Source organism: Tamandua tetradactyla, chromosome 19 (assembly GCF_023851605.1).
Source record: "Tamandua tetradactyla isolate mTamTet1 chromosome 19, mTamTet1.pri, whole genome shotgun sequence".
Classification (NCBI taxonomy): Eukaryota; Metazoa; Chordata; class Mammalia; order Pilosa; family Myrmecophagidae; genus Tamandua; species Tamandua tetradactyla.
Window position 1 is genome coordinate 37,033,968 of NC_135345.1, and position 144,179 is coordinate 37,178,146.

Sequence of the window (144,179 nt, forward strand, 5' to 3'; positions counted from 1 at the left end):
TCACAGTATCTCCTTTTGATTGAAAAATAAGGACAATGAAAACAAAGTTGGACAGACTCATGTTGGGAAATAGGCTTAAATTTGGTGGCCTTTGGAATTTGATGGTTCATACCTTCATATATGACTTCCAATGTTTGTCATTTATATTTGTTACCTGTTTTTTGATTGGAAGGACTTGCTTGATCAAATGCAAACCAGGAACAATTTGATACTTCTTTGCCACAGCATTTAAACATGCTATTTTGAAATTATTCTCCCTATGTCTAAGTGCTAAATCCAGCAGAACCATAGCTTTTATTTTCCTGAAAGAACCCACTTATATTTCTAGTCCTTATCAGTGGAGCACATAGGTCTATACAACCCCTTTCAATCTTGTTCACCTTCAATATGGTAATATTACTTACAGACCCACTAGAGAACTGCCTTCACTTCTATCTATTCCCTTACATTTGAGCTCAACTTCATTAGCTAACCACTCAACTATCTCTAGATCCTACATATCCCCAAGTTCCGTAGAGTCCATATTATAAGCCTCTTACTTGACCTTTACCATGGTCATAGAAGTGGAGATATACAGTATCTATGCTTTTGTGTCAGCATTATGTCAAAGGCTCATCTATCTTGTCATGTGCTTCAGGATATCATTTCATCTTACTGCTGTATAATATGCCACATATGTATATACCACATTTTGTTAATAAACTTGTGTGTTGGTGGGCATTTGGATTATTTCCATCTTTTGGTGGTTGTGAATAATGCTGCTATGAATATCGGTGTGCAAATGTCTGTTTGTGTCACTACTTTCAGCTCTTCTGGGTGTATATAAAGTAGTGCTATTGCTACATTATAGGACAACTCGATATTTAGTTCCCTAAGGAACCACCAAACTGTCTTCCATAGTGGTTGCACCATTATACATTCCCACCAGCAGTGCAAAAGTGTCACAATATCTTCACATCTTCTCCAAAATTTATAGTTTCCTGTTTCTTTAATAGCAGTCATTCTTACAAGTGTGAAGTGGTATCTCATTGTAGTCATTTCCCTTACAATTAAGGAAAATGAGCATCTCTTCATATGCTTTTGAGCCATCTGTTTGCTTTTCAGAAAAATGCTTATTCATATCTTTAGCCCATTTTATAATTGGGTTGTTTATTTTGTTGTTGTTGTTGAGTTGTATGATTTATTTATGTATACAGGATATCAAACTTTCATATGATGTGTGATTTCCAAATATTTTCTCCCATTGAGTTGAATGCCTCTTCGCCTTTTTGACAATATCTTTTGAGGTGCAGAAGCACTTGATTTTGAGGAGCTCCCATTTATCTTTTTTTTTTTTTCTTTTCTTGAAGGTGCTTTGGGTGTAAAGTTTAGGAAGCTACCTCCTATTACTAGGTCTTGAAGAGGTTTCCCTACATTTTCTTCTAGAAGCTTTATGGTGCTAGTTCTTATATTTAGGTGTTTGATCCACTTTGAATTAATTTTTATATAGGGTATATGGTAAGGGTCCTTGTCCATTCTTTTGGCTATTGATATTCAGTTCTCCCATGCCCACTTATTGAAAAGACTATTTTGTCCCAGTTCAGTGAATTCAGCTGATCATAGATTTGGTGGTCTATTTCTGTGCTCTCAATTTGGTTCCATTGCACAATACTATGGTGCCAGTACCATATGGTTTTGACCACTGTGGCTTTATAATAAGTTTTAAAATCATTAAGTGTTAATCCTTCTACTTCATTCCTCTTTTTTAGAATGCTTTTAGCTATTCACAGTCTCTTTCTTTTCCAGATGAATTTAGTAACTAACTCTCCCAAGTCTTCAAAGTAGGTTGTTGGAATTTTGATTGGTACTGTGTTGAATCTGTAGCTCCTTTTGAGTAGACGTGACATCTTAACTATATTAAACCTCCCCATCCATAAGCAGGGGATGTCTTTCCACCTTTTTAGATTTTCTTTGATTTATTTTAGCAATGCTATATTATTTTCTGTGTGCAAGTCCTTTGCATCCCTAGTTAAGTTCATTTCTTATTACTTGATTCTTTTGGTTGCTCTTTTGAATGGAATTTTTTCCTTAACTGACTCCTCAGTTAGGTCATTGTTTGTGTATAGAGACGTTAATGATTTTTGCACATTAATTTTATATCCCACCACCTTGCTGGATTTGTTTATTAGGTCAAGTAACTTTGTTGTAGATTTTTCAGGATTCTCCTAGCATAGTATCATGTCATCTGCAAATAATGAAAGTTTTTCTTCTTCCTTTCCAATCTGGATGCCTTTTATTTCTTTGCCCTACCTGATTGCTCTAGCATCAAGTACAATGTTGAATAGTAGTAGTGACAGAGAGCATCCTTTCCTCATTTCTAATCTTAGGGGGAAAGCTTTCAATCTCTCTCCATTGAGAATGATGCTGACTATTAGTCTTTCATATATGCCCTTTATCATATTGAGGAAGTTATCTTAGATTCCTATCTTTTGCAGTGTTTTTATTAGAAAAAGATGTTGAATTTTGTCAAATGCTTTTACAGCATCAATTGATACAATCATGTGATTTTTCCCTTTTGGTTTGTTAATGTGCTGTATTACATTAACTGATTTTCTTGTGGTGAACCATCCTTGCATTCCTGGTATAAACCCGACTTGGTCACAGTGCATAATTCTTTTAATGTGTTGCTGGATTTGATTTGCTAGTATATTGCTGAGAATTTTTACATCTATGTTCATTAGGGAGATTGACCTGTAATTTTCCTTTGTTGTAGCATCTTTACCCAGTTTTGGTATTAAATGATGTTAGCTTCATAAAATAAGTTAGGTAGGGCTCCTTTTTTCCTCATTTTGTAAAAGCTTGAACAGGATTGGTGTTAGCTTTTTTTGAAAATTTTGATAAAATTACCCTGTGAAATCATCTGGCCCTGGGTTTTTCTTTGTAAGAAAATTTTTGATGACTGAATCTCTTTACATGTGATTGGTTTGTTGAGATCTTCTATTTCTTCTGGAGTCATGTAGCTTGTTTGTGTGTTTCCAGAAATTAGTTCATTTCATCAAAGTTTTCTAGTTTGTTGCACATAGTTATGCACAGTATACTCTTATCATTTTTTTTTTATTTCTTCAGGTTTTGTGGTAACGACCACCCTTTCATTTCTGATTTTATTTTTTTGCATCCACTCTCTGTTTTACTTTGTCAGACTTGCTAGTGGACTATCAATTTTATTGATTTTCTCAAAGAACCAATTTTTGGTTTTACTATTATTTTTCTCCCATTCATTTAACTCTTCTATTTACTTTGTGGTTAGTTTGCTGTTCTTTCTCAAGTTCCTCCAGGTGAACAGTTAAATCCTCAATTTTGCTCCTTCTTGTTTTTTTTTTTTTTTTTAATATAGGCATTTAGGGGATTAGATTTCCCTCTCAGCACAGCCTTTACCACATCTCATGAGATCTGATATGTGGTAGTCTCATTTTCCTTCATCTCCAGATAGCTACTGATTTCTCTAGCAATTTCTTCTTTGGCCCACTGGTTGTTTAGGAGTATGTTATTTAATCTACAAATGTATTAGCTAGGGTTCTCTAGAGAAGCATAATCAGCAGGAAACATGTGTAGATATAAAATTTATTAAAAATGTCTCACATAACTGTGGGAATGTAGAGTCCAAAATCCATACAGCAGGCTGTGAAGTTGATGACTATAATGAAGGGTCTGCATGAACTCCACAGGAGAGGCTCACCAGCCAAGCAGGAAGAAGAGACTGTCTCTTCTGTAATCCTACTTAAAAGCCTTCCAGTGATTAGGTTAAATAACACTCATTGCAGAAGTCATTCCCCTTGGTTGATTACAAATGCAATCAGCTGTGGATGCAGCCGACATGCTCAGGATTTAACTCTATGAAATGTCCTCATAGCAACAGACAGGTCAGCACTTGCCCAACCAGACAAATGGGCACCACCACCTGGCCAAGTTGACACATGAACCTGACCATGACAGTCCACCCTTTGTCAACTTGGAAGCTATACACATACTTTAAACTATACTTAATCTCTAAATAGAAAGAAATAACAGACACATTTTTTCCTCACCTAACAATATGCAACTGTCCCACATACAACCAGAAATATATTAAATCCCCCCAGAATAGGGTGTAAGTCCTTGGGTAATATTCACTGTTAAACTTGATATCTTGCAACTTAAATACTATAACATGAATAAAACAGCATTACACTTCTTGTTTCTGTAACTGAGCATGTGGTTGTAGTTTATATTTGTCACTACCTTCTTCCACTACCCATTCCATGTTCTCTTTACCCTCAGCAAGTACTTCAGCTGACTGTGGTTCTTTGCCTGGTGGGGTGACCCAAACCTTCATTCCTGAAGTTTCAGACCCATTGGTAGTCCTGCCTGGATTGGGTTAGGTTGCAGTTTCCATTGATTTTAATCACAGGGCATGGTAATACTAAAAAATGCCCAGGGGATCTGGCATTCCAGGAAAACTCTTCTTTATCTTCATTGTGTAGTTGCAGTTCTATTTCCCCCTGATACTCAGGGTCAGTCACCCCAAACTGTAAAGTAATCCCCTTCTTGGCTTGTTGATCTAGGGGCATGAGTAGTCCAAAGTGACCAGGTGGCAGCCTTAGATTCCAGTTAAGTGGAATCACTGTTGTTTCTCCTGGTGGAAGAACTCCCCCTTCTGGAAGTATAACCTGTAGACCAGCAGAGCTCAAGGTTTCTGGAACAGGAAGCAAAAATTTTCCTAGTGGATTGCTAGGGGAAATAGTGAGTGGTGCCACTCCCATTTCCACTCCTTGGTTCCTGGACCCATGGATCCTGGCTATGGAAGCAACAGCACCATACAGTAGATGCTGATTCAGAGCATACACAAATTCCTGGAGAACATTACACCAGGCCTGCAGAGTATTACAACCTAGTTGGCACCATAATTGAGTTTTCAAAATGCCATCCCACTGTTCTATCAATCTATGCTTCTGGATGATGGGGAACATGGTAAGACCAGAGAATTCCATGAGCATGTGTCCATTTCTGCACTTCATTTGTTTTAAAGTGTGTTCCTTGATCAGAGCCAACACTGTGTGGCATACCATGATGATGGATAAGGCATTCTGTAAGTACACAGATGGTAGTTTTGGCAGAAGCATGTGTGCAGGGAAAGCAAATCCATATCCAGAGTGTGCGTCTATTACAGTTAGAACAAATCGCTGCTCTTTCCATAAAGAGAGTGGTGCAATGCAATCAACATGCCACCATGTAGCAGGCTGGTCACCTTGGGGAATGGTGCCATATCAGGGGCTGAATGTGGGTCTCTGCTGCTGGCTGATTGGGCACTCAGCAGTGCTTGTAGCCAGGTCAGACTTGGTGAGTGGAAGTCCATGTTGCTGAGGCCATGCATAACCTCTATCCCTACTACCATGACCACTTTGTTCATGATCCCATTGGGAAATGACAGGAGTTGCTGGGGAAAGAGGCTTACTGGTATCCACAGAATGATTCATCTCATCCACTTGATTTTCAAAGCCTTCCTCTGCAGAAGTCACCCTCTGGTGCACATTCACATGGAACACAAATATCTTCATGTCTTTAGCCCACTCAGAAAGGTCTATCCACATATCTCTTCCCCAGAACTCTTTGTCACCAATTTTCGAATTATGGTCTTTCCAAGTTCCTAATCATCTAGCCAAACCATTATCAACAACCCATGAGTCAGCATACAAATGCACCTCTTCCCAGTTCTCTTTCCAAGCAAAATGAATAACGAGGTGCACTGCTTGAAGTTCTGCCCACTGGGAGGATTTTCCATCACAACTGTTCTTCAGGGAAACCCCAAAAAGGTGTTGTAGTGCTGCAACTGTCCAATTTCGAGTGGTACCTGCATATTGTACAGAACAATCTGTAAACAAGGCACAAGTTTTCTCTTCCTCAGTCAATTCACTGTCAGGAACTCCCCAAGAAACCATAGCTCTGGTATGAGAAAGAAAAGGAAATGTCGCAGGAGTGGAGACCATGGACATTTGGCCATTTCCTCATGTAACTTATTGTGCCTTCAGGACCTGCTCTGGTCCTATCTCATATATACCATTTTCATTTTATGATGTAGTGCTGCTGCACATGCCCAAGTTTATGGCTTGGTGGGTCAAACAACACCCAGGCTTTGCTCCAAAATCCTAAGGGTCTGCATTGCGATTCTCCTATAGGGGTCTGCCAAAGGCTCCCAACAGCATCTCTATTTGCCACTGAAACTTCCAGGATTATTGGCTCTGCTGGATCATATGGTCCAAGTGTCAGAGCAGCTTGTACAGTAGTCTGGACCTGTCACAGAGCCACCTCTTTTTCAGGTCCCCACTCAATATTGGCAGCTCTTCTGGTCATTCAATAAATGGGCCAGAGTAGCACACCCAAATGAGGAATATGTTGTTTCCAAAATCCAAGAGACCAACTATGCATTGTGCCTCTTTTATGGTCATAAGAGTGGCCAGATGCAGCAATGCATCCTTCACCTTAGAAGGGATATGTCAACATGCCCCACACCACTGGACACCTAGAAATTTCACTGAGGTGGAAGGCCCCTGTATTTTTGTTGGATTTGTCTCCCATCCTCTGACACACAAATGCCTTACCAATAAGTCTAGAGTAGTTGCTACTTCTGCTCACCAGTCAACATGATGTCATCAATATAATGTACCAGTGTGATGTCTTTTGGGAGGGCGAAACGATCAAGGTCACTGCAGACAAGATTATGGCATAGGTTTGGAGAGTTGATATATCCCTGATGTAGGACAGTGAAAGTATATTGCTGACCTTCAGCTAAAACAAAACTGTTTCTGGTAGTCCTTACTAATAGCAATTGAGAAAAAAGCATTTGCCAGATCAATAGCTGCATACCAGGTACCAGGGGATGTATTGATTTGCCCAAGTAATGATACCGCATTCAGATTAGCAGCTGCAATTGGAGTTACCACCTGGTTGAGCTTATGATAAACCATTGTCATCCTCTAAGACCTATCTGTTTTCTGCACAGGCCAAATAGGAGAGTCGAATGGGGATGTGGAGGGAATCACCACCCCTGCATCCTTCAAGTCCTTAAAAGTGGCAATGATCTCTGCAATTCCTCCAGGAATCCAGTATTGCTTCTTATTTATTATTTTGCTAGGTAAGGGCAGTTCTCATGGCTTCCACTTGGCCTTTCCTACCATAATAGCCCTCTCTCCATGAGTTAGAGAGCCAATGTGGGAATTCTGCCAGTTGTTCAGTATATCTATTCCAATTATACATCCTGGAACTGGGGAAATAACTACAGAATGGGTCGGAGGGACCACTGCACCCACTTTGAGATGGACCTGAGCTAAAACTCCATCAATCTCCTGCCCTCCATAAGTCCACACTCTGACTTGTGGACCAGAGTGATGTTTTGTGTCCCCTGGAATTAATGTCACTTCTGAACCAGTGTCTTAAAATCCACAAAATATCTGACCATTTCCTTTATCCCAATGCACAGTTACCCTCGTAAAAGGCCATCAATCTCACTGGGGAAGGCTTGGAGGAAGATTAACAGTATAAATTTGTGGCAGTATAACAAGGTCCTCCCCCAAAGTGACCTGGCCTCCCCCTCATTCAAGGGGCTCTGGGTCTGTAAACTGTCTCAAGTCTGGAAATTTGATAAGGGGTCATGACTCTGTGTTTTTGTAATTCAAGTTAGACTTCTGTTCACTTGACCTAGAACTCTTTTGTTTATACAGCTTAAACAAGTAGACTGCCCATCTATTGTACTTTTAGGTACCTCATGGTCTACTAGCCAATGGCACAAGTCTCTGCAAGTCAGATTATTCTGATTCTTGCTTTGAGTCTGCTTTCTACTATGATAGCCATGTCCACCTTATCTTTGGCGATTAAGTGCTACCACCTGGCTTCTGCCAACTTGGGATCTGGTCATCTCCACTGTGCTTAAGGATTCCAGTTCAGTGACAGCTGTTCTTACAGTAATATTTGACCTACAGAGAACTGAAACTACAGAGCTCTTCAGAGATGATAGTGCTAGTCTCACAAATTTATTTCTCACAGTTCTGGTAAAAGATGCATCCTCCAGACATTCCTGGGTATAAGAGCAGGCTTTCCATGATAAATCCATTCAAGCATTCTGATCACTTTAAGCCTCTGGATCCCCTCATCTATATAATATCAGGGCAGTTCTGGCATTTCAACCTCAGGTAATGTTGGCCACCTTTTGATCCATATTTCATCTAACCATCCAAACAAATTTAATGTCTTTTCTAAACCCTTGAGCTCTAACACTGAATGTAGAATCTCTGCTTAGTGGGCCCATATCAATAAATTCATCCTGATCCAGCTTTATATTTCTCCCACCATTATCCCAAACACTTAAAATCCATTGCCACACATATTTCCCTGATTTCTGTCTATATAAATTGGAAAATTTATACAGCTCTTTTGGATTATAATGTACCTCATCATGGGTGATACTTTGTTCCTCACCTTTGGGATTTTAGCTTAGTTATAGGTCTGGAAGAAATGAGGGGTGGTGGGGATGGGTCATAAAAGTAATTAGAAATATCTTCCAAGTCTTTTGCTTCAGGGTATTCTTTTGCGGTTTCATCTGGTGAAACATGATTAATCACTCCAGGGATAATCCCTTCAGGTGGAAGTTAGGTGGCCAACTCCTCAGGGCCAGCTAGAGTTAGGGCACCCATGTCCTCAGGGCAGACTATTACTGGGTTATCTAGAGAGCACTCAGCATGACCTAGGGTTTCAACCTTTCTACTGACATCATTATCAATCCATATGTCGCCATCAAGTTTTTTCAGGGTCCCATTCCTTTCCAATCAATGAAGTCACTTTAATGGCAGACACCATGCAATATTGATATTTCAGTCCATGTTGTAAAGTTGCTACTCTAACAATAAGATTCTCAGTCTGATTTTTGGAGAGCTCACATCTACAGCTACAGGAAATAAGATTTTCTTTCAGGACACTCAGAAACATTTACATCTGTCAGATGGCACGTAAGCTTCTCATTTGAAGTCTTAAGCCCATCCCTTTCACTTGTTAATGTACACAGTGTATCTAACAACAACCAGCCAACATCCCTATACCTCCTATTTCCACAAAACTCCATAAATGTATATCCCCCACAGTCTGGTTTTGTACAAGCGAAGCATTAGAAGAAGCCAATGGTGATACCTTGACTATTTCTTTTGCTAACTCAACCCATGGATTGGCATTCTGACTATGGAAATCAGAGTCCTTAGTGCCTTCGAGTCCAGTCAGAGTAGAAAAAATCATAAAAACCCATTTTTAAGATTCTGTTTCTTAAGAACCACTCCTGGTACTAAGCTGTATTAGTTAGGATTCTCTAGAGAAACAGAATCAGCAGAAAATATACATAGATATGAAATTTATAAAAAGGGCCTCACAAAACTGTGGGAACATAGAGTCCAAAATCCATAAGGCAGGCTATGAAGCTAAGGACTCTGATGGAGGGTCTAGATGAACTCCACAGGAGAGGCTTGCTGGCCAAAGCAGGAAGAAGAGACTGTCTCTTCTGAATCCTGCTTGAAATCCTTCCAGTGATTAGATTATATGCCACTAATTGCATAAGACACTCTCATTGGCTGATTACAAATGCAATCAGCTGTGGATGCAGCCAGCATGCTCATGATTTAATTCTATGAAATATTCTAGCAGCAACAGACAGGCCAGCACTTGCCCAACCAGACAAATGGGTGCTGGCCAAGTTGACACATGAACGTGACCATGATCCCATATATTTGTGGATGTTCTCATTCTTTGGAGGTTATTGATATCCAGCATCATTCCATTATGATCAGAGAAAGTGCCTTGAATAATTTCAGTGTTTCTACATTTATAAAGACCTGTTTTCAGCCTCAGCATATGATCTATCCTGGAGAATGTTCCATGAGCACTAGAGAAGAATGCATATCCTGGTGCTTTGGGATGTAGGCCCATAAATGCCTGTTAGGTCTAATTAATTTATCAAATTGTTTAACTTCACTATTTCCTTTCTGGTCTTCTGATTGTTCTATCTATAGTGTAGAGTGATGTATTGAAGTCTACTATTATTGCTGAAACACCTATCGCTCCCTTCAATTTTGCCAATTTCTGTCTCATGTACTTTGGAGCTCGTGGATTGGGAGCATAAACATTTATGATTGTTACTTCTTCTTGGTGAATTGTCTCTTTTATTAATAGGTAGTGTCCTTCTTTGTTTCTTATGATGTCTTTATATTTAAAGTCTATTTTGTCTGATATTAGTATAGCTCTTCCTGCTTCTTTTTTATTACATCTTGTGTGAAACATCTTTTTCCATCCTTTCACTTTCAATTTATTTGTATCCTTGTGTCTAAAATGAATTGTAAGAAGCATATAGCTGGATTATATTTCTTAATCCATTTTGTCAATATGTATCTTTTATTTGGTAACTTTAGTCCATTAACAGTCAACATTATTACTGAAAAGCATATCTTGAATCTCCCATCTTATTTTTTGGATTTTATTTGTCAGATCTATATATCCTTTTCTCTCTTTCTTTTTTTATCCTTTAAGATACCCTTACTGATACTCTTCAATTCTGTGCCCTCCTCCAGACCTCCCTCTCCTGTCTTTTTCTTTCAACTGGCAGAACTCCCTTTAGTATTTCTTATAGTGCTGGTCTCTTGTTGACATATTCTTTCAGGATTTGTTTGCCTGTGAAAATTTCAATATCTCCTTCAGTGTTGTAGGACAACTTGGCTGGATACAGAATTTTTGGCTGGAACTCTTTCTCTTTCAGGACCTTAAATATGTTATACTTCTCTCTTCTCACTTCCATAATGCCAATTGACTAGTCTGAACTTTGTCACATATGGTTTCCCTTGTATGTAATAGATCACTTTTCTCTTGCTGCCTTCAGGATTCTCTGCTTTTCTTCAACATTTGACAGACTGATTAGTATGTGTCTTGGAGAAGGTCTATTTGTATTTATTCTGTTTGGAGTTTGTTGAGCTTCTTTGACTTGCATGTTTATGTCGCATATAAGGGTTTGGAAGTTTTCTCCCATCATATCCTCAACTAATCTTCCTAACCCATTCCTCTTTTCTTCTCCTTCTGAAATACCAATGATTAATTTATTTGTGTGTTTGTTTTGTCTGTTGTTCTCCTGAGATCCAATTCAAATTTTTCCATCTTTTTTTTTGCCACTTGCTGTTTTGAGTGTTCAAAATCAGTTGTCTTGTCCTCTAGTTCAATATTCTTTTATTTTATTTTATTTATTTATCTTTTTGCATGGGCAGGCACCAAGAATTGAACCTGGGTCTTCAGCATGGCAGGCAAGAACTCTGCCACTGTGCCACCATTGCCCTCAATTATTCCACCTTCTGAATCTTCAAACCTGCTGTTGTGTGTCTATAGTATGTTTTTCATTTGGTCTACAGCATATTTAATCTCTGTGATATCTGCTACTTTTTTATTTATTCTTTCAAATTCCTCTTTTATGCTCTTCCAGTGTCCTCTTGATCCCCTTTATGTCATTAGCCATACCACTGATTTTATTTAGTAGAATTATATGAACATCTTTGATTAGTTGTTCCAATGTCCATATCTCCTCTGGTATTTTAATTTGGTCATTAGGCTGGGCTATATCTGTCTGCATCATGATATGTTTAGTGATCTGCTGTCTTTGTGGCATATAAATATTTTGATTGGTTTACTTTTGTTCTAGTTTGCTAGCTGCTAGACTGCAATATACCAGAAACAGAATGGCTTTTAAAAGGGGGAATTTAATAAGTTGCTAGTTTACAGTTCTAAGGCCAAGAAAATGTCCCAATGGAAACAAGTCTATATAAATGTCCAATCAAAAGCATCCAGGGAAAGATACCTTGGTTCAAGAAGGCCGACGAAGTTCAGGGTTTCTCTCTCAAGTGAGAAGGCACATGGCGAATGCAGTCACAGTTTCTCTCTCAGCTGGAAGGGCACATGGTCAGCAAGACATCATCTGCTAGCTTTCTCTTCTGGCTTCCTATTTCATGAAGCTCCCTGGGAGGTGTTTTCCTTCTTCCATCTCCAAAGGTCACTGGCTTGTGGGCTCTCTGCTTCTTGTGGCTATATCATTCTTCTCTGCCATGTCTGAATCTCTTTCATTCTCCAAAATGTTTCCTCTTTTATAGGACTCCAGAAACGTATTAAGACCCATGCAAATGGGTGGGGACATGTCATCACCTAATCCAGCTTAACAACCACTCTTGATTAAATCACATCTCCAGGGAGATGGTCTGATTACAGTTTCAAACATACGGTATTGAATAGGGATTATTCTGCCTTTATGAAATGGGATTTAGATTAAAACATGACTGTTCTAGGGGACAAACATCCTTTCAAACCAGCGAAACTTTGGAAGTTGATTTTCTTCAGTAGTCTAAAGTCTTATATTTGTGGGATGGATGTGGGAGCAGGATACAGAGCATGGGGTGGGCCACAACAGTATGGTGATGCATTGCAGTGCAGGTATAGATGCAAGTTGGGGATGCACCTTCCCACACCTAATGGTGGAGGAGAATGTCACTGTGCAGGCGCACAGGTCTGGGGAGCAGAGCCCTGATGTGCACTGGTCTAAGGTGTGAGACCCTTTCTGTACATGTTCAGAACTATTGCAGTGGGTAGTCTTGTACCTGCATGAGTTGGGGGTGGATGTGGTCCAGCTGCACAGGTCTGTGCTTTCCCAGAGTTGGGGGCATAACTAAAGGCTGTGTGCATGCATGAATCTGGGAGTGCCTTAAACTGATGTATAAGGGTGCAGAACTCAGGGAGGGTGGGTTGGGGATGGGTGAAGCCTGGGTTTGGAGGTAAGCACCTGCAGCCTTTATATGCTGGCAACTGCCTACTGGGGTCAGGGAGGGGTGTAAGCCTTCAGAGGGGAGGGGCGAGACTGCTCTTACACAGGAGTGGTGGGTTGGGCTGGAGCAGATGTATACATGCTTGGGGTGGGGTTTTGGGGCTGGTGCACACCGAGGGGTTGGCAGGTCAGGAGTGTGTGGAGCTCAGGGAGGGGATGTAAGTGACTGGATTCAGGTGCATTGGGTGAGGGGTGCATCATGGGTTATGGGGCTGCACTGGTGAGGGTAGTGCATTCAAGGAATGTGGCTTGGCTTACTTTCTAGTCCTGTCTTTCCATCCATTCACTCCTGAGGACTCCAGGCTTCCATATTAGGCTGTTTGCACCAGCTGGATTATCTCTGGTTCTCTGCTTGTCAGTTCCTCAGCTTTTGCAATCAGGGCCACCCTATGTGGTACAGCAGACTCTCCCAGATCACTTAAATCCTAGAATCACCATCTCAGTCACCCTTCCATCCCTTTTGTAGCTGTTCCAGAGCAGGATTGAACTAAATCTGTCCTATTCCTCCAGGTAGGTCTTGATTAGTTTACTGGAATGTTTATCACCGAGAATACAGATGAAGGTGAAAAGATGGAAATAGATGTTCTAAGTAAGCTCAAGTCAAGGAAGCTCCATGGGTTAAGGACATCTTGTCAGCTGGGTTCAGCTTAGTATACTGCACCTGTGACTGTACAGTATAATGTGACTGCACCTGCCTTTCCAGGTTCTGGCTTGTTTAGCATGTCATGGTGACATCTGCTGGGCTCCAAGCACCTCCTGCAGCCATAGCTTTTTTTTTTTTAATTTTTTTTTTTTTTTTTTACATGGACAAGCACCGGGAACCGAACCTGGGTCCTCTGGCATGACAGGCAAGCGTTCTTGCCGCTGAGCCACCGAGGCCCACCCAGCCGTAGCTTTTTAAAATCCTAATCAAATATATTCCAAACAAATTTCAAATTTGCATTCTCATTCTTGTCAAAGTTTCTCTAACTTTAGCAATCAAATTTCTCACTTATTCTAAGCTTCAAGGATCAATATTTATTAAAAACATGTACATGATATTTTATAATTTGTGCTAAAATAGAGAAACAACACAAGATATATATGGTACACATAGTATCTGATATGTAAATGCTATGAGTCTATTTATTATTGCTATTGTCATATATTATAGTAACTTGGTTTGCCAGGGATGCTATGATGAATACCAACCAATAGACTAGCTCAAATAAAAAGAATTCGTTGTTCATGGTTTTCTCTAAAAGTCCTAAACCAAGACATCAGCAAGGCCATACTTTCTCTTGGAGTCTGTAGCATGCTGGTGATGGACTGCAACACTCTTTGGGTTCTCTGACCTGCATCTCTGCTTCCATCACATGGTGCTGTCCTTGGTTTCCTGTAGTGGTTTTCCGTGCCCATTATGATTCAGTTTTGTCACATCTAAGTAGAAATCTCAAAGCTCCCACTCACAAATGAGTCCACATCCTAATTGATAACATTTTCAAAGATCCTATTTACAAATGAGTTCACATCCAAAGCAATGTGCCTTTTGTGGTGAATGTGAACCAATCTCCACCATATAGCATAGTTGTATTAGTCAGGATTCTCTAGGGAAACAGAATCAACAGGATATATTTATATTTACATTTACATTATATATGTATAGAATGCAATTATTATGAGATTAATGAGATTTTATAAGAACTATACCATGACTGTGGGGATGAATGAATCCAAATTCCACAGAGCAGACTACAAGCTGGAAACTCTGGTGAATGTTTGTAGTGGATTTCTCCAGGAGAATCTGGCTGACTGAATATAAATGAAAATTCTTTCTTTTGACTTCTGAAATCATCAATTCTTCTTGTAAGGCCTTTACATGAATGGATGAGACTTCTCTTGCTGTTGAACCAATCTTCTCAGTTGATTGTAAAAGTAATCAGCCATAGTTACAATTACCTACTGATGATTTAAATCCTTATAGCAACAATTAGATTAGTGCCTTTTTGACCAAACAACTGAACTCCATAACCTGGTGTAGGTGACACCAAAACTTAACCATCACAATGACAACACAGTGTAATGATACAGAGTATTGGTGCCCTACTTTCTGAATCATTATTCTGGCTCTCACTCCTTCTACTTCTGTGTCCTTTGACCACTCTATAAATTGATATATGCCTCAATTTCCTTAATTACAAAATTGGTTATTGTTATGATCCAGTCCACACAGTGCTTATAACAGTGTCTGAAATAAAACATGCATTCATTGTGAAATTTTTGTTTTGCTTTTGTTTTCAAAATATTCACTTAAACTTTTAATATGCTCATGTAAAATTTTAGAGACTTGGCATTTATCCTATGCCAGAATGAATTAAAGAATATATAATAACATAGGGATCTTTTGTGTAAATGAAATTTAAAAGATCATTAAATATAAGCACACACATGGAGGAAATTATGTTCTAAGTGCTAGCAAAAACAGAGAACCATCCTTTCAGTGAATGTTACCTTATTTGTGGTCTACAGTATTTAAAATTGCCTACAGCATGGTTATACTAGTCATGCTGCTTTTTATTACAACCTTAAAATAATTAAAAACATACTAAGGCAGTCTATGGTACTTAATAAACAGCTATTTCTTATTCTTTCCTTATTAAGTTACTTTGAAGAAAGTTTTCCCCAATGAAAAGATTATACAAAAATAAAAATCATTTGTTTAATGTATCAGTTTATTGCTCTTAATATGAAGCATTGCAGAAAAGTTCTTAACATAGAAACAGTACCCACACATAAAATTGTAAACTATACATATTTTATAAACTCTTCATTTCCTTAATTTAAACTTTAATTAAACATTTGTTTTGTTTTTTTTTTTAGTATGAAGCGTAAGTGCGAACAAGTAGTAATAATATTACAAACCCACTGGGCAGGAAGCCTGGAAAGGACAATGAGTGCAGGTTAAGCAATTTAAGTTTGCAAGTAGAGGGTATAAAATCCCAGGCTATGATAAATCAAAAATAAATGAGGGAATTGGTATGGGCTTAAAGAAGCAGACCTTGGTTTAATCTCTCTAGGACTTTCAGAGACTCATTTATTAAATCAGTAAATCAGGGAAATAAAACTTGCCTTTACCCAGATATTGTAGGAATACATTTTTACTTAAGACCTTTCAAAAACACTAATTATTAGTTTAGTAGTAAATTTACACAAAAATCTATGCGTACTTAGTGCTTTATGTACAGATGTATTATGAAGTTCAGTTCTAATAAATCAACAGAATAAGTAATTTCCATGTGCATTATGAATCTAGTGGTATCAAGAATAACAATGAAAATAAAAGCTAGTATTTAATGAGTGCTTTAATACATACATATATATATATGTCAGATAATATTAGCATCACAAGCAATTCACAAATGCCATTTTAAATTCTCCCCATAAGTCTATAGAGAAATTATATTTGAATTCATGACTTTACAACTTTGACAACAAAAACTTAGAAAGAAAATTAGCTTGCCCAAAGTTACCGTGATTGATGTGGGATTCAAACTCAGCTCCTTTGGACATCAGATTCTGTGCTATTTGAATTCATAACTTTACAACTTTGACGACAAAAACTTAGAAAGAAAATTAGCTTGCCCAAAGTTACCGTGATTGATGTGGGATTCAAACTCAGCTCCTTTGGACATCAGATTCTGTGCTCTTTACCCAATAGCATAGGGAGGGTATTCATCTGGAAATATTTTCCACTCCCTTCTGATGAGATCTAAAGTTCTTAATATATTGTCAATTAAGATCCTAACAGATGATCTGTTGGTGTTTTAAATGATAGATAGGAATGGTACATTCACAATGAGTACCATCTTAGAGAAGAAAAGAGGGAAAATGCAGAGATGGAACAGTCAAGACAAGAAATGTTGAATGAGTTCTACTGTGAGTCATGCAAAAAGCTAAATTATGTGATCTATTCCTAAAATAATGGAGAACTACATGACCTCAATTTTACCAATAAGCTAACTGACTTCAACTCAAAAATAGGAAGGAAAGAAGTATCCCACAAATTATCCCAAAAATAAGCAGCAAAGATGAAATTCAAGCCCAGGTTTATTTACTTAAAATATCTTTTCATCATAAAAAAGTGTAACTTACCAATTAATCACATTATTCTATATTTACATTTAGGAGTACCTAGTCCCAATAGTATGCAACTATACTAATTAATCATATATCATGGACTGGCTCATTTATGGACTTATGCATTGCAACATTTTACTTTCTAAACTGAAGCTGCTGTTCTCTGTATGGATTTCCACACCATTGTTTTCAAGAGGAAGAGAGGTGGTATTTTAAACTCCTTTCCTATGGTGGTAAACCTAGTTGCAGTGGAATTTAAAGCCTCACACAGAGCTGACTATGTATTTTACTTTCTTCATTGCTAAAGCAGATACCATTTGATGGGTTGACTTAACAGTGGGAATTTAGCAGCTCATGCTTTTGAGGCTAAGAGAAGTCCAAATCAAGGCATAATCAAGGCATTGCTTTCTTTCTAAAGATTGGTGTTCTGGGATGGACTGCCAGAGATCCTTGACTCTTCTGTCATGGCAATACACATGGTAGCCTCTTCTGGCTTCTTCTTCCTCTTCTAGATTCTGCTGACTTCAGCTTCTGGCTGCTTCCTCTAGTTTTCTCTTTCTCTGATCTTCTCTATAGTATTTTCAGTAATTGGATTAAGTTCCATCATGATTCAGCTGGACCACAATTTAAGTGATGTAATTTCATCAAAAACTCCTATTTACAAGAATTCACACCCACAAGAATGGAATACAATTAAGAAAATGTTTTTCTTGGGTATATAGCTCCAAACCATCATACCATGGATTTGAACATTGTAATTCCTTTATGACAGCATTAAAAATCTCCTTGCGGTAGAGCACCTCAGCTGACACACTAATTGTTTTCAACTAATTTTATATGGTTTCTTCTTATATTTAGTGGGAAAATGAAGACTACTTTTTCATTTTTTCTTTTGTGGGGTTATTTCTAAAATTTCTTTTGAATTGGAAATTAAATACTCTTGACACTTTTAAATTATTTTCCCCAAAAAAGATTAAAAATGCCTATATCCAATTAAAGGCTATCATTTATTTCAATTTTTAAAAGTGAAGATTCTAAAATATACAATGGAATAATTTGAAATGAAGGCTCCAAATCTATCTGTTTAATTCTTCATTTAAGAATATTTATTCCCTGCCTTATAGTTTCAGGGACCAGAATGATGTTTGGGTCATTTTAGTATAGTTTATAATTGAAGTCAAGAATGTGAGTAACAATGCCTAAGAAAAATCTGTAAAGATAAAGAGCTCTGGGCCAATTCCAGAGGAACTCCAACATTGGACATAGTTGAGGTTAAGCATGCAAAGGAATTATATATAGTCACCAGAGAAAAATGAAGTGAAAGAAGAGAGTATTGTTTCATGAACTTCAAGAATCCAAAAGAGTTTGTAAAATAATGAGAGTTAATAATGGGAATTGAAAAAATGTCTTTTAGAAATAGCAAATTAGAGGTCATTATTCAACTAAAGAGGGTGATTATGTGAAGTAATGAAAGCAAATCCAAATTTTAGTGAATTGAGTGAGTGATAAATTGAGTGAGAAGATAATCTAAAGGAGAGAAAAGAGATAGTACACTGTCTAAAGTAAAGTGTGGGTTCTAATGAGGAATTCTATTTTTAATATTTTAAGCAGAAGGAAATAGAACATGAAGAGATATCAATGGGAATGATTCAATTGTAAGAAGATATTAATTATGTAAAGAAGAACTTGAGATATTTGATTATACAATTTCAGATAATTTTGGAGAGCATGGATTCCAAAGCACAATTTGGGAGATATCCCTGGATGAGAAAGGACCATTTCCTCTATTACAAAAATATTGTAGGAAGGACGGGCCATGGTGGCTCAGCAGGCAGAGTTCTTGCCTGCCATGCTGGAGACCTGGGTTTGATTCCCAGTACTTGTCCATGTAAAAAAAAAAAAGAAGAAGAAGAAAGAAAAGAAAAAGAAAATATTGTGGGGAGCCTGAAGCTTAGTAGTAGATAATTGAGGAAAGTCCAACTATTAGCTTCTATTTTCTCTTTGAAAATAAAGGCATATTCATCTCCAAAAAGGGTTGTGAGAAAGGAGGTATCAGAAAATTGAAGATACAGAAAAGACGATAAATAGACATTCTAAACACTAATCGGGGTTAATTTCTGTTCTTCAAACTAATAGACCCTATGGATTACTTTTGAATAACAAATCAGATTGCTCTATAACAAAATACAAATTTGTGATTAACTTATTTTTTCACTTTCTTTCAAAACATCTATTCAAATCAAGAAAGCAAATATAAACAGAGGAGCATGCATATATACACAAATACTTAAAAGAACTAGTTTGTTTCCAAAAAAAAAAAATATCTGATAATGAAATTCACTGATGCAGGAGGCTCCTGAGTCAAATAACATATCTGCATTTTGAAAAGGACTATATAATTTCATTACCAATTATTCTGCTTGCAGTTAAAAGATAAACTAAAGATAATTAGTCTTCATGCTTCAAGACATAAACTGAGAGCCAGTAGACCCCTATTTCAAATCAATTCATTATGTAAATGCTCTACTACACTAATATCACACACACAATTATCAAAAAAGATTAAATACAGCAGTCATAGGGACAAAAAATGTTCACCAAGACATATTTTGGTACATTTTTAAATGTTACATGTAAAGTCTTCAAGTATTTGTATGATAAATGTTCCTATCTTGTGTTGATTTTTACTCTCCAAACAAGGAAAAGGGATATCCCATAAAATAACTCATTAATTCATGAAATCAAAATATAATTTCCCTCTAAAGCTGTCTACTGTGGTTAATATAAACAACAATATTGTTTCAGAAAAGTAGCTCTTAAAGTTAGATAGGAGCAGTTGAAAAGGTACGAACAGTGTTTAAATTTATTTTCATTTTCAAGTAGGATTTAATTACTCAGTTCTGACCTCTTCAAAAGCACATACTGTTGTATAAGTATGCTGTATAAGCCAACAGAAGTGAACAATGGCTCCTAAATTAAACCTATAGGAATGAAATAATGCAGTTAAAATTATCTTGGAAGTGTGCATAAACACTCTTGCAAATATCAATAGCATGTAGAACTTAGAAGCAAAAGTCTTTATATAATATTCAGTCAAAGGTCTACTTTGATAAAAATTCAAATTCATATTTTAAGATTTCAAATTGTGTGATAAGTTCAATTAGGTACCTGTGTTGGTTTTAAATTGTTATGTACCCTAAAAAAGCCTTATTCTTCTAATCCTGATTCAATATTGCAGGGGCAACCTTTTGATTAGATTATTTATGTGGAGATGTGACAAAACCAATTGTGGATGTGATCTTTTGATTAGATGGAGATGTGACTTCACCCATTCAAGGTGGATCTTGATTAGTTTACTGGAGTCCTTGAAAAAGCCTACACAGAGAAGCATTTGGGAGAAAGCTTAGACACAGTTGTTTGAAACTGCAGAAGCCCCAGGAGACACCAGTAGCTGAGAGAATTGACAGAAGCTAGGCAGAAACCAGAGCCTGGCAGACGTTAATCTTGTGCCTTTCCATGAGATCCTAAGCAGAGAGATGAAGCCCAGAGTTTTTCCCTGGAGCAACTAAATCGTGACCTACAGACAGAGAAGAAGCCACTAGAAACAAGCCAAAAGCAACAGAAATGGAAACAAGGAATAGCAGATGTCAGTTATGTGCCTTCTCATGTGACTGTCATTGGCATTTCTTCAGAGTCAAGTTATCTTTCTCTGGATGCCTTAGTATAAGACATTTTTTAAGGCCTTAGAACTGTATAATTTCAGCTTAAATAAATATGCTTTATTAAGCTGATCCATTTCTGGTATTTTGCATTTTGACAGCTTTAGCATACTAAAACAGTATCCTAGAAAATATGTGTTCTTAATCTTTATCCATTCCTGTGGTTGTGAACCCATATAGGACATTTTAAAGATCTATTTTACTTAAGTTGTGGCAAAATTGAATGAAGTTGGCTCTAATCCTATTACTGAAGACTTTATGAAAAAAAGAGACATAAGGAAGAGAAGCTGGAAGTCAGTGGAATCCAGAAAAGCAAGAAGACACTGACATGCATGTTGCTATTTCATGGAAAAGACAGGATCTAAGGATTGCAGACAACAAGCACCAGAACACCATAGTCTTCAGGGAGAAAGCATTGATTTGCTGGTGCCCTGATTTGGGACTTCTTCTAGCCTCAAACCATGAGCCAATAAATTCCTGTTGTTTAAGCCAATCTATTTCATGGTTATTTGTTATTACAGTCAGAAAACTAAGGCTAATCACCAATCTGTTATTGGCTATAAGATTTTTTTTAATGCAGAAATACATTTTAGAAACCTGTTATTTGGCCTTTGAATTAGTTGAGAAATTCTACCAACCATGAATATGTCAGTTCATCCTCACTTCATCATCCTACTGTCTGCTGACACCCACAGTCAGAATATAATGAGTTTCATCCTACTAGATTTTTTCCTTCAATGATCATTTAGTCAACAGAAACAAAAAATATGCAACTCTACACAGTACATAATATTTCTATAAGAAAAATCCTCTTCTGTTATTACTAATAATATATATGTCTGTATACATGCACACATATATGTGTGTATAAATCTTCAATCTTTCTCATCCTGAGAGCAGAAATACATTTTCTCTCTAAGCTATTTCCAGACTTTGTTTATCTAAAAATTTAAAAACTAAAATGTGAATATATGATTTTTGCCCCTGTTCCACTAAGTGCTTTGAGGTCGAGCATATAATTTATATGCTGAAGAAAGCACAGCTTTATATTAAATAAACAAGATAAAAATCTCCCTTAAAGGACATATTGTGTTCCTTTGAACTTTATTTGGTGTTCTCATGTTTTTATGTAACTATTTAAAATTTTTCCATTTTTTCTGATCATAAAATGTATACTTATTTCAAGCTATGTTGTCAATGAGAGGAAAAAAAAGTGCTTTCTTAATATGAGAATTCTATGTCTCAGTGTACAAAGCCACTATGACAAATACCACACGATGGAATAGCTTAAACAACAGGAATTTATTAACTCAGAGTTTTGAGGCTAAAAGAAATCTGAAATTAAGATCTCATCAAGCCAAAACTTTCTTCCCTAAAATCTATAGAATCCTCATGCTGGCTGCCAGCAACCCTTGGAGTTCCTTGGCTTATCTCTGCCTCCCTTCACATGGTGATCTCATCTCCTTTCCTTGTTACTGTGCTTTCTGTGTTCTTTTCATAAGGCCTCCAGGAATCCAGATTAAGGCCCACCTGGTTCAGTTCACCACATCTTAATGAAATAACATCTTCAAGAAGTCCTCTTTACAATGGTTCACAGTGACAGGGATGCTAATTATGATTTCAACAACATGGTAAATAACTCAACCTACCACAACACATAAAATGAAATATAATCCTAATATAAAAAGTTGTATTGATGATAACAATAGTGATGATAGCTAGCATTTATTGAACAACTGGAAGGAACTGCGCTAAAATCTTTACATGCACTACTTCCTTTAATTATTTGTGATCCTATGAAACAGACACTGTTAACTATTTCCATTTTACAGAGGAGGAAACTAAAGCTTAGGGAAGTTTAGTTACATCTCCAAGTGCACACAAATATTAAGTGCTCGAACTCTAATTTGAATGTAGAGTGGTGTGTTAGTAAAACTAAAGTATTTATTCTGTTACCAGCATAAAAGAATAACTTAAATATAAATCATTCTTCACCTAATGTCTCTTTACTCATGAATATCTGGTAGCCTCATAGAGCTGTCAGAACCAACTTCACTTATGTATTAGAATGCACAGTAATGAAGCCATTGTTAAAATGTATGCGAATGTGTGTGTTCTGGCATTCTTGACTGTCATGCTGGTGTCTTTTTTGAACTTTGTTTAAGCAGTTTTGCTCAATTGAATCAACATTTTCAGATCTACAAATTAGCCATCAACCATTGATTCATTTGCCAAAGCATCAACTGATCTAAAAGACACCTTTATCTAAAAGAATTAAAACATATGAGTATGTTTTTGTTTTAATGTTAGGAAAGTTGAGTAATTGGACAGCTGAATTCTTGAAGATGGTGCTCACCTTTGAGATGTTTTCTTCCACTTTCTTCTATATGTGAAACCCAAGGGGTTACCTAAATTGATAAGAAAGTGATACAATTGTAGGTAAAAAAAAGAGTGAAAGCTTATACTGTCTTTGAATGTAAAAAAAAAAAAAAAAAAGATAACTTCATTCTGCATTAAAAGAAGTCTATCACTCAATCTCCTGGAACTAATATCATTAGAAGAAAAATAATATTAGAAAAAAATGTGGCTTGTCCCTTAATCTACTCTATTGTAAATGATGTATCCTGAAAAATTGGAAAGCTATTGATACATGAATCAGCTTTCAGGCCTTATAAAAATAAGCAGTTGAAAAGGGAGCTAGAGTAACCACATCATAATCCAGAGAAGCAAACACAGTTTTAATTGTCTGTCACGTTTCATTATACCAGAGGAAAATTCAGTCCTTGAATCATTGCAATAGCTTCCTAACATGTTCTTGCTTCTACTCTTAGCTTCCTCACATAATGTATTCTTAACCCAGAGGTTATAATGATTCATTTAATATACAATTTAGCCAGTGGCATTCCTCTGTTCAAATATTCCAATGGCTGACCATTTTCCTCTGAGTACATGTCAAGGACTCGATGATGTTTAATAGGACCTAAATCAGTTGATTCTCGTGCTGGTTTGAGGATGTTGTGTACCCCAGAAAAGCCATATTCTTTTCCCTAATCTGATCTCGTGGAAGCAGGCTTATTGTTCAGGGTGGGACCTTGTGATTAGGTTGTTTCCATGGAGATGTGACCCATCCAATTGTGGGTGGGAACTTATGATTAGGTGGTGTCTATGGAGATATATTTCTGCCTATGAAAGATGGGTCTTAATCTACTTACTGAAGTCCTTTAAGAGGGAACCATTTTGAAAAAAGCTCAGAGCTGACATGGACAGAGACCTTTGGAGATGCAGAAAGAAAATGCTTACCCTGGGTAAGCTGTTTGAAACCAAAAGTCAAAGGACCAGCAGACACCGGCTACATGTCTTTCCAACTGACAGAGGTGTTCCAGACCCACTGGCCTTTCTTGAGTTAAGGCATCTTTCTCTACATTCCTTAGTTTGTACATTTCATTTTTATAGCTTTAGAAATGTAAACTTGTAACTTAATAAATCCCCTTTATAAAAGCCAAACCATTTCTAGCATATTGCATTCTGGCAGCATTAGCAAAGTAAAACACATTTTGATATCAGAAAAGTGAGGTTAGCTGTGGTTTGCAAATAGAAAACATGTTGAAATGGCTTTTTACACGAATAAGGGGAAGATTCTGAAAGAATTGTGAGGAGCTTGATAGAGAAGGCCTAGAATACTTTAAAGAGACTGTTAGAAGAAATGTGCATTCTAAAGATATCACCAATGAAGGTTTAGACAGAAATGATGAACATGTCATTGCAAACTGGAAGGAAGGTGACCCTTGTTTGAAATGGGCAGAGAATTTGGCAAAATTAATGCTGGTGGTGGATATAAGGCAGAATTTGAGAGTGATTAACTTGGATCTTTAGCAGAAAAGATTTCCAAACTAAGTGTGGAAAATGAATCCTGACTGTTCCTTGCAGCTTATAGTAAAATGTGACAGGAAAGAAATAAGCTGAGAATCTTGGGTACAGAGCAACTAGAAACTTATGGTCTTGAAAATTCTGGGCTTCCAGAAAGGGAGACCTTGACAATAGTGCCCCGTGTGAGGATTTAACCAAACATGGGACAAATCAGCCATTTCAGAGAAAGCCAGAATTGGAAATGGAGTTAAAATTAAATCCAGGAAGGATTTGAAAAAGATCCTATTATCTGATGGGTGTGATCCATGTCTACTGTATGGAAAACCAACAGATTTCTTGCAAGACCTGTAAAAATGGAATTAAAAGGAACATAAAAGGGACAAACCAAAGGAAAAATTAACTCAAAGGCAGAACCATGGAAGCTAAGGTCTGAAGCCAAGAACTATCAGGCCAGGAGAGTGGACCCACATGGAAAAGGTGAGTTTGCCTTGGAGGCAGAGGGCAGGAGGAAGAGTGTTGCCACCCAAGCACATTCCTTGGGGCCAGGAGGGAGCCTTACTGCCATTCCATTTTTCTGAGAGGGTTGGGCATGTGCCCTGGAGATGGAAGAGAGCTTGGGTGATGGTCTGATACTTAGAGAGGGTGAAGCCAAGAAAAAGGTGGTCTTCCCAAACTTCCCCAAGGTTTCTACCCTCACTCCAACATTTGGAGAGAACAGAGCCACTGTGCAAGCCTTTGGAAAGTGTGAGAATGCTGCTCTTCCAAGACCTGAAGATGAGAAATTACCCTTTGACTTTGAAATCTAATGGAGTTTACCCTGGTGGTTTTAAGAATTGTTTGTGTCCAGTGACTGCTGTTCACCTTCCGATATCTTCCTATGGTAATGGGAATATTTATCCTATGACTTTCCCTCTTTGGTATCAAAGAGGTATACCACAGATATATTAACAGCGTATTGGCAACAGATAACTTGTTCTGATTTTTCACAGTTTCACAAAGAAGAATTTTTGCTTTAGGACAGACCATGCCTGTAACTGACTTGATGAGATTTTGTTCAGGTTTTGGCTTTGCACTGTATTTGTATTGTTACTGAAATGGTTTAAGTTTTTTTGTGACATTGTGATGGAATGAATGTATTTTTTATATGGAGAGAACATGTCTTTAGGGGATGCAGTGTGCAGAACGTGCTGGTTTGAGGATGTTGTGCATGCCAGAAAAGCCATGTCCTTCCTAATCCAATTTTGTGGAGGCAGACCTATCATTTGAGGTAAGACCTTTTGATTAAGTTGTTTCCATGGATATATGACCCCTCCAATTGTGGGTGGGACCTTTTGATTAAGTGGTTTTCATGGAAATATATTGCTGTCCCTTTAAGATAGGTCTTAATCTGCTTACTGGAGTACTTAAAGAGGGATTTATTTTGGAAAAATCTCAAAGCCAACATAGACAAAGATATTTGGAGATGCAGAAGCTGTTGGAAACCAGAAGCCAAGGACTAGCAGATGCCAGTCACTTGCCTTCCCAGCTGACAGAGATGTTTCAGATACCATCAGTCTGACATTTTTATAGCCTTAGAAATGTAAATTTGTAACTTAATAAATCCCCTTTATAAAAGTCAATCCATTTCTGGTATATTGCATTCTGGCAGCATTAGCAAACTAAAACAACTCCATTCTGACTTCCCTTGTTAACCCTCTCTGCACTATTGCTTAGCTACACTGGCTAACCTCACTATTACTTGAACATGCCAACCATCTTTCCCACTCAGGGATTTCACTCGGGCTCTTTTTCTACCTAGAATACTTTTCCTTAGATATGTTCATATATACCTCTCTCAGTTCTTCAAGTTTTCACTCCAATGTAGCATATTCAGTGAGATCTTCCTTTGACTATTCTGTTGAAAATTGCAATGTTCCAATACTACACATCTTCTCTAACTTTTTCTGATTTTTTTCCTAAAGTACTTGTCAAGCATAATCTGCCAATCATAACTAAAATGTAAATTCCACAAGGGCAGAATGTTTTTCGTATTATGAATAAATATATGAATTAATGCCTGACACATAGTGGGAATTCAATATTTTTTAAGGAATGAATGAAGAAATGATTTTAATGAATGAATGAATTATTTACTAGCTTTTAGCACATTCAGAGTGCTAACATTAATCAGTAGACATACATGTGGCAAGAAGATGTAAATTACTTAAATGTCAGCCAATATCTTGATTCACTCTACTTTGAGTCAGGTTTGAGGGGCTAACTCTGGTTACCTGTAGCCCCAAGGAGGGATTTTCTTTTTTTCTCAGGTTCTGAACAACAGTTTATTTGGGTTTCTTCATGTATACAAGTTTGGAAAGCAAATAGTTAGGGAAGTTAAGTGTGACTCAAATGCTAATTTTTTTTAAGATCCCACATGTCTTCTATGTCAGGCTTCAGTCACAGCATCTTAGGAAAGACTGACTGTGTGAACTCTTATGCAGCAAAGCCAATAGCCCCATCAGAACTGTAAGTGTTCAGAACCAAATTCATTTATGTGTTTGAAGGGAAAATAATAAATCTTAAAGTAAAGTTTATTAGTATGTGAAATAATTATAAATGAGAATAAATCTAAGAAGGAAACAAACAAGAAATTATGGAAAGTAAGGACAGGAGTAGAAGGCTATCATGGAAGTTTGGTTCAAGAAGTATATATTACACATGTTATACTGCCTGATATTTTCCCACAGGTCACTGAAGTGCTTTTCCTTGATATAGTTCAACCTTTTTACTCTGTTATTCAGAATTAATGATTTTTATTGATCTGTCTTCAAAACCCCTGACTCTTTTTCTGCTATCTTTGCTATATTAGTAAACACATCCATTATTTTTTAAGATACTGTATCTTTTTAGTACTAGAATTTCAGTTTGATTTCTTCTTATACTTTCATGTCTCTAGTGAAATTCTCTACCTCTTTACTCAGTATGACTATCTCTGCCTTTAAGTCTTGAGCATATTTACAATAGCTATTATAAAGTGTTCTTTTGTTAATTTTAACATCTGATTCATCTTGGCTTCTATTCCAAATGACTACTTGTACAGTCAATTAACTAAAACAGTCAATTAACAGGTCATTTGCCCTGGCATGTGGAGGGCTGGTTTTTGCAGTAGTTTGGAGTTGTATGTACCCTAGAAGAGCACATTTTTTAATTTGATCCATTCCTGTGGGGGTGGAATCATGGTAAAGTCAGGACCTTTTGCAGGGGCTACTTCAGTTAAGATGTGATCCACCTCATTTAGAATGGGTCTTAATACTCATAATGGAGTTCTCTATAAACAAAATGAAGAGAGATAGAGAAGCAAGGAGCTGGAAGTAATAAAGCCCCATGGAAGCAAGGAGCTGAAAGGAATAAAACTGAGAAGAAAGGGAGAGATCAGCAGAATCCACCATGTGACTTGCCATGTGGCAGAGGACCCAAGGAACACTGGCAGCTGATCTTTAGGAAGAAAGCATTACCTTGATGATGCTTTGATTTGGAGATTCCCATGGCCTCAAACTATAAGCTAATAAATTCCAGTTACTCAAAGCCAACTCTTTTCATGGTATTTTCTTTGAGCAGACTAGCAAACTGAAATAGCCTTCCACCCTGCTGTTCAGGTACTGTCCTGTCATCCCAATGCTCAGAGATAGTGAGGCCTGCTCACCGTGTTCAAAGAGAGTCTGGCTGCCACTCTAATGCTTGGTGAGGGTGGGTCCTTCACCCCAGTGTTCAGGGAGATCATAGCCATTCTGAAAATTTTTGGAAGGGGTGGGGCTGCTGCTCCATCAGGCCTGAAGTACAAAACATTGATCCATGGATGACTCTCATAACTGGAAATCTAATGGAATTTTCCCTGCTGGGTTTCAGAATTTTTGGAGAACTGTGACCCCTGTTTTTTTACCAATTTCTCCTTATTGCAATGGGCCTATCTATCCTATTCCTGACCCTTCATTGTAGATTGGACACAGCTATCTTGGTTTCTCAATTTCATAACTCCACAAACAGACAGGAATTGTGCCCGAGGTGACCAAACCCATGAATAATTTTGATGAGACTTTGTCCTTAGCATTGTTACTGAAAGGACTTAAGGCTTTGGGGATGTTATGATGGAATGAATGTATTTGCACATGGAGAGAACCTGTCTTTTTGGTGTCCAGTGAATAGCTTGTGGTGGTCTAGGAGCTGTGTGTAACCCAGAAAAACATATTCTTAATCTTACTCCATTGCTGCAGGTGTGAAATCATTGTGAGTAGGGATTTTGATTAGGTTTCTTCAGTTTAAGGTGGTTTGGCTCACCTTATCAGCTTAGGTCTTAATCCTATTACTGGAGTCCTTTATAAATAGAATGAAATTTAGGCAGAGAGAGAAAACGCTACAGAGGTGGCAGCCAAAACCTGTACATCAATGGAATTGAAAAAGAAGGGAGAGACCAGTACATGCCTCATGTGCCTTGCCATCTACATCAGGTCTTAACTGTGCCATGTTTTCTGACATTTATTTATTTATTTGTTTGTTTGTTTATTTATTTTATTTTTGCATGAGCAGTCACCAGGAATCAACCCTGAGTCTCCAGCACAGCAGGCGAACACTCTGCCCCTCTGCCACCGTTGCCCACCCTCTAGCATTTTTAAACAAAGATTTCCTTTCCTCAAGTTCTCAAGATAGCACATTTGCCTTTTTTCCTTAAGGCTTCATTGGAAGTAATTTTACCACCCATATTTCCACCAACAATCTCCTTAAAGCACTCTAGGCTTTTTCTATAAAAAACACCTCACAACTCTTCTAGTCTCTGCCTAATATTACCCAATTCCTATGTTGTTTCCACATTTTTGATATTTGCAATGGCAGCATCACATTTTTCTAGTATCAAAATCCACATTAGTTTCCTTGGCTGCTCAAGCAAATGCCATGAAATGGGTTGTGTTAACAAGAGGGATTTATTAGTTTACGGTTTTGAGGTTAGAATGAAATATTCAATTCAAGGCATCATCAAGGTGATACTTTCTTCCCAAAACTGTGGCAAATGGTGTCTGGATGCCGCAATCCTTGATCCTTAACTAGTCACATGGCATGGAACTGGGCTTCATATCCTTGACGTTCCCTCCTTCTCCAGGTACTGCTGATGCTCAACTTCTGGCTATTCCTTCTGTGGCTTTTTCTCTCTGAATGAATTTCATTTCATTTATAGAGAAGTACAATAATAAAATTGAGACTCATCCCGGTTGAGGTGGATCATACCACCTTAACTGAAGTAATTTCATCAAAAAGTCTTATTTACAATGACTTCACACCCACAATGGAATAAGCTTAAGAACATGTTTTTCTGAGGTACTTTCAGCTTCAAACCACCACAAAGTTCCAGAGTTCTCCCCCACCTCACTTTTTAGCCAATCTGATACTTCTGAATTCTCTCCGCTGATACCTTAAGTCAACAACACTGCGAATTTCTGTTTGAATTCAAATTGCCCCTTGCCATGAAGACTGAGAAATGACTTTGAAGGAAAATGCATAACTGTGAATCCCATCCAGTGAGTGTGGTTTATCTTCTTTTAATAGTTGGCTCTGTTTTAATATCAGCTTGCTTTGGTCTCTCTTCAAAGAGCTGTTTTTATATTTTGTATAGTGTTTGCAATTGTTATTTGCAGAAGTATTGATCTAATGCCAGCTACATTGCCATTTCTGGAACTCTCTATTGTTAAATCAGTACCCCCTTATTCACTTACCATAAAATTATATTCATATTCTCAAGGGTATTAGTGGAAATCTTAAATCTTGAAGATAGATATTTAGTAATATTTCCAGGAAAAAATTACATAGCAAGTGTTCAATTCCTGTATTAAAGAAAAGCATAACAATACATTAGAAATGGCTTTCCTTATTTACTAATTATCTTATCAATTATTGAGCCTTTACCGTATCATATACCACACTTTATTTTAGATGCACACTGTTGAGTGTGCATTCTATTTCATAAGTTTTTCATATAAATTTATAATGAGTAGTTCATCCAACCATTGATTAAATTTTAATTTGTCTTTTGAAAACAAAAAAGTATACGATTTTATGCTTCTAATATTTACTCAAAAATTAGAATTTCATTATTTAATTCAATTATTTCATTGTATACTTTTAGCACCAATAATTTGGACAAGGGTTGCCATTGGAGAAGTGCAAAGCTACTGACCACACCAAAAGTGTATGAATGACATTAGAGATAGCTGAGGAGGATTTTTAATACAGATAAGGAATTTGTATAGAGATTTATTGATTTTCCAAAAAGAACAAGCAAATGTGCTAAAAAAGCAAACTCTCCAGTCATTATGCCATTAATTTTGTATGTGACTTGTGAAAGTTAATTTTGTGTGTCAACTTGTCTAATTCATTGTTTCTAATTGTTTGGTTGAGACTGATTGTTACAGTAAGGTTACAGCATAGATCTCTATCTATGCTCACTTCATTGCCTCTATGGATGATTGCATCTACAATAAACAGAGGAGTTGCTATCAGCAATGTGTGTAGTGCCCTTATCCAATTAGTTGATGTTCTTAAAAGCCAACACTGAGGATTTCAGAAGTCAAAAAGAAGAAGTTCTGCCTCACCTTCACTCAGCTGGCTTTACCTGAGAATATGGACTTCAGTATTTAGGTTCAGGTGTCATGGTGACCAGGTGATGATGCTCCGTTGTTCTGTTTCTGTGTGACTCATCTGTATGTGAAATTCATCTATGGCTGGTTATATTTGTGGTAGGCTAAGGGGAGTACCTTCCACAATGAGTGATGTTTAATTTAATTAGCTAGAGGCTTAAAAGAGAGGCCAGAAGGCAGCTCAACACAACACAGCCCAAGCAGCTCAGCATACCTCTTCTCAGCACTCAAAGATCAGACCTTTGGAGATGCAGAATGGCATCACCCTGGGGAAAGCTGTAGGAACACAGAAGCCAGGAGGGAAGACCAGCAGATGTCACTGTGTCCCTTCCCATGTAATAGAGAACCTCAGATGAAAGCTAGCTGCCTTTTCTCTAAAGGACTATAAATTTTTAACTAAATTAATTTCCTTATTAAAAGCCAATCCATCTCTGGTGTGTTGCATTCTAGCAGCTTTTGCAAATTAAAACATGGACTTTCCAAGCTTCAGAATTAACTTTATTGGAGTTTCCTACTTTCAGTCTGCCATCCAGAAGTTAGACTTGCCTGTCCCCATAGTCATGTGAGCTAATTCTTTATAATTGATCTCTTTTTATATATCCTGTTGGTTTTGTTTTTCTGGAGAACTCTTTCTAATACATGATTTTTATCCACTGGGGATGGGGACATGTAATAGCATGAAGTTGAGAAGTAGATTTGAAAATATCTAGTATTGAAGAGGAACAGAATATAGCACACGAATATTATTATTGTTCATGCATATGTATTATATGTATATACATACATATAGGTATGCAAATGAATATTATATACACAATATGTTATTGTTATGTACAACATCCAAAGCCCTTCTACTGTAACACGAGTTCTAGAAAAATCCTGTGGAAAAGCATGATTTCTCCCTTCTAAAATATGTTTCAGCAGAAAAATGCTCTTTCAGTGTTTTGTGCACACAAAATCTTCCTACACACAAACAATTGCAGTCATCCCCAACATAAAGGACAAATGTTTCTTTTAGATAAATGAAAAGCTTAATTTAAAAGTCTTGATATTATCTATGCCTTGATTATTATATTGCAATGTACACTACTTTCTCTGGTATATTTTAGGGAAAATGTTACAAAGGGGTTTCATGAATGGCCTATTTTTGTTGCTAAGGGGAGTAAAAATGGGAGGTATATTTGTCTCCTTAAAAAGGTTATGAAACTACTTTGTAAAAACTCTCCCTTGGGGACTTTGCAAAAACAATAAGGCCAATTCTACATCAAAACACAATGAGAAAAACATATAAGAGGACCAGCCTGTTTGAACCAGCAGCTGGACTACCTGCAGCTGTCCTTAACAAGTGGGCCAATTCCACCTGGTAACAGAATGAGCACAAGATATAAAAAGATCAAAATTGTTTAAACCAGCAGCTGTTCTACCTGCAGCAGTTAATCTTTCTTGGCAATCTGTTAGCAAGGCACATTCCTCAGGCTAATAGGACAAAGAACCATTTTGCTGACTGTTGTGCCTTTGGAACATATTCAGTAACACTTCTTTCCACACGGGTTTGGGCTATGTCAGCTACATACTTCAAACTACATAGAGACATAGAGACTTTTATTTCAATTTAGATGAAAGGAAGAGAAAATTAATGATCAGAATCACTGGAGGAATACAAAATACCTTATTAAGTTCTATTCCCATCAATAATATACCTGAGATATTTTAAAGTTTGCTAGCAATAATGCTAACTAAAATAAAATACATACTGAGAATAATACAATGCCACAACATGATATATTAATTAAGAATCAAATAATACATATATGTATCTATATATAGAAAATTATATATATACTATTTTGATACATATATATACATATATATGATGATCCATGAATGATCTCCTTGCGTCAGCCACAGTTCTAAGTGATTTATTGTTGTCAACTCATTTCATCAACCATTTGCAGAGGTAGGAACTGTTAAGACAATGGACCTGAGGCTCTGAGAAGTTAAGTAACTTATCCATGACAATACAATTCACAAATGGCAGCATTAGATGCTGGGAAAAGCACAGAATGAAGGTTAGCAACCATTTCCTAGTCCTCACTCACCCCCTCCCCTCCTTTTCTATTATATATGGATGTTTCCATCTGTTTCCATTCTATAGCCTGGGGGAAGAAAACCAGGAATAAGCAGCCCAAGATGTGTATCAAGACAAGGACTCTCCATGCCAGGAGCCTCCCCTTCAGGTACACAAATCCTCAGCACACAAACAGCACAGGGTCTCTCCTCTTCAATGCAAAGTGGTTGTGTGGAGCTGCCACCGTGGGCCCTGACCTCAGCACTTGGCCTCCCAAGGAGACTGGCCATGATGGGATCTCTTCCCTTGTTTTTTGGACCCTGTGTGCTGTGTGAGCAGTGAGTGGTCATTTGCTAAAAGGTTTTGTTATGCCTGAGCCTTTTCCTACAATGTCCCATATAGCAATTTGTTCCACACTGGGGCTCAAATGCAGGCTGTGTGGGTCCAGAGCCTATGCGCCTGATGAAAATAAGATGCTGAAACGTCATGAAACATTTCTCTCAAAGATATATAGACTGAAACATGCATGAATGCCTTGAATTTCAGTTAAATTCTTTAAAACATATGATCCAGAACCTTACATATTAGCTGTGGCTATCTAATTCATTTCAGTGTTATTGTGTGCCAATTATAAAAATCATTTATGATATGTTGACAATAATGATACAGAACAAGTCTCTAACCATATTAAGTACTCAATAAATATATGACAATCAAATTGTTATGTGAAATGTTCAATTTAACTTTCTGTTCTCTGTTTTTCAGCTTTAAGTTGTCATATGTACATAATATGTACAAGTAATCTATCGGTGGCAAAATTATAATTAAAATCATAAAATATAAATTTTAATCAACTGATGATTTTACCACAGATTCTAGGGATTATTTTTGATATAAATAGATTAAGGTAATTTTTTTTTACCTTAAAAGGCTAAGTAGCTTACATAATAAAACCCAGATATGAAATCCTAATTCAATTATGCTTAAAATCATTACCCTTTAGTGAAATTTTAACAGTAGTTTAAAAAGATGTTGTTTTAGTTTGCTAATGCTGCTGAATGCAATAGACCAGAAATGGGTTGGCTTTCATAAAGCAGATTTATTAAGTTGTAAGTTTACAGTTCTAAGGCCATAAAAGTGTACAAATAAGGCATTCAGGGAAAGAAATTTTGAGTTAAGAAGAAAGGCCAATTTCTTTCCCATGGGAAGGCACATGGCGGGTGTCTGCTGGTTCTTGTTCCCAGTTCTGTTGCTTCCAGCTTCTGGTTCCTGTGACTTTCTCTCTGAGCATCTTTGGGTCCTGAATTAGCCCCTCCAGGGCAAAACTCGGGCTTACCATCTCCTAGGGCCAGAGGTTTTTTCTTTCCATGTTCTTGCCTTTTCTGTGAGTCCTTGCTTTGCACCTGACCTACATCTGTCAGCACTCCAGGCCTCTCCAAATGTCTGCATCTCTTTTGGCTCTAAGGTAAATATGTTTTCTCCAAAATGTCTCCCCTTTTAAAGTACTCCAGTAAACTAATCAGGATCAATCTTGAATGCGCAAAGATACATCTCCATCTAATTAAAAAGGTCACACCCACATTTGGGAGTGTCACATCTCCATGGAAGTAATCTAATCAAAATGTCACACCCATAATTGAGTGGGCCAATCTCTATGCAAACAATGTAATCAAAGGTTCCACCTGAAACAATACATCTGGCCTCACAAAATGGGGTTAGGATTGAAAGAAAATAGCTAGTATGGGATTGATAATGGTTTCAATCCAGAACATTCCATCCTCTGGATCCCCAAAAGACATGTTCTTTCCATATGCAAAATATGTTCATTCCATCACAATATCACAAAAGCCTTAAACCATTTAAGTGTCAATACAAATTTGAAAACAGAACTAAAGCTCATCAAAATCAGTTACACGCATGGTCTGTTCTAAGGCAAAAAACTCCCCTCTGACTATGGACCTGTGAAATTCAAGTTATCTGCTTCCAATATACAAAGGCGGGACAGTTATAGGATACATGTTGCCATTGCTATAGGGAGAAAATGAAAGGAAGACAGGGGTCACCAGTCCCAAACAGTTCCAAAAACCTGCAGAGCATACTCCACTGTCTCTCAATGTCTGAAAGTCCTTCATCCTCGGAGTTTTAGAAAGTGGCAGTCCCACCTTTCTAAGGACCTATGCAGTGTCCCTGTTCTCTCCAAACACTGGGGTGAGGGTTGCAAAATCGGGATGCTTTAAGGGGACCACCTTTCTTTTGGTTCCTTCTCTCCAAGCCTCAGGGCAGCATTCAGGGTCTCTGCCATATCTGGGGCAAAGGCTCAACCCCTCCAGAACAATGGGGTGATCTTCAGGCTCCCCCTAATCCCTAGTTTATATGCTGCGCTCTACCCAAGACCTGGAGCAACAAAGCTCTTCCTGAACATCGAGGCAGAAGCCTGCCCTCTGATTCCAAGGCAAACTCACCCTTCTCATCGGCACCCCCAGCCTGAGATTTCTTGGCTTCAGACCTTAACTTCCATGGTTCTGCCTTTGAAGTAATTTTTCCTTAAATCTGTCCCTTTTCTGTTCTGTTTAGTCCAGACAAATGGTGGTTCCATCCATACAGGTCTCACAAGAAATTTGCTGGTTTTCCATGCAGTTATACAGAGAACATTGACAAATGATAGGACTTTCCGCAAATCCTTTCTGGATAATTCCATCTCCAATCCTCCCTTGTCCTGTAATGGCTGACTGCTTCCATGTTTTATTAAATCCTCATGTGGGGCTCTATTCACTGGGGTCTCACTTTCTGGAGGCCTAGAATTTTCCAGACCATCAATTCCTGGTTTCTTTGTATTTGAGAGTTCAGTTCTCAACTTATCTCTTTCCTGTCACATTTTACTATAAGCTGCAAGGAACAGCCAGGCTGCATTTTCCATATTTCATTTGGAAATCTCCTCAGCTAAGTATCCCAGCCCATCACTTTCAAATCGTACCTTCCATCCAACACCAGGACACAATTTTGCCAAATCCTCAGAACTTTAAAATGAGGGTGGTCTTCCTTCCAGTTTGCAGTGACACAGGCATTATTTCTGTCCAAGACCTCTTCAGAATTAACTCTAGAGTACACATTTCTACCAACAGTCTCTTCACAGCAATACCAGCCTTTTCTTACAATTCTTCCAGAGTCTTCCCCTTATCCAAGTAAAAAGCCATTCCAAAATGTCTGATATTTGCAAACTGCAGCACCCCACTTCTCTGATACCAAAATCTGATTTGGTTGGCTAATAAGAATTTCTTCAATAGTCAGTTTTAAAGAGTAATGTTTTTCCCTACTTGGAATCCACCTACTCCTGTACAATATAAATATCTTCAGATAGACAAAACTATGTTTGAAGTCAAGTTTTAGTGGGGTTTAATTGCGAAGCCTGAGATGAGTAACTATTTTTTTATATTCTCATTTTATTATGAGGATAATAATAAAATCTATTTCATTCAGCTGTTATGAGTGAGTACCAAATGTGGTAATACTATACACACAATATGTTTACGTCTGGAGCAACTAAATGCCTCAGCTCCTATGGTTACTAAGGTGACCAACCATCCCATTTTGCTTCAACCCATCCCAGTATCACCAGTGAAATCCTTCTTTCAGTCCCAAGCAAACTGATTATCCTATACCACCCACTTATTCTCATACACCAAACATTCATCTTACAAATATGCATTTTCATACTTTATGGAACACAGTGGAAGCATTGAAAAAATTGTAGATAGATATTTAGTTAAACAAACTAGTAATATCCTATTCATCAATTAGCCCCGTGCTGGCTTGAAACTATTATGCACCCCAGAAAAGCTGTGTTTTAATCCTGATTCAATTTTGTGGGGCTAGATCTACTGTTTAGGGTGGGAAAATTTGATTGGATTGTTTCCATGAAGATGTGACACACCCAGTTGCAGTTGTGACATTTTGGTTAGAATACTTCTATAGAGATGTGACATACCCAATTGTGGGCATGGCCTTTTGATTAGATAGAAATGAGACTCCACCCTTTGAAGGTGAGCCTTGATTAGTTTAGTAGAATCCTTTAAAAGGGAAAACTTTTTGGTGAAACCCAGATACAGATGCAGACACAGCCATTTGGAAATGCAGAAGCCCCGGGAGACACAGTTGCTTCAGAACTGACAGAGATACCTAGACATGGACGTTTGGAGATTCAGAACCCAAAAGATATTGCCACGTGCCTTCCCGTGTGGTGCTGAGCAAGCCAGACCCAAAGGTGTGTCCCAGAGGAGCAAAATGAAGGCCCACAGAGGCTTAGATAGGAAACCAGTGGCATGAGAAGCTGGAAGCATTGAGCTGGGAACAAGCACCAGCAGATACCAGCATACCTTTCAGACTGGCCTTCCCTGAGTCAAAGTATCTTTCTCTGGATGTCTTAGTTTGGCATATTTATGCCCTTAGAACTATAAACTGGCATATTTAAATAATATAAAAAATGTAAGAAGAAAGACAGAATTAAGAATATGAGCAAGTGTCATACAATTTATTGAGGGACAATAGGGGAACGGCAAGGTGGTGCGTCTTTCCTCGGGGCATATAAACATGAATGTTGAAAGTTGACAATATATGACATTTTATTGACTTTTTCCTTTAGTATTAATACAGAAAGTTTTTTTTTTCCATTCATCTAACATGCACTTATTGAATGCCTATATTATTCTAGAACTACAACATTGAACAAGAGAGAGAATGTCCCTATTCATTTCACCTGAAGAAGATAAAACAATAAATGAAGAAATAACATTGTAAATAGTGCTATAAAAGATATAAAGTAATGAAATAAAGAAAGACAAAAAGGGCCTTTAATATGGGGTGATCTGGGAGAGCCTCTTCTTTTTTTATCATGAAATATAACGTATATACACACCAAAAAAGCAGTAATTTTCAAAGTACATTTTAACAAGCAGTTACAGATTTCAATGTTTGGCATGGGTTATGATTCCACAATTTCAGATTTTACCTTCTAGTTGCTCCAAAACACTGGAGACTAAAAGAAATCACTATAGTGATTCAGCAGTCATACTCATATGTTAAATCCTATCATTCTGTTATAGTTTCTCCTTCTCCTTTGAACCTTCTCCCAATCTATAGGGATCTTTGAGCTATGCCACTTCTAACTTTTTCATATATTGTTGAGATGTCAACAATATAGGACAGGGGGATGGAATTAACTGATTCTCTTGGAGAGGCTGACCCCTCTGGGTTTCAGAACATGTCTGACCTAGGAACCCTGTGGAGGCTGTGGGTTTCAGGAAAATGGACTTAGTGCATGAAACTTTCATAGAGTCTCAGTTAAAGCCTTAGGTGTTTTTTGGGTTAACAGGAATGATGTTGGTTGAGGTTTGGCAAATTATGGCAATTAGTAATGTCTAGCTGAAGATAAGATAATAGTAGTATCTATAATAGCCTCTAGACTCTATTTGAACTCTCTTAGCCACTAATATATTATTTTGTTACATTTTCTTTCCACTTTTTGGTCAGGAAGGTGTTGTCAATCTCACAGTACCAGGGCCAGGCTCATTCTTGGGAGTCATATCCCACACTGATAGGGAGACTTTTACACCTGAATGTCATGTCCCACATAGTGAAGAAAGTAATAATTCCCCTTGCAGAGTTGGGTCTAGAGAGAGAGGCCACATCTGAACAACAAAAGAGGTTTCCTAGAAACAACTCTTAAGCATAATCATAGGTAGGCTTAGCTTCTCTGCTACAGAAATAAGTTCCTTAAGGGCAAACCTAAAAATCAAGGGCTTGGCCTATTTACTTGGGAGTCCCTTACATTTGAGAGGGTACCAAGGGTTTCTCAGGTAGAAAAGTTTAATAGTTCCACATTTTTGCTCCAGTCCCTCAGGGGACTCTACCAGTACTATTTAATTATCAGCCCACCATAGTCTGTAATGTTTCCAGGTATTCCATTAATCTATACAGTTTTACAAGGCCTCATCCCTGTTCTGGGCTTCACATGTTTGGAATTTCTAAATGAGCCAGGCAGGCAGGTTGGATTTAGACTGTGTGTTACAGAAAATTTATGTTCTATGCACAGTAAGCCTCTCTGCTTTTGGCTCTATACAGTTAGTGATCTTTGTGTGCATAAAATATCACCCATTGCCAGGAACAGCCTCTTTGAAGACATGTTATTTGAGTTGAGAGCTGAATAATGAGCATCAGTACACCATGGAAAACACCTGAGGAGCTTCCCAGTCCAAAAAAATAAAAAAGGCAGGACTAATAGAAAAGCGGAAATAAAAGTTCTGGTCTGTAGAGAAGGAAAAGGATAGAGATGGCAATGGTTGGAGTGTACTGAGCAGGTGTGATAGTAGTCTGTGATGCATTTTATACAAGTCGAAAGAGATTAGATCATATAGGCCATGAAGCTATGATAAAGGCAAAAGGAATAGTCATTAAGGGTTTTAATAGAAGAATAATAATCTGATTTACACAGACAGGAGATCACTTTTGCCATTCTGGGGCAAAAGGAGTAGAAGATGTCAAAAGTGAAAGAAGAACAGTTAGAAAGTCATTGCCTTAGCCTAGGTAAAAGACAAATTATGTTTTGTTCCAGGATATTAGCAGGGAAAAATGAGAGAAGATATCAGGAATGGAATGGACCAGACTTGCTTATAATTAAATGTGGAGGGGAAGAAAGACAGTCATTGTAATTCAGGCATTTTTTGTATTTATAACTTGCAGTGTATTGAATTATGTATCCCCAAATAAAACATGTTATTAATCTTGCTCAAATCTTGTAAGTGCAAGCCCGTTATAAATTGGACCTTTGGAAGATGATATTTTTAGTTCAAGTGTGGCCAAATGGATTAAGTAGGGCTCTAACCAGGATTACTAGAGTTCTTTAGAAGCAGAATGAAATTCAGACATGCGGGGAGGAAGCCACAGGAAGAAGCTAGAAGTCAGTGTAAGCTGGAGGAGAAAGAAGACATTGCCACGTGACAGAAAATGCAAGGGCCAAAGGTATCTGGCAGCCAGTCTCAGAATGTCATAGTTTTTAGAAGAAAGCATTGCTGTACTGATGCCTCAATTTTGAACTTCCCACCTCAAAACCAAGAGCCAATACATTCCCATTGTTTAAGCCAATCTATTGTATGACATTTGTTTTACATCCAGGAAACTGAAACACAAGTAAAGAGGTGGTTGATGGCATTAACTGAAATGGAAAATATTGACAAAGGAAGAAATTTGATGAAGAGTAGAATCCTGTGTGTGTGTGTGCATGTGTGTGTAACATGTTAAGTTTGATATGCACATCAGAACCTCTAGTGGAGGTATAACAAAGGTGGTTAACAAACTCATATGAAGTTCAGGCAAATGGGTGTCTCAGTTACATATTAATGGTATTTGTAACCATAGGGCTAGAAGAGAAACTGCAAGAAAAGAGTTCAATACTGAGTTCTGATGTACTTCAACAATCTCAAAAAGCAGGCTTTATACAGAACTCTTTATGAGGCATGGAGAGAAATGAAGTTGGGCATCAATATGTCTGCTAAAAATAAAGAAATGATCCCTGAATAGGCAGAGATGTCAATTAGAATAATTTCTAGATTTCTATGAGGTCATGTATGTGTTGAGTGTGTATACGTGTGTGTGTGGGGGGGTTGTCTTGAATATTCTTTCCACTATTAAGTTCTTTTTATAGGAGACATGAATATGCACTTGGTATTAAATGTAGCTATAAAAAAATTCTCTGAAAGTGATTATTTGTCTCTTTGGTAATTGGGGTGGCAGGAGTTTAAAAAGATCACCTGTGGACCAGTCACTACCTTTGCTGAGAGGTAGTGGTGAGGGTGGAGGCTTCTGGGAACAGTCAGGTGATATAATAAAATCTCTTTCTAAACATATATAGTAGGATATATATAAAATACACTACTAACTCTAACCTTCTCTTAGTAACTAATGATGGCTCAACTTTTATGGAATACTCTTGCTTTTGCTAAATTCAAGATCTATGGATTTATTGCAAATGTCACATAAGTTGGTTTATTAATGGAAAGATTTCATAAATTAAATGCTCCAGGCTGTATGATGTAATATCCCACATTTGCTACTTAGAGGATCTGGGGAGCCACCCTCAATGTGTCTATCCTCACCCTGGGTTCTTGTGTTTCTTTTTTTTTTTTTTTACATGGGCAGGCACTGGGAATCGAACCCGGGTCCTCGGGCATGGCAGGCAAGCATTCTTACCTGCTGAGCCACCATGGCCTGCCCAAGAACTTTGCCATTGAGCCACTGTGGCCCACCTCTCTTGTGTTTCTTGATAGCTGGTATACATAAAATTAATTGTTAAGCTTGTTGCTAAAATCTCTGATGCATCTGAGTCCGATTTGACAAATGTTTCATTTGTGTAGGATAAATAATTACCCTCAGGCAAATTATCTTTGTTCTCATATGAGTAGATTACTTTAGGGCATTTCTTCCACACTCTGGGTTGAAACAAACAGTAGGGACCCTGCACTGTCACAGGGCCCTCTAATGTTCAGTGCTGGCTACTGCTACTTGGGTCAGAAAAGCAAGAGGTTATAAAATGGTTAGTTCAGGTACTTGAGGTACTAGGTCATAAATGAAAGTCTCATTTATTTTTCCTCCTTTCAAGCTCAACACCTTTTCGCCCACTATTTCAACCATCAAGGGCTATCTGGGAATGATGGCCTCAGACAAACACCAGAGGACAAAAGAATCAATTGTTACCATTTGAATATGAAAAATAAATTTCTGTTTTATCAATTATTCAAATAAAATTTAAGCACCCACTCCTAGTAATTTATTTTGCTAAAGCTGCCAGAATATACCACAAATGGACTGGCTTTTATAAAGGGAAATCATTAAGTTGCAAGTTTACATTTATACTATAAAATGTCCAAACTCAGACATCCAGAGAGAGATACCTTGGCTCAAGAAAGGCTGTTGAGTCTGGAACACCTCTGTCAGCTGGGAAGACACATGGCAATATCTACTAGCTTTCTTACTGACTTCTTGAAATAGTTTCCTGGGGGAGGGGGGATGCTGTTTCTTTCTGAATCTCCAAAGGTCTATGGCTGTGAGGGCTTTGAAGGATCTTTCCAATATGGTTCCCTCTTAAAGGATTCCAGTAAGTGACCCCACCTTAAAAGGGAATGGGTAGAGACACATCTCCATGGAAACAACTTAATCAAAAGATCCCACCCAGCAACACTGAATCAGGTTTAGAGTCAAAGGCAGCACTCCTCTACTCGCTTCAGTTTTCCTTGAAGGAATTAGGACAAAAGTCATCTCTAGAGTCTCATTCCCTAAAATATAATTTGGGTTCTATTATACTTTGTATCCCTATTCTCAATTCAAGCCCAGTTTCCAGAGATTCCCAACAGTATTAGATTCTATTCTTCTCTTCCCTGATGCCACTTCCACAACAGCCATGAAACCTTTATCAAGTCTGGGGTATATGGACCTTAAATCAGAAAACATTCTTCCTAAATCTGTGTTTGTTTTTAAATAACTTTGGCATTTAGAACATAAATATTATAGTTTGGCAGATCAAAAACTCTTTTTTTAAACAAAAATTATGACTTTCAGAAGTTTTGAAATACAATTTTAGACTTCAAATGATGATAATTGATTCCATTGTACTCTGATGTTCTTCTGAGTCCACCTTTTCCAAATAACCCAAGGTGATTGAAATGGCAGGTGAGTTGATGTGTGGTAAGGGTTAAAGAGGGAAATAAGGGGAGCAGAATCATTAAAATGAGTAAATACATTAGATTAAATTAAGGAATTTCCCTACTACACAAATGATTCTTGAAAAATGGTAATAATGGAATAAATTTTGAGTCTCTTCAAATCTCTACACTAAAAGCCAACCAAAGAAAATAGATAACAAAATGAAAATCTCATAGTCAACTTTTGCAATTAAACCAAGAACAAGGTATTTCCATCAACTCCAAAGTATGAGACAGTGAAAAATATTTGCATGATATTGAAACTTGAGCATAAGAAAACAAAGGGTAGAAACAAGTCATCTCAGAGACCTAAAAAAGGAGCACCCCAAAATCGTTAACAGTTACTCACTGGAAACCATGATGAGACAACTTCAGAAAAGCAGTTGAAATAGAGGGAAATTGTTGCCCACTCTATAGAACAGTAAGTGTAGGGGATCCCCAAGGTAATAACTGCAGAGGCTAGGATACCTATGAACTGTCAAAACTGAACATTTAGGGCTTAAAACTGAATCTTGAATCTCGAAGCTGAACTTCCAAGACAGGGACCCACACTGGGGAGAACATGCTAAGAACATCCCAGATATGAACCCACACTGTGGTAGTTAGAGTCAATTGTCAACTTGGCCAGGTGAAGGCACCTAGTTCTGTTGCTGTGGACATGAGCCAATGGTACGTGAACCTCATCTGTTGCTGATTAAATCTGCAGTCGGCTAGGAGGTATGCCTATTGCAATGAATGATGTCTGATTTAATTGGCTGGTGCTTAAATGAGAGAGCACAACATACCACAGCCCAAGCAGCTCGGCATTCCTCATCTCAGCACTCGCAGCTCAGCCCAGGCCTTTGGAGATGCAGAAAGGAATCACTCTGGGGACAGTTGTTGGAACCCAGAGGCCTGGAGAGAAGGCCAGCAGAGACCATCTTGTGCCTTCCCACGTAAGAAGGAACCTCAGTGGAAAGTTAGCTGCCTTTTCTCTGAAGAACTAACAAAATAAATCCCCTTTATTACAAGCCAATCCATCTCTGGTGTGTTGCATTCCTGCAGCTAGTAAACTAGAACACACACTGAGGATAAAGTGTTAAGAATGGAATCAAAAGTTATCATGAAATCGATGTTAGGAAGTGAATGTCCACATAAAAGTGGGGGAGGCGATAGGGTAAAGGAATGTTAAAAATCAATCCATCATGCATTTGTTCACTACACACATACACACACACAATCACATATGCACACACATACACACAGAAAAAAGAGAAGAAATATCTGTGGAAGAAGAAAAAATCCCCCAGTCCATATTGTCTTTTGAACATTTAGGAAAACTAAAATCAAATAAAATTGAGCCATAGAAATGTATCAAGATCAAATCTCATATAATGGGTATATAAAAAAAATAAAAGAACCAGGTACCTCCCTACAGACAACAAAAACAAGCAAGAATGACATGCCCACAAAACAGATGACAACTATAGTTATCAAATATCCTATCTCAAGTTCCAAATGTATTATATTGTCTTCAGAGCTAACTGGTTTGGCAGGAGGGAGTGGGCACTTGGAGCCTCCAGATAGCATTCTCATTTCATGAAAACGGAACACTGCACTCTCCTTCACCATGAATAAATCTCACTGACATATCCATCTTAATAACCTTTCCCAACCAGGCTGGCATATGTTCCCCTTCTCTTTTACTTAGCAATGTAATTAATGAGGCTATCTCTCTTGTAATTTCTTAGCACCTAAGATTTTTTTTCTCTATTCTCAATATCCAGATTCCTTGAGGAAAATAGCAGACCTATTCTCCTTACTGTACAGTGCTATTTGAGAAAAATTGTTCCAACACTCTGTTCTGCTCTTTTTCAGGAGATAAATAAGAGGGTAAGGAAACCACATATTTCCACTAAGGGAATAAATGAGTAGGTACATGGATGAATGAGAGAGAGAAAGAGAGAGAAGGAAAAAAGGAAAGAAGAAAAATTAGTCAGGGGAAAGATGTTATTTAGAATAATGCAATCACTGAATGCAAACTTATGCTCTAGAAACCATCCCAAACATTCAACTTTTTTATTCACTTAATGCTCATAACATCACATGAGATTCAGCTTCTATTTACCTGTTTGAATCTACTAAATTGAGGCACAGGGAGGGTAAGGGGTTCTAACTCAATTACTTAGCTTGAGAGAGGAAGAACCTGATTTCACGCCAAGTTGCCTAGCAGTAGAGGCAGCAGTTGAGAAGCTCAGGAGTTCACAAGGTTCCTGCATGCTTAACACTCTCCCCATATCAAATACTGGCTACAGAGCCAGGTACTCTCCCTGTGACTTCACTCTCTCTACTATTTCTGAACATGTACTCTATCAGTTGTGTTGTAGCTTTTCTTTAGCTTTATTCTTTTTTTCTGATTATTAAGTAGGGATAATTTTCCCCATTCACAATCTTCCATTCCAAGAGCAGAGAATTCAATTAATATAATTCCCTTTCTCTGGCTCTCTGCTCACTTCTCTGATTGGACAAGTGGCGAGAATAAAGTGGATGTGGTTACCTCAAATGAGCCTGCTGGCAGAAGGCATGTGTTTCCCATCACAATTCTCCATGCTATGAATTCTATAGTAGCAGAAGCCTTCCTTTTGGGCATTGGAGTGAGCTGCAATTTGGGGGTGAGGGTGGGGGGCAGTGAATAATCCCCTAATGCTCCAAAATCTGGTTCAAGTACCAAGTATAGTTTGAGGCAAAGTTGACATTTTTTCGGACCAAAATGATGGTGTATAGAATAAAGAGTGTATAAAATATTTTATTTGGCCATCTGCTATCTGTTATAATGTGGGCAATTAACTTGGAATTTTAGGGCACTTGGTGTTTTTACATTAATGGGGATGCCGGCTTCTGGAAGCTCTCTCCAAAGGTGATTGCCTCTTTAGAGATTGATTGCACTTGTGAGTTGAAGCAGCCTCAAGCAAATAGTGTTTGGGCAGCCCAAGAATTGAATAAAAACAGAGACTGTAGCCAAAGGCCTGGAGACTTCTGTGGTCCCAGAAGTAGTGGGAAAGTGTTGGAGACACAAACCTGAGCAAAAAATAATGCATCAGGGTTTCCAGATTCACAAATGAAAATATAGGACATCCAACTGTATTTGAATATCAAATATACAACAAATGCTTTTCATAAATGTATATCTTTAAAATATGTATATTTTAAATTTTGAAAGCTCTAAAGTGCAGACAAGATTTTTTCAGAGACCTCAGGAAGATGATGGCTTTAGTTAAGGCTCCAGTGGCAGTATGTTGAACCTGTTCATATGAGCAATTGGTAGCTGTCTTGGGTAGATCCATAGAATCTCAGCAAACAGGTAAAGCTGAGGATTGATTTAATTATAAGTTAAAACAGAGTCATTTGTTTTGGAGGCCTTGAGACATTATGGGATAAACTATATTTGTTGAATTAAACTGCAAGACAATCAATCTGCACTATAGAATCCTGGAGAAGATCACTAGCACATCCAGATCTGCTACCACAAATTCTATTTGAAATCAGTTCCAAAAGGCAAGCTGACTAATTTTGGATTCCTGTGGTTTGAACACATGCTCAAGACATGCCTAGTGCCACAAGAATTAAATCTGGCTCTGGAGAGATTCATTATATACAAGGAAAGAGGAAAGATCCATTCTTAGGAGGCAAATTTCCCAGATCTAAGCAATTCTTTCACAAAAGAGGCAGTAGAACACTGCAGCACGCTACAAGGAATGCCTTCTCATGCAAGAAAGGAAGTTTGTGTGTTTTTTGTTTTCATTTTTAGAGGCCGCACACAGCTCATTATTGGTAGGAGGGAGGAACCGGGGGGTACATAGAAATAATGGATGAGAAAGAGAAGGACCAGAAGGAGTGCAGTTACCACAAAATTCTGAACTTTGTAAGAAGGTAGCAACTCCTCAAATCTGACAGTAGGCATGTGGATTTTTCACCCCCTAAGAAAGTATCATGCCCAGATGAGTTTAGATTCACAGTTCATAAACTTCAGACATTGGCATAGCCAGCTAGCATTCTAACAAAGAGAACACAAATGTTTTTTCTCCACCTATCCTCTTTCACTCAGGTACCAGTGGTTTCATACTGGGATGTGTGTGTGTGTGTGTGTGTGTGTGTGTGTGTGTTGGAGTTCTTTACAAAACTACAACTAGAGCTAAAACGCTTGGGATAATTAGCCTAGGAAATCAACATATGTGTATTTCCTAATTTGGAAAGCATTGGCTCAGTGTGGGATAATCTTACACATTTTATTAATGCTTTAAATTCTTTCAAAGTAAAACTAAATAAGAATTGGTGTTAAACTAATACAATTTCTTAGACGTCATTCCCGTGAAAGACAGCCCCATTGTAGCTTCTAAAAAAATTCCAAATACATTCGGGCATTGAGAATGTTCTTGTTGAGTTTTTTCTCAATGAGGATGAATTTTGGAATTAAATTTAGTTTAACAATTTTAGACTTTAGACTTTGCTAAGGAGTATAGAAGCTGAGTTTAAAATTGAATTCTTTCAGACTCTTGTTTCTGCACTTAAATTTGCAAAAAGGCTTAATTCTTTAAAGTTCATTTTTGGGACTTGATAATGGGAAAAGATTGTGTTACAACGCATGGCATCTCAACATGGGTAGCAGTTTATGAATGGGGTGGCTAGTATTTTAAAATTAGAATTCCTTTATGATGTCATATTATCCCATTACAGAACCTCCAATAAGTTACATTGGCCAATGTGGCTGAACAGAATGTGATAAGAAAGAAATTTCAGCCTGCGTGAAAAGAAAAGTACTGAATGAAATTTAATTAAAAGACATATCTGATTCATTGCAGAGACACCTGAGGATTAAACAACAAAACCAAAACATACTCTTTTAGGGAAAAGATATAAAAGAGCAGTGATTGGTGTGTGGGGAGTGGCCTCAGGAGTTTGTAACTGTATCATTCTGGTAAGCAGTAAACCACAGTGCACTACTGGTCAGAAATTGACTTATGGTTAAAACCAAAAGATTGAAAGGAAGAAAGGGAGGAAATGACTCTTGCCCAGCTCCTTCCTCCCTCCAGAAAAGCGATGTGGCCAGGGAGTTTGGGAGGTAAATAAACTGGTACTCAATATACATTGCTACCTCCTTCTAGTGTGCCTTCCGCTAATGCAAAGACTGGAGAGTCAAACTATCTTCGCTGGACACTTTTGTCCTCATCCATAATAAAGTTAATACTTTAGTCTTTCTTGCTACTGATTACTGTTTTAATTTCCATTTGGTTCAGAGCCTGAAAAAAAAAAAAAAGAATGCTTCTGATTGTTGAAAATTTGAAAAATACAAGAAATTGAAAGGAGTTTTTTTTTTTTAATTTTGAGCTGCTTGACTTGATTTAATAATTGCTAGAAGATCATAAATATTTTATGGATAGTCATCATTGGTCTGGCAAATCATATGAACAAGCACTGCACCAAGCACTTCGTACTACTCTCACTTATACTTCATATTATTTTAAGAATAATCTTTCTAACATTTATATTTAATTATGTTAATTCACTATTTAATTATGTTAATTCATATAGTTAATTATGTTAATTCACTATTTAAAATCTTTAATTTCAGGTAAGATAAAGTTGAAATTCCATGTTGAAATTATGGAATTGAAATGCCTATTGCCAACCATTTCAACCTTATGTCTTACCTGTGTTGTCCTGGTAACTGTCACCAATCACACACTCCTCAAACTCACTCACCACACAATAATCAGCAATTTGAATATGATCATTTCCGTGTTCGTGTAACACTCTGTGAAGCTCCCCCATCATCTAGCACATAAAACACAAGCTCATTAAAATAGCCTTCAAGTTCATCCATGATCTGACCTTAGTCTACCTCTGCAGTCTCATTTTCTGCCATGATAAACTTCACACTTCATGCTCTAACAATATGAAACCACGTGTAGAGTCACAAAGGACACATGCAGTTCCTAACCCCTTAGACTTTGTTCACATGAAGCCTTGTTCTTCAACTGCCATCTCTACTTTTCCTTCACAAGCCTTCTTCTAAATTGTGATGCTTCCTTCCCAAATTGTAAGAGAAGTGAGAGTACATTTACTATGTGCTCTGGTAATATCCTCTTCAAAAATCTACGATAGTATTTTCTACATCATTTATTTATGAATTTGATTTATGAATTTTATCCACTAGACTTGAACTCCTCGAAGACAATGACTTAGTTATGAAATCACTTCCCCAATACTTGAAAAAAATAGAAAACACTTAATAACTTCATATTGGATTGAACTTTGAGTAAATGAAAGAATGTTTTATGGTTAGTAGTCACAAAATTACTTAAAAATCCTTACATTCATCTTGAAATTTCATAGACCATTGGTGTATAAATTGATGCAGCCCTATCAGATGACAATATCTTCTGTATTTACCATATAACAATAGTTCTTCCCAGCAGTTCCACTTCCTGGAATATATTCGTACCCACTTTGTCACAAACCCTAAAAGATAGTTCTAATCATCGCAAATAACTTGTGAACAACCTAAAAGTCAATGAACAAGGAAATTTGAATAATTTATCACATTTTTTCCACATTCACCCCTCAACACTCCTGCTAAGATAAAATGGTGCTAGCAAAAAAACTGAGGCAGACCTTGAAGTAGTGAGATAGACAGCAAGTCATGACAAATTTTGCATTGCATAATGATGTTGAGATTTTAAAAATCTATTCATGTATATGTGTAGATATATAAATAACAGATTGCTAACAGTAATTGCCCCGAATAGATTATAGACATTATCTTACTTTTTATTAACAATATATTGTATTTTTCAATGAATTATTGTAAAATAACAGCAAAATCATTCTTAGGATCATAAACTAATTCATGCCTGTTTTCACACACCTCTTCTGTAAATTTCCCTTTACTGGTATTACTGCCTCCACCTCTATTTTAGCTATATTTATTAACACTAACTACAACTTACTCATAACCTTATTGTATATTCAACCACCCAACCACCACTTTCCATTTTCCAGTGGGAAATGGGAATTTTCCTCCACTCTCCTCATTTCTACTTGATAGCACATAACCATGTTCCAGGAATTCAGTTCAGAAATCACCTTTTCTCAGAAAGGTTTTCTGAGTCACCCTTTCCTAGTAGAACTGTTTACTACTTGTTTTGAGTCACTATTACACCATGAACAAATGCATATTTGCTATTTTTGTCTGCCAGATCTTTATTGATGTGATTATTTATTCATTAACAAATGCACGACTATTATATGCCAGGAACTTTTTCAGTCACAGATACTGGAATAATTGAAAAAAAAAATGTGGAAGTCTATGTCCTCATCCTCCTTATATTCTGATAAATGGAGAGTTGCAGTAAGCAAAATAAGTAAATATAATATATTTATATTTGAGTCTTGTGTCTTCAGAGTCTCTTATCTACCACTCCTCCTTCTTGCATTGATTTGCTGGTTCCCAAGCCTCTCTTACTCATTTTTTTAAGATTTTATATCCTGGATCATTGTCTTCCTCTAGAGCATTTACAATTCTTCCATTGTCATAAAACTAATATCCCTTCCTGTACCTCCCACCACATATCTCCTCTTCTCTCTATTTTAGATATACTTATTAACAATAGCTACAACATACTCATAACCTTATTGTACATTCAACCACCCAACCACCACTTCCCATTTTCCAGTTTACTTAATTCCTTATTCTCAAAATATTATGGCCCTATCAGAACCTAGAAAACATTGATTTTGCCAATTTTTTCTGCCTTTAAATCCCGCATGCCTTGACTTTCCTCTCATGAATTATTATTATTATTATTATTATCACTCCTTTGCATACGTCATCATCTTTGCCCCCCCCTTTTTTGTTGACATATTCATTTTACTAAAACATGACCCTGGTTAAATTAAATTCTAAACCTAAACTCAAGGTTGAATGTATCTAAGGGAAAAAAACAACCACAAAAAACAGTGCTGAACGTTTCTCACTTTTATATCGTTGTGAGTAACCTCAAGACATCCTTAAAATGGCCTGAAAAAAAATCATATTTCCCTAACCCATTCACTCCTTCCTTTTTTCCTGAATAATGACTTCAATGCTTTTCTTTACTCTATTCTTTTCCAGTGTCTTTACTGTCTCACTCTCAGCTCTGAACTTACTTCACATTTAACAAAGAAAAAGTTAAAATAGAGAGATTGATCAAAATCTCCCATCCACACATCTATACACATACATGCAACTGTGACAATATACTTTATCTTTTATTTCTATGGAGGACCCATTTATGAACCTGGCTAATGCAACCACTCTACTTCCTCACTGATTTTCAGCATCTTTTGTCTAGTTAAGAATATTGCTCCAGATCTTCGCCCACTTTCTCTTGCTTCTCCACTTTTTCTGCTTGATTATTCTCATCAAAATGCAACATAATATTACTATCTGCACCTGAAAAAAAAACCCTCTCTTAACCCTTATTTCTACCTCCAAGTGATTCCATTATTCTCCTTTCCTTATAGCAAACTCCAAAAAAGAGACATATGTAATCATTTTCTCCAATTCTTCACTCCCCTTTTCTCTTAAGCCCATTCTAGTTACAGATTTGTCCCATCCCTCCAATGAAACTGTCTCTTTAAATGTGACCAAAGATACTCATGTTGCAAAATCCAAAGGTCAATCCTAATTATTGCCTTACTTGATCTATCAGCAGCATATGATTCAATTGACAATTTGCTCTTCTTTTGGACTGTTTCTTCTCTTGGCTTCTAGAAATGCAAAGTCACCTCAGTTTCTTCCTTTGGGTTGGGTACATTTGCTCTGTTGCCTGTGCTGGTTCCACTCACCCCCAATCCCTCCCATCATGAAACATTAGTGTCCAAAAGCACCTCCCTTATTTTCTCTAAGTGCTTTCTTTAGGTAATCCCATGTCTTAACCACCATCTAACACACTTATGAAATTTATATCTCCATCACATGTTTTCCTCCAACTTTACAGTTAATATGATTGAATGTCAACTTGATATTACCACACAGATATCAGAGGTGTCACAATTTTCATATGCTCAAAATGAAACCTCTGCCAACATACAGCAAAGACTGAGGAAGTGAAGCCAAGTGAGAATTGTGGCTTTGGCCAAAGGTGTAATAGTTGAGAAGGAAAAATAAATAAATAATAAAGAAATAGATATACTAAATTCACATTCCTAGATGTATTACCTGATTGTCCAGAGATTGAAAAGTATTTGTAGATGTGATCATTCAGTATTAAGCAACTAGGAAAACTCCATCAGAGTATGGGGTTTATAAAAGCTATATATTTCTTTCAGTAGTTAAGCTATAGCTCCTGGGCTGTGTTTATGCAAACATAGCAGATGGTTATGCAAATTAAGCATACATCCTAATTTTTCATAGTTAATTTAATTAATTATGAATATATGCATCGGAATAATTTCAAGATGTTTTCCATTTAAAGACAATTTAAAGGGAAATCTCAACCTTTCCAGTAAAATCAAAGTAGATATAAGTGAATGGGCATTATGAAGGCTTAGCATAGTTACTTAAAGCATTTATTATTTTTAGCTGTAATTATATTCAAAATGCTGATATAACTTTCAGAATCTATAACATTCAAATCACAGAAGGATCACTAGGACATGAAACATTTTCAGAGTGGAACAGGATCAGTCAATAGTTGTTTATCTCTAGAACTTGATTATGAGTATAACACAGACTTCAAAATACTGGAACAAGATTATAGATTGCTTGGATCCAGTCCCCTATAGAATTCAAATATGGAGAGATAAAAATAAGAACCTCTGATTAGTACACTAAGTTAGGTTTCCATACTAGGAGACTTTTAAAATTCTCATTTTTATTTTTTTTTAATTTATTTGTTTCATGCTTCTTTGTTTGAAGTAGAATGAAATTTAAAATCTATTAATCTATTAAATAAATTTAGCAGAACTGGGTTGTGGTCCTATTGATGCCACTGTCAGTGAAGCATGGAAGAGACCCTTAACCTCCACAGAACTTGGCTTCCACAACTTTAAAATGAGAAATAAGATAAGTGTTTAATAGAGTACAAGGCTAAAAATGTATTATTGACATTATTAGTATCATTTTTATCTCCGAGATTATAAAATTGACTTTAATCATTACTTAGCACCTAGGGAGACTATATATTTTCACATTCAAGAAATAGCTAGCCTCTAATGTTGGATTATGATGTGTATATTAAAGGAAGAAAAAAATCTCTCCGAATTAAAAAAAAAGAACTATCAAGCTTTGTAAACTACAACAAAGAGGATATGTCCTGTAAGAATTTAATAATTTTCCATATAGAAGATGCCATGAGTCAGAATTCCTATGCACCATAGGAAGTTTTTATACTGAATTATAAGCAATTTTCCAACTTAGAAAAAATAACAAAATGAATATTTAATAAGTATAAAATCTGCCAATTTTTTTATTTTAGTGATATTAAATATTAATGGGTACAATGTTATTTTTCCTCTTGCTATAGTAAGTTCTTAGCAAAAAAAGCAGGATGATTATACTCAGAGGTAATGTATATTTCTGTTTTAGTGTCACATTCAAGCCTAGTTCAGTTTAATTTTTCCCTTTCTTACTTATTGAGCAAAATAATTAAGAAAGGAAGCGATTAAAGTAAAGGATAAACTAACTGTTTTGGAGTAAAAATAATATCTAGATGAGAAGACAAAGGAATAATGTAGTGAGGAAATGACTGGCAATGATGGTATCAGTTGTAGAAATAAAGACAGGAATATTATGAGGGTAAGGAATGGTGGAAGGGAAAAGTCTAGGGAGACAAAGAAGAATGCACAGATGTGCTGGAAAAAAGAAAGGTTTTCTTAAGGATGTGTGTGATAAACATGATTTATTTCTCTAACTCTTCATTTTTCAAAAAGTTCTATAGAGTCACCATGTATGACTGTGAATTCCTAAACATGATTTTATGGAAGTATATATCTATAGGTCATTAGACTCTAGAACAAAGAAAAACTTAATCTATATTAATATTGAACACTTTTAATTTGTGATTCATTTCCTTCTTGGAGAAATTATTAAGTGAATGCATTTTTTGCTCAACGTTTATGGTGGATTGAATTGTGTACTACAGTTTGAGTATGTTCTTTGTCCAAACTCCGGGGGGTGTCAACCTACTGTAAATAAGATCTCTGATGCTACTTCAGTTAAAGTGTGGCTTAACTGAATCAAGCTGGACACTAATCTGTATCACTGTAGTCCTTTATAAATAGAGAGTGAGAGAGAGAAAGAGAGAGAGAGAGAGAGACCTCACAGGATGCAGCCTTGACTTCTAGAAGCCAGAAGTCAAGATAACCTGAAGAGCCATGGAGAAGAAGCTGCCATGTGCATTACCAAGTATAGCCAGCTGCCAGCTGCCAGCCCCAGAATGCCACAGTTTTCAGAAAGAAAGCATTGCCTTGTTGATGCCTGAATTCTGGATTTCTCTGAGGCTCAAAACTGAAACCAATAAACTCCTATTAAGCCAACCTAATGTATGGTATTTGTTTATGCAACCAGGAAACTGAAAGGAGGATATACTTCTGCTATTCCTGTTGAGATCAACTTCAAACTTAGACAGAAATTATAAGACTTTCTTCCATTTTAGGCTGTAATATAACTGTTGAATGATCTAATAAATAAGAAGGGGGAAAAAAAGTCATTGTACACTGGTCCAAATGGAAGCAAAAGTCCATGCTGCCTTAAGGCAAAAGCATAGGTTGTATGAAATGACTATTCATTACTTCTAATACCCTTTTAAAAAGAAATTATATAGTTTTCAAAAGCTTGGTATAAATATTTTGTAACACTAAGGCATTATAACATGAATGATCTTTAAGAAAGCTTAGCTCTTGTTTACCCAAGAATGCCATGACTTCTATGGGATATGTTCAGAGGAATATGTGAGTCAATTTTATCTGTACTAACAGGCAAACTGAGTTATTTTTAAATTATTATTCCTCTTGTCCTTAAACAGAGTCCCTCATAGAATAATAATTGCTGATAATCCTTTGGAAAAGCTTTGGGCTCTAATTTTAATATTTCCAGTGGTCTAAAATTAATTTATGATCATTCAGAATAGTATCATTATTATTTGTTACTTAATAAGTAAATATGCATAAAGTGCTTAGAAGAATGCGTAGCATAAAGTACATCTGATGTGTAATAGCTACTGAGTATTCCACTTCCACTTCATAATCAATGCAATTAAAATGGAATTCATGGATTCATGGTTTCTCCCTATAAATCTAATCCTTAATTTTGGGCATCACACTCTCCCAATTCCCCCCATTAAAATCCCAGAATTTATTGAATACTTTTGTTTATTATGCATGTATCTAATTGGGCAATAAAATGTTATGTCATTACTTTGCATTGGTTGAGATACTCTTTATTTATAATTTCCCTAATACTGAGAACACCTCACTTGAGCTGTAATTAGTTTACCTTCCTGCAGTTTATTCATATTGCACATTATTGCTATACCATTCTTTCCAAAATATTTTCCTTCTTACTACTCCCCTGTTTAGGAACTTAAAATGGATCACTGTCATCCAATGAAGGAAGTCTGAGTAATTCTGACAACCTCAGTCCTCCATGAGCAAACTTAGATATTTATCTATTTCTTTCTACAACCTCCAATTGGGAGGACCTAAGATTAATCATAAATTCTAAAACAGAAGAAAACAGTAGAAAAGCTGCATGGTACACTAACTTGCTCTGATTCCACCGCTTCTCCAGCTAAGCCACAGTCTGTGGATGACAGCCCATGTTTCCAGTAAATGTCCCTGGTCTCTGGTTATCAAGGCATCAATGCATAGCTTGCAAACAAACTTAGTGTTAATGTATATCTGTTCCAGCCCATATCATAGCTACTTGAATGACTGACCAAGAAACACATCTCTGTTTCATCTAACCCAGAACTCACTTGGGGTGGAGGAGTGGCAGGTAGACTGTAAGGGCATAATTAAATCACCTACCAGGACAAATTATATGGTTAAGAAACATTATATCTTCTGTGTCCCAGGAGGAAAATCTGAAGAGAGCACTTTGGGGGTAAATTAGGAAATCCAGAATAATACTGGGGAAAACCACATACAAACCCATGGCAAGATAAATGCTCAGAAAAGACCGGAGAGGATGCTAAGCATTCACCTCAAGCTAATCATTATGCTCAATGCAACCTGAGCTAAGTATTGAAGGAGGGCAGTAGTAGAGTGTCAATTTTCAGACTAGGAAAGATTTTTTGGTTTTATCTTTCTTTTTCTTCTGAGCTTCTGGTATTCAAGTATACTGCTGCCAAAGCAGTAGCTGAATACAAGCTAAAGGAATGATGATTTCAGTGATCACATATAACAAGGAATACAATTTATGCAAAAATAGTATGGAAAAATTCCTAAAAAAATGGACAACAACCAAAACCAAACAAACACCCAAAACACAAGGAAACTCTGAGGAAGGAGGAGAATTTACTGTCTAGAGTTATAATATTCAAGTATCCAAATTTCAAAAATATCAAAAACAAAACAAAACAAAAAACAACCCACAAAACATACAAAGAAATAAGAAAAGATTCAAAGGAACAAATTAAAGTAACAGAGGCCATCACTGAAGAAGCCCAGACATTGGAATTATTAACCAAAGGTGTGAACTCAACCCTCCTATATATATATATTTATCAAGCTAAAGGAAAACATGGATAAATAATTAAAAGTAATAAGAGAAATGATGGATGAACAAAAAAATAATTTCAATAAAGAGACTGAAATTTTAAAGCTGAACAAAACAGAAAATCTAGAACTGAAATGTATAATAACTGAACTAAAAATAAAACACTATGTAGAGTACTATTCAAATCTTACAGTAGATTTGGACAGGTAGAAGAAAGAATCAGTGAATACAATTGAAATAACTTAGTCAAAGGATCAGAAAAGAAAAGGAATGAATAAAAGTAAACAGAGTTAAGAAAACTATGGGACATCGAGAAGCATACCAATGTATAAATTTTGGGATTCCCAGAAGAGAAAGAGAAAGGGTCAGAAAAATATTTGAAAAATAATGGCCAAAATATTCCCAAAGTTGAGTAAAAGCTTGAAAATACACAGTCAAAAGGTCAGTGAACTCTAAATAGGATAACCTCAGAGTGATTTACACTAAAACACTTTAGAGCCAAGCTGTTGAATGCTAAAGACAAAGACAGAATCATAAAAGCAGCAAGTAAGAAGCATCTCATTGGATACAAGCTCTTTTCAAAAAATTAAAAGCATTTTTTTCTTATCAAAAACAACAACGGCCAGAGGGCAATGGGAAAACATATTTAAAACACTAAAAGAAAGTAAAATATCAACTAAGAATTCTATCTCCAGAAACTCCCTAATAAACGAAAGCTGAGGGAGTTTATTACCACTAGACATGCACTACATTAAATGCTAACGGGGTCCTTTTGAAAAAATGAAAAAAGACTAGATAATAACTCAAAGTTGTATGACAAAATAATGATCCACAGTAAAAAATATAAATGCAAGTATTATTGTATTCTTGGCTTGTAACTGCACTTTGTATTTCTTACATGATCTAAAATGGATAGGCATAAAAATAATCATAAATCTATGTTATTAGGAACACAATATATAAAAATCAATTTGTGATAAAAAGAACAACATAACTGGAGAGATGGAGAGATACAGGAGCAGAGATTGCTATTGAAGTTGTTTATATCAAGTCAAATTAGATTGTTATGGAATTAAGATTTTAAATGTAATCCCCATGGTAACCACAGTGAATATCTAAAAATATAGAAAACTGAATGAGAAAGGGGTCAAAATGGTTCACTACAAAAGATCAACTAAATAAAAAAGAAGGTAACATTGAAGGAAATGTGGGTCAAAATTTATAAGGCATGCAAAAAAGCAAATGACAATAGCTGAAGAAAACCCTAAGTTCGAGTAATTACTTTAAATACAAAATAATCAACTATCCAACTAGAGATTGACAGAATTGATAAAAAAGAAAAAAGCATAGGCCAACTGTGATGTTTACAAAACAATCACTTTATACTCAGAGACACATCAGTTGACAGTGAAAAGATGGAAAAAATATTGCTCCTTGGAAATAGAAGCCAAAGAGACCTAAGGTGGCTATATTAATATTAGATAAAAAAGGCTTTAAGTCAAAAACAATCAGAAGAGATAAAGGGACTCTAAATATTGATAAAACATTCAATTCATCAAGAAGATACAAAAATTATAAATGTGTTTGCACCTAATAAAGCACCAAAAATTGTGATGCAAACATTGATGTAATTGAAGAGCAACACAGACAGTTATATAACAGTCACAGATTTCAATACTCCGCTTTAAATAATGTATATAATATTGACACAGAAGATGAATGAGGAACTGGAGACTTCAACAACTATAAACCAACTCCATGCAATAACAGCAGAATACACATTTTTCTTAGGTGCATATGGACCTTTCTCCAAAGAAAACCATATGTTAGGTCACAAAACAATCCTGAAATGTTAGAAACATTGAAATCATACAAAGCATTTTCTCTAAGCAATATGGAAGAAAACAAGCTATCAATTAACAGAAGAAAAATTGGACAGTTCATAAATATATGGATATGAAACCAATCTTAAATAAACAATGATCAAAGAAAAATCAACAGAGAAATTAGAAAAGTATTAGAGATGAATGAAAATGAATACAAATTACAAAACGCATGGGATGCAGACAATGCACTGCTCAGCAGAAAATGTATAGCTGTAAATGTCTACACTAAAAAAGAAGAAATATCTCAAATGAATAACCTAACTTCACATCTTGAGTAGCTAAAAAAGAAGAGCAAAGCAAACAGAAACTCACCATCAAGAAGAATATGATAAATGATACAGCAAAGATAAATGAAACTAAGAGTAGAAAAACAATTGAGAGAATCAATGAAGCAAAAAATGGTTGCTTCAAAAGATCAATAAAAAATTTACCTAGAATGGCTAAGAGAGAGAAAGCATGAATAACTAAAATCAGAAATGAAATAGGCACATTGCTAGACATTTCTTTACAGAAATGCAAAGGATTATAAGAGAATACTATAAACAATTTAACACCAGCAAATTAGATAACCTAAATGAAATAGACAAATATCTAGTAAACAAACTAACATAAACTAAATCAAATATAAATTAAAAGTTTCAACAGACTTATAAAAGCAAAAGGATTGAATCATTAATCAAAAATCTCCTAACCAAAAAGTCTGGAACCAGACAACAATGTTGACTAATACTACCAAGTATTCAAAGGAATTAACACCAATCCTTCTTAAACTCTTCAAAAAAATCAAAGATGAAGGAAAACTTCCTAACACATTATATGGGACCAGCATAACCCTGATGCCAAAGAGAGATAAATACGCCACAATTAAAGAAAGCTACAGACCAATAACCCATATGAATATAGATTCAAAAAGCATAAAAAAATACTAGCAACCTGAATCCAATAGTACATTAAAAAAATTATACACCATTGACAAGTGGGATTTATCCCAGGAATGTAAAGATGATTCAACATAAGAAATTCTACCAATGTAATGCACCATATTAACAGAATGAAAGGGAAATAGAATGCTTGATCCTTTCCATGGATGCAGAAAAATCATTTGACAAAGTTCAGCATCCATTCATGACCAAAAGCTATTTGATTTTCAACAATGGTGGATCAATGAGAAAAGAATAATCTCTTCAATAAAGGGCATTGGGAAAACTGTATAACCACATGCAAAAAAAATGAAATTGGACTATTACCTTATTGTATATACAAAAAATAACTTAAAGTAACAGAAGAGGTAAAACTATTATAAGAAAACATAAAGGTAAGTAATCATGGCCTCAGATTTGGAAATGGATTCTTATTTTATACCAAAAACATAAGAAACAAAAGAAAAAAATAAATTATACTATATGCAAATTTAAATAGTTTATGTATCAAAGTACATTTTCATGAAAGTTAAAACAACCTACAAAATGCAAAACAAATTTGCAAATCATTTATCTGATAAGGACTTAGTGTCCAGATTATATAAAGGACTCTGACAACTCAACAACAAAAAGAGAATTAATTGATTAAGCAATTTTAAATAGACAAAGGAATTGGATAGATATTTCTCCAAAGAAGTTATACAGATGACCAAGAAACACATGAGAAGTGTTCATCACGTTGGTCATTAAGGAAGTACAAATAAAACCCACAGTGATACACTGCCTCTTTGCACCAGCTTGGGAATAATTTAAAAATATGAAATAAAAAGTGCTAGTAAGAATATGGGGTCATGGGAATCCTCTTACAGTTTTAGTGGAAATTTAAAATGTTGCATCCACTTTTGGAATTTTCCCAAAATGTTAAACATAGAATTGCCGTATGACCCAGTAACTGAACTCCTAGGTATACATTCATGAGAAATGAAATCATATGCCCACACACAAACTTGTGTTCTAACGTTTACAACTGCATTCTTTATAATAGCCAAAAATGAAAACTAAAATGTCCATCAAATGATAGATGGATGAATATTTGTGATAAAAACATGCCATGGACTATTTTTCAGCCATAAAAAGTCGTGAATTAATGATATGTATTACAATTTTGATGAACCTCAAAAACATGCTATGTGGAAGAAGCCAGACCAAAAAATGTCATCTATGGTATGAGTTCTTCCATGTAGGTCGACCTACAGTAATCAGCTGTGTTTCCGAATAACAGCATTTACTATCTGGAATGAAATTAATCAAACAATTCCATTTGTGAGAATATTCCAAAAACTAAAATACCTTGAACCACATAGTTCATGGGAATTATCCAAAATAATAAACAAATTCATAAAAAAAGAAAACAGATTAGTGGTTGCCAGGGGATTAGGAGAGGGGGGAGAAGGGGAGTTATTTCTTAATGGGTATCAGGTATTCTCTAGACTGTTGAAAAGTTTAGAAACTAGATAGAGTTTCATGGCTGTACTTGCATAACATTTTTCATTATTTTATTTTATTAGAGAATTTGTAGGTGTACAGAAAATCATGCAAGTTTATTGACACTCTGCATTAGTGTAGTACATTTGTTACAATTTATGAAACATTTTTGTAATTGTACTATTACCATAGTCCATCATTTACAATAGGATACAGTTTGTGTTGTACACTGTTGTACACAACACAAACAACAGTCCTATGTTAATTTTTATTCTTGTAATATATATGCAACCTAAAATTTCCCTTTTTAACCATTTTCAAATATATATTTCAGTGCTGTTAGTTACATTTACAATGTTATACTATACTACCATCACCTCTATCCATTACCAAACTTTAAGATCAACACAAATGGAAACTCTGTTCAATTTAAGCATTAACTCCCCATTCCCCACCTCGTCCCTGGTAAACTATATTCTAGTTTCTGACTCTTCAAATTTGCTTATTCTAATTATTTCATACAGTGAGATTATACAATATTTGTCCTTTCATGTCTGGTTTATTCCATTCAAAATGATGTCTTCAAGGTTCAATCACATTGTTTTATGCATCAGAGTTGCATTCTTTATACAGCTGAATAATATATGTATATATAGCACATTGTATTTATCCAATCATCGCTTGATGGACACTTAGGTTGTTTCCATCTTTTGGCAATTGTGAATAATGTTTATGAGAAAATTGGTGTGCAAATACCTATTCAAGTCCCTGCTTTCAAATCTTTTTGGTATATATCTAGAAGTGTGATTGCAGGGACATATAGCAATTCTGTATATAACTTTTGGAGACACTGCCAAACTGGCTTATATGGCTGCACCATTTTATATTCTCACCAAGAATGATTGCAATCATCCATTTTTTAAAAATACCATTCCAGTGGAAATGAAATCATATCTGTGGTTTTGATTTGTGTCTCCCTAATATCCAGTGATTTTGAACATCTTTTTATATGCATTTCAGCCATATAAAAATGGCTCTTTGGAGCCATATATATTTCTCCAAATATATCCTCTTTGGAGAAATGCCTATTCAAATTTTAAATTTCACTGAATCGTGGAATTTAAAATGGCTATTTGTGTGTTATGTAAATCTCACCCCCCAAAAAGAATTAAAGTGGGAAGGGACATCAGTCATCGATAGCCAAAAACTATGTCACTAGGATGAGAAGGGAAGAGGGTAACAATTCAAAATATGTGAGAAAAAAAAAAAAAGAAGGAAACATAATGGGACTGTTAAAATGTTATTTTGGCTAAACAAATAGCTAAACATAATTCAAGTTTTATTTTAACTTTTACAGCAGAAAATTATAATTGTATAAAATTTTGAAAAGCAAAAAGTGAGAAAAACAAAGTACTCTAAGAAGTTTCAGAGAGGAGCTACCTATGTTTCTGAGTAGTAGAAAGGACCAAGTCACAGCAAGAAATGTGTTTAGTACCAAGCACAGCACCAGACAGCTTTCTGCTTGAGGTTATGCATGCATGCCCCTCCTTTCTGTAAAAGTCATTCTTAATAAGACCTCTTCAAATTAATTGAACAAAAATACAAAGTATTATACTGTTTACTTTTTCAAGCAATGTTAAATTACTAGGGAATGTCTTTTTATTTTACTTCTAAGTAAACAAATAATTAGAATTAACTCCCCCATTTATACTATAAAAATTATAACATTGAACTGTTATGACTTTCGTATGCATTACTGTATTATTATTATTGTATATATTGCATATAAGACATTCTTGATTTACATTAACTTATATATTTATAGGTTTGATAGTAAGATATTTGTGCTCGTGGGATGGTTAGCTTGAAAACTCTCATGATAATTGATGAATATTTTGACCATCTTGATGACAGATATAATGACTCTACTTTTGTCAACTATCAAGGAATATCTGTATGCTCTTATATAAACAAGTGTTTATGAGTCAATTATATTAAAAATAAGAGTTGTGTTTGTTTTCTGTAAAAATGTACTGGAAACTTAAACAATTTTCCTGGCTCTAAAAGTGTATTACGTAGTCATAGATAGAAATGTATACAAAAGCAGATTTGTTTGAAGTAGAGTCAGCCATTTAGCGTTTTTGAAATTACAGTATGTATAACAAATTTTACAGAAATATAGTCCACTGAGTTTAAATGCCCCAATTTCTTGCAATTATAAATACTTCCTGTTACATCCTCTGGCTATATTTATGTACATTAGAGGAGAACTAATTAAAGTACTTTGATGTTAAGACTCAATCTACATATTTCTTTACTTAATTAAAGTTAATCTCTCCATTTTCTAAAATATCATTTCTTATTTCAGAAATATTTCATGTACCAACTTAGAGCTTGCATTTTACCTTTGTAGATTTTTCTAGAGTATCTCTTGTATTTCTTAACATCTTCCAATAAATGATCTCATATTTTATGCCCAATGCAAAATTTTCTTTGGATTTTACTCACCACAATGTCTTTAAGTTTATTGAGCACCAATCTAACATTTTGGAGTAGAACACAGTATCAAAATGTATAAAATTAAGAAATAATATTCTCTGAAGTTCAACAAGTATTTGGATATTTATTTTGCCATATTTCTCATGGTAAAAGATTAAACTGCTATGAAATCAATTTATCCTTTAGAATGACAATAAAAGTTATCAGATTTGTGATATCAACCTTTTCACAAAGGCCCATTTAGCATCATAAAAGAGCTGTCTCCTTCTCATCAAATTTTATGCTGAAATTCTAGGAGACTCTTTTCCAAGAGAAATACTCTAAACAAATGCATGAGGTACATAAAATGTATTGACATGGTAGAGAGATGATATTTCTTCACAAATTTCTGTTTGACAAAAAGAGTTGGCGAAAGTGGTTTTTCTTCTGATTTTTTATTTTTTGTGTTCATTTTTTTGTCTTTCCTTTTGCAAAAAATATTTTAGATTTTAATTTTTCATGTCAAACATTTCAATATTTTGGGCAAAATGTGACATGTATACATGGGGACATACATAAAAATAAATGTGTAGAAACTATATGACAATGGACAGGGAATTAAATTTGTTACAACTAAATTTCCTTATTTAAAAAGAAAGTTATATATAATTTACATCTATTTTTATAAGTGACTTGTGTGCTGTTAATTTGATGATCTTGGTTTTTTAAAGACTTGCAAACAATTTCAACTTTTATGTTTTTCAGTATTATTGAAGTACAGAGTCTATGTCTTTTGCAATTTATAGTAATTCACAGTATTTGCAAGACATTCTTTAAAATTTATTTTTCAGTTATTCGTATTTGGAAATGAAATAGCATATTTTGAATACTTCCTCATTTAATATGAGGAACTTAAATATTTCATTCTTCAGCTCAGTTCCTTCATCTTCCCACACATCTTCACAATATTTTAAAAATTTCATCCAAGAGGTGTCTGCTTGTTTGTGTTTTACTGTTTAATCTAGATTCTTCTTATTTTTTATTCCATTATTTTATTATACTTTACACAAGCGCCAAAACACTATTTTGGCATTAAATACATGCATATTTATATATTAAATATACCTTATGTGTGTATAGCTATAACTCTATCAATATCCACCATTAGCCCTAAATGATGCCTATAAGTTATGAATAATGTTATTACTATTGCCATTGAAAGGTTGAGGAAGTTTAAGTTCAGAAACATTAGATAGTGTTTTCCAACTTTACCTAACTAAAAATCAGGAAAATAAAGAATTAAATTCTCTGTTTGGTTAAAAATTTGTAGTGTCCACCTCTTGTCTACCTCTCATCCTTTCTGCCTGCTTTTTTCTAGAGTCATTGATGCTGTAGCCAGATGTATGTAGGAGTTACTTCATAGCATCCAACTAAAGCTACACAGGGCATTTCATGATTTCTGATCTAAGGTTTTCCTGCCACTGATACTAGAATGTCTCTGAAAACCCATTAAGAAAATATAATGAATGTGCAATGTATTGGGCGAACATGCTTATGGATAGGTGATTTGAATGATAACAATGTCATGAAGATTGGGAGAAAAGAATTGACAATAACCTATTACCAAGTATCTGTACACCTTATGGATTGGTGTGGCATTATTTGATGATGGGCCCAGATTAGCTAAAAATGTATATTGCAGGATCTAACTCATGCCCTAGGAAAATTTTAAAAGAAGTTTAACTGATACAGTAACAGAGAAGATAAATTATAGAATCATATGGAATATTCTATTAAAACCAGAGAAAGTAAAAGAGGGATGGAGAAACAACAAATAAACAAAGAGGATCTTGATATTAATAAACTATATCAATAATCATTTCAAATGCAAATACATCAATTAAAAGAGATTGTCAAATCAGATAAAAGACATGACCAAAGTACATGTTGCCTATATGAAATCAACTTAAATATGGAGATTCAGATAGGTTAAAAGTAAGAGAATTAAGAAAAATATATGAAGCTAATACTAAGCAAAAGAAAGCAAGAGCAGCTATTTTAATTTTAGACAAAGCAGATTTCAAAACAAAGAAAATTAATAGAGACAAAAAGGGCATCACGTAATGATAAAGGAATCAATACTCAAAGAAGATATAATGATCTTTAAAGTCTATGCATCTAAAAACAGAGAACTCCAATACAAAGGACAATATTGATGGAATGAAAGGCGGAATAGACAAATCCACTATTATATTTGGAGACTTTAATACCCCTCATTCAATAACTGATAGATAAAACATTCAGAAAGTCAGAAAGTATATGTGCCAGTTTGAAAGGATTTATGTACCCTAGGAAAGTCATATTTTAATCCTAATTCAATCCTGTGGGAACAATCATTTCTCTTAATTCCTATTCAATAATGTAGGTTGGAAACTTGATTAGGTTATATCCATGGAGATGTGACTCATCCAATTGTGGGTTTGAACTTTTGAATAGAGGGAGATGTGACTCCACCCATTCCAGGAAGGTCTTGGTTACTTTACTGAAATCCTTTAAAAGAAGATGGGAGAGCCACGAGAATGACTGGAGAGCCACGAGAACCACATAGAGTCCACCAGCCAGTGATGTTTGGAGATGAAGAAGGGAAATGCCTCCTAGGGAGCCTGATGAAGCAAGAGGCCTGTAAAGAAAACTAGCAGATGTTGCCATGTTGGCCACATGCCTGTTCAGTTGAGAGGAAAACCCTGAACTCATCGGCCTTTCTTGAGTGAAGGTAATCTTGATGGTGCCTTGGTTTGGACATTTTATAGACTTGTTTTAATTTTGAGATTTTCATGACCTTAGAACTGTAAACTCTTAACTTTTTAAATTCCCCCTTTTAAAAGCCATTCTATTTCTGGTGTACTGCATTTCAGCAACTAGCAAACTAGAACAGTATGTAACAGCCCAAACAACAATAACAATCAACTTAATCTAATTGACCTTTATAGAACATTCCTCCAACAACTCAGCAGAATACACATTCTTCTCACACTTACAAAATGATTCACCAAGATAGAGTTTTTTCTAGAGCATAAACACATCTCAATGAGTTTAAAAGACTAAGAAATTACACTAAATATATTTTCAGATCACAATGGAATCAACTGAGAAATCAATAAGAAACAGATACCCAGAAAATTCCCAAACCTTTGGATGTTAAATAACCTACTGGAAAATAACCCATAGGCTAAAGAAGTCTCAAGAGAAATTTTCATATACTTTAAACTAAATGAATATGAAAATCCAACATAAAAATTTGTGAATGCAGCCAAAAAAAGCTATTTTTGTTGGAAAATTTATCACATTAAATATGTATTAAAGAAAACTATGATATAACCTTAGGATTTACCATAGGAAAATAAAGAAACAAGATCAGATTAATCCTAAAATAAGCATGAAAAAAATAATAAAAATTAGAGTACTAATCAATGAAGAAGAACACAGTAAAACAATGGAGAAAATCAATATGTAAAACCTGGCTTTTTAATTGTTTATTATGAAAAATAACATATATAGAGAAAAGCAATATTTCAAAGCACACCACAACAATTAGTTATAGAATAGATTCCAGAGTTTGTTTTGGGTTACAGTTCCACAATTTTAGGTTTTTATTTCTAGCTGGTCCAGGACACTGGAGACTAAAAGAAATACCAATATATTGAATCAGATGTGATACTCATTTGTTAAACCCTATCTTCTCTGTTGTAACTCCACATTGTCCTTTGATCTTTCTCCCAATCTTTAGGGATATTTGGGCCATGACCATTCAAACTTTTTCATGTTGTAAAGGGCTGTTGATAATATGGGAAGGGGGTGGAACTACTTGATGTTCTGGAGAGGTGGCCCCTCTAAGTTTCAGGGCTTACCTGGCCTCAGAACCCATCTGGAAGCTAAGGTAAGTAATCATAGTGTATGGATCATTTGCACAATCTCAGATAGAGCCCTACATGTTCTTTAGGGTTGGCAGGAATGGTTTTGGTTGGTGTTTGACAATCCATGGTGAATAGCAATATCTACCTTAAGCTTGCTTAAACGTATCCTCCAGATAGTCTCTTAACTCTATTTGAACTCTCTCAGCCATTAATACCTTATTTTGTACAATTCTTTACCCTCTTTTGGTCAGGAAGTCATTGTTGATCCCACAGTGGAAGGCCCAGGCTCATCCCTGGGAGTCATAACCCATAGTTGCCAGAAATTTCACCCCCAGATGTCATGTTCCATGTAGGGGGGAGGTAATGATTTTACGTGCAGAGTTGGACTTTGAGTGAGAAAGGCCACATATGAGCCACAAAAGAGTTCCTTTTGAAGTAGCTCTTATGCTATAGGTAGGCTTAACTTCTCTGTAAACATTAATAAGCTTCACAAGAGCAGGCCTCAAGATCAAGGGCTCGGCCTATTGATGGGAGTCCCTAATGTTTGAGACAGTATCAGGGGTTTCCCCAGTGCTTAAGTTGAAAAGTTCCATATTTTTTCCTACCATCCCTCAATGGACTTTGCCAAATCTTTTTGATTGTCTGCCCAACATACTCTGGGATGCATCTGGGCATTACATTAAGTCATACAGAATTACAAGCCGTCATTCCCATTCTGAGCTCCATGTGCTTGGGTTGTTTAAATGACCTATTCGAACAGGTTAAGTTATATTATGTGCTGCAGGGCTTGGACCAAATAAACCTCTCTTCCTTTTGTCTCATACAGTAGGTGCATGTTTACAGCTCTGGACTATATGTGACTGCTATAAGAGCTTACAGTCTGTGCCCCAATTTTCTTATAAGTATTTTCTAAATGCAACCATACAATATTTGTTGTTTTGTTTCTGGCTTATTTTGCATCACAGAATTTCCTCAGGTTCATTCACATCATTGTATGCCTCACAACTTCATTCTATTTTGTAGCAGCACAATATTCAATTGTATTATACACTACATTTTGCCATTCTACTCCAAGTCAGTGTATCATTCACCCACCTTCATACATTGGGTATCAAGTAAAATGTCCAAAGTCAACAGCCCATGTCTCACATTATCCTTACTTAATTGTGTAATCAACACTCAATTTTAAACAATTTTCATTGCTTCCAGGAGAAAAATACAAATAAACACACAAGTAGAAAATCCAAAACTCCCTTTAACTCTTGTCATTCCCCCTCCAACCCCAATTATTTACCTCTAGTGTTGCTGTGGTACTGTTGCTATCTCCCTGTTAAACGTAGCCGTAGCATGTAATAGTAGTTTTCCCGCACACCCTGATATTATTTAGTCTTTGCACATGATTCATACCCTTGAAGTAAAGACAAGAATTTATTTATATCCACAGCGTTAATCAGTAGGATACATGGCTCTATGCAATCCCTTTCAATCATGTTCACCTTCAATATGGCAACATTAATTATAGACCCACTAACGAACTGCCTTCACTTCTGTCCATTCCCTTACATTTACGTTCAACCTCATTAGCTAACCATTCACTCATCTCTAGCTCCCATGTATTATAATACAGAACATAAATCCCCTATATTCTGTGTTATAAGCCTCTAAATTTAACTTTACCATTGAATTGGCTGCCTCTTCACTTTTTTGACAAAGGTCAAAATGCTTTTGAGGCATAAAAGCATTTAATATTGAGGAGTCCCGATTTATCGATTTTTTCCTTCATTGTGCTTTGGGTGTAAAGTTTAAGAAACTGCCTCCTATTTCTGGGTCTTGAAGATGTTTCTCTATATTTTCTTCTAGGAATGCTGCTTCTTATATTTAGGTCTTTGATCCATTTTAGTTAATCTTTTATAGAGTGTAAAGTAAGGGTCCTTTTTGTTCTTTTGATTATTGATATCTATTTTGCCATGTCCATTTATTGAAAAAACTATTTTGCCCCAGTTCAGTGAATTTTGGCACTTTGTCAAAGACTGGTTGACCATAGATTTTGTGGTCCATTTCCCCACTCTTGATTTTATTCCATTGGTAAATACTTCTATCCTTTTGCCAATACAATGCTATTTTAACCACCGTAGTTTTATAATAAGCTTTAAAATCAGGAGGTGGGAATTCTTTTGCTCTATTCTTTTTAAGGGTATTTTTAGCTATTGTAGGCATCTTTCCCTTATGAATGAAATTGATAACTAGCTTTTTTAAGGCTTCAAAGTAGGTTGTAGGAATTTTAATTGGTATTGATTGAATCTGTGGATCAATTTGGGTAGAACTGACATCTTAACTACATTTAACCTCCTATCTATGAGGAGGGAGTGTCTTTCCACCTATTTAGATCTGCTTTGATTTCATTTAGCAATGTTTTATAGTTTTCTGTGTGCAGATTCTTTACACCCTAAGTTAAGTTTATTCCTAGATACTTCTTTTAGTTGCTATTTTGAATGATTTTTTTTTCTTAATTGCTTCCTCAGGTAGGCCATTACCTATGTATAGAAACATTACTGATTTTTGCATATTAATCTTATATTCTGCCAATTTATTGAATTTGTTTATTAGCTGAAGATGCTTTGTTGTAGATTTCTCAGAATTTTCCTAGAATAGTATTGTCATCTACAGATAATGAGAGTTTTACTTCTTCCTTTCCAATTTGGATGCCTTTTATTTCTTTGTCCTGCCTAATTGTTCTAGCTAGAACTTCTAGTACAACGTTGAATAATAGTGGTGACAGAGGGCATCCTTGACTGATTTCTGATCTTAGGGGGAAGATTTTCAGTCTCCCCTCATTGAGTACGATGCTGGCTATGGGTTTTTCATATATGCGCCTTATCATATTCAGGAAGTTTCCTTCAATTCCTATCTTTTGCAGTGTTTTTATCAGAAAAGGATGTTGATTTTTGTCAAATACTTTTTCAGCATCAATTGAGACAATCATGTGATTTTTCCCTTTAGATCCGTTAATGTTCTGTATTACATTGATTGATTGTATTGTGTTGAGCCACCCTTGCATTCCTGTTATAAAGCCCACTTGGTCATGGTGTATAATACTTTTAATGTTAGCATTTTGTTGAGAATTTTTGCATCTATAATCATTAGGGAGATTGGTCTGTAGTTTTCCTTTCTTATAGCATCTTTACCAGGTTTTGATATTGGTATGATATTAGCTACATAAAATGAGTTAGTTAATGTCCCTTTTTCCTCAATTTTTTGAAGAGTTTAAGCAGTATTAGTGTTAGTTCTTTTAAGAGTGTTTGATATATTCCCCTGTGAAGACATTTAGCCCTGGGTTTCTCTTTGTCAGAATGTTTTTGATGACTGGTTAAATCTCCTTATTGTTATTGGTTTATTGAGATCTTCTATTTCTTCTCAAGTCAGTTTAGCTTGTTTATGTGTTTCCAGGAATTTGTCTAATTCATCTAAGTCATCTAGTTTGTTGGTGTTTAGTTATTCATACTATCCTCTTATGATTTTCTTTATTTCTTCAGGATCTATGGTAATGACGCCCCTCTCCTTTCTGATTCTTTTTATTTGCATCATCCTCTTTTATTTTTTTTTTATTATTTTTTTTTGTCAGCCTAGCTTGGGGCCCATCTTTTTTATTGATTTTCTCAAAGAATCAATTTGTGACTTATTTTTCTATTGTTATTTTGTTCTCCAAATCATTGAATTCTGCTTTCATCTTTATTATTTTTCTTTTTCTACTTTCTTTGGGGTTAGTTTGCTGTTCTTTCTCCCATTCCTCCAGGTGAGCAGTTAAGTCCTTAATTTTTGTCCTTTCTTCTTTTTTAATGTAAGCATTTAGGGCAATAAATTTCCCTCTCAGCACTGCCCTTGTTGCATCCCATAAGTTCTGATCTGTCATATTCTCATTTTCATTCATCTCCAGATCGTTACCAATTTCTCTATCAATTTCTTCTCTGACCCACTTGTCATTTAAGAATGTGTTATTTAATCTCCATATATTTGGGAGAGTTCTAGTTCTTTGGTGGCTATTAATTTTCAGCTTCATTCTATTGTGATCAGAGAAAGTGCTTTGAATAATTTTGGTATTTTTAAATTTATAAAGACCTGTTTTGTCACCAGAATATGATATGTCCTGGAGAATATTTCATGAACACTAAAGAAGAATTCATAACCTTGTGTTTTGGGGTATAACAATCTATGTATGTCTACTAGGTCTAATTCATTCATCAAATTATTTAAGTTCTCTATTTCTTTGTTGATCCTCTGTCTGCTTGTTTATAGAGAAGAGTGGTATATTGAAATCTCCCACTATTATTGTTTGTAACATCTACTGTTCCCATCAGTTTTGCCAGTGTTTGCCACATGTAGTTTAGAGCTCCATGATTGGAAACATACACATTTATGATTGCTATTTCTTCTTGGTGAATTGTCTCTTTTATTAATATATTGTGCCCTTCTTTGTCTCTTATTATTTCTTTCCATTTTATTAGTATATTGTGTCCTTCTTTATCTCTTATTATTTCTTTACATTTAAAATCTATTTGTCTGATGTTAGTATAGCTACTTCTGCTTTCTTTTGGCTATATCCTCCATGGAGCATCTTTTTCCATCCTTTCACTTTCAATCTATTTGTATCCTTGGGTCTCTAATGAGTCTCTTGTAAGCAGCATACAAATGGGCCATATTTCTTAATTCATTGTGCCAATCTGTATCTTCTAATTGCTGAGTTCAGTCTGTTAATATTCAATCTTAATATACTTATTTATATTAGACAAATTTAGTTGAAAATTAGTAATCTTCCAAGACAGAGAGCATGAGGTCCAGATGATATTGTGAATTCTACAGGTTGAAAATGTATTTCAATTTTTTAAAATATTTTCCAGAAAATAGAAGCACTGGAACACTTCCTAACTTATAACAGGCCAACATTATACCAACACCAGAATTTACCAAAAGCAGATAGATTTTGAGTAAAGAAACTGCAGCCTAATATCTCTCCTAAAGTGAAATGCAAAAATTCTCAACAAAACATTGCCATATTAAATCTAATATTGTTTAAAAACTTTTAGATTCAGATATAGGCAAGAATATTCTTTTTGTGTTTTTTTCTTCATTCAATATAATTATATTATTCTGCTAAAATTAGGTAGTATTATACTATCCATTTCTGAAGTTTTACAATCAGTCCTGTTGCACAATCTGTATTCTTTCAGTACCAATTGCCCAGTCTCTACCCTTTTTCTATCTCCTGATAAGCTGTTCTTAGCTTCAATTCTCAAAGTTCACTCATTAATGTTAGTTCAAATTAGTGAGACCATACAGTATTTTTCCTTTTGTATCTGTCTAATTTCATTCAGTACAACATCCTCAAGGTTCATCCAGTTTTTATATGCTTCATTACTTTATTCTCTCTTACAGCTGTGTAATATTCTATTGTATATATACACCACAACTTGTTTAGCCACTGTTGATGGATCTATTCATGGACATTTGGGCTGTTTCCATCTCTTGGCAATTGTAAATAATGCTGCTATAAGCATTGGTGTGCTTGTCCATTTGTGTTCTTACTCTCAGGTCCTCTGAATATATACCTGGTAATATGGTAATATACCTAATAATATGGTATATACCTGGATTATATGGAAGTTCTATACTTAACTGCCTGAGGAACTGCCAAATTGCCTTCCAAAGTGGTTGTGCCATTATATATTCCCCCCAACAGTGGATAAGTGCACCTCTTTCCCCTTAGGTAGCCCAAAAATGGACCCACACAAATATAATCAACATTTAATAAAGGGCAAATGCAGTCAATGGAGAAATGATAACCATTCCATTAAATAGTGCTAGAAAAGTTGCTGTCCCTTTGTATATGCAAAAAAAAAAAAAAAAGAATCTAAATAGAGATCTTACATCCTTAAAAAAATTAACCCCAAATGGATTATACACCTCAAAGTAACATGCAAAATTACAAAACTTCTAGAAGAAAGCATCTAATCAAATGTATGGACCTGGAGATTAGTGGTAAGCCTTTAAATGCAACACAAAATTATGATACATGAAAGAAAATTGATATCTTGGACTTTATTAAAATTTATGAACAATCCAAAAAGGAAACCAAGAAAACAATTCCATTCACAATAGCAACTAAAATAATAAAATATCCATGAATCAATTTTGACTAAAAAATCTAAAAGACTTCTACATGGAAAACCAAAAACATTACTAAAAGAAATTAAAGAAGACCTAAATAAATGGAAAGACATCCTATGCACATAGACTGAGAGATTTAATATTGTTACAATTTCAATACTACCCAAAAGATTTATAGATTCAATTCAATTCTGATGAAAATTCTAACAGTCCTTTTTGCAGAAAGGAAACAGTCATGCATTGATTTATTCTGGAAGGGCAAGGGGTCTAAACTAGTCAACTTCATCTTGAAAAAGAACAACAAAGATGATGACTCAGACTTCACAATTTCAAAATTTATCATAAAGCTACATCAATCAAAACTGTGTGGTACTAACATAAGGATAGATACATAGACCAACGGAATAGAATTGAGATTTCAGTAAAGGACACATGTATCTACGGCCTTTTCATTTTTGAGAAGGGTCCCAATGAAGAAATGATAGTCTCTTCAACAAATGGTGCTGGAAAAACAGGATATACACCTGCAAAAAAAGTGAAAGCTGACCCAACCACAGACCATAAACAAAAATTAACTCAAAATGTAACAACAAGCTAAATATAATGGTCAAAACTATAAAATTCTTAGAAAAACCACGTGGAAATATCTTCAGGGCCTTTTATAAGGTGACAGATGCTTAAACTTTTCATCAAAAGCATGAGCAACAAAAGAAAAAATAAACAAATTGGACTCCATCAGAATTCTGTAGTACATCAGATACCATTACAAAGAATGTAAAAAGGCAACATACCGAAAGATGGGAAACATTTGTAAATCATATATATGATCACGGAAAATACCCAGAATATATAAAGAATATCCCCAGCTCAACAATTAAAAGACAAATAATCCAATTTAAAAATTGGCAAAGGACTTAAATAGACATTTCTTTGAAAGAAGATACACAAATAGCCAATAAGCACAAGAAAAGATGCTCAACATCATGAGCCATAAAGGAAATGCAAATCAAAACCACAGGGAGACAGCACTTAACCAACATTAAGTGGTTAAATAACATTTAAGGTTTAACATTATTTAAGTGGTTAAATAACATTTAAAGGTTTGACATTAAAGGTTAAAATGTTATTTAAGTGTTAAATAACAGTTGTAAAAATGACTGTTATTATTTTTTAAAAATATAATAATGTGTTGCTGAGGATATAGAGAAATTGGGCTCTTATAAATCATGGTTGAGATGTTAGAGTTACTGTGGAAAACAGTTCAGTAGTTCCTCAGACAGTTAAATATAGAATTACCATAAAATCTGGCAATCCATTTCAAGGTATATAGCCAAAAGAACTGAAAGAAGGTATGATGTTTTGGAGCTATGCATCCTTGAAAAACATGTTCTTAAACTTAATGCATTCCTGCGTACAAACCTAAAGGAAGTAAGGCCTTTCGATAAGGTTACTTCAGTTAAGGTGCGGCTCAACTCAATCAGGCTGGGTCTTAATCCCATCACAGGAATCCTTTAGAAGTGAAATGGAATTCAGAAAAATACAGAAAACAAGAGGCTGAAACTTAAAGGAACCCAGAAGAGTACAGAGAGGACAGGTAAGATGATCATGTGCATTGCTATATGACAAAGGAACCCAAGACCAAGAAACACCAGGAGCAGAAGGCCAGTATTCAGGAAGAAAGCATCATCTCAAGGATGCTTTGATTTGAACATTTTTCCTTGCCTCAAAACCATGAGCTAATAAATTTCCTTTTTTAAGCCAACCCAGTGCATGGTATGTACTTAGACAGCCAAGGAAATGGAAACAGCATGGACTAGACTAGATATTAACACACCAATGTTCATGGCAGCATTTATCTCATAGTCAAAATGTTGAAGCAGAACTCATGTTTCTATCAACAGATGATTGGGTCGACAAAATGTGGTGTATACATAAAGTGAAATATTATTCAACTATAAAAAAGAATGAGGTTCTGGTATATGCTACATCTTCAAGGATGAACCTTGAAGAACATCTTTCTGAGTGAAATAAGCTAGACCCCAAAAGACATGTATGGTATGATTCCCTTTATATGAAAAAACTTAGAATGCAAATTCATAGAAATGGAAAGTATACTGCAGGTTACCATGGGGCTGGGCAGTGGTAGGGCATATGGGAAGTTATTGCTTAATGGGTGCAAAGTTTCAGCATAGAGTGTTGAAATGTTTTGGTAACAAATGGTGGTGATGGTAGCACAGTATCGTGAGTGTAATTATATCACTTAATTGTGTAACTGAAAGTAGTTAAAATGGGAAATTTTATGTTGTATATATGTTTTCAAAATTTAAATTTTTAAAAAATAATACATTCCCTCTGAGAGACACAATAGAATGAAAGACAAGTCAGAGACTGGGAGACAATATTTGTAAAACATATATCTGACAAAAGACATATATAAAATTTATGAAAAAAAGTTAAAATTCAGTAATACAAAAACAAGAAACCCAATTTTTAAAATTGGCAAAAGAGCTGAATAGAAAAATCATCTAAGATATATAGATGCCAAATAAGTTTATGAAAATATACTCAACACCATTTATCATTATTGGACTGCATATTAAAACAACAAGATCCATTACCTGCCTTTCATAAAGGCTAAACCCAAAATTCACATTATGAATTGCTGGTGAACATATAGACTAGCAGAAACTCTCAGTTCATTGCCAATAGAATACAAAATGGGTCCACCACTTTGGAAGACAGTTTAGCAGTTTCTTACAAAGTTAAACATAGTCATAACATGCGATCCAGCATTTACATCTTAAGATGTTTATTCAAAACTATTTGAAACTTTTGTCTACACTAAAACCTGAATGTAAATGTTTGCAGCAGTTTTATTCATTATAGTTTAAAATGGAAGCAACTAAGATGCCATTCAATAAGAGGATGGATAAATAAACTGTAGTATATCCATAAAATGGAATAATACTCACTTATAAAGAGTCATCCCCAGAGAACCTCTTCGGTTGTTCAGATGTGGCCTCTCTGTACAGGCCAACTTGACAGGTGAACTCACTGCCTTGCCCACAACATGGACATGACTCCCAGGGGTGTAAATCTTCCTGGCAACATGGGACAGACTCCCAGGAGTCACTGGGACCCAGCATCATGAGACTGAGAAAGTCTTCTTGACCAAAAGGGGGAAGAGAAAAATGACACAAAATGGAGTTTCAGTGACTGAGAGATTTCACACAGAGTTGAAAGATTATCCTTGAGGTTATTCTTATGCATTATATAGATACCTCTTTTTAGTCTGTGGTGTATTGCAGTGGCTAGAGGGGAGTACCTGAAACTGTTGAGCTGTGTTCCAGTAGATTCTTGAAGATGATTGTGTAAAGATATAATGTTTACAATGTGACTCTGTGATTGTGAAAACCTTGTGTCTGAAACCCCTTTTATCCAGGGTAAGGACAGATAAGTTTAAAAATGTATAGATAAAAAAATAAATAATGGGGGGAAGTGCAAGTGTAGTTCAGTGGCAAAATTCTCGCCTACCATGCAGGAGACCTGGATTCCATTCCCAGCCTATGCACTTTCCAAAAAAAACAAACAACAAAATTCAATAAATGGTGCTCTAATAACAGCATACTCATACAGAAAGAGAAATAAATACATAAAATGGGGGATAAAGGGTAAAATAAATTGGGTAGGTAGAAATATTAGTGGTCAATAAGAGGGAGGGATAAGGGGTGGGGGTTATGAGTTTTTTCCTTTTTCTTTTTTATTTCCTTCACTGGAGTGGTGCAAATGTTCTAAAAAATTATCATGATGCTGAATACACAACTATGTAATGATAATGTGAGCCACTGATTATACACCATTTATGGACTGTATGTGTGTGAAGATTTGTCAATGAAAATATTTTTTAAATATTCTGTTATAAATAGAAAGGAGCTAACAAATCACAAAAATTCAAGGATTAATCTTAAATGCATATTGATAAGTAAAAGAAGTCATTCTGAAAAGGCTACATACTGTATGATTCCAATTATGTGGCATTACGGACAAAGGTAAAAGGATAGAGATGAAAATAAAAGGTTGAATCACTGGGGCAGAGGGGATTTTTTTATGTGAGGAATCTATTTTGTGTGATGCTATTATGGTGAATAGATGGCATTGCATTTATTATAACTCATAGAACTTTACAACATAAAGAGAAAACTTTAACATACGCAAAATTTTAAAACTCTTTTAGGATATTGCTGGATCATAATATTAAACGCAGAATATGATGAAACAATCTAATTGTATTGCAAATGTATGCAGCAACCTCATGAAGGATGTGGGTGAAAGATGATTACCTAAGTAACTTGGGAATCAAGTGGAGTTTGTAACTAACACTGAAAGAAGCTGCATATCATCATTGTATTCTAGTTTACAGAGTTTTGTTCCCCCAGAGGTATGGGTTAACAATAGAGTTTAATAATATACACATACTGGAATTGAACAAATAAATGAATGTTGAATGGTGAGAGCCAAATTTCTCACTGCTGGAGAAAGGAATTATAGATAAGAAGGGGAGAAGCTAGAATGATCCATGTGATAAAGGATTCAATTCAGACATTATGAACTCCTGGTTTTTTTATATAGATACAGATGGCTGCATATAGAAATATTTATAGATATGTATATATGCACACATTAGGATACATTCATATATTTCTTTCTCTGTCAGCTAGAAGGATTTAAAAGCAATGACACACAAGTAGCAATGAACATACCTAGCACACAAATCTTGGGGTCTAACAAATAACGTTCTTCATTAAAAGGAACTGGGGCTGTCATGACAAATGGTTGAGTCTAGAACTAGGAAATATACAAGACGAGGATCATTACAAGAAATAAAATTTGATAAACTGTCACAGCCAACGAAGCTTAAGGAGACATGACGACTAAATTTAATGTGGTATCCTTGTTGGGATCTTAGAACAGGAAAAAGACATTAAGTGAAAACAGAAAAACTGAAGTATGGACTATAGATACTAATGTCAATATTGATCCTTAGTTGTGACATATGTAGGATGCTAATATAAAATATTAATAATAAAGGAAATGGTTGTGGGTTATACATAAAATCTGTTCTATCTTCACATATTTTCTATAAATCTAAAACTTATAAAGTAAATTTATGTATATATTTTAAAAGTAAACCATGCCAGTGACATCAGAAACTAAGGAGTCACATGCCAATAGAAACCCCTCTACAGAGTGATGCTTAGTGACATCAGGTTTGGAATGTCTTCAATTATTTGAAAATCATCTATGTGATGATGTTTTCTTTAATATCTCTTACCCTGTATATCAGTAAAGATTCAATGTAGGATACACAGTCAATTCATCCAGACATTTCAAGCAGAAAGAAACTTACCACAATGAGCTATGTACTTATGAAGCTATTGGAAGGAACAAAAGATAAGAAGCCTCTGCACGTGGAGTTTCAAGTCACATCACTTTAGCAATAATCTGGTGGTTAGTAAACTGCTGATTCCTCTGTTACTAGCATTGCTGCCAACACATCTTTCCCTCATCCATGAAGATGATAATTTGGCAGTGGATTGTGGAATCAGCTGTGCCTCAAACACTAATTTCATGAGAGCTTGCTTTTCACCTGCACATTATAGAAAACTATATATCTCACTGCTGCATTCTAAATCACATCCAAATACGAGGAGTTACTGATGATAATTCACACCAAGATCTTTAGTTTATGCCCTGAGTAAAGAATTATTTTCACTTTTTTAATTCTTCAAAGAAGAATTAAAAAAGAAAGGATGCTGTATTTGCCCATCCAGATGAAGAACTGTCTTTTAACTAATGTAATCTAGTTATGATCAAGTGCATTTATTTCTCTATCGCTGCATAACAAATTGCCACAACTTTAGCAACAAAATAATACAAATGTATTATCTCACAGCATCTGTGAGTCAGAAATCCAGAAACAGCCTAGGAGAGTTCCCTGCTCAGGGTCTCACAGAGGTGCAATTGATGTGCCAGCTGATCTGAATTATCATGCGAAGGCTCAACTGTAGAAACATATACTCCAACCTCGTTCTGGTCATTGACATAATTTGTTCCCTTGCAGTTATATGACTGATGATGCTGACCTTTTCTGTCTGTCTATTGGATGCTGCCCTCAGGTCCTAGAGGATGCCTGCAGTTCCCAGAGGCTGCCGGCCCACAGAATCTCACACATTTCTTTTTTCATCAACTTTGCAGGGGGAGTCGGTGCCCTTATAGAAGACCAAGCTACCTGTTTTAAGGGAATTCACTAGATAATCTGTGAATTTTGGTAAAAATCAAGTGATTTGAAGTTAATTATATCTGCAAAAGTTATAGACCGTTCCCATAGTCTATTGGCTAGAAACGTGTCATAGGTGCTGCCAACAAATAGAAGTACACAGGATGTGGACACGAGTAGGGCAGGAATCACTAGGGCCTGTCCACTACATCAAATGATGATAAATGCTTGTTTTGCGAGGATTGGATCACGGGTTTTGAGATAGGAAGACGAGGAGAAAGTCCAGATGCTTTCCATTGTTAGCTCTGTGAAATTGGCAAATTACTTCACCCCTATGTTTTCCCTCATTCATGCAATGTGAATAATCAGACCTAGGTCATAAGTATGACTGCATGAGATGAGGCATCTGCAGCATTTAGTGTCATGCCTACAACTTAGAAATATATTTTAGCATTTTTTTGTTAGTATAACTGTTAAAAATGAGGCTTTGTGAGTAACATTTCCCCTTTCCCAAAGGAAATGCAATGAAGGATCATAATTTTTTTAAATAACTAATTAATTTCTAGAATAAATACAATAAACATTTTTGTATTAGGTGTTTAACTCTACACTTCCTAAGATCCTATGCCAAGCCCAAACCTATAAAAGAGCATTTAATCTTACTAGATACTTAAGTAAATGATTCCAATGGGAATTTGCAGCAGTTTTCTTGTTCTCATATCCTTTTGGGTGCTTTGGACTTTGTTTCTTTAGCGGAGATGATTATGACTTTCAATCCAGGTATTTTTCTACTATATTTTCCAGGCACTGTTGGAGTTTTTCCTAATGTTTTATCTTTTACATTGCATTCTTTCCACCTGGCTTCGGATTTCAACACTTCATAGCAGCAGTTTAAATATTTATAAACTTAAGCTACAAACTTCCTTTCAAAAGTACTATGAATTGAAAAGTAAAACTGAAAATCTAGAGAGAATATCAGGAACAAATATCTCAACTTGTTGAATTCTGGAAAGCACGAAAAAAGGTGGTTTTCTGGGCCTGTTCCCAGACTATGACAGGCTCTATTTCTGCAACTTTCCAACTAAAATTTATCTTATTTTGTTTTTATTTTTTTCCAACTAAATTTTGAAAACAACAGAAAAAAATATATTAATACTGACAATTATAGAAGTCACCATCTCTATTTGATTGAAATATCCAACTGGAATTTTGGATTTGCCATCTCTTACCTCAAGCAGCAAATTATAAGGAAGGAAAGAGGGAGAGGGGAACTGATATTTAATGAGCATCAGCTGTGCATGAACCATTTGCTATAACTTTTACAGGTGCTTTCATCTAATTCATTCACTTCATGAAATGTGTTAGTTTAAGGAAAATATTAAAACATATGCTAATTTTTCACAATTGTATTTCTTATCTTAGATTGATGTTTATTAAAAAACAAAATAAACCCCTTATTTTTTCAATACCTATCAAATACACCATTTTTTAAAAAATATTTTATTACTGGTAGGAATTCTGATACACACATACATGCACACACATGCACACACATACACACATACAGGAAATTTTGGGGTGTTTTTTTTCAAGAGAAGTTATTAATTGGGATTCAGGAAGCTTGGAGAAGAACAAAAATATCAAATAGATATTTTGAAAATCTGTTGTATATGATTATGAATTTTTTAATGGCTAGGACGGTTATATAAACTTCGTCCTTCTTTTTTCCCTCTTTTTATTTATTAAAGAAGTTGTTGGTTTGAAAAATCATACCTAAAACACAGTGTTCCCAGTTAGCATTCTGTTAGTAACACTGTACATTCATATGGTGCATTTGTTACAATTGATGAGATTACATTTTTATAATTATACTATAAACTATATTCATGGCTTATTGGGCTATCTAGGCTTCACTGTGTTGTACAGCCCTACGTTGTTTTTTTGTGTTCTTTTTATGTTTATTCCAGTAACATATATGTAACCTAGCATTTCCCCTTTTAGCCATATTCAAATATAAAATTCAATATTAATTACATCCAGAATTTTGTGCTACCATCCAATTCCACAATTTTTCCATCACCCCAAATAGAAACTGTGTAATACAGACATTCACCCACCATTCCCTACCCTGACCCGACCCCTTGTAATCTATTTTCTAGTTTCTGACGATATGAATTTGCTTATTCAAATTATTTCATATCAGTGAATTCATACAATATTTGTCCTTTTGTGTCTGGCTTCTTTTACTCACCATGATGTCTTTTAGTTTCATCCATGTTGTCACATGTATCAGAACTTCAATCTTTTTATGGCTGAATAATATTCCATTGCATGCAGATAAAACATTTCATATCTCTCTTCATTGGTTGATGGATACTTGAGTTGCTTTTGGCAACTGTGAATTATACTGCTATGAATATCAGACTGCAAATAGCTGTTTGAGTCCCAGAATTGTGAATTCTATACTTTCTGAGGAATTGCCAAACTGCATTCCATAGCAGCTGCACCATTTTACATTCTCACCAGCAATGAATGAGTGTTCCTATGTCTCCATATCCTCTCCAACACTTGTAATTTTCCATTTTTTATTAATAGCCATTCTGGTGGATGTGAAGTGGTAACTTGTGGTTTTTATTAGCACTTCCCTAATAAACAGTGATACTGGGCATTTTTTCACATGCTTTTTCACCAGGTACATAACTTTTTTGCAGAAGTTTCTATTTGTCTTTTGCCCTTTTTTTTAATAGGAGAAAACTTAATTATCCTTTTGTTGTTGAATTGTAGGAGTTCTTTATATATTCTGGATAATAAACCCTTGCTAGATATGTGACTTCCAAACATTTTTTCCCATTTTTTATTTATCTTTTTTCTTTTATGATAACATCCTTTGGTGCACAAAAATGCATGAAGGTGAGAAATGTCCAACAGGTAATTCGAAAGACCACTGTTTATGACTGTGAAGTTTGTTTAATGGATAGAACAGATACAAAACCTTTGTTCTTCCTGCCAGACCATGAGCCAGCAGGCTGCAGAGACACACATGATGCCAATGTAATTAGTACAATGGCATAGTCCACACATCAACACACATGTGTCTGCCAGGTTATATCCTCCTAGAAGAGTGACTTCTTAATTTGTTTTTAAAAATAAAGTATTATGGGCTAGCAGTGCCCCAAGTAGGATTTTTGCTTGCTTATTTTTTTTTAATTTTGTTTCTGTGTGATGTTGAAGCAAATTTTCCTTCTTATTCCCAACAAAAACTTTAATAAATTCCCCTTTATTACAGTGATTATGAAGCCAGATTTGCATTACTTGGATGTGAAAAAGTGAAGAAATGATTATTTAGTATAATTTGGGTTTCCATTTCCAACTCCTCAGGTTAACAGTCAAAGCTGGAGAAATATAATATTCAACCTTCCCAATCTTATCGCTAATTCATAAATTCCAGCCTAAAAACACACGCTCTGTAGTGCCAAAGACAATACAATTTTTGTCCTTTGTTTTTTTGCCTATGGTTCATATGTTTCAAAAGGAATCCCTTTGCTCTTAATAAAAATCTTCACCTCTGAAAACCTATACATTTCTTAATGCATTTCAAGCTAATACATGACTACCTGTCTAACTTGTGTTAGATTTTATTCCCATGCCTCCCCAAATACCCAATATGCATCTTTTTCTTATAATCATATTTTTGCTTGCTTGCTTTCCTTACTAGATTTTTAAACAACTTAAAGACAGTCTATCTTTTTCATTTTTGCATCTTAAATACCTAACCCTGAACCACTGAAAAAGTATTTATAGATTTTTTTAAAAGAAAAATCCTCTGGTCTATAAGAGGAGAAAGATTTTCTCCAAATTTCTTATCTATTATTATGCCCCCTTCTCCTCTTACAGAATTAGAATAAACAACCAGATTATTGGGCCTCAGCCATTTGTCCCTGTTACTTGATTAGATACAAGTAATTGGTATCTAAAAAATTAGTAAATATTTAAAAATTCCTAAGCCTTCATCATGTCTCCTGGGTACCACCTGCTTCCCAGAATCAAACTTTTAATTTTATCTCTTATGATGTATTTCAAGTTCTATACTGAGAAGGTAGGAAGTCAACCAACCTATTCGTTTTAGATAGTAAGTGTTATGCTCCAAGCAATGAGATAGTCCAAGAGTGAAAACCTTCATAGAAGTTTAACTTTTCCTAGCCATCCAGGACTCCTCTACCTGATACTCTATAGAATAAAGAGATTGAGAAGGAGAAACATGGGGATTTAATTTCCCTAAGTGTTTAAGCACAAAATAACTTTATTTTGGACATTAAAATTATCTTTATTTTTGTATTTTTTAATAAAATATTATTCAAGTTCAGGGTGATTTAATCATAGAATTTTAATTTATTTCAGGAAAATCACAGTGGGTAGGACGTTATATTCAAAATGGAACATTTTGTTGTTATAATTGTACTATTGGGGTGCATGGGTGGTTCAGTGTTAGAATGCTCGCCTTCCATGCAGGAGACCTGGGTTTGTTTTCCAGACCATGCACCAACCCCCACAAAAGAAAGAAAAAAAAAAAGAAATTGTACCACTGGAATATGTATAGGATGTCTAAGAACTCATTGCAAAAGCTTTAATGGACCTTATGGACCTTATTGACACAATAAATAATATAACTAAAATTTTGAGTTTTAAAATGATCTTGGAATATATATATATATATTAATAACAATAAATACATATATTAATATCCATATTGCACTTACATCTCAAAATCTTCTGTAAGTAAAGCTTACACAATCCACTTGGGGTTATAGGAAGATAAAAAGTGACAGTTTTGATAATAAGGGTGAGGCTTCATGAAGGCAAGAGCAAGGCTGTCCTGTTAGACTGCTGATTTCTTCAGTTGATAGAGACTAATTATGCCTCTGACTGACAACAGACTTAATGATTAAGCCAAGTTGTAAAAGTACAAAGAGCTATAGAACATTTGCCACTGCTACTTTACACATGATGAGGCAAAACATTCCTGGTCTTTTCTTGTACATGGACTATGTAGGGTTTGATTGGTGAAAGGATACCCAAAACTTCTGCATGTAGGGCTTTAATAATGCAAAAAATATGGTGGAACAGGAGAAAGAAGACAATAATAGGCCTGGGGAGCTCAACGGACTTCCAAGCACAAATGGCCAGAGCTATTGCTCAGTCATACACAGTGTACTTCATCTTCCATTTATGAACCACAATGATATGTGTGAGGAATCTTGGTTTCACAGGAGTCAGGGAAGTTTCCAGTGGGAATTTTGTATACCCCACTGGTCATGTTGCCAAAAAACAGAAAAAGTAAAAGGACACACATTAAAATATTAATTATTTGTATCATCCAATTAGCTCTAGGTATTATTTAAAGAAACATTTCAGTTTGTAATGACACACAAGCTTGCCAATATTTACCTCCTCCTCATCATCAAAATTTGAACTTTATGGAAAATATCAACACATTGATTCAGTGTAACAATTAACTAATTATTACCAAATTTAATTCCTCTTCTGATCAATCAACTTCCATTGGAAGACATCTGTTCTAGTTTGCTAGCTGCCAGAATGCAATATACCAGAAACGGAATGGCTTTTAAAAGGGAGAATTTAATGAGTTGCAAGTTTACAGTTCTAAGGCCGAGAAAATGTCCCAATTAGAAGTCTATAGAAATGTCCAGTCACAGGCATCCAGCGAAAGATACCTTGATTCAAGAAGGCTGATGAAGTTCAGGGTCTCTCTCTCAAGTGAGAAGGCATGTGGCGAACACACTCAGGGCTTCTCTCTCAGCTGGAAGGGCACATGGCAAACATGGCATCGCCATCTGCTAGTTTTCTCTCCTGGCTTCTGGTTTCATGAAGCTCCCCAGGACGCGTTTTCCTTCTTCATCTCCAAAGGTTGCTGGCTCGTGGACTCTCTGCATCTCATGGCTACATCATTCTGCTCTCTCTGAATCTCTTATTCCCCTTTTATAGGACTCCAATAAACCAATCAAGACCCACCCAAATGGGTGGAGACATGTCGTCCCTTAATCCAGTTTAACAACCACGCTTGACTAAATCTCATCATCCAGGGAGATGATCTGATTACAGTTTCAAACATACAGTATTGAATAGAGATTATTCTACCTTTATGAAATGATATTTTGATTAAAACATGGCTTTTCTAGGGGGCATGCTTCCTTTCAAACCAGCACAACATCTTATGGGTCTCCGATTTCATTTAATCCTCTCTATCAGTATTGCCATAAGTTTTGTTAAAATCAATCAAACTAATCTTAACATTTACATCAAATAGGCATTTATTATTCTTTAGATAAAGATCATTACAAAATAAATCAGAACTGCAATAGTATTGTCTCAGCCTTATGAACAAAAGTGACCCCAGTTCATCTGCCAAATATTATCATGCCTTGAGGTATATTTCAAGGGCCAAGCCCAGTAGCTTCCAGATTCCAAGTCTCTTGAAGGCAAAACCACATGCCTTATGTTATATTACAAGTATATAATGCCCATCTTCTCCCTTCCAGTAAAATACAATCAGGTTTAAAAGATTTCAAATTCTGACTAATTGTATTGTTGCTTACATCTGGGTTTTGTTTATGCATAAGGCTTTGTTATTTATAGAGAATCTCCATGCTCTTTACATGAATTCTCATATGCTAGGGGAACCATAAGTCTACCAGAAGTTCCTTTCTTGTACTACTCCTGCCAAAATCCCAGGCCATTGTTGTTGAGCTATCTCCACTTCCATCTTGAGGAGCATACTTTACTGCCCTTCTTGAATCAGCACGCATGCTCTTTCCCATCTCCATTACCTACCATGGTGTTAAGCCAACAGTTGACTGTTTTATTTATTTTTGCATTCTTTTATATAAAGTTATGTTATCTACCCAGGCCGCACACCATCTTTTCCCTTTCTCTCTTCGAAAAGTTCAATATTTGACCATAAGTTCTTTTTTCAGTATGCCTCTTTTTAAAGGTAAATTTGGATGTTCCTAGGATTCTTTGCCTCATGCAAATATAGCCCAAAATTAATTTGGAATGTTTCAGGCAATGCAAGTTTACCCACCTAACATATTGTTGCCATTGAGAACTTATTGCTTGAGTTTATATTTGTATATTGAATAAATAGTTACATATGCTTATATAGTTGCATATGAAAAGCATGGTTTTCCATGGTAGAGTAATTGTGCCAATTATGCAAGGTTGTTGAAAGAACTCATTAGCCTCCTCAGACTGTACCTTTAATAAAGATACAGGATATGGCACAACCACAGAAAGAAAGTGCATACAAACACTGGACCCCCAAGATCTTCCAGATGCAGTTTCCCAGGGTCCTTTCTTAATTGCAAAGGGCACACTTCAGCTTTTGATTATGAACCACCAAGACATGTGTGATAAATCTTTGTGTCATGGGAGTCTGAGCAAAATTCTCAGTGCTATCTTTTCTATCCCACTGGTCATATAATCAAGTTAGGTTGTATAACTGATCAAACTAGGTGAGCCATTAACCTATACATCTCTAAGCAATTTAACTTCTAGCCCTAGGTGGCTTCAATAGATTTTCAAATATTGCATAACATTTAACAAATCACTTTCTAGTCCATCTTACCTTTTTCTTGGTTGAAGGTTAATACCAGCCTTCCAGGCACCCCCAGATATAAGTACAGAGCTATACTACTCCAGCTGTTAAGATAACTGTAGAAGCTGAATGAGGCCTGCTGCCTTTCCTTGGGATGCACAAATAAATCCTGTGTTTGGGTCCAGATGTGTCAGCCTGGCTTCTAGGAACAGGATGATAAACGTGGGATGACTTAGTCCTTGGGGATCTCAGACAGTAGTCTGCCCACACAATCTTTCCCTTTATGCACTGAGCACAGGTAGACAATTCCCAGACTAAGTACGTTTTATGTCACTTGGCCCTGCCCCACTCATGTCTGCTTCTGGCAGAAAGAGAAAGGAGTCCTTCCATTATGGCACAAGATGGTGCACATAGACCATCTGCTTGCATCTGCATGAATTGCAACCCACTGGCCATGGGAGACCTAAGCCCACCACTGCAGCTGACCTTGATCTGTTTCTTCTCTATTTAAATTAGTGTTGTTCCATGTGATGTCTGTATAAATCATGCTTTTGATGGAGACCTGGACACCTGCAAATCATGGATTAAGTTGAGACCTGGAACTGCTGCTCCTGGTAGCAGACATTGTTATACTGTTGCTATCCTTCATGCGGCAAGACCTGCACCTTGGAGATGGTAATGGGTGTCTCCCTTTCTGACAACAGTTTGGCACAGTGAGCAGGATGTTGACATTGCAACAATAACTCTGTATTACATGCCCTGCCTCTTTACTCTTTCCTCCATGGGGAGATAGAATAAGTAATAGAATTGATGAATTTTAAATCAGGTAATTTCTGTTTTGACAGTAAGCCTTTCCTTCCTGTTTGAAGCCACTTGCTACCAGAAACCACGTTTTCTGCCCTGTGTCTCCATCCTCTAAATTTTAATGTCCTAGGTCCCAATCTGGGAAGGCTTGTGGTGACACAGAGCTTCTTCGTACCTGGAGGGTGGGATAAAACTTAACACCAAAGTTCAGTGATAAGAAGCCCGTTGTTGGGGCATGCAACTTTCCTTCTCCTGTATCAGTTTTATTGATACCCAAACTTCTATTTCTATTCTCATACATTAGACCATTTTTCAAACTGTTTTTCAAGTGGAGAAAAAGGGATGCTATCCATTGAGTTTCCGCCAACGCCCAATGGAATGATGAACAGAGGTTTTTAATTAATTAATATTAATACTATTCTGTCACCTTTTGATATATTGAATTTGCCTTGTATGTTATCTGTGTGCTTTGAATTGTTATAAAACTGCAATTTCCTGTGCTCAGTGATTATTGCTTTCATATCTTACCATCACAATGCATTCTTGGAAGAAAATAAGACTATTAAGATGGAACACTATCATGCCTTATTAAGCAAACATCATAAATTTAAATATTTGTTATGACCAGTGAGCCTGTTGGAGTTCATAAAATACTCGACAATTAATCAAACTACCATTTTTAAAACTATTTTTTTTTAAATGTTTAAAAATTATTTATTGAAACTCTTTGTTCAAAGGTTTTTTTTGTCATTTTTGGTGGAAATGGAAGACTTCAACTATTGAACAAACAGGTAAAAAGCCAGTATAAATGCATATTTATAAATAATAATGCCTTAACATTCCTAGAACAGAATATAATTTCATAAGTTCTCCAGTGCATTTTCTGATTTCTCTCTCCCATCAACCTGGAAATATATGCACATGTAATTAAAAATGACATTTGTCTCCCAATGTTCAGAATTTGATAGCATTATTAGCTGTAAAATTTGAAATGCATAGACTGCATTTATTGTCTATATTTTACTATATAATTCTTTTATGGGAAAATACATATTAATAATGGTTAATGAAACAAATGTTTTGCTAGAAGTTGATATTTGCTCTGTGATAACTCAATTTAATTATTCAAATGAACTCATTAAAGGTATCATAAAAATGAATAGCTCCTTTGAAGGCAATACAAATGCAGTGGCATGCCATTTCTAGTTCTCCTGAACTAATGAGGTGCCTCACAAAACAGTCCTAGTCACAAGAGACCCATGAAAAGGGTCAAGATCATTGTCATCACTGTTTGACAAGCAAAAAGCTTAAGGGGTTTGTTCTTTTTTATCAGCTACACTTCAAACGTCAGAACTGCTTGGTTTCTCTACTCTCACCTCTGTTTTCTTTCCTCTCTGAAGCCTCTTATGGATTTCCTTGGGAAATGAACAAATGAGGCCTAAGGGGTGATTCTCAGCAATTATATTTACACATCCCTAATTTCCTGCAGGCACTCGATCTCACAGCAGTTCTATTCCTTTCTATTTTTCCCTCAGATGTGTCTTGTACAACACCATTACTTATGAGACAAACTATAAATTGCTGTAAGCATAGGTTTTAAGAAATAGAAAACCACTTTCAAAGTTTAAAAATAGTTACTTCCAAGCATAATTAATTTTATGTTAAAAGCTAAAGAACTTTCCACTCAAAATCTTCCAGAAGGATATAAAATAAATGATAAAATAGGTATACAATTATTTGGATGACTGATGTCCTTCATTTCGTGTGTGTTCCAAAGATATGTAACATTGGGACAGCTTAACAAAATGCAACTTTCCAAAAGGGAAATCAGTGAATACTGCATCTTCCCTTAATCCATGTTTTTTTTTTTTTCGTTCCTACTGTGAAAATCTAGGAAATTTGTTAAAAACCTCAAAGGTCCTTTCCTCTGACTTTGTTTTCACTTGAGTTAAGATGAAGCAACAGAGTTGAGCTAAGAAACAGAGTTTCTGCTTTCCCTTCCCAGCTCCCATCTAGGACATCCTCTTGATCTCCTTAGAGTTAAAGATTCTTGCAATAAGAATGTGACATAACTGACTACCATATATGCTCTCTATAAGGGGCATAATGTTTTTGAAATTCATTTTACTTTGTTCTTTTTCTCAGTGACAATCCCTTCACCACATGCAAACTCTTCAGAAACCACCTTGATGCCCTATCCTATTCAGAGCATAACTTCTCGAAAGAATGTTCTACTGTTGCTTCCCCTAATTCCCCACATAATTTAACCTATACACTTACTCCAGGTAGGTGTCATCTGTCATCATGCAACTAAAACTTTTCTTGTCAAGGACAGTTACAATCTTCATGTTGCAGTCAAATGTCATTTCGTGTTCTGTATCAATCAGGGTTGTAAAAGGAAACAAGTGACACAATAAAATTAGTATAACTGAAGAAGGTTGAAAGCAAAGTTTACATACAAACTGTAGGGAGACTCCAGAGAAGTAACAAGTGATATTATATCTTCCAAGGTCTATTAACAGTGGGGCTGTTAATGTTGCTAATTCCAGAATGATAAAGGGAGGATGTACTTACAAGGAAAGAGAGAGTCACAGGAGCCATCTACAAAGAAGCTATGTCTTTCAGTAGAGGGATAGAGCCAGTACAAAGCAAGGCTTCAAGGAGTGAAGTAGGGAAATAAACATCCTGTCCTCACTTCCCTCCCTCTATCAGATCTCATGCTGGCTTCTCAGTTAGCTAAGTCAACAGAAGCCAAGGGTCAAGGACAATGTCAGTTAGTCCATATGTCAGCCAAAAGGCAGGTCTGTGAAGGGTGGAAAGTGGATCTGTAAGGTAAAGCATGATATATTTTGCACATGTCATCATCTTATTCAATCTCTCAGGAGAATTCCACATGATTGACCTATCTCTTCTTCAAAACATTTTCTTCACTTGTCCTTCATGTCACCACATCCCCCTAGGTTTCCTCCTAGGTCACTGATGATTCTTCTCCATCACCTTTCATCATCAACCTCAAAACATAGAAGGGTTCCAGGGATAGATCTTAGGCTTTTTCTTTTTATGATTACCTGAAATACTAAAAATGCTAACAACTCTCAATTTATAGCTCCAATTTTGAACTCTTTCTTAAAATTCAAACTTACATGTTAATCTGGTTTCCTAACTGATTGTCTAAAGGGAAATCTCAGGTATAACATACTACTCCTGTCTTTGGCTAATTTTTGCTTTCTTATTCTTTCCAATCTCTCATTAGAACTACCATCTACCTACTTGCTCAAATAAAAATGTAGAATCACTCATGCTTTCTTCTTTTCCCACACACATCTCTAACAATCCATTAGTAAGTCCTATGGACTCTAACTCAAAAATGTATTCCTTAGGCATCCTCTTCTCTCCATATTTCACTATCTCATATTGATTTCAGAAATCACTTCCTAACAGGTGTCCCTGTTTTCTCTCCTTGCCCTGCTACCACCACTATGTGGAAGCTCAAAGTAGCCCGGAATGGCCTTTGAGTATATCATGTCCCATTTCTACTTGAAATATCCTGAAATTTCCTTTTGCATCTAGAATCCAATGTTTTATTGTAGCTAAAAATTCATACCTGACTTGCTGCTTACTGAGCAATTTGACTTAATCTACCCTTTTCCCAGTGGTTCTTTATGCTCTTTCCTCTCTGCCCTTCTGATTGTTTCTTTATTGGAACTCTTGTTCTCACTGGTTTTTCACTTGAAATCTCTGTCCTGCCATTACTTCAGGTCTCACTCTATTACTGTCTTCTTCAGATTTCTGCCTCAATGTAGTTCTTCAATAACGCCTTCTCTGACCATAAAACCTAAGTTACTCTCCAAGTCATTTTTTTTTCCTGGTTCTTATGCTTTTTTCTGTTCTCCACCTAAAATATCAGTTCAATGAGACCAGGGATCTTATGCAACTTGTTCACAACTGTAATCCTAGCATCTTGAATAAAGCTTGGCTCAGAGCAAGTACTGATTTCACTTGAGGTAGCATTAATGTATACACTGGTTTCAGTTCTCAGTTATGATCCCAAAAAAGGGAAAAGGTAGGTAGTACCTGGAGAAAGAAGAAGATAAGATGTAGGAAAATACTCTTCCAAGCAGGAAGGGACAACAAAAATAGGCTTTTGACTTAGATGAGGGCATCTGAAAGAAAATTAAGAAAGAAGACAGGAAATGAGACATGTGTCCTGGATCCCTACTCTATAACCAAAATTCTGAAGCCAGCAGGTGTTAAAAATAATCAGGTGTACTTGGTGTTTGTTTCTTACTTCCAATGACAAAAATTAGCAAATGTTCAAGCATTTTGGAGAATTGCAGAGGCTTCTGTTTTCATCCCAGACATCGAGAGGCAAAAGAAGCAGTTCCCAGTAGAGCAACAGGGGCTTATTCAGTGTATCGTATGATAGAGCTTGCAGAGCTGAATCCAGTAGTGTGAAAAGCAAGACTAAGTGAGGTCACTGAGAGCTGGAGCCAACAGAGAGCAAATCACGAATTTTATCAGCTACAAGCTTCAGGAGTGGGTGTCAGCTCCTTGCCCAAAAGAAGGCAGGGTCATAATAGGTTAGCAGTAGACATTCAAGCTTAAGAGAAGACCTGAAGAGAAGAGGAGAGTTCTTTATCAGAGAACAGGGTAAGACACTGAAACAATCACATGCAGTTGAGGCCTCTTGTACCTGTTGATGTGAAAATACCTGACTGATAACTGCAAAGACCACTCCACTCCAAAGGGTAGTAGTCCTGAGTTCAGACTGTCAACCAAATTCATGGGAACAAATAAACTTATTCTGGCACTAAGTTTACTGAGCTTTAAGAATTCAGACAAGATAGTTAACAACCCAGAATATATAGCAACACATGGACACAGGCTTAGGATGTGAGTATCTCAAAATCATTCTGACCTTGGTATGTGCATGACACAACTGATGAAGATGAAATTGGTGTGTTCAACCTTAACTTAGGGAAGTAATTAACTCTAAGTTTCTTTCAGCTTTTACTCATAACTAAAACACTCAAGGATATATTACTAGCTCCTGCAATCTGGTATAGCTACAACTTAGCAATATCAGTTTATCATAACTCAATATTCAATCTTGGTAATTATGTACAGGCCTTGCTCTGGTACTTGGTTCCTGGCCAAATTCTCATTTACCTTGGATTCAGTATCCCCCTATAAATTTGTTGACATAATGTCACAAGGGTATTTAACCAAAGATCAAGTCATTTGTCATTCCAAAGAGTAATTAAAAGGAAAAAGACGAACTGTTAACCCTTTTCTTCCAGTTCACCTCCTGATCATTACAAATATCCTATTATTAATATTTATCAACACTTCCTTAAAATTTGTATTACAGAAGTGTTTGCAAATACTTAATGCACAGCAATAGACATACAAAAATACTAACAATCACCAACACTTGTATCAGCCAATAGGGAGTCAGATTTCCTGCCATTACTGTGACCAGAAACATTTGAATGTTTTCTCATCCTTCATCAATTAGACCATATATTATGACTCCCCACTTTTTCCCACTGGTGCATTTTATAGGCATTAATAAAGGCATGAAATGTTCCCAAAACTAAATTTATTTTTTCTTTAGCCAATTAGTCTCTATGAATATTTTATCAATTGGGGCTCTTAGAACAATTCTCAAAATATTTTTCACCTTGAGATCATTGTCTAAGTTTTATTTTCACTTACCTCTATAAGTAAACTTACAGATTCCTTAACACACCATATGGCTTTGGGAATCTTATCCAAAATTATCTTTGACTATCAATTGGTAAATAACTACTCCCCCAAACTTAGTGATCTAAAATAAACAACCACCTTTTTTTTCTTTTTTTTCTTTCCTAGTTCTGCGTAGTCTCTGGACTTGCTGGGAAATTGTTCAACTGGCATCACTTGGAGTTTCTCATGCAATTTTAGTCAAAAGTTCTGGGATATCTGAAAGTTCAACTGTGATGGTGAGACAGCTGAACCTCTACCCATCTTCATGCAATTTCAGGGCCTCTCCTCTCTGAGTGGCTTTTCCATACGTTCTTTCCATAAAATTTCTTCAGTAGAGTAGCTATAGTTGCATATTGCCTTAGAGCTTCCTAAAGTGAGTATTCCAAGAGAAGGGAAGCAGAAGTTTCCTATCCTCCTGAAGTCCAGACATTTAACTGATGGAATGACCTTCTCCAAAGTCTGCTAGCTAATATAAGTCACAAATCAATCCAAATTTGGTGTGTGAGGGGATTGTATAAGAAGTAAATACTGGCATACATGGTTCATCAGAGGTGTTCTTTTGTCTGGTAGACTAGCTACCAGAGTCATATTAAAAGATTTTATTTTGACTGACACTATACATCTTTGACCACATTAGCAACCTATCCATTGACAGAGGAATATGCATTCATTACATCCAATGTTGTATAGCTTCAAAATTTCCGTGCCTTCTCATGTCACATACCTGAGTAGCTACCTTCTGAGGCTAAATCAGGTTATCTGCCTTTGCATAACAGTTGCCTTCTAAGCCAGTAACCTGGCTGGCACCAACAGGGTCCACCTTAATTTTTCCTCAGAATTCCAACAAGAATTTCCAAAATTATATTTCCCAAATATGAGAATTCTTATATGTCCAGTATTCTAGGACCTATTTGCCAAACTATAAAACAAGGCCACTGGCCAAAACCAAGAATTACATAGATTTTCAAACCTTAACCTAGGTGTAAGAGTCCAATTCTTCAATACCAGTTATTCTGTCCTCATTTCCCCATTGTGCAGATTTACCTTCACTTTCTCAGCCAAAGTTCTACCTTCTTCCAGGCAAATTATAGCACACTTCCACATGACATTGCATCTCTTAATTCGGAATTTCCATGAGTGAGCCAAACAGCTTGCTTCATTTTAGCCTGAAGAAAACTCAAGGTTTTACACTATTCTTCAACAATAACTGGCTACTTTTCTGAAGATTCTATTTTCTGTACCTAGCAGAATTGTGACCTGTTCATTGTTACAGTATAATAATGGAATATTCTTAAAATTACCATTTCCATATTATCAATGAACTCTGCTGAAATACTCCCTCCTTATTGTAATATCTCTGTAATATAACCATGACAGAATATATATTTTACTTCGATTTATCTGACATCTCTCTGTGGTGATGTCTTTCATGAAAGCCCATTAACAGAGGCAAATTTTTCTCTCAAAGGGACTCTATCTGTTACTCATGAGTCCAAAATCTAAGTAATCACTACTCTGGGATAATGTTAGATTTCTACAATAGACTCCATACTACATTTGTCTGCAGAACAGTTACATTCCAAGATCATTTATGCAGTAGCATCATGTGATCTTAATGGTGTTCCTTGGGTCCAACCATCTGCAGGTCTGCATGTACTCTGGACCACAGAAAACCCATTGGTATTAACAGGAGACCCAAGAAGAGTATTTTATGGTTCCAGCAAAATCTAAATGGTCTAATAATACATTGTGCACTTTTCTTATTAGTAGAGTCTGGCACAATCTGTAGTTTATTCTATTCTTTTGGTTGAATGCTGTGGAATATTCTTTATGGCTCCAAGCCAAGTCATTCACAAATTTAACTGATGGGTTAAATGGCTCTGCCATTTAGTCTCATCTGATCAAATGAACTCTCACAATATCTAAATGTTTTATGACTTCTTCCACAGAGAGAGAAACTACCATGATACTGATCAATGTAATGAATGAACTTAACTTTTGACAGTGACCAAACTTAAATCTTAATTGTCAACCTGTCTCTCAATCTCTTACTTTCTTTTCAAATGCTTTTCTAACAAGTATCATACCTACTTCTTAAAACACGCATTTTGTTTACATCTATTTGTTTAGTTTTTCCAAATATATATATTTCTATACTCTGTTTTACCAAAGTACTCTATCCTGTTTTCTACAATCAATTTTTTCTACTTTCCTGAAGGATTACAAAGATATTTTTCAAAATATATATTCTTATAAAGTGAAGACTCTAAACACATCTGTTCAAGCGTCAAGTCAGAGTGAAAAAGGAAATAATTGGAAGATAAACCTAAAATCAGGCCTGTTTTTGTATTCCTACCTCAGAGGCTATAAATGTTTTCTGAGAGCTAGGTTATTGGATTGGGAACTAAAATTTTAATTTTCCCATTATTTTGAAAAGCCAACATATACCAGGAAATTATACACTGTGAAAATGTGTTTAAAAACTTCTTTGAATTATTCAGAAAAAAATTTAATTGTAAATCAAATGAGAAATGATCATATACTGCACAGTGGGAGGGAAGTAGCTAGTAAAACATCATTTACTCATATTTATCCAATCTTGCAGAAATCTCCAGTAAACAGTAGATTGAGTGAATTCACCCAATTCAGAGCACCCATGGATCAACTGATAGAACAAAATACCCTCTCCAGAGATGACTGTGGTTTAAGCAACAGCATGTGCTGGCTGTATGAACACAGGCAAGGTTTTGCTTTATCTCATGTGTTAAAGTAGACAGGATGGAAGATGAAAATAAGGTTTACTAGTATAGAAATTTTGAGACAATTAAATAATTTAAAATACATTAAATGTCTGAAACATCATGGACATTTCCCCAACCTTCCCTTAAACTTTCTCTTTAGTAGTACTAAAACAATCTCCCACTGCTACCTGTTTGTTTTAATTTGGCATGGACAGGCTCTGGGAATCAAACCTGGGTCTCCGGCATGGCAGACAAGAACTCTACCACTGAGCTACCACTGCACTGAGGCCCTCCACTATTACTTTCTTCAATTCTTTTTCCAAAACACATTTGTTCTCTATTCATTTCCACTGCATATCGCACGTCATTACTTACCTACTAAGTACTGGCTAGTTGCTTCAATAAATATTTTCACTTCAGGTAAGAAAAGGAAAGAAGTTTATAGAGATTTAAAAAAAAAACATGTTTTGCTTTCTATAACAGATGAAGCTAAATCTTTCTGGGGTATGTATGCCTGCATTAGCATTTTATCAAGCAAATTGGTAGAAAAGATTTTACCAATGTAAATGTTTGCAACTGTTGGGATTAAAAGCATAATGTCAACCAGAAAGGTAAGTGTAACAGAAATTGTGATTCTAAAAATCAGGGATGCTGAAGTATGTTTTATTGGTTTTTAGCCTTCTTGAGTGTGAATATTTCCATTCTTAATTGGATAATAATAATTCTGATAACTAACAATCATTCTGATGACCACTTCTATGTATCATATGACAGGAAAAAATGGTATTCCAAACTATATAAACGCATTTTTATATTTCTATTCTAGAATTTTTTCTTGAATTAATGATATGCCTTGTTATTCTCAATTTCTTCAATGTATTACATCTTATTAGAAATTATTTCATTCTTGCTAATATTATTTTGTATTGTTATTTATTTTCCCTAATGAAATATTACAATATCTTGGTATTTTTTATTAGTTTGGGAAGATTATTATCATCATGCAAACAATAAATTGCATGCTGGCACTAAAATCAACCTTATTCTTTGAAAACATAGTTTCTTTTCTTCTTTAAAGGGGACAGACAATATGTCATGAGTAATGAAATGTAAATCCCATTTGGGTCATGGTTTCAGAAGTAAAGAGATGTGATGAGACAAAAAGTGAGACTGATAACAGGAAGTCCTAGTGTATCTTTTCATCTTCTAGCCTGTCAAAAGCAGGGAAGTTCATAAAGAACACAATGTCTGTAATTATAGTGCTGGTTGCCAAGAAGAGTTACTGTGTCTTTTAAAAAGATAATTACAGCTACTTTACAATTCAAATCTATGTTCAGTTACCTTGCAAAATCCAAATGAATGCTAATCTGACCTTATGTTTCAGAAAGGCAAACTTTTTTTTAACACTTTTAAAAAAAAATTTATTACTGAGAGTGACAAATACTTTGAAATCCTCAAAGCTGTTACACAGAAAACAAGCACTTCAATTACCACCCTGAAAACACTAAAGAATTTTTAGCTGCCATAAAATTCTTCTCTCTGAAACACTTAAAATATTTTTACTTACTTCAAATATGGTTATTTTTTCTACATTTCAAACTGAGATATTTGTACCCATAAGGCTCCAAACAGGAATGAAATAGTACACTCAACTTGACTAATTCAAGAGAGTTTAAAAAAGCTGGTACTCACAGGGGTGTGAAGGTGGTTTGGGATAACCAGCAAGGGATAGCACAGTACCCTGGGAAGGTAAGAACTGGGAGCCTTTATTACTTACGGGCCTAAAAGGGTTATAAGAGGAAAAAATTAGCAGGACCAGGAACCTGAGAACCGTTTGGAGAAGGCCACCTGACAGGGATGTGGCCTCCAGTAAAGAAATGCACTCCACTCTCTTTTACGCATCAGAAAGAGAATCAAGGTAATATATATATCCAGACCTCCCTCACCTTTGACCTGACCTGTCCCTTAAACCCAAACCCACTGGGAAGGCAGAAGGCAAAGACACAGATTAAACCAGTCGTTAGATGTTAGCCATTTGGGACACTGTCTTAGTTTCCTGCCTGTTAAAACCAATACAAATCAATGAGTTCCTTTAAACAATGGAAATGTATTGGCTCATTGTTTTGAGGCTTGAAGCCCAAAATTGAGGCATCTGTAAGGCAATCTTCTATCCAAAGACTGTGGCATTCTGGGGTTTGGTTATCAGAGGTCCTTAGCCCTTAGCTTTTCTGTCCCATGGCAAGGCACATGACAACATCTTCTCCTTGCTTCTCTGGTTCTGTTGATTTCAGCTTCTTTCATGGCTTTCTCTGTCTGAATTTCATTCTGCTTTTAAAAAGACTCTGGTAATATAGATGAAAACCCTACCTGATTCAGTTAACCCTAACTTAACTAGAAATTAAAGGTTCTATTTACAAATTCACACTCACAGGAATGGATTAAGATTAAAAACATGTTTTTCTTGGGTACAGAATTCAACCTACCACAGGCACAAAAGCAGAGTTAGAAAGGGTAAAAAAAATTGGAACTGGAGAAGGAAAAAGAGCATATACTGGGCAATATATAATCAATTAGGAAACAGCTTTCAAATAATGCATCGCAATACATGATTTCCTATAGTATCATAACTCCATACATTTTCAAGCATTACTTCAAAACTACCCTGGATCATTAACATGAGAGAAATTTTTCTTTACCATTTAAAAATGTACTTTATATAACTTCCTATCTAATATCAAAATAGCTGAAAATTAATAGGTATTAGCACACAGTCACTCAGAGAATGTAAATATGTTGCCCTAGGTCACCCCATTCAGAAATGAATGAAAAATTGAAAGAGTGGATGATAGATGAATTTTGCCATATCACTCTCACTATGTGCACACAGCTCTCAGCCCTTTAAATGCACAAACTCATTCAATCCAGACAACTGTGAATAGGTTACTTCTTTTTCTTCTCATGATAATCATCGCATCATCTTCCCCTTTCACAGATTAGTAAACTCAATTAGAGATATTAAGTACCATGTCCGAGGCCATGTCACCAGGGTCAGGATTCATTCTCAAACTAGTTGGGAACAAAGTCTATGCTATTAAATCAGAATTATGCACTTGTGGATTGAATTAATCAGGAAGAAAACACATCACAAAAAAATTATGATGTTTGGATTCAAACACTGACAGTAAAATAAATATAAAAATAGATACATGCTGATATGATGTGAATGAGATTTTTCTAAATTGAATGTATATTAAATTTTATATGTTCTTTCAAGGGATCATTTAGAGATAATGTCAATAAAATAAAGTTTTCTTATAAAATAATTATCTCCTGCTGTTGCATAACCATGAACGTGAAGCCAAGTTGTTTATTTTCAAAGCAGGGAAAATCAATCCCAAAATTATGTTCTATAACAGTGATTTTAGTTCTATTATACAAAATGATGCATGTTGATTTAATAATTTTGCCTGATGGATATTTGAGAGGGAAAATGACAGATGTTCCCTGCACCATTGTGAGCCAGAGGCATTTTGATGAGATTAGAAAATAAACCTGCTGTACGTTTTGCCTAATCAGAAATAGTCATCCATAAAAGTGATGAGATTGGACCTCTGTTGTAATCTGTACCTTTAAGAATGAGATGATTTATGACTTGTTAAGGGCACTGTGATTTTTACTTTTAATCAGGGAATAATGGTCAACCATGTAGCCATAAGGTGTAAGAGAGCAGGATATATATATATATCTCACCTATCTCACTATAGGTGTATATATGTATGTATTTTTAAATGTGAGGTGACAGCAAAACAACTACAGAAAGGTATATTGCACTTGGTAACGATCATGACTCAACTTTCATTTTAACGCCAGATGGGACTATTGTAATTTTTAACTTGGGTCCCAAAAAAGGAAAACCTTTCAATGTTTCACCTAGACTGTACCAAAGACAGCTAACTCCCAATAAGATATGATGATACATTTTTGTGAAAACATATTCAATAACACTTTATATTTTAATATTTGTTTTTGTTTTCAAAGTGTTTTCTGTACATTTCTCATTCATCTCATATTCACAATCACCTGGCGAGTTAGAGAAATCCATACCGATTAGCTGAATAAACTGAGGAAAGTAAGAAGAGGAATGAAAAGAGAAAATCAATAAAAGAATTAGGTGTTCTTATTCTTACCCCAGATACCTTCATCCAGTTATAAGACATAGCTCTTCTTCCTTTTAAATGATACACAGGCTTGCCATAGCTTGCTCTTTATTTAACCACTAGGACCATCCCTGCAATCAGAAAATGTGGTTAACGCATCAAATGCATTTCAAAGTTAAAGTACAAAACTGATGTGTTTGGCCCAATTGCAGATAATTTTCAAATACCTAGAAGTCAAAATTTCATAAAATTAAATACCTTCCTCATTGATTACGCAGGAACTACCAATCAAGTTATAGTAAATTATTTACAAACTGGGTTCTAAAGTTTCATTCTCAGCTTCAGGATCTAAATAGCATTAGTCTTTAAGATGTGTCCAATACATAGTATGTCTCATCCCCATCCAAATTTTAACAACTAAGGAATTAAATGAGACGAGGAATGGAAATCAAATACTTCCTGATGAGGCTGATATTGCTGAATGTGGTTTATATGTGCAAGAAAGTTATCTTCCTGATACTAAAGCCCTCATTTAGAAAGATGCAGTCACCCCAATTACAGCAGTACAGGACCAGGCCAGTCCAGGCTAAATGGGAATTCTTCCTTTTAAGATTTAAGGATGGCTAAGCAGAGAAAAATAGGTATTGTCTGCTGGATGCTCTCTCCCAAGAGAGAGCGAAGGTTTCTCCTTCTAAACTCACCAAAGATATAATTCATTTCACCTCCCCTCAGCCAGATTAAATAAGGAAGGAATAATAGGCCAGGATTTTTATGCTATTGGATTTCTCTTTCAAGGAAGGATACATCAATTTCTATTAACCTTTACTACTCCAGCCATCTATACTGTTAGTAGTCTCTCTGCCAGAAGCAGTTACACATTCTCCTTCAGCCTTAGCACAGGAAATATGATTTGCTGCATAAAGAAAGCATTCCAGAATTAAACAGCTTAAAAGAACAGCGGTTGACTATTTCTTTTTTAATGTGGCTGATCTGCTCCACATGATATTAGTTGAGGTCACTCATGCTTGATGGGCTTGACTGCAAGATCCAAGAAACCCTTTTTCATATCCCTGGGGCCTTGTGCTGACATGGATCTGGGTGCTTCTGTTCTCCATTGTCATTTCTCTCCACAAGGTAGCCCTGCCTCTAGAGCCTTTCAGTATGGCCCTCTCTCCAGCAAAAAAAAAGAGCCTGCACTTCTTTACTATTAGGTTCCAAGAAAGCAACAGCAAAAGTTGCCAGGCCTTTTAAAGGCTAAGCTCAGAGCTTGTGCAATGTCACATATGATGGTCAAGACACATTGCAGATCCAAAGGGAAAGGAAATACACTACACCGCTTGATGGTAGGAAACTCATGCAAAGATGACAGGACTTTTGAGGAGCCAAATTTACAGACAACTTATTACAACCCCTAAGGAATTTTCCCCATGATTTCCATATTATGTTCAATTGCTTTCCCATTCCAGGAGGAAGAGTTCCATCCTCACAACTGATGCATTCTCTGAGCCTTTTGCTTCTCTCCCCTTCCTCCCAAGCTTTATTCAGTTTTCTAAATTGAGTCCTTTTAATTTTGGAGCTAGGAGTTAATGCCAGGACCTTTTGTATGCAGGATTGCTCTTCAGGTAAAAATTATATAGTCCCTTTCGCTTATATAATGGTTGTGGCATTCCATCATAGATTTCATAATTATTCATATTCAGCTGAAAAGAATTTACTACTTTCAGTAGATTCTTCTAACAAAAGAAGCAAACTTATTTCTTTGAATCTGCTACATAATCTTTTCAGTTAATATTTATAAGTAAATAAACTCTTGTGTTTTTAGAAACAAATTCATTGAGAGCTAGTTTGAAATTCTAAAATTTTAATATTTTCTGTCCTTAAGATGACATTGTGATGATTTTGACCTCCCTAAAATAGATAGTTTATCTGGATTATCTCACCAATGAATTCAAGTTGGTAATCATTAAGTAAACAGAATTCTGGTAATTTAGAACTTTAAGCCAAAACTAAACTGAAAGCAATGCCAGTGTGAACCATACAGAAAAAGGTTGACACTCACACCGAGTGCCTATGACAGGTATTATTCTTCAATCTGTCTTCATAACTCCACAATTATTATTTATTTTTGGAGAAGTTAAGTGTTAATTGGCACAAAGAAAGCAGATCCCCTGCAGGCAAAACAAGAAAAACAGTGACAATAACAAGCAAATACTGGAGATTCCTATAGTTTTATTTTTCTTTAATATGGAGTTACTAAAAGGCTGCCTGGCCAATATGCTTCATGGCCTGACAGAAATGTTACTCATGCTGTAAAGTTAAGAATTTATCATCTTCTAACAGAAAGAAAATGTTTAAGTAAATAGTTTGGAACTCTGCTGCCTGGACTTCTGATATCTGCCCTAGATTGCTGGTGCTAAGTAATTTCTACTCTATCCTTAAGGATTTCAAATTGTTGCCTCTAATCTCAGACTTGAAACTTGATATCACTGTTCTCATTGTCAACAAGATCAGTGACTTGTGCAAAAAAAAAAAAAAAAAATTCAGGTGTTAGTGCCCTCTATTCCATTACTCACTAACATGAGTTTGGGGGAAGTCCAAACTCCTAACATAGCAATGGCTGTTATGATTTGCTTTCTGCTTTCCTCATTAGGCAATCTTCAGCACTCTCTTCTGTTCAATCTATGCTCTAGATTATCAAATAGGTAGCACTGTAATTTTTCTGGCTGTACATCACATCTTCTTTTTCTTTACAGGCTAATTAAAAAAAAATAAACAAAGAATTTCCTTGTCTTTCCCTAAATATGATCTGGCCAAATCTCACTATAGAAATTGTCTCTTTAATGTTTGAACTGGACACAATGTTTAACCTAATTCTCAGGTTTTCATCTTAGCTGGAAACTAACATCATCTGTCTCCCCAGTACCCTCCATGCTCACATCCTATTTTGTATGTTGTTGCAGGTGAAGACATTTAGTACATGTCTCCAGACTTCTTCCCCATACCATGATCAGGCAGAATTTTAGCCAGAAATTTTAGTAGTGGTTTTGAGTTCGGTTGTGTGAGGAAAAGGGCTCATGAGCTGACTGCAGTCATAATTTTTGCCATATAGTACAAATATTGGCAGAGTATGGTTGGTGTTACAAAAATTGCCTATTTTTGTAACAGCTATGAACTAGAATTCTACATTTTTTTAAATCACTGAGAAAAATCAAAAGAAGAAAGATATTTGGGGTCACATAAAAATAATGTGAAGTTAAAATTGCAGTGGCCTTAAAAAACAGTTTCATTGGAACACAGCCACATTCATTCTTTTATATATTTTCTGTGGTTGTTCTCACACTACAAGAAACTTGAGTAGGGTAACTAATACCATATAGCCCACATAGCCTCAAATATTTACTATCTAGTCTTTACAGAAATAATTTTATAATCTTCAATATAAGTACTAAGATAAACTGGAGAGATAGAAAGAGTGAGAAGATATGAGGAAGAGCAAGATTCAGTCCCAGATTGAGAGGAAGCAAGAGAGAAAAATAAAAGCAATGTGCAGAGACAAGTACAGACATTTAGTTCTAACAATGTTATTCCTATAAGGTCAACAAAATCTCTAATCTTAAATTCCATTTGACACCCCAAAATCTTCATAAAAAACAAATGAATTTGTTGACTGCCATTAAAGTGCCCCTGCAAATAAATTTGTGTTTCTTCTGAGATCCTCGAGGACAGAAATTATCATCTCATTTAGTACATTGCCCCAAGTATTTCTTTGTCACTAAATAACACGTATTGAATGAATAAATACAAAACCAAATAGATAATTGTAAAATGGACTAAAGGGAAAGGAGGTCTAAGACAGATGAAGGTTCCTATTCCTGAAGCACCACTCACTCTAAAATATTCTATGGAGGCTTCTAGAAGATCAATCTTATGGCTCTTAGATAAACCTGAGACACTCAAACAAACCAAACCAATCAATCAACCAACAGGAAAATGATAAAAATATTTTTTCCTCATATTTAAAATTTGTAATAAGTTCCTAGCAATGTCATTGGCACTGTGATGAGTTTTGTTAACAGTCTGATTCTCGTTGTGCCTTTCTATAAAGTCTGACTTAAGCTCCACTGTGTATGAAGTCTTAGTTATTCCTCATTACCTTGCTTTGATATTAGACCCTTGATAACTCCATAGACTGTGTCATAAACATTCTGAGCAAATGAGAGGCTACAAACAGCATTGCCATCATCAAGGCAAACTTTTGGTTTTCAGAACATGAGGTGGCGACTACTGATAGGTCCTTTTTTGAGAAAGCATTATAAATTGAACAAAAGTCAAATGATCTCCACTGGTAACAAGAGCTTTATGTGCTTGAAGTAGCTTCCCAAGCCCATTTACTCACTTTCCAAGACATGGAATTCTGTGGTGTCATAACACATCTTCTATGTAATCACTGTGATGCTGCTATCACAGAACTGTAAACTATTTAAGGCTAGCAAAAACCAGTCAAGTATAGTCTAAAACACAGGAATGATTACACCCCTAGACCCAGCATAATTAAAACCAAGATCAGAGCCCACTGAAATTGATGACTGTATCTTGCATTCTGTTCTTTCTTCTGCAGATTTGCATAGAAGTTAAGAGCACGGACTTTGGAATCAAAAAGACCAAATTTGAGATCTGACTTGAATACCCCAGCCACATGTAAATTTTGGGAAGTTATTTAATTCTACTTTGCTTTGATATACTTATTTCTAGAATGGCAATAATAATAATAATGCCAGCTATGGAATTGATTATAAATACAGATAAGCACTTGACACAGTTCTTGGCCCATGCTAATTAAAGTTTGAAAGATACACAAAAGTATAAAGAGTTAGAAACCTTCAAATCACTCATCAAAATTTTTTCTAAATATATTATCACTATATTGCATTCTTTTAATCAAAATGTGGTAACAAAAGAAGCTATGCTGAGGTGGTTTTATATGTGCCTGGTTTTTATTGTCCTGAGAGACCAACATTCAGCAAAAAGAATTCAATAAAGAGGAAAAAGTACAAGCTGTAAAATAAGTAACGGAGAAAATAGTCTGAGCCACAAGGGATAGTTTCAGAAATTGGAGATATATAGCCTCTTGAAGAGAAGTGGGTAATAATAGGTAATCTCAAGTAACATCAAACAATTGTCTCACATGGCTCCAGGTGTTAGAATAAATATGTGAAGGCTCCAAAAGACAGATCTGGGGTCAGTGTACAATATTCACTGTCATCAGTAGATTGAATCTATTTCTTCAATAGGTAATGAGTTCCCTCACAACAGGCATATTGACAACAACTTAACCAGGTCATTGTAGAAGAGATTCAAAGATCAGAGAGTTGATTGCACTATTTGGGCTTTAAATTCCATTTCAGCCTTGAACTTTGAAGCCTGTATAATAAGCTGTATCATCCTAAGCCTGTTCTAAAATTGGCTGTTTGCTATATATATATATATATTTTCATCCTATATAAACCTGAGTATACATGGGTCTCTGATAACCAAATAACAATAGTCAGAGACCACATGAAATGACCACTAAAAATAAAACATTTAAATTGAGTTCTTCTTAATATTAATGGGTAATATTATACTCATAAAATACATAATGTATAAATTATTGCATTATATTATTCAATTACTAAATAGCACCATAATCTAGAGCTTCTTTATATTTCTCAAAAACCAATCTATAGGAGCTTAGCCCAGACTACAGATTTTCTGAAAGAAATTAAAGGAATTCTGCTGCAAACATTTTCACCTTTATAGATAAATTGCTTAGCAACAATTAAGTTACTTTTTCCAACCATGATAAAATGATGTACATCCATCTGGTTTTGATTATTGCAAACATGATTATTAAAATTTCAGCTTTGTAGTGACTAAATGAAAATGTACTTACTAATCTCTGAATACAAATTCCAAACAAATACTTTTGTGTAATTTGTCCATAGCTCAAAGCCAATGCAATGATACCAATGACTGTGCTTTCCTACTCACGTTGAGTTATAAAGTTCACATGGCAACACATACATTTTTCAGCATTTTTTCATAGTCTTAAACTTTCTTGCAGTAGCTCTGTCCTGTTAAGTTGAAAACAGATGCTGAAAACAAAACGCAGAATAAATTTATTGAGCAAAGTGACACCCATGGGAGAAGAATTAAAAGAAAGTTACTGCTCAAAGCAAAGTGGTATGGAAACAGTTTATACCAACTTAGAACAAAGAAAGGGTATGGGGGAATGGGGATGAGGAGGCAAGGAGGATACGAGCTACCTGAGTTGTCTGGAGCAGGGTGTCTTTGGGTACTATAAATACACAAAAGCTACCTAGGCAGAATGCTTGTGTAAGAACGGGTCTATCTAGTGAAGTTAAGCAGACCTGTTATTCCATCTAGATAAGGATGATTGTTTATCACAGTTTCTCCTTTCTATGGAAGCAAGGGTTTTAATTAGCACTGCAAAGGATTTGTTGGTATGTCAGCCTGCCTCAGTCGCTTTTGGTTTCTTCTTTGTAGTTTCTTGAGTAAAACTGGATGTTTAAGCAAATTAAAATGATTAGCAAATCCTTGGGTGTTTCTTCTTCCCCTATATCATCTTTACTGAGAAGAGTTAAAGTTCATGGAAACCATAAAATATGGCTTGGAACGTTTGATGATATGTTCTTGGAAGTTCCCCATAAGTAAGAGGTCCTGTAAACTCTTGGTGAAGAAATCATTCAAAGACAACTTTCCTGGATTGTTTTTACAACTCGGGGAAAAAAAGAACACATTCTCTTTTCGCTGGCTGAAAATTAAAGTTTAAGGAAAAAAAATATTCCATATATTAGAAGTTAGTACATTATGAGTAAGACCTTCCTGAGAATATGTCATTTAAGCTGAGACTAAGAATAAGAATGGGTGAGCTAGGTGAAGATTTAGAGGACAAGATTCCAATTATACAGAACTAATATAAAGGCATTAAATTAGAGATATAGTTGTTACTGCACAAAGGTCATGGATTCCTTTGCCTGACATGCTCAATAACCCAATTTCTGAGACACTGGGGTTTCAAATAGAGAGAGTTTATTACTAGGCACATAGTAGGAGAACAAATGAAACCTGTCTCTCCAAACTGCAGTGATTCTGATAGTTTATTAGAGGAAAAGGTGGGCAGGATTTAGGATAATGAACACAATGTTCCCAGATAATGTAACTAGAGGCAATCTAATTATTGAGCATGCACAGATTGATTACATGCTTAGTAAGAGAACATAGGTAAGAAAATGCTGGAATGAAATATAAGTGACTTGTAGGTTAAAGTCTTGGCCACTGTCCATGTCAAACAGACCCAGTTTGGATAGCTTGTCTCAGATATCAAGATAAGTTCAGACTTGGGTGGGTTAGTTCTGGGCTGACCCGACATTAATAAATGTTAGTGGTTGTCTTTAATGGTTACAAGACTCTAAATTTGAAAACTGGATAACTGGATACAAATGAAGGTTAGCCACAAGAGTTTTACAATCATAGGAGTAGAAGATAAAGGCTTTACAACCAGTATCAGAGATCAAGGCAGCTGGATTACAAGTGAGAGATTTCAGATATTTCCCTCTACTCCAATATATCTGAAAGCAAAAAGGAATATCTATATAATGAATCAGTAGTCAAAATTCTCCCTTAAATCCTGATTTCTCGGTTACATAGTGATGAGTTCAAAAGAAAGAAAATTTAAAAACATATCTGTTTCTAATTATTACAAGACTCTAAATTTGAAAGCTGGATAACTGGGTACAAATGAAGATTAGCCACAAGGATTTTACAATCACAAAAACAAACATGTTTCGTTTTTAAATTTCTCTGGAATTTCCACAGTTCTTATCTCTACTGCTCCATATGTAATTGTATTCTGTATTGTTGGCCTTTGTAGTGGTTTAATTGTTATATTTTAATGGCTTCTATTTTTGTGGGCAGACGGTGTGTACTGTACTTTTCTATAAGTTTTATGTTTCAGACATTCAACTTATGAAAGAATGAATGAGCCAATGAAGCAACAACAACGACAACAAAACATATTTGTGACTCAAGTGTGCAGAACAAGATAGTCCGGAGTGAAAAAAGACCTTGAAGACTTTGTGTATCACAGCTTATTGTCTATCCAAGAGCCACACTCACTTCATGTTTTCAGGCAGAACTCTTATTATATTGAGATATATATTCACTCATGTGTTTAAGAAATGTAGGCCCGTATTGTTTGAAGTACAATAACCATGGTGTTCTCATTTCCCTTGCTAGATATGAGAATTAGGAACATTACTAATTCCTGGGCAACTGAATATGAATGGACATCAGCTGGGGAGTCCAGGAAAAGGACTACCTCACTAGCAGACAGACAGATGTAGATGCAGATGCTCCTCTTTTCGTAGGAATACATTTTGTATATGCCACTGTCTCCGTGAGTCCTGACGTTACCTACATGTGGAAGACAACAGAGCAGAAGGAGGAATCACACCCTGCAACATATCATTGAGCCATTGAATTAATCAATTCTGGAGATGGATTCTTCTTGATTTCTTCTTTAGAAAATACTGTATGCCTTATTTATGAGATTGCAAGGTTCTTAGCCTGAATAAATCAACATTTTATCTCGATAAGATGAGAAAGGAAGTCATTAAATAGATATTTAAGAATAGAAATCTGACTAAAATAATATTCGATTCTAAATATTATGAAGTATATTATTATCTAAACTGACATTTGGTAGCACTTTATGACAATTTAAAACACTGAACTCCCAGCATTTATTTTTAATTCTTAAAAAAAAAACTCTACCAAAGTTTTTGCATCCACATAGGCTAAAGTTTCAAATATTTCTACAAAAATTCACAAATACATGTGTAATATAGTCCCACATGAAGAGAAGGGGGCAGATAAGAATGAAAGAAGAATTAATGGCAAAGAATTTTCCAAACTGGGAGGAAAAAAACAACAAATTATAGATCCAATCAAATCCATGAATCTCAAACAAAATAAATACAAAGCAAACTATATCTAAACACATTACAGTAAATTATAGGAAATGAAATGAACGATAAAATTGGTAAAAAGTCAGATCACTCATGCAAGAACAGTAGTATGAATGATGGTGGGCTTTACTTCAGACAACATGGAGGTTGGAAAAAAAAAAAAGTCCATCCAGAACACTATATGTAGAGAAATATTTTTTAAAATGAATATAAATCTAAAACTTTTTCCAAAGAAACAAATGCCAAAAAATCCATTTTAAGCTGACTGACACTATAAGAAATGATAAAGGTCTGTTTAAGGGATGAATAATGATAGTAGATGGAAATTCAAATCCAAAGAAAGGGATGGCAGACAATAGGAATGGTAAATATGTGGGTATGTTAAGGCTTTAGTTTTAATTTCTTCAATTTCTTTGAATGCCAACTGATTATTTAAATCAAATATAAAAAATTTCAAGTGTTTATTAAGTATATATTGACTATGCAGAAGTAAAATATGTGACAAAATGGCACAATGGACAAGGGAGGGGAAAATGGAAATTTTTTTATTGTAGGGATCTAACACTATGCATAAAGTGGTATAATATGCACTTTAAATACATCATTATAAATTAACAATTACATGGTAATGCTCAGACAAGTTTAAAAACAGAAAGAGGCAAAATTAAAAATCCAATAGAGGAATTAAAATGGAATAATAAAAATTCAAGGAATCAAGAAAAAGCAGGTGGAACAATGAGAGAACAAATAGCAAATGGTAGACTTAAAAAAAATATCAAAACAGCTTTAAATGTAGATGGATTCAATATCCCAATGAGAAGGCAAAGCTTTCAGACTGGTGAGCAAAGTTATATACAACTTACAAAAGATACACCTACAATACAGAGATAGATACTTCGAAAATAAAATGATGAAAAGATTATATATTAATATATAAATAAACTCGTGTGTTTTTATTAACATCAAACAAGGAGTATTAGCAAAAACAAAGAGGGAAATTTCACAATAAAAAATCTTTAATCAGGCTGTGCTGGTTTGAAAGGAAGTACACCCCCTGGAAAAGCCATGTTTTAATCAAAATCCCATTTCATAAAGGTAGAATAATCCCTATTCAATGCTGTATGTTTGGAACTATAATCAGATCATCTCCCTGGATGATGTGATTTAGTCAAGAGTGGTTGCTAAACTGGATTAGGTGACAATGTCTCCACCCATTTGGGTGGGTCTTTTATAGGATTAGAGTCCTATAAAAGAGGAAACATTTTGGAGAATGGGAGATTCAGAGAGAGCACAGAATGCTGCAGCACCACTAAGCAGAGAGTCCAACAGCCAGCGACCTTTGGAGATGAAGAAGGAAAATGCCTCCCGGGGAGCTTCATGAAACCGGAAGCAAGAAGAGGAAGTTAGTAGATGACGCTGTGTTCACCAAGTGCCCTTCCAGCTGAGAAAGAAGCCCTGACTGTGTTTGCCATGTGCCTCCTCACTTGAAAGAGAAACCCTGAACTTCATTGGCCTTCCTGAACCAAAGTATCTTTCCCTGGATGGATGCCTTTGATTGGACATTTCTATCAGCTTGTTTTAATTGGGACATTTTCTCAGCCTTAGAACTGTAAACTAGCAACTTACTAAATTCCCCTTTTTAAAAGCCATTCCATTTCTCATATATTGTATTCCAGCAGCTAGCAAACTAGAACACAGACAAACCGAAAAATCTTAAATGTGTAATATACCTAGTAACAGAGCTTCTAAATACGTGAATCAAAACTGACAAAAGAGATATAATCAAACCCACATCCAGTTATGGAAATCTCTCAATCATTGATTGATTGAATGAATAGATAAATAAATAAATGACATGAACCACATTATTCACCTATTTGGACTAACTGATATTTATAGCACACACAATGAACACCTGCGGAATACATGTTCTTTTCAAGTACATCTGGAACATAGCCCATGATAGATCATATGCTGAGCCTTAAATTAAGTCTCAAATATTTCAAAACACTGAAATCTTACAGAATATATTATCTCACTACAGTGGAATTAAATTAAAAATCAGTAATTTAGCCATCAAAAGTAAAAATCTCCAAATATTTATGAATTAAAGAACATGGTGATAAATATCGCACTTGTCAAATAACAAGTCACAAGGCAAATTAGAAAATATTTTGAACTGAATTATATTGAAAATACACAGCTATTTCCAAATTTGTGGGAAGCAACTAAACCAGTGCTTACAGGAAAATTTGTAGTTTAAATGCATGTACTAGCAAAGTGAGAAGGACTAAATGACCTTTAGTTTCTATTTCAATGGCCTGGCTTTCAATTTAGCAGGTAATAGAAGAAGAGCAAATTAAACCTGAAATTAGTAAAGGAAGAAAATAAAAATGAGTGAAAGTGAAAACTGGAAAACATTAAGTAGTCAAGAAAATCACCAAAGCCTAAATTTGACTATTTGAAATAATTAATTGATGAATCACTGACAAGTCTGCATATAAGAAAAGAAAACACAAATTACCAGTAACAGCAATAAAAGAGGTGATATAAATTCAACAAATTATCAAAAGGGCAAGACAATATTATGACAGTTTTATGATAAATTCAATGATTAAAATGAAATAGACTAATTCTGTGCAAAATAAAACTTACACATGAACATGTAGAAAATCAGAATACACAAATATCTATTAAAGAAATTAAAATTTAACAAAAGTTCTTTAGTAATGGATAATTGGGATTTGATGTCTTTACTTTTTCCAAAAACAGAAAACAGATAACTATTCCCAAGGTATTTGCTGAGGCCAGCATTAACATGTTATCAAAGCCCAGCAAAGATATTCAAGAACACAAAATTGCAGGCCAATGGCTAATATTTCTCATGAACATAGACACAAAATTTCTCAACAAAGTTTTACTAAGTAGTTTCTACTAATATATCAAAAGGAAAATAAATCCAGGTCACATGGGCTTTATTCCAGGAGCACAAATTTGGTTTATAACTTAAAAATCAATCAGTGTAATTCACCACATTAGCACAGTAAAGAAGAAAAACATATAATCATCTCAATAAGTACAGGAAAAATGTCACAAAGTCCAACATTCATTCATGTTAAAAACAAGAAAAAACTCAGAAACCAATACTAGAAAGAAATTATCTCAATTTGCTAAAGTTACCTGAAAAATCTATAGCTAACATTACACCTAATGATGAAAAATTTAATACTTTTCCTGGAAGACTGGGAAAAAGGCATTTTCACACTCTGGTTTGATTTTCATCCTCTCCTTTCTATGTTCCAACATGCTATTTTCCATTCAACCTCATAGTAGCAGATAAAGAGTTCTAGCCCCACTGTCATTTCCCATGTGAAATAAAAAATATCCTTATAAATTTATTATATTTGCTAAGAAATTGAGATGTTGCAAGGACATCCTTTGATTATAGTTGATTTGTAGGGTTCTGAAGGACGTGTAGTACCTACTTCAAAATATACCATAGTTATTACATTGGTCATTAACTAAATGACATAACAACAATCTGAAAAAGTGACTAAATCTTCCTGAAGCCAAATAATTATGCACATGAGGCTGCAAGGATGGGGGAGGTATTACCCACCTAAGAATCAAATGAGTTTGGTGTTGGTCTGAGAATTGTTACTGAATTTTCTAAGTCTCTATTTCTTCATCACTTTGGTGTCTTGAATACTAATGTTTGGAGCGTTTTAGCAAGAAAAAATTAAGATGATGTGTGAACCAAATTTTAATTAATATCTTAATTTTCTCCTATACAATATAGTAATAGAGAGAAACTGGGCTTTTGTTATTTTGTCAGCACAATGAGGAAAAGAAACTAATGTTTATTTAAAAATTTCAATATGTCAGACATTATGCTATGTACTATGCTATTTACTATTGTACTATGCTATATGCTCTATCTCCTATGCTCTATGTTGATTTCTTTAACGTGAAAAAAAAAGATAGGCGTTTGTTTTGATTTTTCAAATGAAGAATGGAGACTTAGATTAATTAATTAGGTTGCCTATATAATATACATTTCTGCTAGTGTTTAAGAATTTAAACTCTTAGGCCAGATTTGGGGTTAAATTCCAACTCTGTCCCTCATCAGCCTACAGAGTCCACTAAAATTCAGCTTTCCCATTAATAACATGGAAATAATAGTATGTACCAGACTCAATGATGGTTATATTATATGAGAGAATGCCACTAATGTAATTAGCATAATATCTACCATATAATAAGCACTCAAGACATATTAGCTTGTCATTATCAACCATAATAGCAATAATAATAATGATAAAAATGAACAATAATAATAGTTTTAAACAGAGAAATTAAAAATGCCTGGACCAAAGAGGAAACACAAAAAATCTCTATCTTGTATTTTAGGATGTGACTATTCCAGGTTTTGAATCTATTCCTGGCCCCACAAGAAACCCCACGCTACATGGGTAAAAGACATCTGGGACTCATTAAACGGAACTTTAAATACATTTATCAATTGTGTTGCTGACTTTTTTTTTCTTTCCATTGTCATGGTTAAATAATTTACAGGGCACAAGAAAGACAAAATGAAAACACACGTTTGAAAAAGTGACACAAAGGACTTGCAACACATGAGAGTAATACTTATCAAAACTCCATGTATATTAATAAATGGGAAAATACTAAGCTACTATAGAGACAATAAAATCAAAACACTCAGTCTTACTCTTTTATGGACTTGGCTCCATCGGCGTTGCTTTTTCAAAAGTTTTTCCAGAATTCTCCAGGGACTGTTTTGTCCTCAACTCAAACAGAAGGAAGCAAGTACTGAACAAGATGAGATGCTCTGTCTGTATTCAGAATAAATAAATAGGATTAACACTAGCAATATAAACCTCATCACAGACAACATTTCAATTTTTAATCATTAATATTAATTTAAAAAAATTTCCCACGCTTAACTATACTAAGCAAAGTTGTATTCCTTAAGCAGCTGAAAAAGATAGGAGTTGAAAGAGGTTATAAAAAGTTGCTTTTACTCTGGAGGTGTGATATGCCAAGTGCCAAAAGAAACCACATTTTTACAACTTAGTTAAGAAACCCTGGAAACCAAGAATTGAAAGAAATGTTAATAGTTTCTCAACATTTAGTTAGGTTAGTTGTGCTGCCGCAATAAAGGACTAAATTAAGATGATTTCACAGTTTGGCATGTATCAAGCAGAGATCTGCTAACAATGCCTAGGCTCATTTCCAAGAGAATTTAAGTAGGAGTTCTGACAGGCCAACTGAATTTATAAGGTGATAAATTTAAAAATAATAAAACATTCATCTGTCAGCATAACTCTGATTGCAAAGTATATGGCCATTATTTTGCAATTAGTGCCACTTACTGAAGAAAAAAAAAAAACACTTTCACAGTGATTCAGCCCATAGCCACATTTTTTTCTAGAACATTTCCTTCCACCAGGATTGAAAATTACGGTTATAATAGTCACTCAACATTAAATCAATCTGTCAATTAGTGATTGTAGGAGCCCACTCTCTCTTCTGTTCAACACTTAGGGGCCTTCATGAGGTAGAGATGTAACTTTTTATAGAATGTCATGGTGTTTTGTGTCAGTTCCAAGGTCATAGAAAGATTGAGAAGTCAACCACTCAACTATGTGTCTCTACCCCAAATCTCAGATTCTCATCACTCTTTGTCTATCCTCAGTTACTAATAAGCTCAGCTTTACTACTCTTTGTTCTACCTTTAAACCTTTCTTGCTTTGTTTATCCTTCCCACCTGCTTATAGAAGCAATAGTTTTATTATTAAATAAATGTATGTAAACAAGTCAATTATTTTCATTTCACTCCATCTAAATGGTATTTCTTCATTACAAAATATGATTCGAGCTAATGTAGTTAAGAAGGAAGTAAAAACAGGGAGTTGATGTATTTGCAAGATGTACCTTGCCAAGTACTATCTAATTCAGGGGATAAAAATAGTCTGAAAACTTCTCCAACTTCACTTGCAAAGTTGGATACCCTGTCTCAGGCCTGAGACAGCCAAGAAGGAGGGATCCCTTATGCTTATTCACAACAGCAGCTTGGAAACTGGAAAGGGAGCTTTTACTACCTTGTTTGATGATGTATACAAAAGGGAACTGACATTGCACAGGCAGCTAGTCATGTTTTGTGTTTCAATAAAAAGTTTTTAAAACCTCCTCCTAAGAAAACAGTAAATGGAAGAACCTGGAAGCTTCAGAAGGAAACAACCACAGAATGCTTAATTTAAAGAAATGAACGGCCTGAGCATAACACAAGCACAGCCAAGAACTGCAAAATAAACAGGAGAGAACCAGAGCTTCACATTTCAGCATCAATCAACAAAGACTCATGCTTGAAAACCATAGTGGGTTTCATGGCTCAGGAAGAATAATGTCAACTGCCTAAATCTAAATCTCTTCACATATTCCTCCCAAATCTACAAAGAGTACAAATAAAATCACTTATAAACATAGCTCCGGATGAAGAATGCCACATACGTGAGTGTATATGTAAGTCAAGAAATAAACATGCAAATTTCTCAGAGCCATCTCCAGAGTCAATCCTGAGCAGTAGGTAGAGACTGAATGGAAAAGAGGGGAGGCATCAGAGGCTCAAAGGTGGCAGAAATCACTTAAAGTGTCCCAATCTAAAAAGATGAACCCCCATCCTGTCTAGGGAAAATAGCAAAAACATGGCTGAGCCCATGTCAATCAGAGCAGTAGAATTGAAAGGAAAGAACTTGAATATCTACAAGGTGAGAAAGCCATCTCTTGAAGATATGGCTTTGGTTGGGGTGAGGGAGGCACATCTGCTGTCTGCTGGATGCTTGGTGAAAGAAAATAAAAAAGAAGATGGTGACACGAGGATATTCCAAAATAATAATAATAATTATTATAATAAATAATTACCCCCAAAACAGGATTTTATCTTTCAAAAAAAAGCAAGTTCCTGTCTACACTGTCTACTGCATCGTGTCTTGGACTAAGAAAGTTTGTATGCCATCCCAATCTCTCACCATAAGTATGTAGAAATATTGTTATTGTTGGATGAGAAAAATATGAGACACTTACAAGTAAATAGGAAAAAGGCAAGCAGCAGTCATATAAAGCTGTAATAAAAAGAAAATAGAAGATAATAATCGAAACATTTATGCAAATAAAAACATTCACAGGAATAAAACACAAAGCAAAAGTTATCACAGTACCCAAACTTGAATGATGTTATCTTAAACAAGCATTTGGAGATATTAAAAAAAACTTCAATCAGAAATTCAAACTCCAAACAGAAATGGATAAAAACAGGAATTTGTGAAATGGCAGATGTGCTCAAAAAAGACTTTTGTAAAAAAGATAAAATGTCACATGCTTGAAGACTAAATAACAAGGAAGTAACCAAAGGAGAAAGATTTATCTGAAAATATAAGCGATGGTCAGAAAGGGATAACTAGAAGTCCAAGGGTAAAAATGAAATAAAGTAGACTTTAAAAGTGTCAGAAAGAAAGGGATATATAGAAGCAGGCAAAAAATGAGACAAAGATATAATCAAAGAGCCTGAAAAAGCAAGTTAAAACTATGGACAGAGCTAACAATAATTTTTTTTTTTAATCTAGGGAAATTGTTTCATGATAACATTCTCATTGCTGATTGGTTTATGCATGGTCCACTTTTCTTTACACATTAAATATTTATTTTTAATAACGCAATGCACAACCATGAACCCACCCCCAAAAAGAAAACTTAATCATTTACAAAACTACATTTAATTATACAGTTCCTCTTTATCAACCGAAACTGCCCTCTCTCCCTAAATCAGGTAAACAGATATCCTAAATCCCATCATAGCCTCATCAATCCCTCATTGCATCTATAACATATTATTAAAAAGCATGTGTATTATATAGAGAGTGAAAGTACATATATAGTTATAGGTATTTATGTATATAAATATTTAGATGCTTTTAATTTTATAAAAATGTATTATTGTTTTACACGATCATGTGGATTTACATTTTCACTTAATGTCATGTTACTAAGATTCATTCATATAATTGCTTGTCATTTGGCTTATCATTTTATAGCTATATAATAATATTTATGATGTGACTAAATCACAGTTTATACATCTGCATTCCTGTCTGTGGACTTTTGTTTTGTTTTCAAAATGCTTGCTATATTAAATTGTGCTGCTATGAATCTAGCTAATAGTGGAAATTTATGAATGCTTTGCTGAATTGAGAATTTGGAGAGAAAAAATACAGAACATAAATCCTTCAGTGTCACACACCAGATGTTGTAGAAAACAGATTTCTAAAATCATCATCACATTGGCTTGAAGCATTCCCAAATAGTGAGCAATTAATTAAAACTGACCTATACGCTGAGAACCAAAAAGTACAGAGTACAGTTTAATTGCATTACAGAAATTATAAAACCTTCCAGTTCTTCATAATTTATGTCTGACTTCTCAGGAACTTTTGGAATCAAGATCCAGCTTTGATTCACACTTCTGCCACTAATTGCTTCCAGGACCCTAACTAAAACTTAGTAAGTAAATACAGAATAAAGTAATTAATTGAGTGAATAATTGGATAAAGGGAAGGATGGTATTTTTACAATATTTTCCGAAACCTGCTATTTAGTGGTTTAACTAAACCACTAATGTTAAATGTTAAACATTTTTAACTAAATGTTAAAAATTATTTAATTTTTAAAGTTGAGAATTTATTTTAAAATATAAAAATACTTGAATTGGTATTTTATTTCCAGACATCCCAGTGCAGTTAATTTCATGGTCTGAGGCAAAGACATCTCTATCTTGTAATTCTATGTTGTAATTATTTTGTTGTATTTATTTGCATTAAAAATGTCCTTTCACTTTCTAGACATATAGAAGACACCCACTTGTTCAAAAGTGCTTCTACAAAAAAATGTTGCTACCATATTAACCTCAAATTGAAAGTTAGACTACTCTGTCCCTCCAGAACTTTTTGCACATGCACGAAAAACTTTAATATAATTCTTTGAACATAAGATGTATTTATGATTGTAAAGTCTTGAAATCTAAATTACTCTTCCATCTTTCAAATTAAAAATATATATATATATATATATATTACAAACTAATGCAGAAAATAGATGTTTCTGAAAATTATCTAGAAGATTCCACTGGTACAGAATTATAAATACATTGCAAAATTAAATAAATTTGGAAGAGACTATATTGTTCTTGATCTATACAAAGTATAATATATGATTAGAATTTTGAAAAATACTCACAAATGAATCACAAATAAAATACTTCATTTGAAAATTAGACACACATGGATTAAACTGGACCAAATGGAGAAACCCAGTAGAATTAAGAAAAACTATGGCATAATAAATCATAAGCTCCTATAATGAGATGCATCTATTACAATTGCAATTATTGTTGATGTGTGTGCTGGTTTGAAAGTACCCAGCAAAGCCATGTTTCTATCCAGATTCAATCTTGTGAGGCAGCTGTTTCTTTTAATCCCAATTCAATATTGTAGGTGGAAACTTTTTATCAGATTATTTCCTCAGAGAAGTGACACAACCAATTGTGGGTGTGATCTTTTGAATCAATGGAGATGTGACTCCATCCATTCCAGGTGGGTATTGATTAGTTTACTGGACTCAAAGAGGAAACATTTTGGAAAGAGTCAGAAATGAATGACAGAGCGCAACAGAAACTTCAGAGCTGAGCTGACACAGATGCCGACACTTGGAGAATAGAGACACGTATGTTTGGAGATGCTTGGAACCCAGAAGAGGTCACCATGAGATGTTAAGCATTCCAGAATCTGGAGAAAGCAAAGGGAAACCAAGAGATGAAAGCCAGCCCTGGAGAAGTAAAATGAAGAATCTCCACAGGAACAGAGGCTGAAAGCAACGAGCCCGGGAGCAAGGGACCAGCAGATGCCAGTCATGTGACTACCCCACTGACAGAGGTGTTCTTGACCCGTCAGCCTTCCTTGAATTAAGGTATCTTTTCCTGGATGCATTAGTTTGTATGTTTTTATAGGCTTAGAACTGTAAACTTGTAACTTATTGAATTCCCCCTTTAAAAAGCCATTCCATTTCTGGTATATAGCATTCTGCAGCTTTTAAAAACTAAAACAATATGTTAGGAATAATGATAGCTTTAAGTGGAAAAAGAAGTTCAATGATCATGATTTTATCTTCAATGTCTCCAGAGTATCAAACTCATAAATATATCTAAGACACAGATGTAATATAAGAAAAATTCTCCATTAAATATTTTTTAACATTCAGTACAACTGAAGAGGTTTTAGTTATCGTGTAATTTATATACCTTTTGACTAAAAAATAAAAACATGAAAATAATGAAGTGATTAAAAACCAATCTGGAAAGTAGGGTGTTTTCATGAAGACAACTAATTCCACTTATACCAGCTCACAGGGCAAAATTGTCAAAATGAGTCATTATCAAAAGTGAGAGCTAATTTCTCATGTTTATCATTGTTTATCATTAACTCTCACCCACAGTAAATACAATTTAATTTACTGTCTTTCAACATCTGCTTTATGGCACTTACTGCTTTTGGTTGGATCACAAAAGAATGGTTCATTCTGACCCTGTTCAGAGAAAACCGATGTTATCATGTCTGTAATTTATTTTTAAATACCATGTAAATAGAAGGTGTGATATTATGTAGGTGTTGGCTTATACTCCAGGGACAGTCACTTCTTAATCAGGAAGTCACACTTACGAAGTGGTTTGCTATCTTTCCATCTGAAAGACAACTCAGGTGTCAATTAACTTCTATAACTTCTGCTCATTTTATCTTGAACAACACCAGAAATGTAATTAGTAAAATATAGAATCTGCTTTCATGGTTGAATTTAGCAGCTTGTTTGTGAGCATAATGGCGGATTTAGAAGGCTCTCCTTAATGAAACGTATTTTTTTTAAGTAGGTGGATTAAAATATGTTAGAGATTCTTCCTGCCTTTTCATAAACCACATGTAAAGCTCTGTCAGACTTTTCATCCTGTAACTTTAGTGTCATCAGATACTCTGTTCTACCACTGGCTTGAAGAATTCTTGATTGATAGAGTCTGCTAGGTAGTTAGACAAATGCTGTGTGTGATAGGTTCAGGTGTCAACTTGGCCAGATGATGATGCCCCATTGTTCTATTGCTGTGGATTTAAATCATCAGCATGTGAAATTCATGTGTGGCATATTACATCCGCAGTAGGTTGAGGGGAGTGCTTCCACAATGAGTGACATTTAATTTAATCAGATGGAGGCTTAAAAGAAAGAGGTCAGAAAAGAGTTCAGCAGCTCAGCATACCTCATCTCAGCACTCAGCTCAGCCAAGAGGTTTGGAGATGCAGAAAGGAATCACCTTGGAAAGCCATTGGAATCCAGAAGTCAGGAGAGAAAGCCAGCCGTCATCGCCGAGTGCCTTCCCATGTGAAAAGAAACTCAGATGATAATATAAAATCATCTTGAAATTTATATCACTGAAGCAAATGACCACTTAGCCAATGTCTCAGATACATTGTATAATGCTGCTGTCTAATAAATTGTGTTAATTTTTATTTTACCCAAAGCTAAAAAATACTATAGGCACAATGATTGTGTTATTTGATTCAATTTAATGCTTAATTCATCCAGTATACTAGAATCTCAGTATTTTCCACCAGTATTTAATTTTATCAATAAGAGGAATGTATATAGTGGATTTCTTTTCTCCTTAATCTTTACATGCATGACAATCAATGGGAGAGACTATTACAGACTCAGAGGATTTTCCTATCAAAGAATCTGTTGCTTTACCTCACTATGGGGAGAAAATTGTGGTTTCCTTGTGTGCCAGTTTGAAAGGGTCGGGTATGCTAGAAAAGCCGTATTTTAATCCTGACCCATCTAGTGGAGGCAGCATTTCTTTTAATCCCTATTCAGTACTGTAGTTTGGAAATTTGATTAGATTATTTCCATGGTGATTTGACACACACAACTGTGATTATTAACCTTCAATTAGAGCGAGATGAGACTCCACCCATTCCAGTTGGGTCTTGATTAGTTTACTCAAGTCCTTTAAAAGAGGAAATATTTTTGTAAAAAGTTATAGAGCCATGAGAACTATCACTGCTCACACAGCCATAGACCTCTGTAGTTGAAGAAGGAATACACCCCCGCGAGAGCTTCATGAAACAAGAAGCCTGGAGGGAAAACTCACAGATGTTGCCATGTTTGCCATGTGCCTTTTCAGTTGAGAGAGAAACCCTGAAACTTATCGGCCTTTCTTGAGTGAAAGTAACCTCTTGTTGGTGCCTTAACTTGGGCATTTTTATAGACTTGCTTTAACTGGGACATTTTCACGGCCTTAGAACTTTAAACTTGCAACTTAAATTCTGCCTTTTAAAAGCCAGTCTGTTTCTGGGATATAGTTTGGTAGTTAGCAAACCAAAACAGAAGGGACATTCAATAAAATTTTATGACCTTGATATCTTAGTTTTCAAGGAGCATCAGATTTGGAGACCGACTTAATTTATTCAACCAGTTTAGGTAGAAAGTAGATTGTTCAAGATAGAAAATTTTCTTGAATGAAATCCAGACATTCTTTTTTCTTGTGAGCTTGCTTGTCTGTGTCAACTGTGTCTCTTCAAAACGAACAACTGATTATTGCAAAACAAAAAGTAATTCAAAAGATTTTTAAAAATTAATTAGGTCATCCATTTAGGATAACATAATGAAACGGAGGATGAAAATGCAGTATTTGGTGAATGAACACTAATCTGTCATAGGTACCCAAATTAATGCTAGCCAGAGGATGGAAAAATCAAGCACGTTTTTTTGCATGTGTACAAATGAAATAAGGAAACGTTAATTTGTGAAAAGCAAATGAAGCCCCACAATTCTCATCCAACATAATTATTTTAACTTTTCCTCATACAACTAAAGTAATTTTCCCAAAATTAAAAGCAATTAATTAAAAGGCATTATTTTAAAATACTAGAAATAAAAATAATGATTAAACATATGTATTATTTTTTTTTACTTTTGAAACATAAAACATATTTTAATGTATCCATGTGAATATGAACATTAACAGATTAAAATTTCAATTAACTTTTTTTATTAATTAAAAAAATTAACTAACGAAACATTTAGAAATCATTCCATTCTACATATATAATCAGTAATTCTTAATATCATCACATAGTTGCATATTCATCATTCCTTAGTACATTTGCATCGATTTAGAAAAAGAAATAAAAAAGACAACAGAAAAAGAAATAAAATGATAATAGAGAGAGAAAAAAAAACTATACGTACCATACACCTTACCCCTCCTTACCCCTCACCTTCACCTACCACTATTTCAAACTGAATTTATTTTAACATCTGTTCCCCCTATTATTTATTTTTATTCCATGTGTTCTACTCTTCTGTTGATATAGTAGCTAAAAGGAGCATCAGACATAAGGTTTCCACATTCACAGAGTCTCATTGTGAAAGCTATATCATTGTTCAATCATCATCGGGAAACATGACTACTGGAACACAGCACTACATTTTCAGGCAATTCCCTACAGCCTCTCCACTACATCTTGAACAACAAGGTGATATCTACTTAATGCGTAAGAATAACCTCCAGGATAACCTCTCGACTCTGTGGATTAAATTTTTAAGAAGATACTTTGAGATGTAATGCTACCAGACAGTAAAAGAAAACTCCAAAGTTCGAAAACTTTTCACAAAGCTGAAAGAAATACTAGGAAGAATTAAATGTAGGCATATCAACTGAACTTCAATTATCTTATCATATAGGATTAATTTAATAGTTCTATACACTCATTAAGCTTTTCTAATTATTTCGACAAAATCTGGAAGTGTTAGACTAATATCACATGATGGGGAAAAGTAGAGAAATGGTCATAAATAGAAATGATTGATTAATTAAAACTGGTGAAACAAAATAGAAGTGATATGAATATAAATCAGAAAATAGATCATTTACAAGGTAAAAATGATGCTAAGCTAACCACATCGCTATAAGGATATTGACATGAGGAACAGTAATATATTAATGGCTGCCATACCTGTTTTAGGCTTCAGCACATCTTAATGAACTCATTTAATTCTCACACCAACCTTATGATGCTTCTCATTCTTACCCTCATTTTACAAATGAAAAACAACTTTCTGAGACACCTGGACAGCATATATATGATCTGAAGTCTATGCCACAGGATCTGTGACTTGTTAAATGCTTATTAAATTTTATTACTTATTGCTTCACATATTTTTTAATATCCTGATTAGGATGCACTATAACAACTTCTAAGTTTCCCACAGAAAGACCAGAATGCAGGCAGGCAACATCGACATGACACCAGACATATTTGCGAAAATAGGAACATCTCTAATCATACTCTTTATCAATGAGAAGCAGCAGGTAATTCTTGGAAAAAAAAAACTGAGATTGCATAATAATTCCATGCTTGACAACCTTGATCAAACTGGATCTTCACTCTGCCTAGAGAGAAGGTTTTTCCTTCTACCTCATTTATCTCAAAATGAAGCCATTAGATAAATTAGCCTCATTGATGGGTCCCAGCCCGAAAGACTTCCAAAAGAGTCTGTCCAATGGCAGGTAATAAAAGGTGTCATAGTAGTTTTGTTGTATTCATTATTGCTTCTAGCAACTTTGCTGCATTTGAAAAGTCCATGTTCTAGTTTGCTAGCCGCTGGAATGCAACACACCAGAAATGGATTGGCTTTCAATAAAAGGGGATTTATTTAGTTGACATATAGTTCTTCAGAGGAAAGGCAACTAACTTTCAACTAAGGTTCTTTCTTACGTGGGAAGGCACAGGGCGATCTCTGCTGACCTTCTCTCCAGGCCTCTGGGTTCCAACAACTTTCCCCGGGGTGATTCCTTTCTGCATCTCCAAAGGCCTGGGCTGAGCTGTGAGTGCTGAGATGAGGTATGCTCAGCTGCTTGGCTGTGCTACGTTGAGCTCTCTCATTAAGCACCAGCCAATTAAATCAAACTTCATTTACTGCAGCAGGTATGCCTCCCAGGTGACTACAGATAAAATCAGCAACAGATGAGATTCACATGCCATTGGGTCATGTCCACAGCTATAGAACTAGGTACCTTCACCTAAACAAGTTGACACCTGAACCTAACTACCACAGTCCCTATGGGGTCTTTAAGGTCTAAATACTAAGGCAAGTCATAGGAAGCAATTCACCATGCTAAAGCAGAAGAAAGTTGTAAGTAAGGGTTTTCTCTATGTTCATTATTTGATCTCTCAGCAGTCACATTTGGAAAATGGGGATAATCAGAACTCCCTATTAAGAATCATATAGAATTACCAGAAACCTTTGCCAATCCCATCCTAAGAACAATTCATACGTCTGTGTAATTGTAGATATGTGTATGTTTGTGTAAACTAGTTGACAGCATGAAACTTTTAGAGAAATAACTAAAATTCAAAGTGACCAAAAACATCATGTATTTTGTGAAAGCAGATAGTAAACATATTTTCAGTTAACAGCCAAAAATACCAGGTTGAAACCATTTGGGTTGCTATTATATATTTCAAATGTTATTTTATCTAGCTTTAGCCATGTCATTACTAATTAATTTGGGGAATTTGGAGAATATCCAGTGCAGACTACAGAAGTTGATACAATGTCTTAAGTGAAAGAATTAAAGGAAGCACATTTGTAGAATTTAGCAAGGAAAAAATTGTTTACAAATATTTGAAAGATTTGAAAAGGAAGTAATAAAAGCATTTATTTGGGATAGCTTTTAGCAATACATAATAAGGAAGATAAAATACTGTCAAAAAAAGGTGAACATGCTTTGTGTTACCCTGGAAACAAAATAATTTTGGTAAAAAAGAATAAATAACAGGTAATTTTTTACTTGAGTAGCTTTTATCCATTAGTATAATTAGTGAAAGTTGGCCTATAATATAATGTGAATTTGGCAAAAGGGTTAAGGACTGATGGCTGTAATAGTACCCATCAACACAACCATATTAACAACAATAGCTAATGCCAGCTGGCAATTGCTATTCTAACTCGTTTAATTTTTACAATAATGCTATGATTTAAATATTATTTTGTCCCCATTTTATAGATGAGGAACCTAATCAAAAAGAAAAAATGAGAGTTGTGATGTCCACTCTTTTGTATTATTGGATTATTAGCTATATTTAGCACCATAGTGGGAACTTGTTTTATGCTACAAATAGATTCCAAGACCCTTCACATAAGTTGAAAATCAGAAATAGTGACCCCAGTATTTAATAAATATTTCTTATACAAACATACCTATCACACATCTTTTATAAATAAGGCAAACAGTCTAGTAGCAGTAAGTAAACAAAGTTGTCATAGAAATCATTTCTAAAATGTTTAATTCTCTCTCACACCTGCACCCCAGCAGCCTGTATACCCGAAGGTATATCTGCCCCCTCCCCCAGAGGAAAAAAATTGGCAGCAGCCAAATATCAGGTCAGGAAGACATCTGACATAATAGAGTCAGAGTTCTGACCCTTCCCTCTGAGGGCTGCTCCGCTGCTGGCATACTCCCCAGATCTATATAGCCTGGGAACTTCTATATAGAAGCAAACCCTATTCTTTAACAAGTATTTCTTAGGCAAACATACCTATCACACATTTTTTTTTAATAAATAAGGCGCACAAACACTCTAGTAACAATCAGTAATCAAAATTAATCATAGTAACAATTTTTTAAAATCTTCACTCTCTCTTTCTGCCGTATTTCTTTACCATTGCCAATTGCTTACACCTGAATTCACATGCATGCGGTCGTGGAACAGGAGGTCCTGCTGTAAATATAGCTGCTAATCTAGTAATTACATCAAGTATATATTCCTAATCATATAATAAATGATAGATGTTTGGGCTGTTATCAATAATTATAATGCTGTAATAAATATACACACTTCAGAAAAAACTATATTCATTCAAAAGATTTGTTTGTAATTAGGTTGTGAAGTGGGTTGCTGTATGGTGCTTGGTGGAAACACGCTCAGGCACAACAGAAACTTTCAGCAAATGACTGCTTTATTACTTACACAGCATAAAGGGCTCAAAAGAGTATGGGAAGAGATTCTATTATGGCTAGACACTCAGGAAGCCACACTGCTCATGTCAGGGTCACTGAATGGCAGTTCTGCCCCACTTGTCCTCTGCCTGTACTGCAGAGGGTAGGATATTTATATACTGCAGGGGAGGAGGCCTAGCCACTGGAGCAAAAACCATGCATTAAGTAACCTTTGGGTAGAGTTCCTGCCCTGATAAATAGCTGGAGCTGCCTGTTCTGGTTTGGGATTCAAGGTATAGTCTGGGTTCGTGGTGTGGTCAGGCTTCCATTAACTTCTCTCCCAGACTGTGAACTGGAAACAGACTGAAACATCTGCATAACAGAAAAAGGGAGTGGGCAGGGGTTGGAAGATGGCTACTTAGCATCTGTCTGTGACTTTGTCAGCATTAGTTATGTTCATATGTTCCTACATAGTTGGTTTCATAACTCAAACCAGAGAATGCATACTAATCTGGAATACCCTACTATTATTATTTCTTTAAATAATTTTGAAATTGCTAGCTATGGACCAAATCATTAATTTAAAAATTCAACAATAAATTATTACCACATATACTTTAGGTTAATCACTACTCTAGGTCTTGGGGAAGCATCTAAGAATAAGATAAGTAATACCATTGCTTTCGTGAAACATGTCTATAATAGAGAAGGAAAAAATAATAAATACATAAAAAATGAACTAATATGATCAAGAGTTTCGGATTTGAATGGTCAGGGAAGCCCATTCCTGGGAGGCAATATTTAAAGTGAGCTCTGGAAGACAAGAAGTGAACACCCCGAGTACAATCCATGAGATGGAGGGTGAAAGAACAGAAAAAAGAAGGCTTTCTGGTTGGATTCTTGGAGATAAGGAAAATCTTATCTCAAGAGAATCTTGGAGATTCTCCTTATCTCAGACTATGGTGTGCAGTTTCAATTTAATGTTGAGAGGGGTGAAAGCTTCTGCAAGGTTTCAAGCTGTGGGCAGTCAATAAATCCATGAAATCAGACTTGGCCCCAATAGGATGCTTCCTCACAAGCTATTTGCATTGTTAGAAATTCCTTCTTCAACACATGATCTATAAGTAGCAGCCCACGGACATTTATTGACCTGAAATATGTTAACGAGTATTTAATCACTGGAGAATGAATAATGAGATATAACTCCCATACTCAGTACATGTTAGTGCCAAGTATATAGAATATTACAAAACATAATTTTACCCTATATTTATTCCTTATATAGAAATTCTTTTGTGGTGCAGAGAGCTTCTGGGTGATGCATGGGATTACTAATTCTGGAAAGCTGTTGGCAAATTTATGCAGACAAAAAGCAAAGCTAGAATTATGAACAGCATAAGTGTTTTATTTTTACATTTATGTTTTATTGATGAGAATTTATTTAATCCCATTGTATAAGCAATTAATTTCAGTTTCCGACTACCTATGAATGTCTGAATAGGGCAATAGAGCATTTTCTCCACTGGAGTAATTTAAATTAAATCACAGTCATTATGAACTAAGGAACAAATTTTGCCTTAAAGCAAGCATAAGTTTGCTCTCAATTAAAATAAAAAAGCCTCAATTTATATGGAGCAAGTTGCTGCATGGTGTGTCATGGAAACACAGGCTCAGGTACAACAGAAACTTGTAGCAAATGACTGTTTCAATAATTAAACAATACAAAGGGTCCAAAAGAGCAAGGGTTGGATAGCTCATCATAGCCAATCTACCAGGAAGGTCAACTACTTGGGTCAAGGTTACTGGATGGCAGCTCATTTTATGTCGGAAGGAAGAGACACTTCTGTGTTTTCCAAGGGAGGAGTATATATATATATACAACCCACAGTGGGAGGGGGGGCCTGCCACTGAGAATTCCCGCCCTGACAAGCATCTGGGGCTGCTTGTTACTGGTTTCTAGGTTTATGTATAGTCAGCCTGTTCCAATGGACTTCACATCTCTTGGACTGTGGGATGGAAAAATATTGAAGCATCTGCACACAACAGACAAGGGATGGAGAGAAAGGTAAAAGCTGGGAGGTGGCCCTAGAAGTGTCCATGACTTCCCCAGCAGCTTAATAAATTTAATATTAATGAAGAAACGCTCAAGTAGTATAAAACCTTGTTTTTATGGACATTGTCCTTTGTAAAAAATAATCTGTAAAAATAAGTGATACACAGATAGGTATGGATAGGTAGATACAGATATGAATTTTTTACTGACCTCAAGCCAATGTAAATGCTCCATTTTGTTAGATTGCCAACCTGCTCTTCTGTATTTCTAAATATTACATATCCAAATTCCAACAGGACACTGGAGTCGGATGTGAGAGGATGCTGGCTGGGGCTGGACATCTGCTTGGGTTAAACCTAACAGAGATAGACCAGGCTCAGGCGATTCAAAGAAGGGAGAACAATTTAGCTGTCATTGCCATGCATGACCATTGCCTGAATTCTCGATCATTGCTTTTTAAAACCAAGTAACATAGCCTTATTGTTAGAGCCCAAGTCTGACCTAAGAAAGGCTTTTCAGATCAGGTTATGGAATCCTCTGGCTCACGGCTTCAGAACTACTATTCTTTACACTTGCTCAATGCAAGCTCAGTACAAGATCAGGCTCAAGTAAATAGGATCATCCATTTTGCTTTCTAAAAATTTAAAGTAGCCTTATTGATTCTCCCTCTCACAGAGCTCACATTGGTGGGGATATTTGGATTGTGAGATTGAAGAATTGAAGTCCTGTTTCTCTCTCTAACAAAGTCCCTAGGCTTTACAAGCAAATATGCCAATTCCTGTCTCAGAAGTTTTCAGGGTCTCTGTATCAATATTTTTACATACAAAAAATCATTTTTAAGTTTGGCATAAGCAGTTCATGTGTGTGTGTATGCACACATAACATGTTCCATTTAAATGCTTTATTATGCTATAATATAACATCTTGCATAAAAATATCTAGTATATCATTGTTCTTATATGTTATAACATCTGTCTATATGGGATGATATAAATTCTCAATGAACCTTTAATAGCGTCATCTTAGCGCACCAGGCTACTATGGCAATTACCATAAAATGGTTTGCTTAAACAAGAAGCATTGTTATCTCATGGTTTTAGAGGTTAGAAGTGAAAACTAAGGCAGCAGCAAGGCTATGCCTTCGTCCAGAAGCCTGTGGAGTGCTGATGCTGGTTTCTCCCAGTCCTTGGAGTTTACGGTTTATCTCTGTCTCCCATTACAGGGTGATGTCCTCTCCTCTCTGGTTACAATAACTTTCAGTTTCTCTTTTTAAGGCCTCCCATAATATGGACTAAGGCCCACGTTTGTTCAATTTGGCCACACCTAAATAGGACTTTCAAAAATCCTATCCATAAATAAGTCCACACCGATTCAAACATACTATTTATGATTAAGATTAATAGCATTCCTCTTCTGGAGGACACGATCCATTCTAGCACAGCACCTCTTTTGGATGAGGTTCTATAGATAATTATCAAGTATATACAAGTACTTTTGTTGTGATCATTTATTTTAGAATACTTTAAAGTGATTTGACTTGTGTACTGGTCAAAGGAAATGCTAATTAACACCCTGGGATTAGAAAAGATAATTAGCATATATAATGACTTAATCTGAATGCTAGAAATATTTTTTTGCTGTTGTTTGGAGAAATTCATCATCTAAAAGACATGTAATTGTTTACAAATCAAGCAACAGAAACGCCCATTCTGGCAGGAAAATTACCAATCCCACTCTTTCAGGTTAGCCATTTGAGGGCTAGCGGTTGTTCCTGTCTCTGTCCCCTTTCTCTTCCTTGTGTTTCTGGCCTGACAGCAAGGCTCACATATCCTACCATGGGAACTCCAAGTTTCTTTGGGCTAGACATTTCATGCAAAGTGCTGATTTGTTTATTTGAGTCAAGGGAAAAAATTACTCTCAGTTATGGACACGTATCAGGACTATTTATGCCTGCTTGTTTATAAAAGTCTCTTTCTTTTGTAGAGTTGAATCTGAGGCTTTTTTTTTTTTCATTTGAACTTGCCAACTAATATTGAGCTTCACAGAGAGATGGAGTGTGAGCTTCTAAAGCCTTTTCATGCATTCAGCTTTGACCAAGAGTCTACCAATATGCATAAAGAAAAACTTAACTAATTAAAGATCAATTTATTTTATATCAATATTCTGTGCCTCTCTGAACAGCTTTAGAAGAAGCCAGGAATCTTGTAGGTAATGTTGCTAAATTAAGGACAATACTTTCATAACAAGAAAATTGAATCTATTTAGCGAAATACTGAGATTAATATGTTTTCAAGAGATGTACTCATGTTCAATTGTTAGCAGATCAATATAATAAGCTATTTAAATGATAAAGAGAACTAAAGAAAAATATGAAGAATAAATCATACAGTCTTGTCTTTTATTAAAATGCTACATGAAGAGTAGAATGAGTTCTAACATGTCTACAAGGAGTTTGTGAAGGAAAGAATAAGGGAAAAATTTTCCAAGTTAACCAAAATACTTGGGTTATCAGGTTTAAGAAACACAATTGATCCTACAAAGACTCAATAAAAGTGAGTAAAAATTCACAGTACTCTTAACTGAAGAATACCAAAGACAATTAAAAATATATATTCAAGTATCTATAGAGATAATGTAAAATATATATTTAAATATATATATATTTAGTATGAATATATTTAAATATATATATTTAGTATGAATATATTAAAAAATTGTCCATAATGGAAAGCAAGCTAGAATTCTACACCTACCTAAAGATTAAGGGTAAATATAAATTTAGACAAGCAAGAGACAGTGTTTAACGCTCAGATATATTTAAATATATGTATTTAATATATATATTTATGAATAAATAGTATGAATAGTTTAAAACTTCTCCACAAAGGAAAAACAAACTAGAATTCTATACCTAGCTAAAGAGTAAGGGTAAAAATATTTTTAGACAAACAAGAGACTGTGTTTAATATTCACAGATACTTTCTTGAAAAACTGCTAATTAATGAATTTTAAGATGAAATCGGATACAACAGGTAATGCTGAATATTACATTTGTATGGTGACAGAGGGGTTATATAAACAAAGTGAAATTAGCTTATTATAGGTTAAGAACTGATTATATTTAATTAATTATAATTATTTCAGACAACATGTAAGTGGGTATGATTGGTTTTATTAAATTGGAATTAAGTAGAATTGATTATAATAATTTGTATTATGTGGAATAAGTATATAAATAATCTTCAGATATTACTAGGTCAAATAAAAGTTTTTAAATTTACAGTTAACTACACACACACAACACATGCACATACACAATAGAACTGGGAAACCTTCCTTCCAAACCAGAAGGTGAAAAGAAATTTCAATAGAAAATATTTTAAACAATCAAATGAAATTAAGATAGTCTCAATAAATTCCTGTAAAAGGATCCAATTAATCATATTTTAAATGTAATGAATATAACTTTGTGAAACATAACTCCAAAGTTGTCAAAGTGGATTTTAAAAATCCACTTAATGTTGTTTACAAAGGATATAGAGAAGATATATGGAAGAACAAAAGTCAAAAGCAAAAAGAAATCGAAAAGTTACTAAAGAAAATACTAAATAAAAGAAAGCTGGTTTAGGTATAGCCCTGTCACTTAAAATGAACTAAAGGAAGATGAAAATATTTGTATTTATTAATATAGACAGAGAGAGAGAGAAATATGGTGATAAGGTTATGAACAATTTTAATAAAAAATGAAAATAGAAGAACATTTCATGGAGAAAATTTAAAAATCAAATCACTTGTACTCTTAAGAGCAAAGCATCACAATTTATTAAGGAAAACTAAAAAAAATATATATATATAAGGAAAAAATAATAGATATTTGGTCATGGTGGGTAAATTTAACTTGCTTCCTTCATGTGATGCTTTATCAAATATACCAAAACATGAAACCAGGAAAAGGATTTAGAAGATGAAAACCACACAATTAACCAGCTTGATACATTAGCAGTATATAGTACCCTGCACCTAATAATTATGTGCATGATAATTTGCCTTTCTAGTAAACTGTGTAACATTTACATATATATATATTCAACAACAAAGCAAATTTCAGCAAATACTAAAATAGACCTATAATAAAGACTTTGTTTCTAACTACCATGTAATCAAATTAGAAAGCTAGTTTTAACTATTTGGAAATTAATACACAAACAAAATACTAAGATCTTTTAAGGAGAATATTATAAAATTTAATTGAAAAATGTAAAAGTAATCAAAAATAAATATAGAGAAACAACATTTTCATATATAGGAAGATTCGCTATCAAAGGATGTCAATTCTTCTCCGTAAATTCAAAGTTTTCCCCATTAAATAATGAAAAGATTATATGTATGACATGATAAACTGATTTAATAATTCATATAGAAGAGTAAAGATATAAGAATAGACAAGAACATTCTGTATAGTTTAAAATTTAATTTTATTCTCCTAACCTTAATCAGCAATGTGATTTTTAAAATTAATATGTTTTGGTAATTATTGAGATTTGTTTATAGACAAGTGTATAAATTATGTTTATTGGTGTTCCCCATATATTTTTAAAGTATGTGTGCTTTCTCTTGGCATCATAAATTGCTTTTACTTAACATTTAAATGTGCTTTTATGACAAGGCAAGGTGCAGTTTTTTTAAGTAAAGTCCATTTCATACCTACTGGGCCCAGAAAAGTATGTCCAATGGTATAGCTAATTAACGAAGTTACTAAGGATAAATTATACCTGAATCTGGTTAAAGAGATCATCTCAGTCAAGTTAATATTGAAGAAAAGGGAGTAAACTGACCTTGCCAAATATCAAGATTTGGTTTAAAATTAAAATAAATGTGATTATTATCATTAGAACAGTTATGTATAGAATTGGCAATGAAATTAAACAGAAAGTCTAGAAAAATACACCTACAGATTGATATCATAATACCCATACCTGCATGCACACACATATCAGAGAAAGGATTGCAAATCAGGGGAAAAGATGGATTAATCAATAAATAGCACAGGGAAAACTCCCCAAAAGAAAAATAACTAACAGTTCCCTTCCTCATTCCAGATTTAAAAATCTATTCCCAATTGAGTAATGATCTACTTTTTTAAAGTTCTATATGGTTCTATGCAATTTTTAGAAGAAAACAATGAATGATCTCTTCCTATCATCAGAGTTAGTGAAAAAATTTCAATCGAGACACAAAATGCATGAGTTATAAAAGATTGATTTATTTATGCTCTTAATCTTCCCCTTTCCTTTCATTTCTTTGAGCTCCCACTCATATACTGCCTTCAGACAGGCTGTTTCCATTGTTCAGAGTGTGTGCCTAAACTTCATTCACAGACTCTAACTTAATTAACTGGCATCCTTCAAATGATGCCCCATCTCCTCCAGAAAACCTTTCCTGAGATACCAACCCTAGAGGAATTTAACCCTTCCCATTATTCAATTGTGAACACCTGGGATTTTCCTTAGTGGTCTTCACTGTTTGTAATTGCATGCGTATATGTGTGCTTGCTGATTTGATAGCTGGCTATGCCCACTACATTGCTTAGCAGTACGTCTCTGACCCCCAGGACAGTGCCTGGTACAAAGAAGTCATCTCATAATTATTCACAAAATAAACAATGGATGAGATTGCTTTCATTGGACGAGTGAGGAATGGAGAAATCATGGTAACAGTTTTGTTTAAAGGCGGTATGTATGACGGACCTTTGTGAATATATGGGCTAAGGACATTTGAAATGTGTGGAGAGCATTTTCAAATAAGAGAATAATAATCTGAAAATCAATAAACCTCAGTGCTTTTCCTACTACTCCCATCAGTTGTAATCACCCCATCCTTTAAATTCAATCCCTGTTTGTTTGTAACTCACTTTGGAGCATATTCCACGTGCCAGTTATCTGTGTACTGTTCATTTCTTCATTCACTGACTTGAGCCCAGCAGACATTCTTTTGGGGAGGTGGGAGACAAAAATAAAATTTTATAATAAAATATTACCTTTCAGATAATGATTGAAAACAAACTGAAAAAAAAAAAACATAGACAATGTGCTTGAAAGGAACTGGATTACATTAGAAAGTGACGTGAGGCTTCATTGGAATGGCATCATCTCTTAAAGTATTTGTGGTGATTTATAACATTAGTAGCTGCTTGATAATTATATAGTTCAATTTAATTGAATATTTATACAATCACTTAAACTACTGATTGTTCTGTGCAGCTTTCTCTCACAAAACTAGTTCAACGTATTAGAAGTTATCCTATAATGGTTGAAGATCTTTTCACTAGTCATTGAAGAACAATCCAAGGGAGATCAATGCCAAACCTGACCTACCTTCCAGCTATCCATCTTATGAAATATAAATAGCAGCCGTCTTCTCCAATTCCAGGCCCAATACAGATGAAGCTGTGCTGAATTTTCTTTTGTGCTGCATCCTAAATATAACCCCAAACTCTAATCGATGTATCCTATTTGCCTTCACTGAGCTCAAACTCAGTTACTTTTATTAATTTTCTGCAGAGAGAATGTGTATATTTTAATATTCAGTGCTTTAGCTAATTAACAGAGCTAAATCCTATCTCTGATATGTTTGTGCATGCAGGTATGGGTATTATGACATCATTATTTGTAGGTGTATTTTTCTAGACTTTCTGTTTAATTCCATTGCCAATTCTGTTAGTGGTATTAGCTATACCACTAATATTCAAACATATCCCTCTTCTAAAATTGATGTTCATGTTTTTTTTTTTTAACATGGGCAGGCACCAGGAATCGAACCCAAGTCCCCTGGCATGGCAGGCAAGCATTCTTGCCTGCTGAGTCACCGTGGCCCACCCTGATGTTCATGTTTGACAGAGCTAACTTTTACTGAAAGAAATTGTTAAGCAATTGTCTCTACTTGATTGTTGAGAAATGTCCCATTAATATTCATGCTGTATAACAAATTACCAGTAAAAAAAAAAAGTCAAGTATTTATTAGTTTACAGTTTCTGTGGGTCAGGATTATAAGCAGGTCATAGCTGGGTCTCTGCAAAGTTTCAGTCAAGTTTTTGGCCCGGGCAGCATTCTCATTTGGACACTCAAGTGGCAACGGATCCATTTCCATCAGTCAGGTTATTGGCAGAATTCATTTTCTTGCGGCTACCTCTAGGCTACCTTGACAGCTTGATTCTTTAAAGCCAGCAGTGGAGAAAGACCTTAGAGTCTGTTAGAGCTATACAGACTCTTATTTAATGTAACATAATCACAAAAGTGACATCCTATCACTTTGTCTTATCTGATTGTTATAAGCATACTAAAGGAAAGTGTACAATCTGCAAACACTAGGAGGTGAGGATCCTGGGAGCTACTTTTAAAGTCTATCCACCACAGTATTCTTTTTAAAGCTCTCTGATTTTGATAGATTTTTCCCTATGCTTGGAATTTCATATTAAAATTCTATATCACATATATTATTATGAATGGTTATAGCAATTATCATATAGCCAAAATATGATATATATATATATTTATATATATAGTCAATATAATATAGGTCATTGACTATATATATAGTCAATATAATATTCCTATTTTATATTATAGGAATATTATATTGACTATATGATATATAAATATATATATCATATTTTATACTTCATCTATTGTTATTTTTTCCTTAACATAGTGAAGGAAGCAGTGCAGTAACAGAGGCATAACTATTTTATTTTTGAGGAACGAGAAGTCCAGAGAAGTTATCTAAATACAAGAATAAATAATCAATAAACAGCAGAACTGGATTCTGAACACTGATTTCTAACAATAATCTCAGTGCTCTGATAAGTCACCTTGTTTCATTTGAGAAAGTACTTGCAAAGATTGGAAATTCCTCAAGTCAGCAATATAGACATCATATTTACGAGATACAGAAAACCATTTACTGCCTCCAAAATTTAGTGTAAATATCTCCTTATTGCTTAATGATTGGAGGAAAATGATAACATTGTGTTCCAACCAATTTCTGGCTGCCACACAGAGAAAGGAGAATATAATTATTTCCTTAGAATTTCTGCGTTACTAGCAGCCTCTATGTTTTTTCACTGTTTCTGTCCTGTCTTAGCTGTGTTCTATTTCTTTTAAACAAGGAGCTGAATTCTTCTCTTTCTCAAAAAAAACAAACAAAAGTCACACATAAAAAAATCTCCATGGCCAAAATTGATTCATAACTTAATGATTTGCTATCCACTTCCCGTTCTATTATCACTTTTTAAAAATATTTTGACGCATCTTCACTCACACATTCCATACATGGTATACAATCAGTGGCTCACAATATCATCACATAGTTGTGTATTTGTTACCATGATCATGTTTTAGAACATTTGCATAACTCCAAATAAATAAATATTAAGAAAAAAGAAAAAACTTATTGACCCTGTTTGATCCACTGTAGCTTCATGATATGCTTTAAAGTCAGGAGTGTGTCTATTTGTATCTGTTCTGTTTGGGGTACGCTGCACTTCTTGGGTCTGTAATTTTATGTTTTTTATAAGAGATGGGAAATTTTCAGTGACTATTTCCTCCTTCAGTCTTTCTCCTCCTTTTCCTTTTCTTCTCCTTCTGGGACACCCACATGTTGTCATTCAATTCCTTGAGACTCTGCTCATATTCTCCCTATTTTTCTTTTCTGTGTCAGATTTCAGATGTCCAGTCCTCTAGCTCACTAAATCTTTCTTTTGCCTCTTCAAATATGTTGTAGGTTTCTATTATTTCTTCCATTATTTTTTTTCATCTCTTCTATTGTGCCTTTCATTCCTGTAAGTTATATGATTGTTTTTTTAATTTTTCAAATTCTTTTTGCTCACCCGCCATCTTCTTTATATCCTCTGTCAACTAGTTGATTTGATTTTTGATGAGATTTTCCATGTCTGCTTCAACTCCTATATCTCATTTTAACTGTTGGTTTGCTCCTTTGACTGGGCCAGATCTTCAATTTCCCTAGTATGACTCTTTATTTTTTGCTGGCCTCTAAGCATTTGATTCCCTTGATTAGTTTATTCTGAAGATGGTTTTCAGTCTTTCACCTGGGGTTTTCTTGCTGGATGGCTCTGCCCTTTATCTGTTCCTTGACATTCAGTTCAACTTATTTTACACATATAGCATAGGTTCTGTTTGATCAGAACTTTTCAGTTCTTGTATTTCTATTTCTTGCCCTGCCTAGTGAAGCCTTTTTTTTAAAAGGAGCATCTCCTCAGGTATTATTGACCCCGGTCAGACCAGACAGGCATATACCTCAGGAGGAAAGAGTAGCCAGCACCAGCTTTTCCCTGAGGGTGAGACCCAGCAGGTTGTTAGACTTTCCTATAAAGCCTCTGGACTCCATATATTTTTCGATCCTGCCCAGCATGTGGTGCTTGTCTGTCTGTGGTTTCCCACCAGCTTAAAGTGATGTAGTACCTTTAATTTCAGCAGACTTTCCCTTCCAGAGGTCTGATTGAGACAGAGGTGAGGGTGTGGGATGGCTTTAATGAGTTTTCCAGTCCCTGCAGTCTGAATTCCTGAAGGAGGGATTCCACTTGAGCTGGGCTCCACCTTTTTCTTGGAGAAGATACACCCTTTAGGGAAGTAACTTCTTCCCCCAACCAATTACTTTCTCTCTCAGACAAGCTTAATTCTGCCCTTGCCTGGGGCAGTGCTGGAGCCTAAGAGTGCTTCCAGTTCTATTTATGGAGTGTTAAGAAGTAAAAAAAAAAAAGCCTTTTCAGAGCAGGAACCTGCTCTTCAGGTTTTTCAATCCAGAGCTTAAGTCAGTAAGTGCCTCTGTATCTCCAGGCTCTGTGTGCCTCCTTTTCTTGGGGCCCAGCGCTTTTCCAGTATTTTGTACTGTCTAAATAAAAAAGCCCCTGTTTTTTTTTTTTTCTTATTTGTTTTGATTTTTTTTCTGTCAGCCCCAGCCCCTCTCTGCTGGGGCAAAAACTCTTAGTTCCTTTAGTGCTTATTCCAGGTTTATCTGAGCTGGGGGCCTATTTTTATTAGTCAGAATTTGTTCATTAATTCCACATTTGGAGCTTGGTGGAGCTAAGCTCTTGCTGCTAGTAAATCTGTTTCCTTTCCCCTTGGGGAACCAGCCTGCCATGCCTGTGGGGGGAGGGGGACATACGCTCTGTGGCTTGGGGGACTTACAGTTCTGTATGGGGGTCTCAGCCGGTCCACCTGGTCAAGACTGGCATACATTGTGTGTCCGGTCACCGGTGCTCCCCCAGCAGTTGTTCTGTACTGTTCCTGGTTATTTACTTGCTGCTCTGGAGGATGAACTAAATTCCACACCCCACTATGCTGCCATCTCATCCTGCTTCTCTTCTATAATCGCTTTTTTTAAATTAAGTAGACACCTTTCATTTTGAAGATTTACATTTATTAGACAAATACATTTTAAAGCTAGTTTACACAAGTTTCATGAACACACAAGAAAAAAGTCACCAAGAGTGATCTTTGTGCAAATATATTAATTAATTTGTTCTAAAAATTAGAGAGCATATAAAGTTGCTTGACAATAAAGTATCTCTGGCTCAATCTGCAATTTCCATAGTGTGTTCAGTTTTTTGTCACTTGAAACTTCTAACTTTCCAGGTTTATTTGATAATGTCCTGGTTAGAGTGTTTGTCATTACTTCTGTGTTACATTCAAGAAACTTATTGGAGCAGTGCACAATTTGAAGCATTGTTGGGAGTAGGTGAAGGAGGTAAGCAAATTAGAACAGGAGCTAACAATGAGAAAATTTAGGTGACATTTGGGGATGTGACTTGTGCTGATGGAGACAAGGTGGGCAATGAAAGTATCTACAGAACACAAAGGAAAGAGGTCATGAAAATACAATGATTTTACTAAATTTGCCCTCTGTTCACTTCAAAATTTGGCTCTGGGCTATTAAAAAATAAAAAGGCAAAATAGTTCTAAAACTCTTGAAAAATTTGATAAAATCTTAAGAGTACCAAAAATTCAAAGGGAATTTAGAGAATAGAACTATTTCTTGAAGTCATTAGAATTGTTCATGGGAATCATAATTCACACACATTTGAAAAGCAAACATTTTGTTGTCTTATTTGGGCAAGAGAGAACTGTAAACACAATCCCTCACTGAACAGATAAAGAAGCAAGGTTGTTATAAGGTTGCAGGGAAGTGTGGAGTTTTTGCTAAATGCAAACAGAGCAGCATTTTGAGGAGCTGTAAGTGAAAGGGAGGAGTTCTGAATGTAGAGTGAGCATCATCTCTGGGGACCACCCACAAAATCCTGTTCCCTTGCAAACCAGAGCATTAAAATAAATGTATAAAGTTGGGTCTACTCTCTTTTCTGTGAAATCTGAAGATGCAAAAGATTTGCAGGTAGGCATTGACCCCCATGATTAGAAAAAAAATTAGATGGGCAAACAATAAAACTCATATAATACAGATCCTTTAGGCCAGAGAGGAATGTTCCATTTGTAGATTCACAAAGATTTTTACTCAAGTTGTAAATGATCCATGGTGAAAAATGATCCTTCTTTTGCATAATATGTTTCATGTCATAGACTAAATGGGATCACAGAGAGTTAAGCAGGGTAAGTAAGAAATAAAAGCAACATTAAACTAAAAAAGAAAATTCTAAAATCAACCTGAAAGAAAAAATCCAAAGATAAATATTTTACCTAGGAAGAAATGAGTGTCCTGTTGACATCATAAATCCAAACAGCTACTGATGAACAAGAAATCATCTGTAGTTTAATGATAAACCCAAGAACTAGTAATATTTTTGTTGTCAAAATTGAAAAAAAGTCTTCGTTGAAATGGAAAAGAATTGGGGGATGACAATAAACAAGATTTTGGCATTTCATTTGACTTCCAAAACAAACTAATATTAAAATTGAATTGATTTATGATCAAGTGATGCAAAAGTCTAAATTATTTTTTTTTAAACCTGAGGATCTGTGAAGATATTTTTATTATTAAAAACCATAAAATAAAACTTGAAAATAGACCTGCCATATTTTGACTAGAAAGACAAAATATCACAGTATCACTTCTCCCTCAACATTAACACATAATTTTAATATAATTTGATTCTCCAAATTTTATGTTTGGAGGGGCAAGGCAAAATTGAATAAAATTATCCATAATGTTAATATGCAAAAATATTTTAAATAAAGACAAGATTTTTATGGAAATACAATAATAATCATATGTACTTTGCACTACCAATTATTTCAAAATTCGGTGAAGTTATTGTCATCAAACAACAAGGCATTGTTAAAGAAATAATCAACTAGATCAGTGGAACAGAGTAGAGAATGCAGAAACAGAAGCAAATAGTTACATGAATTCATGTTGTTAAGGAAGGTTGGATTTTAATTCACTGGAAAAAAATAATGTTTCTTTATTAGTGTTAGCAAAACTGGATATTTAGAATAAACTGATGTTACAACCCACTACCTCACAGTTTATAGAAAAGGAAACTGGATGGATTATAAATTTGAGTATAAAATCAATTAAATAAATATATAGAACATTTGTATGCAATTAGTTTAATGTAGTTATGATCTCAGCATTTCATTTCTTGGTAAGGTAACTAAAAAATCATATAGAAAAGAAAGTTTGACTACAAAATTAGTTACTCTAATTTTATCTATTTTTAGTGTATTATAAACGAAACCAAAGATTTATGAGATATTGGGGGGAAAATTTAGCATTAGAAATAAAGAAATAGCCTATAATATAAAATATACTAGTTATAAAATAATAGCAAAAAATCAAAAGACCAAATAAAAGTGAAAAAAATTTTGAATACATGCATCACAAAAGTGCATCTATTATGATGTGGTCCATATTTTAAAACTTCAGCTTCTCTGTGAAACTAAAGGGAGAGAGGGTCATTTGCTGCATAATTTATATTTTGGGTAGCGCATTACATAACTTAATGTTTATGGACAGGTTATTTGAACACCATAATTACATGGAAACTTGAATAGGGTGTCTTGTTGGTTTGTACAGGTAATGTGATGCCCCAATATGTCCCAGAGTAACTTAGGCAGAGAATAAAAAACCATCCTTGGGGAACTGGGGAGAAAGGAAGACTTATTCAACTTCCCCTCCTGGGGAGCTCCTGAAATTCTTGCAAGGAGTGGGGACAGCCAATTCAATAGGCTAAGCCCTCAATCTTGGTGTTCACCCCTGTGCAATTTATTCCTGCAAAGGAGAAACTAAGCCTTCTGATAGGTATGCCTAAGAGTCACTCCCAGAAAGTGACCTGAGCACTCTTTTGTTGCTCAGATGTGGCCTCTCTCTCTAGGCCAATTTGGCAAGTGAACTCATTGCCCTCCCGCCTACATGGGGCATGATTTCCAGAGGTGTAGGTCTCCCTGGCATGTGGGACAGAACTCCTGAGATGAACCAGGACCTGACATCATGGGATTGAGAAAGTCTTCTTGACCAAAAGGGGGAAGAATGAAATGAGAAAAAATTAAGTTTCAGTGGCTGAGAGATTTCACACAGAGTTGAGAGGTTATCCTGAAGGTTATTCTTATACATTATACAGATATCCCTTTTTTTAGTTTGTCATGTAATGTAGTGGCTGGGGGAAAGTACCTGAAACTGTTGAATTGTGTTCTGATCATTTGGGTTCTTGAGGACCATTGTATAGCAATATAGTTTTTCCAATGTAGCTGTATGATTGTGAAAACCTTGTGTCTGTTGCTCCTTTTATCCAGGGTCTGGACAGATGAGTGAAAAAATAAGGATAAAAAAATAAAAATAGGGGCCCAGAGGAATTTGTGCAAAATTTTGAATAAAAAAATTCTATAAAACTTGCAAAATAAATTGGGTAGATTGGAATACCAGTGGTCAATGAGAGAGAGGGGTATGGGATGTGGTGGGGCTTTCTTTTTTATTTTCATTTCTTTTAAGCATTCTAAAAATGATCATGGTGATGAATGCATAATTATATGATGATATTGTGAAACACTGATTGTAGACTGTGTATGGACTGTACATGTTTGAATCTTTCTCAATAAAAATATTTTTTAAAAATACATCTATTGGTCAATTCAACAGCCAATGAATAAGAGACAACAGGTCAACTTAGTAGTCAATATGAAAATGGACATTAAACAAAAATAATTTAATAATGTCTTATCAAATTGATAAAAGTTAAAGGAAATATTGATGCTTGAGATGAAGTGAAAGATAATATCTCAGAGATGATTTCTGGAAATGAATTTAACTTTTAGAAAAAGAAAACTGGGAATAAGCACTTCAATTAAAAAATGTCAGATCTCTCCCACAGAAATGCAACCATATGTACCTTAGGATAATTTACTACTGAAGATCTATTGCAACAAGTTTTGCAGTTATAGAACATTAGAAGCTAAGCAAATGCCCTCCAATAGAGAAATGGTTGGGTAAACTGAGGTTTAGAAATATCATTAAATATAATAGTTAACTTTACACCAGTCAATTTGAAGGGATCAGTAAGAGGTGTGGTTTAAGGCAGAGAACAAGTAAGCAGTGTGTGTAATGGAATCCCAACTTTTATCAAAAAATGATTAAAAAAACATACACATATTTATGTTTGTTTTTTGCTTTGTTTGTTTTTGTATATAATAGGAGCCTAGAAAAGGCTATGTAAAGATTCATGAAATATTGGTAACTTAGAAAGGAATTTGTGCAAAATTATGAAGAAAAAAATTCTATAAAACTTGCAAAATAAATAACATCCACAAAATAGTTGACAATATGGTCTGATACATATTACATATATATATGCATACATTTCTATAGAGAAATATATGAAAGAATTTCTGTAATATTACTGGTGTTTATATTAGAGTGGTAGCATATTTTGTGGTTCCTACTTTTTCCTTATTATTTTATATATAATATAAATGCTTTACAATGTAGATAAAGGCAAAAGTAAATAGTAAGTAGA

The 144,179-nt window shown here is 35.2% G+C and overlaps 1 long non-coding RNA gene across 5 annotated transcripts; it reads right to left on the reverse strand.

Annotated features, from left to right (window-relative positions):
• Positions 1 to 23,042: 23,042 nt before the first annotated feature.
• Positions 23,043 to 105,382, reverse strand: LOC143663561 (uncharacterized). 5 transcript variants are annotated; one of them, XR_013166046.1, is made up of 10 exons: positions 105,155 to 105,382; positions 103,061 to 103,169; positions 101,032 to 101,132; positions 95,148 to 95,269; positions 92,644 to 92,968; positions 92,430 to 92,518; positions 90,636 to 90,729; positions 76,635 to 76,825; positions 30,342 to 30,449; positions 23,043 to 23,141 (listed from the first exon to the last, which is right to left on the reverse strand). It is a non-coding gene; the product is annotated as an uncharacterized LOC143663561 (long non-coding RNA). The 5 variants fall into 5 exon arrangements; XR_013166043.1 differs by lacking the exon at positions 103,061 to 103,169; XR_013166044.1 differs by lacking the exons at positions 95,148 to 95,269; positions 103,061 to 103,169.
• Positions 105,383 to 144,179: the final 38,797 nt, after the last annotated feature.